The sequence below is a fragment of the Megascapheus bottae genome, chromosome 5 (genome assembly GCF_031878675.1).
Source record: "Megascapheus bottae isolate mThoBot1 chromosome 5, mThoBot2.hap1, whole genome shotgun sequence".
Classification (NCBI taxonomy): domain Eukaryota; kingdom Metazoa; phylum Chordata; class Mammalia; order Rodentia; family Geomyidae; genus Megascapheus; species Megascapheus bottae.
In genome coordinates, this window is record NC_143513.1 from 17,646,822 (window position 1) to 17,791,000 (window position 144,179).

At 37.3% G+C, this 144,179-nt stretch overlaps 1 protein-coding gene across 1 annotated transcript; it reads left to right on the plus strand.

The window, feature by feature from the left end:
• The first annotated feature begins 18,580 nt into the window (after nucleotides 1–18,580).
• Itgb8 (integrin subunit beta 8) lies at nucleotides 18,581–101,497 on the plus strand. Its single transcript, XM_090332734.1, has 14 exons — nucleotides 18,581–19,317; nucleotides 50,203–50,288; nucleotides 56,197–56,371; nucleotides 68,341–68,587; nucleotides 70,230–70,395; nucleotides 70,958–71,116; nucleotides 82,300–82,395; nucleotides 85,806–85,895; nucleotides 89,724–89,858; nucleotides 93,113–93,515; nucleotides 96,343–96,568; nucleotides 97,697–97,806; nucleotides 100,943–101,106; nucleotides 101,212–101,497. Exons 1-14 carry the CDS (start codon nucleotides 19,188–19,190, stop codon nucleotides 101,332–101,334), a joined length of 2,310 nt encoding a protein of 769 aa, XP_090188860.1. The 5' UTR covers nucleotides 18,581–19,187; the 3' UTR covers nucleotides 101,335–101,497.
• Nucleotides 101,498–144,179: the final 42,682 nt, after the last annotated feature.

Genomic DNA, 144,179 nt, shown 5'->3' on the forward strand with positions numbered 1-144,179 from the left:
AAGACATCTGGGAATGTCTACGGACATTTAAAAATACTCACTAGGCGTCAGTTGTGATAGAATTAAAAAGATGCAGAGTGTGAATGTTGAAAAACTCTGATCCGGAGTTGGTCCATAATTGTGCACAACCCAGCTCTTACCCAAGACTTTCTTCCCGATCATGTAAGTCTGGTCTCAAACCAGGAATTAAAGAATTATCAGTACATATTTGAGATAGAGGAGGATTATTCATGAGGATGTTTAAGTTTTACAGCATTACTTTCTGAAGATCTGTGTCCCTTCAAGATGCCTGTGTTGAAACCTCATCCCTACTGGGATGATACTGAAAGATGAGACCTTTGGGAAATGATGTGATTATGAAGGTATTCACGTTCTCCCTTTGGGTTCATGTGTTAAGTTGCCTTTCTCATTGCTGAGCTGAAACACTGGTGTAAGTAACTTGAAAAGTGGTTCGTGTTGGCTCACAGGTTTACAATGTTCCATCCATGATCATTTGACACCAGATGTTTGGGCCGAACATCGTGGCAGTGGGAACATGAGGTGAGGGAGGCTGTTTCCCTCATGGTTGACAGGAAGCAGGAAGAGATAGGACAAGGCCGGGGACATAACATCTGTTCACGACTCACCTTTTCTGATGCATTGTGTCCAGCTTGTTCCTACTTAGAACATCCCAAAACAGTACTGTCACCTAGGAACTAAGCTCCAACACAGGAGCCTGTGGAGGCCAGTTGATTTTCAAACCATTACAGGGTATTCAACATGAAATAGGCCGATGCTTTTTTTGTCTTATACTTCCAAGACTCCATAACTATGATTGATGAATTCCTACTCATTCTGAATTACTCAGTGTAAAGACTTTTTTTAAAGTAGGAATAGACAAAGATAAGTAAGTCTGTGATCTTCAATCACAGCTACAAACTAGGATAACTTTTTCGAATTATAAATGCACAATTCCCAATTTTCAAAGGTCTAGCCTTGAAAGCAGAAGCTGTCATCTTTTGTTTGAATGTTTCTTGTATCATTCTAATACGTACCTAAGCATGAGAACTATAGGACTTGCCTCCTTTGCCTACAAATTATCTCTCCTGAATTAGAAAGGAATATCAAAAAAGCTTAGGAGGCAAACATCACAGAATCCCAGTGGAAACTTCTAAACTTTCTCTCATTTCTTCACTCAGAGTATTTGTTCTACATGATCCTCTATGTTTATATTGTCATCTTCTGGCCATACTTGTCCATCATTTTTTTCTTTCCCCCTGAACTTAGGATGGAAGCAAACTTGTATTAGTTGATTCTTGGTGATGCTGTACACAGTACCATTTAGTAAATCCTTAACAGCTGATTTCTAGTGATTTCTACTGCTCCACATACTATGTAGCTCTCGTCCATGAACTCAATTATTTTTAGTAGACTGCTTATTAATTGCCTAAGAAATACATGATAATAACAGTTTTCTTTCCTCTTTTTTTTTCTTTTGCTAGTCCTGGAAACTGGACTAAGGGCCTGAGCAGTCTCCTTGGACTTTCTCAAGGCTAGAGCTCTAACACTTGAGCCACAGTACCACGTCCAGCGTTTTTCTATGTATGGGATACCAAGAAATCGAACCTGGGTCTTCGTGCATGCTAGTCAAGCACTAGGCCAAACTCCTGGCCCTCAATTTTCTTATTACTGCACTTGAATTGTATTTATCATAAAAATAATTTACTATAATTTTAATTTTAGTTTAAAGCTAACTCTAGTAATTTACATAACTCACATAACTCAGGATAATGCCAGAAGTCATCGGTAAAATATTCTCCTACTAGCAAGAAAGCCAAAGGCTCAGTTCATCTCTTTCTAGAACATAACTTGCTCCTCCCAAAGCAAAGGCACTGGCATCTTAGCCTCAAATGCTAAGCAGATGAAACTCAGCTCATTCAAAAAATAAAAATGATGGGTAGGAAAGGGTAAAATGTGAGATAGCCTTATTATTATCATAATTATTACTACAGCACAATGTTATTTCATCCCGAAAATGGACTTTTTATATTATTATATCATATAATAAAGAAAAATATATTTCAATTTTTCTTTAGAGAAAAAAATCAAATTGTTTTTCTTTTTTCAAAAAATACATTGATCAGTAGAAAACAACAGTTCAGTGGATTTCTCAATAATTATTCGGTTGTAACTTATTTTTTTCTTCTCCACTGAAGCCAAAACTGAATCTCTCATGTCACATCTGTGGTCACTGAGTATCTCAAATAATTAAATAATTCAGCTGTATAGTATGTGTGCCATATCTCAGTCATGATCAGTTAAGATTAAAGGTTTTTATGTAAAGATAATGCTTACTTTTAAAATCTAACTCGACTATTTACAAGGTGATTTAGGGCAGTTATTTTATCTCTTGTGACTTAGTTTCTTCTTCTGAAAATGGTGATAATAGTAAGCCTGACAAAATGAATCATGTACGTTAACATAGTCTGTGGCAAATAAAAAATAAGCAATGAATGAATTTTTCCACTCCCATATGTGTAAAATTTCTTTATAGTATCCCTTTAAACTTCAAAATTCTGTTTTCAATGGCTTCTATTCCTCTATCTGGATTTCCTTAGAGTCTTCTGAGTTATATTCCCTCATATACAGATCTACTTTCTTCCTATCAACCTTAACTAACAATTTGTGCCATTTTACTAATAGAGAGTAGTGTTATTATTTCAAGCTGAATAGCCCCAAGGAAGGTCACATAGTAATTACACTTTGAGCTGTTAGTTTTTTCTCTTTTCAAGAAGACAGGCAGTTGAAATATGGAGAATCAAATTTTGAATCCAGCCAAGACAGAAACGTTTGCTGGAATCCCTCTTTAAAATAACCAGCAAAAAGCTGGGTTGGAGCTATAGCTCAAGAGGTAAAATACCAGCTTAGCAAGCAGTAGACCAGATTTCAAACTTTGGATTAGAAAAAACAACAACAACAAAAAAGAAAAAACTGTCCTACAGATCTTTAGAGCTTAACTTTTCTTCCTATTTCTTGCTGGCAGCTTAGCCTAAAAAGCTACTTCAAAGTACAAAACTTTTTCCCAGATTTGAAATCTAACCTAGACAAAACTTCTCAAGTACTTTAGTTCTTTCTCTGGGGCATTTAGTGTCCTTGTCTTTTTCTTATTGTTAACTAGCAAGTCTCCTTCTAAGCAAAACAACCCTATATACTCTTCTCATTTATTTTCAGCTATTTTTTTCTAAATCTTAGGGCTTAGGATATAGTGCCAGGAGGTCTTTTGTACTTGCCTGAATGAAGGATGAATTTGTAAGGCACTGTGGGAAAACATAAAGCATTTCGATATTAAATATTGGGGGTTTTGAGAAAGTTCCTAATCTTTGACCTTCAAAAGTTTTCCAAAGTAAAGAATTTTAAATATTCAGAAATTTGAATACAGATGTATGCAAAGTGTTATATTTGCCCGCTTATTATTAATATTAATACAGCCAAAAGCTATAAATAAGCATGTGAATCCCATCACATGATAAGCCAGGTGACTTCTGTTTGCTCTACTGATTTCCTTTACCAATTACTCTTTGCCCTGAAAAGCCAGCCTCCTTCATACTCAGCTGTTAACTCCACTAAACCCTGTGGCTTCAGGATAATTTTGCCAATGATGCATCTTAATAGGAAATTTGGACAGAAAAAATAAATAAAATGGGAATAGTTATTCTCCCTCTTCATTCCCTGCAGATGGCCTCAAGTGCTTGTGACTCAAGAACTAAACTGAAAGACTAACTGAAAAACTTTATCAGGTTCCTGGCTCCACAATCCAATCTGCATAGAATCCAGTAATACACTTTTTCACCCTAAAAAGATAGGGCGAAGCCTAAAGACAGTGTTCTCTTTCCCACTATTTTTAATTCAGGAACACTTCATTGTCACCAAGATTCAACCCTTTGTTTATAAATATACCCCTTATTTACAAATCTGAAATCACCTAACCAAATATGTTTCATTACCAAAATCTGGTGAAATCAAAGAGTAACTATAAAGAGCAGGAATATATTATCGTTATGAAACAAATACATAACATAGAAGATATTCATGGAGAACACAATAAAAAACAACAAATTCAGTATATGTAGTTACATAAAAATAAAACAAAAAATTCAGGAAGAAAATGCATTAATTTTTCCAAATGCCGCGCGCGCGCGTGTGTGTGTGTGTGTGTGTGTGTGTGTGTGTATGAGTGTATGCCTGTCTTGGCCTTGAACTCCAGGCTTGACCACTGTCCCTGATCTGTTTTGCTCAATGCTGGTGCTCTACCATTTGAGCCACAGCTCCACTTCTGGCTTTTGGAGTGTTAATTGAAACTAAGAATCTCATGGAGTTTGCTTGCAGGGAAGGCTTCAAACTGTGATCATCAGATCTCTGCATCCTGAGTAGATGGGATTAGAGGCATGAGCCACTGACAATTAGATAAAAACTAAAAACGTATCACATTTTTAATGAAAAAGAATGACTCGAGATTAAAACATTATAAGGTCAGAATTTGGAAAGGCTTTGTGGCATTATAAAATAATTCTTGGCCAGGCTGGGGTGAAGTGCAGTAGAAAAGTGTTTCTTTAGTATGAGAAAGGCTTTGGGGTTTGATCCACTGTGCTTCAAAAGTAAATGCAAAAAGAAGTGAAAATAAATAATTCATGATGATCAAACAGGACAACAAAGAAAGAAGGAGGGGGACTCTGTGTGGCTGAGAATGAAGCCTAGAAAGGACAAGTGAAAGTGTTAGCAGAAAGCCAGGATTCCTCTCTACAGAGCCTCGAGCAGATGGTAATGGTAAAAAGGGGAATTTGGGGGGAAAGGGCACTGGGAATGTGATTTGGGGCCAAAATGTCCAAGGTTTCGTTGCTGCCTTTAAAATGTCCCCTTCCTGGCCTGGAGATGGTTTGGGTAATAGTATGAAGTGAAATATACAGGGTTGTGAAAAAGGGTAACAGGTTGGCATTTGTATTGCAGAGGGAAAACTCTTCAAGCACTGTGGAGAAAGGGTGGAGAGAAGTTTCAGTGAAAGGTGATAAAGCCCATACTAAGGAGACTTACTAAGAAGTAAATGCCTTAAGATAATTGTAGGGTGGGCACTGTTGATTCACATCTGCAATTCTAGGTAAACAGGAGGCTGAGATCTGGATGAGAATCATGGGTGAAAAATCTCTGTGAGACATTTATTTTTTGTGGATGGTGGGGCTTGAACTCTGGCCCAGATGCTGTCTGTGAGCTCTTCACCTCAAGGCTTGAGGCTCTTCTACTTTGAGCCACAGTGCCACTTCCCCTTTGAGACTCTTATCTCCTTAGCCCCCAGAAAACCAAAAGTAACACTGCATCTCCAAGTGGTAGAGTGATATCTTTGAGCAAAACATTTCTGGACAGTGCCAAGCCCCTGAGTTCAAGCCCCATCATCAAAACCAAAATCAAACAAACAACAACAACAAAAACAACAAACAAAAATTGTAGATATCTCCCTAAAATAGGATTTTGGTGGTGGTAGTGGTGGTAGTTTATTTGAATAAGGTTTTTTAAAATTATCATTAAGTAGTTGTAAAAAAAAAAAGAGGGGGGTTCAGTTCCACATGTCAGTTTGTGGACATTGCACCTGGACCAATGCCAGTCCTTCCATCATTCGCAACCATCTCTCCCATCTCACCCATCCCTTTAAGTTAGCTGGTTTCACTTTCATAGATGTACACTGAATATTATGACTGTATTCACTCACCCTTTCTTTACATAGGATTTACATAGTTTGTAAACTAGTGATCTCAAAAGCATCCAAAAGTAATGACCACTCAAGGAAAAAAAAAGACAATAAAAATAAACCCATGGCCTACTTCTGATCTACTACAGTGGTCTAGGAAGCTCATTCAAGATTCCCTGTTTCTCTATGCTTACACATTAGAAATGGCTATAGATCTCAAACTGCTTTGTGTCTCTGCACGACCCAGCTGCTTCCACTCCTCTGTTTCTGAAGTCCAAGGTCATGTCCTCAAACAACATCTTCTCTGTAACAACTTAACCCAGCTTGCTGGGAATGACTCATCATTGCTGAAGGGGAAACACATATAGGAATGTGTTTTCTTTGTTGTTGTTTTGTTTTTGCCTGTCCTGAGGCTTGAATTCAGGGCCTAAGTGCTGTCTCAAGGCTAGCACCCTACCACTTGAGCCAAAGCACCATTTCTGGCTTTTTTTCTATGTATGTGGTACTGAGGAATTGAACCAGAGTCTTCGTACATGCTAGGCAAGCACTCTACCACTAGGCCAAATACCTGGCCCAGGAATGTGTTTTTAATGATTTTTTGCCATGATATATCATTAAGCTTTTCATCATAATGGAGGGAATAAAATCATATGAATCTCCTGCTATCCACCAGTTACTACATTCATTCATTTTTTAAATTTTCTTTCACAAGAGGTCAGAAATGGATTCTCTAATACTTGATTAACCAAGAACAACGAACATGACATTTTTAAAGGAACAACATGTAAAATTAGAGTTGTCCTGAGTTCTGGGGACTTAGCACAGGATTAAATAACCTGCTGTGCTTGTAGCCACTTAGAAATTGGAAAGGAGAAAAGTGTACACTTAAAAGGGAAACAAGAATCAAAGATCAAGACAAGAGTCTTGAACAGAAAAAGCCAACCAAGGTTGAGGTCCTGAGTTAAAGCCTCAGTAGAGAGACAGACAGAGACAGACAGAAAGACAGACAGACAGACAGACACACACACACACACACACGGAAACATGGCAGAAATGTATGCAGAGCACACTGTAGGGAAGGATAATTTTAGAACAGGCAAATATACCTGCAAGAAGCAGTTATGTGGCTTAAAGTTGATGATGTCTATATTGGAAATATAAAGTTGCTTGCAGGGTGTGGAGAAAACCCTTTGCTCCAAATCAGTGTTAACAACAGGGAAGTGATAGGAAAATCCACGATGAATTCAGGATGCAGCAGATCACTCTAATGGGCACAGTCATCACTGTGATATTTGGAAAGTGGTCATCATCCAATTGACAAGGAGAAGGGGACTCTGTAATATGGTAAGGAATTGTTACTGTGAGCAGTGGTATGATATTTATATATTTTAATGTGGGGGGAAAGATGATCATGCTTATAGCTTAAAGAGATAATCTCTTCTCTAAGAATCTAAGTTAATTTAAGAGTTCATAGTAGAAAGATTTTCAAAATCAGGGAATATGAAACATTTATCTACAAAAAGGAAAACTAAAACCTGGGATATACTTTTAAAACCTTTATAATATTTTTGGGTGCTTTAGCTTGAAAATGTTTGTTTTTGGTTTGAGTTTTGTGTCCATGTGTTTGTTTATGTGTGTGGATGTAGTGTGTGTGTGTGTGTGTGTGTGTGTGTGTGTGTGTGTGTGTGTGTACTAGTTCTGGGGCTTGACCTCAGGACCTACACGCTGTTCCTAAGCTTTTATTTTGTTCAAGGCTAGCACACTATTAATTGAGTGACACCTCTACTTCCAGCGTTTTGGTGATTAGTTGAAGATGAGAGTATCACAGATTTTCCTGCCTAAGCTGGCTTTGAATCATAATCCTTAGATTGTAGTCTCCTGAGTAGCTGGGATTACCAGCTGAGCTACCAGTGTCCAGTGAAAAACATTTTTAATAACCAAAAATATTGTTTCCATATTGTGTTGCGATTTTATGTCACATTGAAACGCACTTTCTTTGGTATTAAAATGTTTATATTACTTAATCATTTGAAGATTGACATTTTAGAATTGAGCTTTGTGTTTCAAATATTGTAAAGATTTTATTATATCTCACCAACAGACTGTAGAAATGTTAGCAAAAATTTGTGATTATAGCAACAGTCAGATCTCATTTCAATCATCTTTTGTTAGCATTAAGTTCTGTTATTTTGGAAGTCTGAACATTTGCTTCATAAAAATGGCACTGGTGACTCGTAATGTGAGCCCAGATTCTACAGAGATTGAAACCAAAGGATTGTAGTTCAAAACCAGCCTGAATAGAAAAGTCTGAAATAAACAGAACTCTAGCTGGAGGCTCAAATGGGAAAGTGTTGCCAAGAACTAGCTCCCCGCCCCCGTCTCTCTCTCTGTCTCTCTCTTTCACACACACATATGCACAATATTGAATTTTTTGTTAGTATTTTTTTTTGCCAGTCCTGTGCTTGGGCTCAGGGCCTGAGCACTGTTTTTGGATTTTCTCAAGGCTAGGGCTCTACCACTTGAGCCACAGCACCACTTCTGGCTTTTTGCTATGTATGTGGTACTGAGGAATGGAACCTGGGTCTTTGTGCATGCTAGGCAAGCACTCTACCACTAGGCCAAAATCCCAGCCCTTTTGTTAGTATTTTGATAACTAATGAAGCTAAAATTTTCCTCTATGTTTTGAAGCATTTGCATTCCCTTTATTCCCATACTTTCCTTTTCTAGTCTACTGCTAAGAGAAATACATGTTTACATTTTACCCTTTTTCTCTAATATTTGTAAACACACAGTTTAAAAGAACATAAGATTTGTTAAGTTCTTTTAAATTGAATAAATTAAATATAGAAATGCATGAATATCATTACCGATAACAGTAAAAATGGTCTTCTAGTTTTACATTGAACTATTTAATTAATCATAAGTATATTTTGGTGTGAGGAAATTTTCTAGATTAACTATTTGGTCTGAAGATCTGACAGTTATCCCACCACCAATTGTAAACTTATTTATCTTTTTTCATGGATATTTAAGGTATGCTTTACATTATATTAAAGCATTACTGCTATTATGGCCAATTCCTGAGCAATCTTATTTACCAGTTTAACAACTGACTCATCTTTTTTCCACGTTAAATTCTAACATCCTAGAGGAAAAGGATTAGATTTCATTGATGCTTTTATTTTCCATAAGGCCTATCACTTTACACATAGTAAATGTTCAATGAATGTTTATATGTTTATTAAGTGAATGCCTAAATTGAATATCCTGTGCCTAATTTATAAAGTATTTCCTTACTATGTTAAGAGGTCACATTCTTCAAGGTGAAACATGAAGTAATGTTGAAATTAGAGAAAGGGGCTAGAATGGCACTGGTCCAAGTATAAAAATTCCATGTGAATTTGATTAGAATAATTTAAATTTCGTGGTGACTTCACTCTCCAGAGGCCATGTGATCATGAGAAAATACTGAGGAGAGATTTAGTCACAAGCTCACTGAGTCACTGCATTTCAGAAAGGCCTTTAGCTACAGAACAATGTACAAATCAGCCCACATATCATTGCATCTCCACAAATGAACCATGTCAAAGGTGAGATGTTGTCCCTAGAAAGTTCTCTATGAGTGATCCAGCTGTAAGCCCTTCAAACCACCATACATTTAAAGCAATAACATTAATTTTACATATTTATTTTCCTTCTGAAACATGTATAAATTTAAGCAAGTTGAATTGCAATCAAAAAGCAATATCGAATTATACATATCCCTATTATGGCCATATGAGAAACTATTCCATATTTGTACATCACAGTCTTACGATAATGACTTCAGCTTGAAAAGATTGCACAATATTTTTGCTTGTCTAAGAAGACATGAAACTTGGCTGTTAGTAAGGACCCTGGAGGCGAAAGCTTCTCTATAAAGACATGTTACTACAACTATTAAAGGTGACCAAAGGATTACATCATTGTCAGAAAGGAAAAGTTATATTCTCAACAAATCTATAAAGATCTGGGACATTTTTAAGCACTATTTAAGACTGGAAATAAGTGTTATATATATATATATATATATATATATATATATATATATATATATATATATGAAATAATCCTAATTATCGTAGTAAAAATCGTGAGATAATATGTAGTGAATATGTCTTGTCAATAATCTCTTTTGCTTTTCATAATAATCTTATTGAGTAAGTTCTCTCTATCTCTTCCTGTGTGTGTGGAGGGGTGTCCTGGGGCTTGAACTCAGGGCACGGGCTCTATCTAGAGCTTCTTTTGTTCAAGACTAGCATGCTCTACCATTTGAACTACTGCTTCACTTTCGACATTTTTGGTAGTCTTTTTGGAGACTGTATCACCAGGAAACTCCTCACAGACTGTCCAGCTCAGGCTGGCTTCAAAGATCCTCAAATCTTTGCCTTCTGAGCTAGGATTACAAACATGAGCCATTGGTGCTCAGCTCTAGACTAATTTTGACAGCAACCTTAGATTCACACAAACTCAAGGAGAAAGCATAATTCCTATGTGTCTATGCCTGTATGTGTTATCAACATCCCACACCCCAGTGCTATGGTTGCTGCAGTGGGTGAAGTTACCTACCATATCATTAAGCATAATTAATACCAGGACTCATTCTTGCTGTTGTTCATTTTGTGTGTATAGACAAACATGTAATGGCAAGTAGCATTGTATGGGTTATTTTTACTGCAGTAACACTATATCTCATCTGATGCACCTAATAGCCACAAAAATGATTTTTCTACTGAAAAATGATTATCTCCACAATTTTACCTTGTCCACTTTGCCTTTACCAGTTTAGTTGGTATGATACAGAATGTGTTTCTTTCACGTTGCCTGTTTCCTTTTATACATACATTTAAGCTTCCACCATGTCTTTCTACAGTTCATTTTTTAGTGCTGAATTACTCACCATTGTTTGAAAACTATAGTTTCTGCATTAACTTATTTGGGGGGTATCCTTTTTAGTTTTTATTTTTAGTTGTATTTTACTGTCAGGGTGATGTATAGAGGGGTTACAATTATATTCGTCAGATAACGGGCACATTACTTCTTCAACACTGATACCCTTTCCCATGTTGTTCTCCCACTTTATCTCCCCACACTCCCTTCCAATCATCTTGTTCTTCCCTTTTCCTTAGATTAAATTATTTTTTTAAAAAAACTAACTGTGTACGATACTCATTAAAAGCACAAGAAGCTTTCATTGTGATAATTCCATATATGTGTGCATTGTACTTTCAACAAGCTCACTGGGTCTATTGTGTACTTAACCTTCTTCCAATTTCTTCTTTCAAACAGTATTTGGTGAAACTCATTATGTTATCATCATAGATGTAATGAAAACATCATCTATGTAATATCTATCTAAGTGTAACACATTCCAGGACACCTTTATTGCTTTCAATGTTAGACAATTATGATTTAACCTGGTATTATGTATCCATGTACAAATCGTGTGTGTGTGTGTGTGTGTGTGTGTGTGTGTGTGTGTGTGTGTAGTTTTCAATACATTATGAATAAATACCAAATAGTGTGATAGCTGAAACACTGAGTTGTTTAATATAATTTTACCATTTCCTAACTTGGGTAATGAGTATCTTTCTCTTTTGAACAATGTCACCCTTTCTCAGAGTTTTCCCCTCATAACATTGAGTTATTTTAGGACACTATTAAAGTGTCTTCCACAGAGAATTCAACTTAACATTTTGACATCAGCAGTGAAAGATGGTGCTGCTGTGTCCTGTACTTCTACATTCTTGCCAGAATTTGATCTTACCTTTGTTTTACCCATTCTAATGGAAATACAGTAGTTTATCATCTTAATATGCAATTTTGCTATATAGCATCAGTGATCATTTTATGAATGAATAAACTGAGGTCCAGGGAAATTAAACAACTTGATCACAAATCTGTAGCTGGTAGGGAGCAGATTAAAACTCACACACTCCAAAGCCTTATAACTAGACAAAAGTAAAATTTAAATTTGCATATGCAGGACATGAAAGGTTACTTTCTAGTCACATTTATTTCTAGTTTTGCTTCCTCCAGAAGACCCAGAGACAAGGAAATAGCAGGGAGCAGGGAAATGGGGGAGGGAAAGGCTGCCAGTAAGATACGTTTGAAACTAGTTATTTCATGCAACTAAAACTTTTTCCTACAGAGGAATTTGGGGGAAAGAGGTTCAATTTTGTTCAAAATATGTGAGACAGGGTCATTTCTTCTACTATTTAGGATGGTCCAGGAAGAGCATTCTTTATGTCTCAGGAGGAAAGTCTAAAAGTATAGCCATCTGACAATTTTTACTTTCACCTTTCTAAAAATCCATTTTCTCTTATTTTTAATAGAGCTGTCTATGATACAAGGTTGGAGGTTAATTCCATATAAGAAGTAAAGGGAATGGAGTCATTATGCCCCTCTTTGCCTCTAATTGAGACAAAAGTAAAATTGTTCACCTGCAATCAAAACCTTTCATTCTGTACAATTAAATGAACTGAGTCAAACAAGAGAAGACTTCTTACTGGCATCTGCTACAGCCTAGAGTCAAAAACATCTTCACAAAGCTGAAAAATGACTTCAATATCATTATATCTCTACAGTTAGTGTAAAGACTATTAGAGCAAGTCTGCCTTCATCCTGGACTTTTACACATAGTTTTAAACAAGTGAAATAAAAAATAATAAATATGCAAATAACAAAACATTTGATTGCTTTGCCTAAATTATGCAGTTCAGTTGATGTAGAGAAGTTCTCAGTTCTATGCTTACCACATTTTCAAATCATTATGTGATTGTTTTGTGTTGCGCTAGCCTTAATTTTCTGATAATAGGCTTTCTGAAAAGACAAATAATATCAAAAAAGCAAGATAAAATATAATAGGAATATTGTAAGTGGCACAGTGACATTTTTTTCTTTTTTTGCCAGTCCTGAGCTGAAGCTCAGGGCATTGGATTTTCTCAAGGCTAGAGCTCTACCACTTGAGCTGCAGAACCACTTCCAGCTTTTTTCTAAGTATATGGTACTGAGGAATCGAACCTGGGTCTCCGTGCATGCTAGGCAAGCACTCTACCACCAGGCCAAACTCCGGGCCCTACACTTTTGATATGTTGAAAGGAGACTTGTCTTCAGTGGAAGCAGCATATTGACAAAAATGCATCAAGTGTCTACAAAACAATAGTAATGTAATAAAATGCACCTTAAGCATTGGTGGGTTTTCTCAATGGCAATTCTTTGGAACAAATGTCTACTACAATGTGATGCATACTATAAAAGGATAAGAGAAAACTAAATTTAGACTAGGAATAGGTAAATGTTTTATGCAGAAATATACCCATACTTTTCTCAGTGGAATTTGAAGGCAAGAACTCTTCTATCTCCAATGAGCTAGGACACTTACAAGTAACCAAAGGTCTTAAAATTTGATTTTCTTTACCAGGATTCTGAATCTTAAGCAAGTAAATAGTTCAAAGATCAAGGAATGACTGGAACTCTTGTGAGTTAGACACTTCCTGCTGGGATTTATGCCAACTATTCAATCCTCATTCAATCCTGTGCTCCCAGCCTTCTGAGGGCACGTTAGAGTCCTGGTAACTTTCTTTTTACATACAAAAGCTACAGTATGACTTTATTATTTGAAACTTAAAGTTATGCCTGATGTATGTGTTGGGCAAAGCTCTCATTCATGTTTCCCATGAATTCTCTTATTAAAGAAGTAAAACTATTTCTCTGCCAATCTGAACCTCAGTTTCCCCATTCAGAAAATGGGACCAACTGCATTGTGATTCATAGAAAATCAAGTCAGAAAAATGTTGCATGAGCAACATCTAATATATGGTGGCCTGCTCAAGTTTCTAAAAATTTCTCCAGGAAAGAATTGTATTTATCTTTAACCCAGATTCACCCAAGCCTAACTGTAGAAGTCCCTTTTTCAGGAAACATTAACATCTAGACTCATTCATCCATGGACTTTCTTGCCAAGAGCAGCAGCTTTGGCAGTTCATTTTTTTTTTAATGCACTGGATACTGAACTTTGTCAGTGAACACTCGTGAAGATTGGGGATTCTCTGTCTTATCTCATTTGTGGTAGAGGGTTCTTATTCTTTTGTGAATATAAGAAGCGCTCAAGGAGATTGCTATAATGTGGGTTTCTGTACAACACCTAACAATTCAGACTCTTCTTGAATAACGACAAGTCACTAGAGCTCAGAATCCCACTGCAGGTGATTACAGTGTAGACAGGCATCAGTCCACACAATGATGAGAAACACAACCATTTGAAGTGTGGTTTTAGTTTTGGTGTTTGTAAGTCTAAGAAGCTTCAAAATATAGACAGAATGATAGATTGCACTGGTCAGACATTCATCATCTCTCATGAGTTGTAGTATGACATAATTAGGCAAACTCAGATAACATGTGATCATCTACCAGCAAGCTACCAGGTATCTCTGATCTAAACTTCAGAGACTATAATGTTAGAATAAGAATATGGCTGTGGGTGCAGTTATGAGGTCGATAATGAGCAAAATCAGGTTAAAATTTGCATACTCAATAAAAGAGATAGTGTCTCCGGTGTTACTTCAGCTACCCACCAGTGGCTTGCTTATTCATTCTCCCCAGAACTGAATTAGTGAAAATGAAAGATTAAAGGAGTAGAGAAGGAACAAGTCAGCTAATTTTATGACTGATTAACAACTCAAAAAAAAAAAGCTGATGATAGGCTGGAATGAATAGCTAAACTATTATTTTTAGACATACTGTGTTAATTTCATTTTCTCTCCTTATCACAAATCATAAAACATGAGCTGTCAAAAACTTCAAAGGAAGATAGTAAAACAATAGAAAAACATAAATTAGTAAAGTCATCATGTCCTTAAAGTTTCTTTCCCCCCCTCCGGCAAGTTCTTTAGGTCATATCATGAGGATAATAGTATCATTCTTCACAACATTCTGTGCATTTTTAAGGAAAAATGATGCATTTTGGTGATGAGTGACATCTATTAGAAGCCAGCAGAATTCTGTTTTTAGGTCTAGTCATACTTATTGTAAAGAAATCACAAATACTTTGCAGGATTTCAGAAAAATTTACCTTTATCTAATTGTACCAATAACCTGTTTGCAAGTAAGTTATAGGCTCAGGACCTAATACCTCAAATATTGTGTCATATTTCATTTTGATAACTAGAATTACAGCCTCTATAAACTGGCTTGCTGACATTTTGTGGTTGTTATTATTTTGCATGTGGCTTCAGCTCTTTCTTCAAATATTTCTGAAGCAAATATGTGTGCTTCAATTCATTATCCTCCTTATGCAGGTTACTTTATTATTTTGAATATATCAACATGTAACAATATTTCTATTAAAATTAATACAGGCCTCACTGATGATCCCGTTGCATACATTTCTATTTGCATATGTTTGTTCTTTGTTTAATATTGTAACTGTCACTTACAATCAGCATCCAGTTTGATTTTTAAAATGTCATGAGCCGGGAGTTTAGCTTAGTAGTAGAGTGCTTACCTAGCATTCACGAAGACCTGGGTTCGAATCCTTGGTACCACATACATAGAAAAAAGCCAGAAGTGGTACCGAGGCTCAAGTGGTAGAGTTGAACCCAAGGACAGTGCTCAGGCTCTGAGCTCAAGCCCAGGACTGGCAATATAGATAGATAGATAGATAGATAGATAGATAGATAGATAGATGTCATGAAACTTTTAAATAATGGTCACTTTATAATGTAGGGTATACCCTGATACATATTCTTTGTAGAATAAGATATTTGGTCTTTCTTCCTTCCTTCCTTCCTTCCTTCCTTCCTTCCTTCCTTCCTTCCTTCCTTCCTTCCTTCCTTCCCTTCTTCTTCTTCTTCTTCTTCTTCTTCTTCTTCTTCTTCTTCTTCTTCTTCTTCTTCTTCTTCTCTCTCCCTCCCTCTCTCTCTCTCTCTCTCTCTCTCTCTCTCTCTCTCTCTCTCTCTCTCTCTCTCTTTCTTTCTTTCTTTGTTGTCAGTCTTGGGGCTTGAACTCAGAGCCTGCACTCTGTCCTTTAACTTTTTCACTGAAGTATGGTTTTCTATCACTTGAGTCTTACCTCCACTTTCAGCTTTTTGGTGGTTAAATGCAGACAAGAATCTCACACACATTTGTGTTCAAGCTGGCTTCAAACCTTTGACTCTGGATCCTCAGATCTCAGCCTCTTGAGTAGCCAGAAGAACAGGCATGAGCCACCATAGCCTGGCTTTGATGTAATTCTTAATTTAAACACTGCACTGTCTCAACAAGGGTAGCTGCAGTCCTTAGGCCCGAGTGATTTATTCTCTGGAAAAAAAATGACAAGCTGCCCAAATGAAGCTTCACTAATTAGATTTTGAACCTGAGGACAATTCAGATTTTCAAGTTCTCACCCCTATCCCAACTACTTTCCAAGCACTCCCTTTTAAACCTCCTAAAACTAAACTTATAATTGTTGAAACTTAAACCAAGGGGAAAAAATGAAAAGGAGTTAGGTGGAGTGGCTATTTAGAGAATATCTATGGTGGAAATTTTTCCTAAGAATCAGTCCTTAGGTATGTAGTATGCTTTTGATCTCCCAAAAGTACCAGCTTTGTTGACACCTGGTGGTGGATCACACCTATAATGCTAGCTACTGAGCAAGCTGAGGTCTGATGATCCCCTTTGGAAGAGTCAAAGGCAGCTTAGCCAGGAAATTCAGTGAGACTCCTGTGTTCATTTAACCACCAAAGGCTGGAAGTGGAGAGGTGACTCAAGAGACAGAACACCATCCTTGTACTGAGTTCAAGCCCCAGTACACACAAACACACACACACACACACACACACACGTTGCTTTATGGACCCAGAATTCCTGACTTGTTTACCTCATTTCACGAACCCCTGTGTGTGTGTGTGTGTGTGTGTGTGTGTGTGTGTGTGTGTGTGTTCCACACCTGAAATGGGGGAGTTTCACATGTTGTGGATTATTAACCAGGTACTTTCCATTCAGTTGATTAACAATTAGAAAACAGAAAGAAGAAAGAACCCAGTGAGAAGACTGAAACTTTTAAATAAGGAGGGAAAGCCCTGCCTACTTCACCTTGATCTGGTCTGACTGCTGTGGGAGGTCAGCGCTCTGTAACCAACATCCGTAGGTGCAAATGGAAAAACAGGAGATCTGACTTCAAGGGGAAACCACCCTGCCCCGAGAGCAAAAGGGGAACCGCCATCACCATTTCTCAAATTGGAAAGGGTCCTCTGGGTCTCAGGGTCCAACCCTGGTTCCTGGATTTCCTCCCTCAGCTTTTAGTAGTAGCGACAAGACCCCAGCAGGAGCGCTGCGCCCTCCTGCCCCACAAACCACCACCCCACGCCTGCACCACCAGGTCTCCCGCTTCAAAGCAAGCAGAAATGCTCTGCCCCACCTTGGTTTCTCACTCCCTCCTTTGCAGCGGTCTGTAACTTCTTTGTTCGCTTTACTGGGATGGGCTGACCGTTTTAAGATCAAAAAAAGGCAATCACCAAAAGCCCAACACCACTAAGAAACTCCCTCCCCCCCTCAAAAAAAAATCAAGGTTGTTCAGCCCAAGGGCTGAAAGCTCCAGGAGAAGGAGCGCCCTGAAATCTCGGCCAGTAGCTTCAAGAACAGCCCCTTAGGACTCATTCAACTCTTTAAGGGCTGGGGCGCCCGGGACAGGCAGGGGATGGGACCAGAAGGTGAACTGCTAACACTGTGCGCTCAGTGCGAAGCACACCTCTTCTTCAGGAAAGAGTGTTTGGGAAGAGGGAGATTTTGTTTGGGGGAGGGAGGGCTCCCCGGACTCAACTTTACTTACTCGCGGGGCCGTGAGTACCCCAAACAAAGGAGCACACCCCCCCCCCCTGGGCGAGGCGGGGGGGGGGGGAGGTTGCCAGGAGGCTGCAGTCGCTGGCAGCTGCCGGCCGGGCTGAGCGGCCTCTCTCACCACACCCCCTGGGCGAGCCTTGTTGGGGGTGCAAGAATTTCGGGAGGACCGGGAATGAGCATCCTGAGATTCCCGTGGCGCAGTGACGCCTCGGGAATTCTCGTGGACGCTGGGAATGGCGACATCAGATCCAAAGGAGGGGGGGGGGCTGTAGGGGGGGAAAAAAGGAGCTGGAGGGAAGAAAACAAAGAGCGAGTGTGGGCCGCGGTGACTTCATGCCTCACCAATGTCCCGCCCACGCTGCTCCCAGCTCCCGCTGCAGCCGCGGAGCCGGCAGGCGGCCGGGGCGAGGCGCACTCTAGCTGTAGCGTGGGGAGGTTTCCTAGCAACCAGAGGCCCGGGAGTGCGCCCTGCTCTCCAGCAGGTTAGGAGCCCTTTTGGGGAAGGGAGGGGGAAAGGGGAGAGTGCGGGGGACAGGACAGAAAAAAAAAAAACCCACCCCACTCCCCCACCTCCACTTATAATCACCCTCGCCTCCCTCGCACCCTCACCGGGTACAACCCAGAGCGCGCCAGCTGCTAGGGCTCAAGGCGGTGGGACGCTGGAGTAGCTCACTGGGAGCTCCAAGGACCGGGGCACGAAGCTCCCGCCCCGCAAGGCCGAGCTCCCGCACCCCTCCTCCTACCCCACCCCAACCAAGCCGAACCTCTTTTCTCTGGCTAGCTGCCGTGCGCTCTACTCCCGGCCCGGCAGAAAGCGGCGACGTCTCCTTCAGCGCCTGGGGACGTCTAAGGAGATCCCGGAGCCTCCTTCCCCAGCTGCTGGCACCCCCTGAGCTTCTCTCTTCGCCAATCGGGACGCTGCTGCCTGGTCCGTGCCCCGGCTGCTCGCGTGACAAGGCTGCCAAGCTGCAACTAAGTGGAGTTGTTGGCCTCCCTGCCCACCTGTGGAAGAGCTCGCGCCCACGGATGCGCCCTCCACTTCGCTCTTCTCCTCCCCGGGCCTGGCCAGGCGTCCCCTCCCACAAAAGCAACATCACCCAGTGAATTACAGGAGGGGGTTCCCCCCACCACCACCCCAGCTTTGGGCTTTGTTTGGGTTTGATTGTGTTTGGCTCTTTGCTAAGCTGATTTATGCTGCACAGCCCCATCGGCTGGAGAGAAAACAAAAGCTCTTTTCTTTGTCCGAGGGAGTGCGGACTGGTGGAGCCCGCTGCTGCTGCTGCTGCTGCTGCTGTGGCTGCTGGCCCTCGGCGGTCTTAGGAGGTGTTTCCTTTTTTTTTTTTCTTTTTCTTTTTTCTTTGCATTTTTTTTTCTTCTCTCTTTCCAAGATCTCGAGTCTCGTCTTGTAGAGCTGGGAGGGCCGCTAGGGCCCTGAAATGCAGAGCGGTGCCCAGGCCCACATTTCTGCAATTCTTGATCAGAACCGTAGGGTCCGCCTGCCCGGCCTGCGGGAACGGTCCTAGCGACTCTGGGCCGGCGAGGTGCGTCCGGGAGGCGCGGGCGCGCACCAGGAAAGCCGCCGGGCAGCGGGGCGCGGGGCGGGCTGCTTTGCATGATGTGCCGCTCGGCCCTGGCTCTTTTGACTGCTGCATTCGTCTGTCTGCAAAACTGCCAACGAGGTCCTGCCTCGTTTCTCCGGGCGGCGTGGGTGTTCTCACTTGTTCTCGGACTGAGCCGAAGTGGTAAGTTGTTTTCATTTGTTTACTTGTCTTTGCACCCCTCCCCCTACCAAAACCAAACAAACTAACAAGCAAAAAACTTGGGTTACAGGAAGACCAGGTAAGTAGTAAGTGTCCATCTCAGGTGGTCAGGTGTGGGGCAGCTTCCTCCAATACAGGTGGCCACAAGAAAGGTCAGGAGGTAAACATGTCCCCTTGCCAAGAACCAGCAAGGGCTAACTTAACTATATTAGGACACTTTGTAAGTTGCTCCAGGGTGCAGGACAAGCAGTACTTGAGAAGAGTTTGGAAAGGAGGGGTGAAGTTTACCTTAGCCAGTTTAAGGGTTCCAGAACATCCTGAGGGCATGTCCTGTACTCCTTGTGCCAGTGGTCATCTCTCCAGCATTTAGGTCCACAAGCTACTTAAGGCTGTAGCTGAACTGGTTTATAATGGGAATACCTCTTCCATTGTTTTAGTCCGTGAAAGAAAAATAAACACAAAAGCTGTGCACAACAAAGTCTCTTCCATCCTAGAGTTTATTCTCGGTGAATCAAATGCTCTTGGGCTTTAAGTTACCATCGTTGTATCTTGCAGGGTTCCTCCCCCCTTAAAAAAAATGTCTGTATTGAGTTCATTCTGGGAAACAAACAACATTGACAGCTCTTGATCCTTTTTATAAACGTTATGGTCTTCATCCACCGACAAAGTGGGGCTAACACCTGTCCTCTCTAAGTCTTAAAAGAAAGTTTATGTCCAAGAGTTGAGAAGGGCTTAAATTATCTTTGATTGGTGGATACAAAGTCAAATGTAAAGTGATAATCTTTTATTAGCAAGCCATAAAACTAGACTAATAATAATAACAGCAATCAATTTAGGATGTGTTTTTCCTAGAGATCTCATATTTACTAATGCAAATACAAGGCCCAAGGCAAGTTTAAGAATTTGAATTAATCAAAAACTGTAATTCATTAACAAGTATATTCGATGGTTGTAATGCTTTTACAGACTAAAATTTACTTCTGTGCTTTGAATTGTTGTGTCAAGCCTCTGTCTATAACTACTAATTGAAACAGTCAAGTCATAGCCTCCTAAATAGGGGTTTGTAATAGAAATCTACAACTAACTTCTTTTAGTTGTTACAGAAATAGTAGTCAAGTGGTTATTTTAGGGAGTTTTACCTAGTGATCTGAAACTGGGTCAATTAGAGTGAGTTTTTTATCTTATGGCTTATTTCCTGACTTACATATTGATTTCAAAATAAGCAAAACATAGTACCTAGTGAAAAAAACCATCGTTATTTATTCTGTCTTAAATGAACATATATTTGTTGCACCTGATTTTCTGCCAAGCCTAATTCCATTCTGTTCCAATAAGTAACGAAGTGTTTATCTAGATTTAGTAAACATACATTATGTCAACAGAGCATACTTTGTTCCTAATACCTAAAGGAAAAAGTCCCACTTGCTTTTAGAATTTCCTAACAACAATCACTTTATTAGAAACCTGTATTGTGCTTGTAAAGATGAATTGAGTTCTTGTGTCGTAGCGTTGTATTCCATCTGTAACTCGAACTGACTTGAAGCAAGGATTATGAATAGGCTGCCTTGCACCTGCAGACCTGAAAAAGAATGTTTATCTGAAATTAGAACAAGGCATCCTTTTCCCAGTCACTGTCAATATACAAAGGTTTCTGGTGCATACTGATTTGCATGGCAGTTTAAAACATGCAAAAAAATTTTAATTATAGTCAATATAACTCAGAAAATTAGAGATCAGGGCAAACTGTTGTACTTTCATTATATAGTTACAAGTCTTAAATTATATATCTTCACAGTACAAATTAGATGCTTAAGGCAGAATAGAGATTTAGGTATCAATTACAAAGGAAATCTTGCTCCAGTGCAGCATAGTTTACACCAAGAAAATGTTAAGAAAAGTAAAACCCTGGAAAAGAGATCATAAGCTGCCCAAGAAAAATATAACGCTGGATTTGATTTGTAAAACAGAATTTATAGGTCTCAGATACATAAACTTTTTGTATAGTGAGTGGCAGATGTTGTGAATAAAATGTAAAATTTTTCTCATGTATAAAAAAAAGACTTAGGCTTCTTTTGTAACCTTTCCTGGTAGAAAACTTCAACAATTAGATACAATTAATGTTACTATCAAGAATGTTATAAAATGGTTAATGAGTAGCTGGAAAATAAAGAATACTTAAGGCTAATTTAAATGTTAATACAATAAGGCTATTATCTTACATTTGTTTATTTTAAGCATAATTATCTAAATATTACAGTTAAAAACTCAAAAACCATGATTAAACCTATCCTAAAGCTAAAAGACACTTTAGAATAAGTATTTTTTTTAAAAAAGTCACTTATGCCTGCCTGTTTATGGAAACAAGTGGCTGATATGATTTGAAATGTTTTTCTGTCCCCAAATGTCTCTTTATCCTGATAACAAATTATCTGAAAGGTCATCTCACTCATTGGATTCTTTCAGGTTAAACATAACATCAATTCATTTTTAATACTACATAGAGGACATTTTGGATACAAACAGAAGTAGAGAGAATGATATGATGGGTACAGTACACCCAGCACCTGGTTTCCTTCCTTATCAACTCTCAACCAATTTCTGTCCTACAGTTTGCTTCCCTACCCAGTTCATGCCCTGCCTCCAATTAAGTTCTTTTCAAGCAAATCTTTCATGTCAGTTTATCAAGAAACATTTCAATAAATGTTTGCCAGAAACACTCCTGGAAAGAGAAATGCACTCAAATCTCAAAGCACACATTTTTAAATGTAATTGAAGGCCACAAGAATGTTTACAATCTTCAAAAGAAGGAATTGTGGAAGAGAGTAGGGAAAATATTTTTCTTTAAAAAATGCATATGTAATGGCTTCCTATTTTGTGTATGTTTAATGAAGAAGAAAAGTAATTACATAAATCAATATACTTCCCACAAGAAGCATTAATTGCTTTATGCTAGTGGAATCCTAACAAGTATACTTGTTAAAGTTTCAATTAGGAAGATTCACAGATGCCACAGAATCTATTTCTCCCTCTTCCTCTGTGGTGAGTCCTGAACAGAGCTGTTCACCCTAATCTCTGTCTCATCATCTTTGCATCTTTGCGGTCAGAATTTCCTAGCACCTCCACAGTTCCAGTCTGTCCAGATCTGATAACTTCACTGTTGGCAAATCTAATGACCAATTCTTTATCTTTATCTTTTTTGGCCTATTTCTCATCGAGACAAAAAGGTGTTACCAGGCCTTCTTTGGAAATACTTCTTAAACAATCTCTTGATTTGACTCTTCATCTCTGGTGTTGCTTTCCTCTTCATTTCATGACCTCCAATGAGGAAGAATGGCCCAGGACTTCAGTTCTTTCAATTTTTCTTTACTGCACCGAGGTCTCGAGTAAATTGACTCTGTCTTGAGATTTATACACCATTGCTATGCTGACCTCTCCCTGACCTCTTATTGGATCTCCAGGGGATATTGCAAACTACCATTTCAACATCCTCACTGGGTGTCTAAAGACAAAATTGATCCATTGAAATGATCCACTAAAGTTCAGTTTTCTCCTTCAGGCTTGCTACAGGCCCACTCTCATCAGCCTCTAGGTAGTTCACTAATGCTTTGGTGGCTTTCTTAGTTCCTGTGTCTCTCTACATTTCACAGACCTTATACCTTATATCTCAACCATGGTTTGGGTCTATCAAACCCTTTTTCCCAAACCCTTGAAAGCCTGATCCCAGTTTCCCTGATCCAGAGCAGCTGTTTGTCGGCTGGGTGTCAGGTCTGTCCTACTGCACTTTTCTTAGTTCTCACCATAGCTATTTATCTGTCTCAAATTGAGGCTATCCTTCAAGATACCATGCAAGCTATTCCCTGCTGTTTCTCTGGCCTTATTTTCTTACCGTCCTCTTTTTCTTCCTTCTCTCCTTATGTTCCAATAACTCTGGATTTTTCTAGATCTTGAATTCAAAAGACACGATCTCATTTGATATGTACATTTATATGTATACATATATAGGCTTATATATATATACCTATGTATACATAGATATATGTATATGTATAAATACACATTTTTTTGCTGAACTGGGACCTCAAGCTTGGTAAAGTGGCACTCTACCATGTAAGCTAAGTTCTCATTGCTTTTCTGTGTTAGTTATTTTTCAGGTAGATTTTGTATTTTTGCCCTGGGCAAGCCTTAAACAGCGACCCTCATATCAGGGCCTATTTTGTTACAAGACTGACAAACACATACTTCTGCATGGTGCTTACTTGATGAGGTATGGTTTCACGAGCTTCTTGATTGGGCTGATCTTGCACGGTGATTCTCCTGATTCTGGATTATAGGCATGTACTATAACGAACCCTATACTACCAGTCTTGAATATGCTGTCATGTTCCAGGAATGTTCTTTCCTGAGGTTTATTGCTGACTCCTCCTATATTTATTCCAAGCACCTATTCAAGTATTGTCTTACCAAGGAGGGCTTCTCTGACTGTCAGCCCTGTGTATCTCTTTCTTTCATAAACCTTAACATATATATTATGCACTGAATCTCTTGCTCTCCCTCCTTCCTCCCAAACCCCAAAGTAAAAGTGAGTTTATGAGGAGACATACTCCATTCTCTTTCTTTGAAAAACCTCAGCCATATTTTTTTTAAAAAACATCCAATACACACTGGTTGAAAAGTAAATGAACAAATTAGTATAACTCTTCTTACTCAAATTTCAGAATGATTTTTTTGTTTACATGTCTGTTATATAACTCTCTTTGTAACAGATAAACTTGGGAACCAAGGTGTATTATATTATTACCTGGGGCTTGAACTCAGGCCCTGGGCACTGTCTATCAGCTTCTTTTGCTTAAGGCTAACACTCTACCACTTGAGCCACAGTGCCACTTCTGGTTTTTTCTCTTAATATGATACTAAGGAATCAAACTTATGGCCTTATGCATGATAAGCAAGCATTCTAACACTAAGCATTCTACCCATTTTGTATTATATTTTAATGGAAAATAATGGAATTCCCTTCCAGAAGAAGATTGTTAAAATATTTCTACATTACTGCAAACATTATTTTTTTAAATGAACATCAATTTTGCTATGATTTTCTTGTCCACTTTAATAAAAACTGAGTGATTCATACATTTGTGTTTTATGGAAAATTATAAAATGTATAGAATATTTTCCAGGAATGTAATCATATAAACCCTACAAAGGTCTAACAAAGGTAGAAAAAGTTCTCAAAATGATTTTACCATGATAACTTTTTTTTTTGGCCAGTCCTGAGCCTTTGCTCAGGGCCTGAGCACTGTCCTTGGGTTTTTCTCAGGGCTAGAGCTCCACCACTTGAATCACAGCACCACTTCTGTCTTTTTTCTATGTATGTGGTACCCAGGAATTGAACCCAGGTCTTTGTGCATGCTAGGCAGGCACTCTTACCACTAGGCCAAACTCACAGCCAAAACTGTAACTTTTCCAAATAAGTTTTAGGATTTATAACCTTAATGATGTACACAGTAGTCCTTAGTTCTTCTGTACCCTACAGTGACTTAAATAGCTACATATATTCATTTCATCTTCATGACAATGCTGTGATAAAACAAATTCAAATGACTGTTTTAGAAACAAGGAAACTGAAGACCAGAGAAAATACAATGCCTTGCCCATCCAAGAGTAGCTAGTGAAAAGAGGATAGCATTTACACTCACTATATTGCCATGAAATTTCTTTGAGAAACTTCTAGATGTCACATGGTGAGCACAACCTGTGAGATGACACAGGACTTGCTACACAATCCTCACCTGATGAGTCCTTGGGCTCCTCACTGCAATGTGGGTTAACTGTAGGAACTTTGTTGATCCCTCTCCCCTCTCCAGGGAAACTAGAGGGGAAGATTCGGATTTCTGAATCATTGGCTTGATCACCACACCACATACCCCTCAGGGAAGCTCCCAGATACTCTCAGCTCACCTGAAGTATGGCTCACTATGAATGAGAAAGGAAGAGAAAGTATGTGGTTTTGTGGAGAGCACATGGGGGTGAAACTTTACCTCCCTGCAGCACATTGGAGTTCCCGTGTGACATCGATGTGTATGACCTGTGGTTCTGAGAGAAAAGAAAATGAGGAAGAGACGATCCTATGAAGTAGACAGTTACCAATCCAGTCAAAAGTATTCAGGATGGATTTGAATTCTGATCAGGCCAGCAGTCACACAAGACTAATCCATGATAGAGCCACTGTATCATACACTATATATATATATATATATTTTAAGAATTTATTAATGTTGATTTTTACATCATATTTTAAATGACAAGTTTAACAAACAAGTGTTCAAGGAGGGAATCTCTATTTACAATCACTGGGACTTAGTATTTAGAACTTAATCAAAATTAGGCTGAGGGTTTGTATGTCATAGAAACATATTAATTTAAGAAATAAACATTATGTCTATAGAGTCATAGGTTTTTATGTCTATACAGTTATGTTTATATTTCCATTACCATGTTCATAGCTTTGGGTATGCAGTTATTGAGTCCTCTCTCTTGTACTCTTTGGATTTAATAGCCACATATTAAGGATACCATGCGCCTTTTGTTCCTTAGGTCTTGTCTCACTCAACATAATTCGCTCTAGGTTCATCCATTCATATGCTATATTTTTAAATACCAGCACACTGTTTATACTCAGACAATGCTTTTTTATTTAATTTGGTATCCCTTTGGCTGTTAAGACTTTGTAGTGTTTAGCTGCATCCAGCAAGAGACATTACATGGAAACCTGACACTTTCAGTATACCCTAGTCTTGAAGACATGACACTATTTCAGGCAGCCAGGTGATACAAAGATGTCAGATGCCTAAGTTCTAAGCACTGAGAACACCGAAGAGGCCAGGAAAAAGTACTCCTCTCATGGCACTTACATTCTAATCAAGTAGGACACATATATGTACACAATTGTGTGTGTGTATGTTTGTGTGTGCATGTATGTGTGTTTGTGTGTGTGTATGTGTAATGGAATTGACCAAGGATAGGCTACTATTATGTGGAGAGGAGTCAGAGAAGACTGTTCCAATAAGATGACTTTAAACTTGTTTAACTTTTTGTGTCCTTGGTCCACATATTGTCTTTCACAATCTTCCCCACACTTTAACTTCTTCTGGGAAAGCAGAGAAGCAAATATATGTTAGGGTTTTCAAGCTAATAACTGCATTGGGATATCCTCCTTGTTTGCTACTGAAGATAAACAGATTCTCATATAGGGCTAGTTAGAAGAGTTATAACTCAGCAAAGAGGAAATAATGGAATAAATGAAGGGCTGCTACTAGATTAAAAAGGTGAACAGTTTTGTCTCTTAACAGTAATGTTTTTTGCCACAACAGTTGTTCAGATATCCTCTTGTCTTTTAATACAAAATCATTAGTTGGAGAAAGCTTAAAAATCTCCTTTATTGTTTGTTTCTTAAAACTTTGGCCACACTTCCCTTCTCTATTCAGAATCTGCCTATGATCACTATTACCTGTGGTCTCTTCCATATGGCACACAGCTTCCTCCCAATGCACTGCATGCGGAATTCTCCGTGCTTTGTTCATGTCCTGCTTCTAACCCCACAGTGACCTGCCTGTGGGGTGACACTGGGCCTGTTGTTTGTATTGTTTGCAATGCCTGGCACACAGTAGGTCGTTATAAATCATTTGGAGTAAATGATCCTTGAATGATGCAAGGACCATAGAGAACAACTTAAAATCGGAGACCTAAGCAAATAAATCTGATCAGCTCTAAGCCTTACCAGAATTTGAAAGGAGGAAAGTAAAGGTTTTTTGTTTTGTTTTGTTTTGTTTTGTTTTTTAAAGTGGGCTGTTTTTGCTTTCTCAGCCCACTCAGTAAAGCACCTTTGACCTTTCCAGGCAAATTTTGGCTTCTTGAACCTCATACAATTGTAGTCAGTAGTACTGTTCACTTAATATTTATAAATCTTGAAATACCAGTAGACGGATGCACTCTATTCACTCCTTACCCTTAGAGAGGACTACAGTCAGAGCCCAGGAAAGAAACTCCAGTCACCTGCCATGGTGGTGATTTTCATTATGAAAATTGTGAATTCTGTGTCTATTACTTAATAGCTAAAAGAACTTGAAAAACTTACTCTTCCCTATAAAGCTTCCCTATGTATATATGTGTATTTCTCTATCTATCTATCAATCATCTATTGATCTATCAATCTATTTATCTATCTAGTATTATAATATTGTGTGTCCACGAGAAGGCCTGGCCTATATAAATCCTTCCAAACATTTATCTATCATTATTTGGCTGAGACATCATATACTTGAATCTTAATTATGAAGTTTACTTTGCTTCAAATATTTCTGTAATTATTATTTTCATTGTTGATAAATAAGTACTTAAATTACACAAACTGGAAGTTGTAGTCACTTTTAAACAAATGCAAGAGTAGGGCAGGGTGAGGGAAGAAACAAAAAGAGAAAAACGACAAGGAAAGAAAGAAAGGCTTCTAATTCAGTTATTCACTATTAGCTGACTTAGACCATCTTTAGTTTTATGACAACACTACATTGGACTTGAAAGAATAACAATAGCTAAATGTTCAAAAGAATTTCTTTAGAGAGGGCATCTTCCTGGACACAAAATATGAAAATATCATCAGGGTTTGGAGTTTGGCCTAGTGGTAGAGTGCTTGCCTAGCATGCACAAACACTTAGGTTTGATTCTCAGTACCACATACATAGAAAAAGCTGGAAGTGGTGCTATGGCTCAAGTGGTAGCTCTAGCCTTGAGAAAGCCCCAAAACAGTGCACAAGCCTGGAGTTCAAGACCCAGGACTGGCAAAAAGTAAAAGAAAAAGAAAATATCATGTCCCTTAGTGTACTAGGGACAGCTCCGTGCCATCATTGCCCTCTTATAGGTAAGCTAATTACACACACGTTGAAAAGCCTCTTAGCTAATAAATGATGGATTTGACTCAGCATTCTGAATGAACATCATGGGCAGGTGACCGGAGTTTATGTCCTGGTTTTGAGGGTTCCAATTCCAGTCCTCCTTTGACCATCGTCTCAAGCAGGGGTCAGTAGTCAGTGGAGCACTCTCATCCACAAACATGACAAGATACTTCAATGTTAAATGGAGTCACAGTGGAACAGCTGATGGACTTCCAAGATCTTCTCCTTGGAAGCAGAACCACAAATGTTTTTCTAGATACAAGTGTGTCTCCTGATTTCAGAGAGAGTCATGTACTCAGAATAATTCTTTAGGTAATTGCTAAATGTCCTAAGTAAAGAAAGGATCTGGGGGGAAAGAATCTTTATTTTTATGGAATGAAGAATAACCACTATGTTATAAAGAGATTTTAGAGGTCAAATTTTCTTTATAAGAACTGAGTTGACAGAACATACCTTAAAAAGTGCCAAGCTAGGGGTGTCTTTCTTACTTGCCTGCCAGGGAAGCTAAAAATCCAGGCTGGCTCTGCCTAATCATGTAAGGTATTCCCTGCCTGCTGTAGAACAAAGAAGGCAGGAAAGTAGTGGGGTGGCCAGGAACTGCTGTAGAACTGGATGTTCTAGTCCGAAACAAAGAACTCATTGTAGCATACTTGTATTGTTGGCAGAAAAATGATGGGACTGGTGTCTTAGTCCAAGGCACAAGGCACATCTCCCAATGGTATTGCTCCATTGTCTTCTGTGCATTTGGTTTGAATTTTTAGTGAACTGAATACCGGGGAATCCTGATGTGCAAAAAAAAAAGAGCTCTCAACACATTATGGATGGAAACCGAGGTCTGGAAAAGTCAGCAAGGTGATAACATTGAAGAGAAACAGATTAACAAACTATTCCAAAAGGAAGCCACAATTTCTGGCTTATTTTTGGTTTAAAAGGTCCCGTTCAATTAATGTTTTTTTGAATTGCAAATTGCTGTAATAAGAGCCCTGAAGCAAAGAGCCATGTATAAATTGCAGAGTTGGAGTTTGTGGTTGGTAATAGAAATAGAAGGACTACATGTTTCTATCCACAACCTTCCTTTAGAGGATGTAGCATATTGATGCCTTAGGAGAGCTCAAACCACATGATACTTGTTGACATCTGCTGGGACTGTAATGCTGTGGGAGAAGAAGGGTGCTGGCAGGCAGGCTTTTCTGAAGGTAGCATGGCATTGCTTCCCTAGGGTTGGAGGGTGATGCCAGGCAAGCCACACTGGATTACATAAGAATAGTAATGTAAATATCTAGTGCTGACCTTGAATACTGGAATGTCAGTATAGCATTGACCCCTGCTCTCATTGCTCCCTAAAGATTCATTATCTGGTGACAAGCTGTTGATGCCAAAAATGGACATTAATGTCCTAAGTCAGACATCAGGACTTTGTAGAGATCTTCTGCCTCCCAGAGACATTTGATTTTGAAGGCAAAAGCCGATAAGGGTTACATCTGCTTAAGTTTTGGGTAGTAGAAATGTGTGTTTACTCTGTTTTCCTCTTCATTTCATTCATAAATTACCAAGAACTTTTTTTTCCTCTTCATAATTATAATTTCTCTTTTCTTTTCTGTATGTGTAGGTCCTAAGGCCTGGGTGCTGTCTCTGAGCATTTATGATCCTCAGATTTTAGCCTCCTGAGTAGCTAGGTGTGAGTCATCAGGGCTTTGCATGGTTAGCCAACCCCCTCCCCCCCCATTAAAAAAATCACACATGAGGAATATAAGTGTTCCTGATCTTTTGTACAAACTAGATACTTCTAACGCTATGTTAAGGTATATTTAGGCACATAAGCCTACAAGGAGTGGGGTTTCAAATTTTGTAATGCTGCTGAGGTGGCAGATGGGTACCTTCATCAAGGGAACTGACAAGCAGGAACTGAATGATCTGAAAAATCTCCCAAGGAATACTGAATTACTTCAACTTCTGTGAGCTTGTTTTGCCAGCATAATATTACTCTGAAATTTCACTTTCCTAGGAGTTCTTTGGGTTCCCAAGAATTTTACCTTTAACCATGTTAACTCATCTCTCCAGAGGCTTGAGGATGAGGCTGCTATACAGCAAAAGGGTTCAGGATGGCCCAAATGTGTTAATCACACGACTCATACAGATTGTGCTCAGATATGTTGTGATCTCCTCCAACTAAAAGAGCACAGGAGATATATCATGAACACTGGGAGACTGGCAGGAAATTCTAGAATTTGAGAGAACATTGCCAATCACACACAATCTCCTGGAATATATGACATCTGTTTTGTTTGGGGTGGTTAATTGGAGATAAGAATCTCATGGGGACCATCCCCCATCCTTAGATTTCACCCTCATAAATAGCTAGAATTGCAGGTATGAGGCCCTGGCCCCCTGGTTTGAAAAGACATCTCTTATCCACATCTTTCCTAAATTGTTATCACAAAAGGGAAGCATGGTGGAGAGGTGGGTGTTTCAGGATTGTCAAGAAGGCAAAAAAAATTGATGGTCAAAGGCATTCGTGTGCTGTGTGTGAAAACACAAAAACCTAGAAATACTCCATTTAAGGCTGGATTTCACTTATTTGAGAATAAAGGGGAGCCTCCAAACTCCAGAAGGGTAGATAAACGCACCAATCTCTACATAAATCAGGGGATCTGCAGCTCCAGGATGAGGAGGCGATGACGCTGTGTAAATGCTCAGTCATGGTGAGAGAGTCGCTCCTACATTACAGATTCTAAGATGATTTGATTACATAATTTTAAGGCTAACTTGGAGTCTTTAGCAGAAGCATTAGAGCTATAGCTAAAAGAGGACATTAAAAAAAAAGAACTGAGATTAAGAAGGCTGAATAAGAATGAAATGGGCTCAGGCAGCAAGGCTTAAACCTTCATTGCTAGATGCAGGAAGCATTTTGTTTCTGAACAGATTGCTGTTATCTGTCAGTTCCTGATTCACCTGGACAGTATCCACATCTAACAGTATGGTGTGATTTTTCACAGACAGTGTCTATTTGGAAGCCAGGCAGAGCAAGGAAGCAATCATGTAATAAAAGGATCCAGGAAATTCCTCCAGGAAGTTTTCTCTGACCCTCCTTATCTCTCATTGAGGGGACATTCTCTTGTTATCTGAGTCCTAGTTCCCCTCCTGTTCCTTTTTATGGTACACCTCCTAAGGTTTTGTCTTGTATGGGTTGCACTATTCCCCCATAAGCTTTATACAAACAGATATTGTGTGCTTGAAAATCTACACATTGCTATGATTTAATGACAGGTATTAAATAATAGCCAGAACATGTATGGATGGAGACATGCCATCAGTATCCTTACACTTCAAAGTTCCTAAAGAAATGGAAATTCTGCTTTTTACCCCCAAATGATAATATTATTATTCTTTTGTCTAAATCATTTCCCATTTCTTCCTCCTAATCAAGCAGCCTTTAGTAACTGAGCTGCCCTTGAGAAGAACAGGTATAAGTTGAAGTCTGGTTATCTAGAGTCCATGTGAATGTTAACATTTTTATTCATTACATTCTGTGGCTATTTGCATTCAGTTCCTTCTCTTTTCAGATGTGTATGTATTCTTTTCTGTCTTTCATTTGAAAGTTCCATAGTTATCATTGGATGAGAATTGCAAAGCCTCATGTATGTATTGATCAGTGTTGGGAAATACTTTAGTGCAGCTTTGGTGCATATGGCACCAGGTTCGTGCTATGGGATTAGAGGAGGACCTGTGTAGGCAGGATAACTACCTATGAGGAGCCCAGGAAACACTAAATGCCAAGTAGTGCAGGAGGCCGGGAGGCCTCTCTGCATCTTAGAACTTCAGTTCTTTAGACTTCTGACTTAGATGGGAGATGGACCAGTGTTTCCAATGCAATAGAGAACCTCAGTCTTATCATTGTGAATACTTAGTTTTCATTTTCCTTCTCCTCTCCCAAAATACTAGAGTATAGAACCTGGTTAATGGGAGATTCTTAGTACTTCCAATTTTACAATGTATGTGGTCTATGTTTTTTAGGTAGTTTGTTCTGTTCACTTATGGGACAATTTTATTTGATAATGAGCTAGATCTTGTTTAAAATGCCGCCAAAATCTGTGGCATTTAACTGAATGATTATTCAGTTTTACATTTATAATGTTAGCAAAGAGGTCAAACAAACTTTGGGGGTGGGGATGGGAGAGGGTGTCTGTACTGTAAATTTCACAGATGTATATGTCTGTCAACACCTTCACACTTAGTAAGTTCCATAAAATGCATGAAGATAAAGTTGAAGCATGTTATGGTCATATTTTAAGTGGGAAGACTTGATAAAAAATTCTTGATGGTTTAAGGAGAAAAAACAGAAAAAAAATGACAAAAATATGATGGAAATTCCACTAGAGATAAGTAAAACTTTGGTGTAGGACATAGGCGACGTGAAGAAAAAAAATTGGACAAGACTCAGTGTTTTCATAAACTTGTAGATCCACAAAGCAGCTACAGACACTAAGATTCAGCTATTTTCATCTATATCTCTTAATTTTCAGCACTATATTTTAGAGTCCTAACATTGCCACCTGCTATTTCACCAATCTCTGCCTCCTGTTAATGTATCACTTACTCTGCTTCTCTTTGGTTTTTCAAGTCTAAGCACTTGGCATAATTTCCTCACCTGCATTCCTCACCACCTATGAGGGATGTGCTGTGTCTGCTGTGCTCAGAGGTTGTTCATGGTGGAGGCAAAGAGGCCTGAGGAGGATAGCTAAAGAAGACCAACCCTAAACCAGGTCATGATACATTGTAAGATTTAGAAAAGCACCTTAGCTGATAACGAAGAAGAGAGAAGAGGCATATCAATCTTAGCTTTACATTTGGAAAGAATAGAGGAGTGATGATGGGAGGTAGGATGGGATTTAATGCCAGACCCAACCCAGTGAGAACAAGAAGAACAATAAAACTCTCTGTGACATTTTTTTTTTCTAGAAGTCAAGGATCTCTGCAGATAGCTGAGTTATAATAAAGTGAACACTAGAGCTGGACTACTTGGGAAGGGTATGGGAAATCTGGAAGAATTTTAAAAGAAAATATGGACTACATAGTTCAAAATAGAATATCATATATATATACATATGTATAACAGCACAGCTGATATATTTTATGTATATACCTTTTTCAAATATCAGCCAAACAAATAAAATTGGACAAATAATAACTGCAAAAAGTTGAACTACTGAGAACATGGCTCAGGTGGTAGAGCACAAACCTAGCAAATGAAAGACCTAGAATTCAAAGCCCACAATTAAAAAAAAAATTCAAATCCCATTGTGATAGGCAGAAAGGAAGAAAGAAGGTAAAAATGAAAGAAAGAAAGATAGATAGTTTACTATCAGAATATTATATCCATTGTATGAAATGCAGTTGGGTTAGTATCTTTTAATTCCAATTCAGAATTTCCTTTAGCCTGAGCATCAAAGTAATATAAATTTTATTTTTTTTCAGGTTGTAGAGTACTTGAAAATATTTATTTATTTTTTATTGTAGTTAATAAAAGGGTAACATGATATTTACCAGATAGAAGGTGCATTAATTCACATACATTGATACCCTTCCACATGTCTGACAGCAATCATTCATTATATGGCTTTTGTTTCAATATCCTAGAGGTCCATTCAATTAGCTTCATACTATATGGCCTTATGTATCAAGTTTTTGCTCTATTGCAAATCTCTGCTAGTAGAGCCCAAGGTTTCTACAGGTAGTAATATAAATTTTAAACAAAGATAAATATTTACACTCATTCTTGGCTTGAGGATACATGAGAATTTACTTTAGAAAACAAAATATAAAATTAATGTTTTCTAATAAAAAAACCCAGCAAATAATAGAATTTGTCCCTAAACTTAGAAATAGAAACAATATAGTAAGCAAATAAATAAATGAAATGAAAATAAATAAAATAAAATACATTTTGTTTAAGCCAGATGAGTATTATTAGTAATAATAATAGTAATAATTACTAAGATAACTTCATTAGAATTACTACCAACAGCTCAATTTTTCAAGCGGCAGAGAGTTTGAATTTTCTTTTCTTTTCTTTTCTTTTCTTCTTTTTTTTTTTTTGCCAGTCTCAGGGCCTGAGCACTGTCCTTGGGTTTTCTCAAGGCTAGAGCTCTACCACTTGAGCCTCAGCACCACTTCCGGCTTTTTGCTATGTATGTGGTACCGAGGAATTGAACCCGGGTCTTCATGCATGCTAGGCAAGCACTCTACCACTAGGCCAAACTCCCGGCCGAGTTTGAATTTTCAAGTCAATTATAAATTCTTTTTTTAATGTACTGGAACTTTTTTCATATATTTTTATTGTAATTAATAGAGGGGTTACAATTATATTTTTCAGATAGAAGGAGCATTACTTCACAAACCCCATGTTTTTGTCCCTATTTCCCTCCTCCTACTCGCTCCCATAAATTCCTTTTTAATTTAAAGAAGTTTGTTTATCTGTTTGTTCGTTTTGCCAGTTCTGAGGCTTGAACTCAGGGCCTGGGCACTGTCCTTGAGCTTTCTCAAGACTAACATTCTCCCATTTCAGTCACAGCACCACTTTCAGCTTCTTCTGTATGTGGCATGTTAGGCAAACACTCTACTGCTAGGCCACATTCCTGGCCCTGGCTCTTAAAGAGTTGCTTTGATTTTTTTTTTAAATTATCTCACCAAGATCAGTCCATAGAATGGAGCATCTGAGTAATTTGCCTCTTAATCTGAATGAAAGACGACATGTGAATTAGTCAGATATTGTGAAGAAATGACCAACTTTAATTAAGCAGTAAGTGATCTCTAAGCCAAAAGACTTACATAATGTATGGTTTGCTTTTGAAAACTATGTAATTCAATTTAGTGCTTTTCTGTATGCCCTCAAGAGGAATTTTTCCCCACTGGTGCACTCAATATTGGACAAGTAGTGCTCCATTTAAGTTAATTTCCAAAGTTAATCATAAGCAAATCGATTGATAATTTAATCAATCATCTATCTTTTCTAAGAATTGGTACAAAGGTGCTGACAGAAATGTACATCTGTGAAGTTATTTGCTGCAGTACTGGACATCCATTCTTCCCCCCTCCCCATAGTATGTTTTACTGCTTTGCTATCTTTATAATCATTCCTTTTTTTTTTTGTCAGTCTTGGGCTTTAGCTCAGGGCCTGAGCACTGTCCTTGGACTTTCTCAAGGTTAGAGCTCTACCACTTGAGCCACAGCACCACTTCCAGCTTTTTTCTATGCCTGTGGTACCAAGGAATCGAAGCCGGGTCTTCGTGCATGCTAGGCATGCACTCTACCACTAGGCCAAACTCCAGGTCCCTAACATTATAATCATTCTATATCATGTACAAGTATTACAATGAAAGCTCACAGATTTAGGTGGCATTTTAGACTAAATCCAGCTCGTTATCAATTAAAATAGTCCCATAAGTGAACAGAATTGTGTATGCTATAAATTAAATGCGGTCTGCCAATCAGGTCATTTTAACACACACTACACTTTCTGAAAGATTGTCACAGCTCAGTAAATGAGCTCAGGCTTAATGAGTGGATGTAATTTCTCAGCCTCATCTGCGAGGAAGCAGAGCCTGCCCAGAATTCCATGAGCAAGCCAAGGACAGTGCCAAGGTCAGTAAACTAAGCAGGGTTAAGACAAGAAGTTACCTTCCAGGCTTGGTTTCCAAGGCATAACTGGAAAGTCACAAATAGAAACAATGGCTTGGGAGACCATTTTAGGTGCCTCTTCTAATTAGTATGCAGCTCAGTGCCATCCCCTAGATTCCTTGGCAAGATCTTGGAGAGACACAGTAGTGAACGGATCTGCTCCCCAACCCCCAGCAGCCTGGCCATGCCCTTTTTGACCAGTTGCTAGCCAATCTGCAGCATGAGCTTGGTGAAAGGCTCAAGCTAGGATTTCCATGCTAAAACTCATTTCCTTGTGCATAGAAATAAAATGCATTTTGAAAAGGGTACTGAGATGTTTAAATAGAGAGCGTACAAAATAATCCTACCGAGACAAAAAAAATGAACAAAGATTTTCTTGCTTTTAAGGTGGGAAAATAAATGAACTGGATGCGAGTGAAAGTAATGACAGATTGTTTGTATTAAAGAATTATCTTCCTGGGGTCATAGTTCAAGTAGTAAGGCACTTGGACACTTGTTACCATGTATGATATCCTGGGTTCAATTTCTAATACCCCCGTACACACACACAAATGCCTTGGGGGACATTAGAATCATTACTGAGTCACCACTTAGTGATGAATAAGATGACCAAAATAGTATCACCAAGGACTTTTTAGTCCTAGCTTGCAAAAATGTGCTCTGTGTCATTGTGAATATAAGCCTCTGTATTCAGAACTGGGTTCAAACTCGATCCCTGGATTGACTAACTATATACTTTGGGGGTCCCTCAACTGTAAGATGAACTTTCTGCAAGATAATGCTTTCTTCTTTAGGTTTTTTCAATAAATTTCAATGAGATAATACATATAAAGTGCTTGATAAGGTACCCAACACAGAGTAATTATGTGACAAATACTTGTTAGTTTTTAACTTTTCCCTAATTTTATCCTATGCATTTGATTTTTCAAGAGGTAGTGTCTAGTATTTTTTAGCTTTTCAAACTTTGAAATATGATAGGAGGAAAGTAAAATTTTAAGTGAGCTAAAATTTACCTTGGCTTTTACTTGTGTATTTATTTTACTTAAAGCTATATTTCTTGTGATTTAATTTACAACTAATCAAGTGTATACCTGCACTGTAACATGGGATTTAAAATATACAGTATAAGGGGATAAAATACAGCTTGTTCTAGGGCATTTTTTTTGCATTTTTTAATTGTAATTAGTAAAAGGGTTACATGATATTTGCCAGATAGAAGGTGCATTAATTCACATACATTGATACCATTTCACATGTCTTGGTACCCATTTCCCTCCCCCCCACACCTCCCACCTGTCTTGGTTTTCCCCCCTTCCCTATCAAATTTCAAATAACCAAATACAAATAAATTCAATATATCAGATAACAAAGTGAGATACTATAACAATATGAGATAACCAAGGGACAGCAAAGGAGATAAGAGACAACATAGTACATTAAGGACAACAATCATTCATTATATGGCTTTTGTTTCTATATCCTGGAGGTCCTTTCAATTACCTTCATACTATATGACCTTATGTATCAAGATTTTGCTCTATTGCAGATCTCTGCTAGTAGAGCCCAAGGTTTCTACTGATTATGACGAATGAGGGAAACCATTGAGCCTAAGTTCCTTTGAGTCTGGCTTACTTCACTTAATATGATTTTTTCTAAGTCTTTCCATTTCCTAACAAATGGGGCGATGTCGTTCTTTCTGACAGCAGCATAGAATTCCATTGTGTACAAATACCACAACTTGTTGATGCACTCCTCAACTGAGGGACATCTAGGTTGGTTCCATATCTTTGCTATGGTGAATAGTGCTGCAATGAACATTGTTGTACTAGTGGATTTAGTATGTCCTTGTTTCTGGATGGTTGGGTAAATGGATGGTTGGGTAGTGGAATTGCTGGGTCACAGGGGAGCTCTATGTTTAGCCTTTTGAGGCACTGCCACACTGTTTTCCATAGTGGTGGAACGAGTTTGCACTCCCACCAACAGTGTAGTAGTGATCCCTCCTGGCCACATCCCCTCCAGCATCTGTTATTATTCGTTTTCCTGATCCTGGCCATTCTAACTGGAGTGAGGTGGAATCTTAGGGTTGTTTTGATTTGCATTTCTTTTATGACCAGAGATGTTGAGCATTTCTTCATGTGTCTATAGGCCATTTTTGTTTCTTCTTCAGAGAAGACTCTCTTTAAGTCTTTGGCCTATTTTTTAATGGGATGGTTGTTACTTTGGAGATTAGTTTTGGAGTGATTCAATTTTTTGAGTTGTTGATATATTTTAGATATGAGGCCTTTGTCCGTTGTTTGGTTGGTGAAGATTTTCTCCCATTCTGTAGGCTTCCTAATTAATTTACTAGCTATGTCCTTTGTCTAGGGCATTTTTTAAATCAACATTTTTTTTCATGAAAAAGAATATACTTTAAAAAATGTTTTTATTCAAGTAGGAGAAAGGAAATTCATACCTGTCCAGAGGTAGAGGGGAAAGAAGGGAGAGCCCCTTAGAAGTCTGGATGTAGTGTGCTGAATTGAAAACCTTATTTAGAAGAACAGAATGGGAAATTTGGGTCTTTGGGGGAACAGAATGGATATTTGGGTTTTTATAGAAAGGGAGTGTGCCTCATAAACAGGACAGTTGGAATGTATGGAAAGGTTCCAGTCAAAACAAGAAACAAAGTACATGCCTAATATTGCCTTTTCAAGTTAGACGAATGTAGCTTTTTTTTTTTACCATTTCTCTTTTATTTTTATTTTTTTATAAAAACACCTAGCTATATGTAGTTTTCCTAATCAAAATTTTCTTTCTTTTTTTCTTTTGCTAACATCAAGTTTTTTTTCATATATTTTTTATTATAATTAATAGAAGGGTTACAGTATATTTGCCAGATAGAAGGTGCTTTAACCAATATTTACCTCCAAGGGGGCTTCAGGAGCCCTGCTTGAGTCTTGAGATGTTGATGCCTCTTGAAGTCTTAAGTAAAGTAGGACAGCTTTGGGGAGGCATGCCACAGTCTTCACCCTCATCTAATTTTCTGAGTGTCCCTCACTTCTTTCCACATTTCCACCAGGGGAATGTCAGAAGACAAACTGATGTATTCAGGTGAACAAAGTAGAACTGGATCCTTTCAGCAACTATCCACTTTGTGCTTTGACTGACAACTTGGCCCACCCAAGAAATTTCAGAGCCATTGTGTGTGTGTGTGTGTGTGTGTGTGTGTGTGTGTGTGTGTGTGTGTGTACCATTCCTGGGGTTTGAACTGAGAGCCTGGGCATCGTCCTTGAGATTTTTCATGCTAGGCTAGCAATACACTTTATCTGGCTTCTTTTCTTTTCTTTCTTTCTATATTTTTTCTTTCTTTTTTGGGGGGTGATTAATTCTAGAAAAGAATCTAGTGGACTTTCCTGCTTATGCTGGCTTCAAACCATATTCCTCAAATCTCAGCCTTTTGAGTAGCTAGGCTTACAGGCATGAGCCACTGGTACCTTGCTGACAAATACTTTTATGCACTTTTATCTGCTTGATATTTCAAGTGGTTGTATATATAAAGACATACAAAAGATGTGAATTAAAAATAATCCAACAATTTGCAATTATGTTTTTATTTTTAGTTCTCCTTCAAACCAAGTCTGGGCCAAACTATATATGGAGAGATGTCTTCAACAGCAACACATACGGTTGTTTCTCTTTTCAGACACTTTTTTTTTTTTTAATGGGTCATGGGGCTTGAACTCAGCCTGGGCATTGTCCCTGAGTCCTTCAGGTCAAGGCTACTACCCTACCCTTGAACCAAGCCCCGGTTCCCATTTTCTAGAGGTTAATTGGAGATATGAGTCTCAGGTCATTTTTTTGTGCCTGGGCTGGCTTTGAACTGTGATCCTCAGATCTCAGCCTCCTGAGTAGCTAGGATTATGGGCATGAGCCACCACGCCCAGCTTCAGACATTTTTAACCACCACATAAATCGCCTTATTATTTCCCATTTAAGAGTACCAAAACTCTGTGTATTTAGATCAACCTTAGCCTTCAGCCTGCTGGAACAATGAATGGTTCCCCTTTCAAGATACAACATGACCCAGAGTCAAGCATCAATTATACAAGGCTTGCCATGCATGTTACAACCAGGGACATTTTTTTTTAAAAAAAAGGAAAACTGAATATATGAATTGCAATAAAAAATTCTGATAAGATCCCATCTAACTTTCTTGTGGTGACCAAATTCTACACAAATGAATGTCATTTGTGGCTGCCCAGTAGTTCTTCTTGTGAATACCATCATGAAATAAAGTTCTGATTTTTGCCATTCCAGCCTATTTAAACTCTGACTCATGCTAGAATTGCCCCAAAGAGCACAGAACAGACCAGGGGAATGTGTGAGCCTTTCCCAGACACTTCTTAACCTGCCCAAAGTAGGAAGGTATTCTTTTTTCCCCTTGATTTTCCAAAAATCTTTATGCCAGTAAAGCCCTATTATAATTACATGGATTATTTGCTACATAACAGAGAAGGTTGAAATTTGTCCATGAAACCTAAAAGTTACTACTAATAAAAAGTTGGAAGAAAAAAACTGGCTTAAACAAGCAAACAAAAAATAGTGGGGTTTTTTTCCCTAACAATGGCACTATAAGGTAGTTCTACTCAGTAAGAAATTACTCAGATTTACACACAAAAGGAATATGTGATGAATTGAAAATCCCTTTAGATATGAGTAAGAAAATATAAATGAATACAGTGATTCTGAATCTGAAGAAAGTGGTGTTATTTCTGCTGGATGCCTATGGCTCACACCTGAAATCTTAGCTACTTGAGAGGCTTTGATCAAAAGATTACATTTTGAAATCAGCCCTGGGCAGAAAACTTCTTGACTCCAGCAAAAAGCTGTGCTAAAGTCATGTGTCAAGTTGTAGAGCACCAGACATGAGCAGGAAAGGTCGGGGCATGAGGCCTTGAATTTAATCCCCAGCACCCCTGTGCCCCCCCCCCCCAAAGTAGCATTTTATCTCTGCATCACTTCATCATATATTCAGAATTTTCAAGAAAGAAACGGTTTTCTTTCAAATAGATAAGCAGAACTACCAGGAGACCAGACTCCAAAAATACGTCACTGTGACCATGTTTGATTTTTACACATTTGAAACAGCAAGATTCATACAGAAGTGTCTCATTAAGCAAACATTATTATGTCACTTTTCAAAATAAATAGATTTTGGAAATGAAGATTATCTGAAAGTATAAGCAATAAAGGTCTATAAAAACCTCAATAATTAAATCCCCAGCCTGTCTTAGGTCAACTTAGATACTGAGGTGTATCAAATACTAGCCTCATAAAATATATTTAAGAGCTATCCTCAAAGAAACTGACAGTCGATTGATTCTTACTTTCCAATAGAAAGGAAACCAACAGAGTATGCAAAAGCTCATCTTTTCTTTGTGAATGGTCTACATTCTATTACTTCAGCCACACCAGAACTTCTGGCTTTTTTTTTTCTGGTTAATTTGAGCTAAGAGTCTCATAGATTTTTCTGTTCAAGTTGATTTTTGAACCTTGATTCTCAGATCTCAGCTTTCTATAGAGTTATGATCACAGATATGAGCCCCCAGCCCCTGGCAGATATCTTTCAAAACTCAGATGAAAAATGGTTAGTTTATGTTTGTGTATAGTTTTCTAGCAAGAAGGATTTAAAAAAAAGAATTGAATAAGATTGGCAGAGTAACGGTAATAGGAGGAGACAAGTTTCTTGTCATCCTTCACAGGTACACCAAGGTACTGCGAAAGGCTTGAGTCTCTCCTTTATCTCTATGTCTTTACCATTGGCCTCTATGAAACCAGTCCCCTCCAGTCCAAATATAGATGCAGTAGGTTAGTACATCACATCCATGTATCAGGCTGGAAGAAGTAAGGCAAGCGAAGGGCAAATAATTCCTGTTTTGAGAAGCTGTAACAGAAGCCCCATTAAGCAACTTCAGCTTTATCTTAGTCATTAGAATTAGTCATAAACTACCAGCATTACAAGACAAAGTGAAATGTGTGGCATTCCAAGTCCTTTCCATGCTACCTTTAACAAATCCAAGATATGATCAGTAAAATCAGGTAGGCAAATAGCAATCTCTGCCACATCACTCTGTTAATTAGTCTTGTGTAGCTTTTGTAGTCTATGGGTTGCGTCCCACATAGACTTCTTTTATAGGGCTAGGGCCCCCAGCCCCTGCTCCTCTGAGTTCTGGCTGTTTATAGTCAATAGTTGTTGCCACCTTTTCAGAAGAAAGAGTCTCCAATCAAAGGAGCCACATGAGTCAGAAATATCTGCCAGGCCAATCCATTCCAACCCATCCCACCTCCAATGGATTGCCTCCAGCGAATACCTGTATGCACAAGACCAGTCCACACAAATGTATTGTCATTATTTTAACACTTCTTTATACTTCTTTGTCTAGTTCAACATTGAAGTCATACTTCCTCTACTGGGATCACTAAATAAAACAGCAAATAAGAAATGTTAGTAAGTAATGTGGTTTCTATCATTTTTAGTCATGAGGTACACAGCAGACCTAAGGGCAAAAAGAAATGGAAATGGCTGTACCATGTTCTTACTCTACTTATTTTGAGTTATCATTCTTAAACACTAGCTAGCTAGTAATAGAATGGTTCATTCTTCAAAGTTTTCCTACTCAAATCCACTTATCCAAAGTAAGGGGTTTGTTTTGTTTTTGTGCCAGTTCTGTGGCTGGAACTGAGAGTCATACGCTTGGCTTTTTCTGCTCAAGCCTAGTTTTCTACCACCTAAGCCATACCTCCACTTTTAGCTTTTTGCTGTTTTGTTGGTGATATGAGTCTTATGGCCTTCTAGATCTCAGTTCTCAGCCTATTTGCACAGCAAAGATTACAAGCATGAGCCACCCATGCCTGACCTGCTCCTTTTATTTTTGTAGACCCTATTAGCAAATTTCAAATAAAACCTTCGGATAACTAGCTAATTATGGGTGATTCGAACATGTTAAGTTTTATATCAAGTGCTACTGCAAACTAATAGAAAGCTTCAGTCAGATTCTGTATTTTGAAGGTAGATGTAGAATTGATAAGATACTCATTTTAGACACATGAAGAAATGCTCAACATCTCTGGTCATAAAAGAAATGCAAATCAAAACAACTTTAAGATTCCACCTCACTCCAGTTAGAATGGCCAGGATCCAGAAAACTAATAACAACAGATGCTGGAGGGGATGTGGCCAGGAGGCATCACTACTACACTGTTGGTGGGAGTGCAAACTCATTCAACCACTATGGAAAGCAGTATGGCAGTTCCTCAAAATACTAAACATAGAGCTCCCCTATGACCCAGCAATTCCACTACTTGGCATTTACCCAACCATCCAGAAACAAGGACATACTAAATCCACTAGCACAACAATGTTCATTGCCGCACTATTTACCATAGCAAAGATATGGAACCAACCTAGATGTCCCTCAGTTGATGAGTGGATCAACAAGATGTGGTGTTTGTACACAATGGAATTCTATGCTGCTGTCAGAAAGAACGACATCGCCCCATTTGTAAGGAAATGGGAAGACTTAGAAAAAGTCATATTAAGTGAAGTAAGCCAGACTCAAAGGAACTTAGGCTCAATGGTTTCCCTCATTTGTCATAATCAGTAGAAACCTTGGGCTCTCCTGGCAGAGATTTGCAATAGAGCAAAACCTTGATACATAAGGCAATATAGTATGAAAGGACCTCTAGGATATAGAAACAAAAGCCATATAATGAACGATTGTTGTCCTTAATGTACTATGTTATCTCTCATCTTTTTTGCTGTCCCTTGGTTATCGCATATTGTTATAGTATCCCACTTTGTTACCTGATATATTGGATATATTTGTATTTGGTTATTTGAAATTGGATAGGGAAGGAGGGAAAACAAGGTGGGGGGGGGTGGGGGGAGAGACTTGGGGATCAAGACATGTGAAAGGGTATCAATGTATGGGAATTAATGCACCATCTATCTGGCAAATATCATGTAACCCTTCTATTAATTACAATAAAAATATATGAAAAAAGACTCCATTTATATAAAACAATATATCCCAAATTATATTCTAATGCTATATGTAGTCAATATGTCTAGCTTTTGACAAATTATTATCACAGTAGAATATGTATCCGTTATCACAGGGTGGACTTTGCTTTTTTTTAAAAAAAAGAAGTAGCTTTATACAATTATTTAACTTTAATTTGATTTGCATAGTTAATACAACTAGGAAATACATACTGCATGGGAAAAAAACCCAGTGTATTACTTTTTGAATATGAGAGACTATAGCATTTATCGATCTTATTTCTACCTTCTGCCAAATACAAAGTATATGGATTAATTGCATTATACTGAATATTTGTTGTAAAAATTTTCATAGTACTTGGTCATTTGACTTATCAGAAGATCCCTATCAGAACCCAGAAATTTCTGCTGTCTTGTTTTAGATTTGAAGAGGCATTTTGTTGTTGTTTTCGTTGTTCTTTTGTTTTGGTATTTTTGTACATTTAATTCTCCTCACTACTATTGACTAAATATATTCAAACTGATCTGAATCAATGGTAACATCTGAAACAGAAATAGGGAAGTGTGTGTCCTGAATTTCCTAGTGGTTGTGTGCCGTTTCCTGCTGGTGATAGTTATTTATTATCTTTTTTTTTTTAAAAAAAAAGGAAGTAGCTGTATACAAATATTTAACTTTAATTTGATTTGTATAGCTAATAATAACTAGGAAATACCTACCACCTGGTATGTATATAGGTCTATATAGGTCTACTACAGAGAACTAATTCTAGGAAATAATTCAAAATTATTCAGCTCCCGTCAGTGTTTACATCACAAAATGTAATCCCAATGACTTTTATATGAACAGCAATAAATACATTTTCTACAAATTTAAAGACACATATCTTCTGTATTTGAACCTAGAATTAAATACAAATGCATACATATATAGATAAGCATATATACATGCATATTTACATGAAATATATTATAATTATTATATAATCATTATAAAGTTTCTGTTGAGTGCATACTGTGCCCTGAACACTATGTTTACATACATTAATTTACTTTATTCTCATCCAAATAATTCAGTGCGTATTAGAATGGAGGAAATTAAAGCTTTGAGATTTTGTGTATGGGCAGGTTCTGGAGCTTGAAATCGGGATCTGGGTACTGTCCTATAACTGCTCAAGGATGTAGTGCGTCACCACTTGAGCCACAGCTCCACTTATGAGTCTTTGATGGTTAGTTGGAGATGAGTCTCATTAACTTTTTTTCCTGATTTGGCTTTGAACCATAGCCTTCAGATCTCAGCCTCTTGAATAACTTGGATTACAAGTGTGAGTTACCCATCCCTAGCTAGGCTCAATGATTTAATATAACTAGGCTAGTAAGTGAAAGCACTTACTAGACATTTGGAAGTTTTTTTTTTTTTTCAGAATCCATTTATTAGCAACCATGATGTGACCTGATCATCTCTGTCCCATAACAGAATGAGGAAAAAGTAAACCTCTAGCTCAGCACATGCTCTTAGGTCAAGACATAGAATCACTTAGAATATATGTATTAATTGGCAGCAGGCCAAGTATTTTACTGATTTCTATAAAGGAATTGCTTTGTGTGTATATGTCAGTGCTTATATTTGTGTGTGTGTACACGTGTGTGTGTGTGTGTGTGTGTGTGTCTGCGCGCGTGTGCACCTGAATGCACGTGTGTGCATGTGTAAGTGCCAATCCTGAGGTTTGAACTCAGGGCCTAGGTACTGTCCCTGACCATTTTAGCTCAAGGCTAGTGATCTACTACTAAAGTAACAGCTCCATTTCCATCTTTTTGGTAGGTAATTGGAGATAACTGTCTCATGGACTTTCCTACCTATGCTGGCCTTGAATTACAATCCTCAAATATCAGTCTTCTGAGTAGACAGGACTACAGGCTACAGGCAGGAGTCAGCAGCGACTGGCAAGGAATCACAGTCCTGGGCTTGAACTCAGGGCCTGGGCACTGCCCTTGGACACTTTTTGCTCATAGCTAGTACTCTGCCACTTGAGCTACCGCACCACTTCTGTTTTTTTCTGTGTATGTGATACTGAGGAATCAGAACCCAGGGCTTCATGCATGCTAGCGAGCACTCTACCACTAGGCTATGCTCCCAGCCCAGGAATCACCATTTTTTTTTTGCCAGTCCTGGGCTTGAGCTCAGGGCCTGAGCACTGTCCTTGGACTTTCTCAAGGCTAGAGCTCTACCACTGAGCCTCAGCACCACTTCCAGCTTTTTTCTATGTATGTGGTACCGAGGAATTGAACCCAGGCCTTCGTGCATGCTAGGCAAGCACTCTACCACTAAGCCAAAGTTTTAATGGCAAGAGGTTCATAGAGACAAAAACAAAGAAACAAAACAGTTGTGCAACAGTGGCTCATGCCTATAATCTTAGCTACTTAGGAGGCTGAGATATCAGGATGACATTTCAAAGCCAGCCTGTGAGAAAGTCCATAAGATTCTTATCTCCAGTTAACCACCAGAAAGCCAGAAGTAAACCTGTGGCTCAGAATGGTGCTGTGCTAGCCTGGGTGAAAGAGCTGAGGGATAGCAGCACCCAGACCTTCAGTTCAAACCATACGACTGCCAAAAAATGTATCTCTAATTTCTAAAGTTTTGTGGTTTACAACATTATCTTTATGATTCTAGCTTTAAGAACTTTCACTAGGGTCAATATATATCCATTCTTCATAACATGCAATGCTAGAATACAAAGAACTGAGTGCTTAATGCAAGATCTCTGGATGAAAGGATGAATGAGTAGCAACTATAATAGTAGAATGGAAAGAAGAATCATTTAGACCTACACTCAGTGAGGTGTCAGGGCAAGGCTAAGGACTGCTAGGAAACCGTCCGCAGAAAAAGTCATCCCTGCTCAGGAATGGGAGGCAAATGAACTGATTAGTCCTAAAGGCTGATGGGAAATGCCAGGGTCTGTAAACAGCAGTGGTGCGCTCATCCGTGGTCCGGTTAAAAAGGTCTGTTCTAACAGAAGAGTGTGTGTGTGTGTGTGTGTGTGTGTGTGTGTGTGTGTGTGTGTGAGAGAGAGAGAGAGAGAGAGAGAGAGAGAGAGAGAGAGAGAGAGAGAGAGAGAGAGCATGAGGATTCCCAGCACATGCTAACACTCTTAATCTAATAACAAGAATTGCTATCATATTTACATGTTGGATTTTTCACTCTCTTGTATATTTTAAAAATCAAAAAGAAACTCCTTAAAATCCTGCATGTCAAAGTGCATCTGGCATGCCTTCTGTGAAATGTAACCATGACACTCTCCAGAAATAATGCCTGACACTGCTCCCCTGGAGTTCAATTTATGGCCTTCCTTTAGTTCTGTGGAATGGTAAGGCTGCGTCCGCCGCATCCATTTGTAGGGCCTTTAGTCCTGTGTTGAAAAATGCCAACCCTGGAAACTGACATATATTGGACAGAACCAAGTCTCTATCCCTCTAAGTCATCATCCTTGAAGCTTGAGAATAAAGGCCAACACCGGAACTTTCCATAGTAAAGATAATATACAGGAAAGAGAGTACTGTTTATCAACCTGTTATAGATCATGTGTACTAAAGAAGCATCTTGACTTGATCCTTGAGCAACTCAAGACAGAACCCAATAACCATTAGAAGCAAAGACCAGAGTCCTAGGTTCTGCAGCTTTCCTTCTACAATTCTACAATCTTGACTGACAAGGCAAAAATCCTGTCTATTGAATGAGAGGCCTGTTCAAGTTCTGAAATGAAATATAATTCACTTCATATTCTGGTGGAGTCAAGGTTAGTAGACCGTAAAGGTCAAGTTACGTTCCATTATGTTCCTATAATTAATTATCTGACACTAGGTAATCTATATATTATTTAAAGAAATAAATTTCTTACAGTGCTAGAGGCTGGGAAATACAAGATAAAGGGGCTAGCATTCAGTCTTTTCTGAGGACCTTCTGCCTTCACATGGCAAATGAGCAAAAGGTCAAATGGGGCCCAACCACTGTGTGGTTTCCTTTTTCTAAAAGCTCAGTCCCATTCACAAAGGAGGAATCTCCAACCCAACCACTTCCTGAAGGTCATGTCTTTTAATACTATTATTGCATTGGAGGCTGGTTTTCAGCAAAGGTTTTTCAGGGAATCATTCATACCATAGCATTTTTTTCCAGCCTGCTTGATTTCTAAACCTATATTGGTTTCCTTTCTGGGAACAAAATTGCAAAGGTCACTCACTCTCCTGAATATTTTAAGACTAAGCAGATTTTTTATGTTTTTGAAGACTAAGCCAGATGGAAGATGTTTTTTTTAGGCTAGAGATTCTTCAGTTTTAGATGGCCTAGCTAGTAGTAAAGAAAGCCTATAATGTAAGTTATTTTTAGTTTTTGGAATTCTAGGCTAGATCTGAAAACATCAATGAAGAACTTTCAGAAAATGTATATGAACATTGTTATAAAACCGAGGACAAAACATAGAAGGAGATACAAAGTACCTAATAGATCATCAGAAGGTTTAAGGAAGAATGTGTTCTAATTAATCTAAAGAATACCTGGGGGATGTGGAGAATACTACTCACTACCAGTTCTCCCTCATTGTATTCAGCAACATTTTCTGTGGTCCCGTCCTCCCGGGCCCACTGCCAGCATCTATGGTATGACACATAAGTCAGAACTGTTTTTATCCTAGGTTCCAGAATGTTTGAGAAAATTGAAAGAGAGGGAAGTAAAAGAGAAACGAAGGAATGAGAATTTTCTGATCCCTGTCCCTTTCAATTGCCATGTCCATATGTGGTTGTGCACATACTTTACTTGAATGACAGTTGCATTGTTAAAGAGATAAACACAGGTCTAAAGACCCAAAATGAAATGATGAAAAGAGTTACCAGATGTCACTGCCTCTGGGGAACAATCTGCAAACCCTCCTCCCTCACCCCTCTGCACCTCTCTGAAGCAGAGTGACAAATAACTTCTGCCATGTTTCCATGGCAACTTCATAAAGTCTCCCTTGTGCTCCTCCCAGGATTCTTTCCTCACCTAGACAGTGAGTGACTTACAACCTTGATGTCTGACTCATGTACTGTGAATCTAAATGATGGAATCAGCCTGGGATTGCCAGTATCCTTAATATACCTATTGTTAAATAATAAACTTTAGCAAATATGGGGCTGATCCACTAAAACCTAAGATAAAATGAGACACGACTCTAGATAGTAGTTTGTGTGTATAAATGTATAGTGAACTTTGTTTTGACTTCTTAAGTAGTTAATAGATGAAAAAAAAGGCAAATAATTTCCAGGTATTACTATATGATTAAAGGATAGTCTAGCAGGGTGGCCGTGGTTCATGTCTGTAATCTTAGCTCACATGGCTGAGATATGAGGATCATTGTTCAAAGCTAGCCTCTGTAGGAAAGTCTGTGAGACTCTTAATCTCCAATTAACCACCAGAAAACTGGAAGTAGTGCTGTGGCTCAAAATGACAGAGCACTATCCTTGAATAAAAGAGCTCACAGACAGTGCCAAGGGCCTGAGTTCAAGCCCCACAACTGACCCAAAAGAAAAAAAAAAGATAATCCAGTACAAGATTCTATGGAAAAGTGAATTATTACTCATGATCTTCATATGATTCAATTGGAGAAAATAAATTGGATTAACTTAACTCGTTCAGTTCAGTTTAACGAGTATACTTCTAAAATACCATGCCAGAACCATGCCATTATGTCTGGTTATGCTATTCATCCCAAAATAATCACAATCACTTCTAACTTATCCGCTATAAATGTTCATCAGGACTACTTCTCAGAATCTTCATTTGCTATGACTCAACATAGCAAAATGAATTTATTTCTAATTTCTGTAAGAAAAACCTTAGAACTAGAAAAGCACTGACATGGCTCTGAGAATATGAAACAAGACTTCAGTGCACTGAATAATGTGTAAGATCTTTACAATTGCAACAAAAATCAAGCCAAACACCCAAAATCTGACTGAAAGTACATTTTTCATCACTCTCCCAACTTCACCAAACTAATAATTATCTAGGTATCAATTAAGTGCAGGCTATTTCTTAAAAAATTATACATTATGTGATGATGGCAAATGCTAAAACAAAAGCTCATATCATTTCACTTTACAAAATTTGGCTAAGATTTACATATACAGTGTAATTTCAGAATAAACCATAACAGTTTCTCTTATCCTTTGTTTCAGAAGACAATAGATGCATATCTTCAAACGTAGCATCATGTTCAAGGTGCCTTGCGATGGGTCCAGAATGTGGATGGTGTTTTCAAAAGGTGTGTCTTTTCTTTCTTTCTCATTTCCTTACAGGTGACTTTCTCTCTAACATGATTTCATGGCACTGGGGTGCATCAGGAGATAATTCTGAACACCAGGAAATTATCTGGTTTGATGCTTGCAAGCTGCACATCTGGTTGAATATAGAACTAGGAATACATTTTTGTAAAATACTATTTTGAAAATAGTCTACAGGCCAGCGTATGCTTTTGAAATTTTTGAAATAAAATACAAGGCAGTTTATGTTTTCTGTCTGGCTAAAAAGAAAATTGGCAAACACAGGTAGTAACTTTTCATACTTCAATAAACTCTGCTGTAAAAGTCTTGCCGTAGCCCCAGGCATAAACTTATAAACCTCATCCACCCAAGTTAGGTTCTTCCTTTGTAATTACTTAGTAAACAAAGGCAAGACAGTTCATTGGTGCATTTTGTATGTTTTTATTTAAAACACTTGAAGTTAAATAATCTACATCTTGGGCCAGGAGCTTGGACCAGTGGTAAAGTGTTTGTCTAGTCTGAGCAAAGCCCTGGGTTTGATTCCTTGGTACATACATAGATGAAGTTCGAACTGGTGCTGGGGCTCATGTGGTAGAGTACTAGCCTTGAGAAAGCCCAAGGACAGTGTCCAGGCCCTGAGTCAAGCCCCAGGATTGGCTAATAATAATAATAATCTCCATTTGGCCTGATCCTAGTGATCAGAACTATACAATTTTATTCTGTGAAATGGAGAATATTTCAGAAGGTGTTTATGACTCTGGATTTGTGTTTTTGAAGAGGAACATACCTTAATGACAAAATTCCTAGTAAAGCAGTCTGACTTTCCATTTATTCTTTTTGAATTCTTTTCTAAAAAATATCTTCAATCAGAGATATCTGTATTTAATAAGTTTTACTGAATAACCATCTACTAAACTGGAGTTTCTTCTTTTATGAGATTCCTATGTAATTTTGCAGTTAGTTATGTAGCTCCTGGAAATTGGATCAGAGAGGTTTTTAAAGGCCCTTTGTTTGACATAGACATAAACCTCTAGGTATTGTCTTTTCTGGTTTAGTTCAGTCACTTTACTTACCATCATATTTCCACCTTCCTTTGTTCCTGCTTATCCAACCTCTACTCAAAGAATAGAAAGAAACCTGAAAGTAGCCAAGGAAGGGAGACATTGATTTGTTGTAGGAAGAAAGTCAAGGTAGAAGCACAGAAGAAATTCACCAAACAGCAACTATGACTAAAAGTCAATCTGGATTAACAGACTATCTGAAACCCCCCCCCCCAGAAGTGCTTCTGGCTGCATCAGTGAGAAGATCAGACATCATCCCTTATGGCCAGGCAGCATCCCAGAGAAGGCTCTAATTTCTAGATCCCATGCGTTCAGTTTCTTAGAGCCCAAGACAAGAAAAATCAACTCCATTCTTTGAACATCTTTTTAGTATAAATCTTAAATTTGGGTTTGGCTTGTAAGTTTACCTAGTAAAGAAATGGCCCATGGCTTGCTATTTCCTGATCCTAAACCACTATTCCATTGTTGCTTTAATTGGCTACTTGGCCCTGAGGTTCGTGCCAACCCAGCCTCAGCTGCTGTGTGCCTAAATGAATGAAGTTTAGGAGGAGCTTTTAAAAAATGGCACAGAAGCACATTTAGCAATCAGTTGTTACATCTGAGTCCAGAGAGACCCCATCTCTGTCTTTTTAGTCTGTACAAAAAGTCAGAAAATTCACAAGTCTGAGAATACAAGTCAGCCCTGCCACCAAAGGAGTTATTTCGATTATTTGAAGGGATGGGTTACAGTGTGGAAGGAAGGGGTGGGAAGATAGCTGCTGGCAGAATAGATGCCAACCTATATCAACTATTGGCTATATCCTCCATCATGGATCTCAGGGAAAACAAGAAACTCACTAAGTTGCTCCTGTCTCAAAATGCTGCTATTTCTGTACACACTTCTGTGTAGTATGCTTTAGGGTTTGAAAAATCAGGCTCTAAAGGAGAAACAAAATGGGATTCAAATCCTAATTCCATCAATTTCTAACTTGGTAAACCTGGGCATAATTCTTTAGTCCTATTTTTGCTAAGAGGAAAGTATTACTGTCACTTGCCTCATACTGTTGGGGAGATACTGTTGCAGGAAGGGTGTGATACACCAGCATGGCTTAAAATATGAGAGTTTGAAGTATGCGGAACTTAGGTAACAAAGAAGAGTGCCTGTGTTAATAACACGACCTCACTGGATGCACATGGTGCTAGGTGCTAATCACTGTCCACGTTGCTAAAAGGAGCTGTCTACTCTCTCCCTTTTACTAATCGGACACCACTGAGAGGCAAGCTGTGTTAGGAAGTGTTAGAAGATCACCCATCATTCACTCAAAGATGTGACTAATGTCTCTGGTTTCTCAGGCAAGCTGGGGGGAAAAGGAAGGATGAGAATGATACTTTTCTTTTAATTCCCATAATGAGATAATTTTGTAAAAAGAAGTAAAAAGTCAATTAAAAATTTTCACAGTTTCAGGGACTGGGAGTTTGACCTACTGGTAGAGTGTTTGCCTAGCATGCACAACGCTCTGGGTTTGATTCCTCAGTACCGCATACCCTGAATAAAGGCAGAGTGGTGCTGTGGCTCAAGTGGTAGAGCGCTGGCCTAGAGGAAAGCCCAAGGCCCTGAGTTCAAGCCCCATGACTGGCAAAAAAATTTTTCCCCGCAGTTTCAAAGGGAGTCTCAGAGCACAGATATCGTAAACCAAAACCTGAAGGCCATTCGTTGTCCAAGGATTGTGATAGAATTCTCCCACTTACATGCAAGTTGCCATTATAGAAGTAAAACATGCACAGGGAGTTGAGCAGTGGCTCACACCTCAATCCTGACTACTAAGAAGGCTGAGAGCTGAAGCTTATGGTTCAAGCCAAAGATTCTTATTTCCAACTAACCAGCTGAAAACCTGAAGTGGAAATATTGCTCAAGTGGTAGCTCTGAGTTTAAAATTAAAAAAAAAAAAAAAAAAAAAAAAAAAAACAAAGACTCAGACTCAGACTGAAGAATCTAAGAGACGTAAGTAAGGGGGGAAACAAAACAAAACAACAACAGCACAAAAACCCTTTGTTTTTATTTTTATACCCAGAGTATTATCTTAAAAGGATGAAAATAACAACTGATGAAAAGCCAGCCAGAGTAACTTCAGCCCAGGATTTTTATTTTCAATTAGTTTTAGATGCTCAAAGTTGGAGTATAAATTTGCTGGTGTTTTTCTTGTAGGAAAAGTAAAACATAAGAATTAGAAGAAATTAAAATGACACAAAATACCCCAAATTAAAAGGGGCGGTTTCAACTTGCTTTCTTTTATGTGAAAGTAGGCCACAATAGGCAGAGACAACATTCCATTCTTGATTTTGATGCCTTGCTCCTTTCTTCCCTTTTTCAAACCTAATTGGCCAATTGGCAGAGTTTTCCTGCTTTTGTGTCACGGTAGGGCAAAAACAGACACACTGATTCAGACATTACAAAATAATTGAGAATATTTTGCCGATTTCAGCAAAACCATTTGACATTTAAAGGTCACGTGGCCTCATATCTTGATGTACACTTACAGTAAAAATTAACCACTGTTCCTTTTTCTTCATTTGTTACACAAATAACAGATGCCCTAGCCAGCTGGGGGAAAAAAATGGGCAACTATTTGCCCCTTATTTCCTTTCCATGATTAAAAAGAAATCAGAGAAAGTTTTTTTTTTTTAACATCGGCAAATTGCATATGACCTTCTTTTGTGTCATATCATGTTAGATATGAATGAGTAAATGAGAGCAAACCTGAATTCTAAACTGGTGGAATTGGTCAGTGATGTTGATATTTGGGAAAAGCAGAGCTTTTTTACCTAGCCTAGAGTGTTCCAGGAGAAAGTAACTCATAGTCTGGCCTAAAATTATTAGCCACTTTTCTCTGAGGAACTGTATAGATGTACTTCACCTTCAAGATCTCCTAGTTTTACCATGCTCTTGCGTGGTTAATTGCAAAGCAATTATACTGTTTCTGTCTCCATAATGCTCTGTGCTACCTGGAAATTTTAATTGGGAAGAAGAATACATTCCCTTTCACCCTTTAATTATGCTTACAATTAAGTATTCATGCAGAGCTATTCAGGAACTAGGTCTGGTTTGCCCACTCTAGTAGGCATTTCCACCTTGAAGTCCTGTTTGTGGTAATTATATCCAACCAATGGGTATTTGAAAGCTACAAAGCTTCTAAACTTGCCTAGTAACATCTGAAATGATGTGGTACAATAATATCTGCTGTGTCTGTAAATTCATGTAGTATGACGTGAACTCTCACTTTGAGATGGACAGGAAGCAGAGTACATTTTCAGTCTTCATGGCCACATAGTGTCTGGATGCGCATTAAAAAATATATCTTCTAAAAATATTGAAATGTTTTTATTTTGATACTCAAATTCTATAAAAACAGGTCTAGGGCTCCATTTGTTTGATTTGACTGTAGGTTGCAAAGCCTTGTTCTAAACTGAAGATGGAACAAAATTTTTGTATTAAATTTTTAGTATCATCCATTGTCATCTCATCTAATGACTCATCAGTGCCAGGAATGTCCTTACATATAATAAACTAGTGATCTTATCTTCAGCTTTCATGTCCAGTTAAACTTGATAATCTCTTTACTCTATAACCCAAAGACAATTATGTTTTTCTCCTAAGTTTAAATGCCTATGTTAATTGTATTTTCTTGCTTACTGGGTGAATTCCTCGGTGGTTTGTTGATTACTGTCAACCCATTCCACTTCAAAAGGAGGAAAGGTTAAATGCTGGATCAAAGTGGCCACTATCAGGAAAGTCATTGAGAAAACATTTAGTGCATGTGTAAGTAAATATCCCATTTTCCTTAGATCAGCATTACTTATGATAAGAGCACATGATCAAACTTTTCAGTAGAGTTTGAACTCAGGGCCAAGAGTTCTACCTTAGCTTCTTTAACTCAAGATACTCTGCCAGTTGGGTCATACTTCCACTTCTGGCCTTTTTCTGGGAAATAGTAGATACAAGTCCAACAGATACGTCAGATAGTTGTCTTCGAATCTTTGTCCACAGCTATCAGCTTCTTGAGTAGATAGGATTGCAAGCATGAGTTACCAGTGCCTGGCTACTTTTCAATAGTTTTCTATCCTTAGGAAAAACCTTGAATAGTTAAATCAAAAATACAAGTATTATTTTATTCTCAGCCAAAATTAATAGAAATTTTAAGCTTATTCCATTACTTACAAGCTAAATTACATTGAAATTTTAGATTGAGTTCAAAGTCAGGAGAATTTGATCTGGAGCCTTCATATCTACCTCATGACAAAAAAATCTTTGTTTTATTAAATTATTGACAGGCCACAAAGAATTTAGATGCTTTGGTGTTCTAGGAAACTTGATATCCAATTTACAATTTCATGAACTTTTACTATTTAACTAAGCATGTGATTTCCAAGGAGTCCTCATATTACAAACAAAACAATATATAATAAATATGCCAGTGAGGACCTTTGAGACATGAGGTTCACATTTGGAGCTAATGAACGGCCTACTTTGACAAAATATTCTTCTGGCTCTAACAGCCTAAAGTCAAATAGAAAGAATTACACTGGTGTAATTTTACAGTGATCAGTTCACAGTATTTAAAGTTCTTGGTTTGAATTTCCTCTTTAATAACTTGTCTTCTCCTTTTAAAATGAGATTTAGAAATTAAAGTTTTATTTATAACAAATTTGCCATTATTCTTACTGGGAATATGTAGCTATTTTATACAGTTCCATAATTTGTTCTGTACTGCAAATGGTTGCTTTGCAATATTTCCTTTGTATAGCTTTTCTTTGGTACTATCATCAGATAATATGCAGTAAAAACATCAGTGATTTTCTTTCTTTTAAACAGGATTTCATTTCAAGTGGATTAAGAAGTGAACGTTGTGATATAGTTTCCAATTTAATAAACAAAGGCTGCTCAGCTGATTCTATAGAGAAGCCATCTGTGCGTGTAATAATAGAAAGTGAAAATGAAGGGAACAGTCAAGTGACTCCAGGAGAAGTGTCTATCCACCTGCGACCAGGTTTGTGACTTTCCAATGAATCTGTGATGACTTACTTTGAAAGCACAGCTCCTATTAATTTGCTTGGATTTCATGTGACGTGACAAGATATTGTTAATAGCAAACATCAGAGTGAGCACGGAATCAAGAAATCAGAATTCTTGTCTTTATAATATTCAGAGCTGGCTGTGTGACTTCAGACCCGCTCTAAACAAGACCACATTGAATTCTAATTAACTGTTCTAATGGCAAAGCTGATAACTCTGTAACGTCACTGTTTCCTGCTCTGCTGCAGTTCTGGGAGGAGATTCTCCAATGCCTAAGGGATATTTATGGAGAACTCTATACTTATTGGATAGATTGGAGATAGGAATTAAGCTAACTACTTAGAGATTTTGTAAATAATTTTCTAACACAGAATTATAATTCATGATTATCATAAGCATGCTAGGCAGCTTTGTCTTGGCCCTTGAGATCAATGTATACCTTTCTTCTAATCATTTTATGATACTTCCCTTTCTATCATAGTGTGTCCCACACCTTGAAACATTATAGCATTTATTACCACCAGGTAAAAAATTCCATTCTATAAACTATATAAAACAATATAAGTCAAGGTACACACATATTCACCACTTCAGTTAAATGGGTTAGTTTAAAGCAATATGAAATTGTTCCAATGTTTACTTTATTTCATTGTGGATGGTCCTGCTTTGTCATTAGTTGTTGTTGTTGGTGTGTGTGTGTGTGTGTGTGTTTTAAATATCCAGCTTGCTCCTTGCATTCCAAGTGCTGGACTAATTCTCCCAGATTCTTTGATTACCAGAAAAATAAAATCCCCTTTTTTTCTTGGCTCTAGATATATTCTCAGCTTCCAATTAAAACTTTTCACCAAAAAAGTGATAGAGCAGCTTGGTATAGAAAGGTAGGAACAACAGTTGGAAAAGGAGAAACAAAAGAACAAAGTGATTAGGTCGATAAGATTGTCATTCTTTCTACTTTCTATTGCAAAACATTATAAAATAAGATTAAAATGTTAAAAATTATAAACCAAAAGTTGGCTCCGTTGTTTTTTTGTGTTTTGTTTTAAAGACTGAGACAGAAATTATGTCACTAAAATCTGTCCATAAATTGCACATGCTTGGCATTTGAGCTTGCAGCCTTTAAATGTTATAATTATTTCTTTATCTCTGTCTGGTTTTAACTCAAGGCTGGTGCTCTACCACTTGAGCTACATCTCCATTTCTGGCTTTCTTTGTTTTGTTTTGTTTCGTAATTGAGGATGAGTCTCATGGACTTTCCTACATGTGTTAGCTTCTCACTGAAATCTTCAGATCTCAGCCTCCTGAGTCCCTATAGGAATGAGCCATTGGTGCTCAGCTCTTTCTGTTATTAAAATAGGCAAATTACTTCCAGTTTTTCAGCCTTCATGAATCAAGCTGGGTCTTCTCCTAGAATATAGCTAAAAGTCCTCATTAAAAAAAATACATTTAAATGGTTCCAGAACCACTTTTGTGTAGTTTCTTATTGACTGTGTGTGAGAATCTTTGGTCCTCAATTAGGATCAGCACACCATTATAGTATATACATAGATCAGTAACGTGAATCTAACTCATTTATACTTGGACTTTTGAATATAGTGTGGACTGGGTCTTATCCAATGCAGCTTGAGGGCAGATTGTTAGTAGTCAGTATAAACGCTTCTTCTAGTCTTCCAGATAGGGGTCTAGAATCTAGGGAAAAGTCAGAGGCCTTTCCACTCTTCATTTTCTTCTAACTGATTCTTCAGATTCGGACTTTGAGAACACAGCTCTTAATTTACAGAGAAAACAAGGAATAAATAATAGAGAATTAGACATAATTGATACACTTAATATTTTTGTCAGCTTGGCTGTCATAACAACTTACCATATGCTGTGTGGCCCAAACAACAGAAATATATTTATTTTCTTACTGTTCTAGAAAGTTTGTTCTAACCATTCAAGTCTAGAAGACTAGATTCCAAGATTAAGATGATGAGCAAATTTGCTTCCTAGGGTAGGCTCTTTCCTGCAGATAGCCATCTATGTTTTTGTTGTTGTTGTAACTTGAATTGAGATCCTAGACAAGTTTATGAGCTTTTTGTTTCAAAAGGCTAGCGTTCTACCCTTGAGCCACAACTCCACTTCTGTGTTTTTGGTGGTAAATTGGAGAGAAGAGTCTGACAAACTTTTGTGTCTGGGCTGGCTTTAAGCCATGATCCTCATATTTCAGCTTCCTGAGTAACTGGGATTATAGGCATGAGCTACTGGCATCAACTTGGCTATCTTTTTGATGTATCCTTATGTGGGAGAGGACAAGAGAACCCTCCATGTCTGTTCTAAGCAAGGATATGTAGTTACAAATCCCATCCTGAGTACCTCACCCTTATAAATTCATCTAAATTAATTGTCTCCCAAAGGCCTGATCCAAACACTGTCATGTTAGGAATGAGGCTTCAGCACCATGAAGGGGATACAAATAAGTCCATAGCACTTGATATATGAAAGATAATCTTTCAAAGTACATGAGATATTTCTGGAAATGAATCATAATTTAGGCAACAAAATTCTGTTCCAAATAATAGAAGTTGTTTTGCAAGCGAACATTTTTTGAACACAATGCAGTGATATTCAAAACCAATATATATGATAAATAAAAATATAAAATGAACATGAAATGTAGAATTTTCTGCACTGTGGCCTAATGATAGAGTGCCTGACTAGAATGCATGAAGCTCTAAGTTTGATTTCTCAGTAGCACATACTGAGGGGAAAAAAAAGCCAGAAGTGGCACTGTGGCCCAAGTGGTAGAGCTCCTGCCTTGAGACAGCCCAAGGAGAGCGAGTTCAGGCCTTGAGTTCCAGCCCCATGACTGGCAAAAAAAAAAAACCAAACAACTTTTCCTTAAATAATACTATTTTAATGAAAAGAAACCGCTCAAAATTCTAGTCAGAAACTAGTAAAACTAGTAGTAAGAATATCAGAAGACATCAAAATACATAAGATATGATTGAAGGTGTTCTCACAAAAATTTAAAACTTCACTTTAGTTATTAAAATGTAATGAATAAAGATGAATTAACAAACAAATCAGTATGGAGGAACAATCAAAACAAAGTAATTATCAAGAAAACAAAGGGAAACAGTTTGTAAATTCAAAAAAAAACAGCATGATTATTGATATACTAAAAGGATGTATAAATCCAAAATTCATCTTTCACTATGAAAAGCTGGTTCTCCATAAAGTTCCAGAGAATAAATTGTTAGGAAATCTAATTAAACAAAGACACAAACAAAGTCTAGTTATGTAAACTGTAATCATAGAAACAAATCTTTAAAAAGAGAACATCAAGAAACTATTAAGTCTAAAAAAATCTATTACAAAATGTTTAAATCTTGATTATCCTAGGTAATTTTCTGCAAAAATAATATTTGTAGGTCTAAATTTGAATCAAGAAAAGACAGCATCTGAAGAAATCTAAAAGTATTTAAGAAGTTAAATATTATAATTGTTTATTATAGTAAAATTATAAACTCTCTAACAAAATAAGAGGTACTCCTTAAAGATGTTAGGCCTAAATGTTTTCGTGGCAAGAAGCACTTCTTGTTCAAGTAGTCAAGGAACAAGTTTTCCTCATATTACAAAGACTCCAGAGATTTAGGGGAATCCTCCAAACAGTAATTGTTACAAGTTTGGTAAAATTCTACCAAATCCTTAATAAAATTTTAGCAAACCAAATTAGACTTTTTATGCTAAGAACAGTAATACCAAACAAATGAGTTTAAACCAGTATACCAAAGGTAATTGATTTGAGGGAATTAATTTCTTTTATCTCTATTTACCAAAAATAGATAAAGCACATTGGGAGCTTATTAGACACTGAAAATCACTCAGTGAAATTTAATGCACATAGCTGGGTACCAGTGGCTCATGCGTATACTTTTAACAAAGTATCCAGGAAGAATTGTTAATCTTTCATGGGTATTTTTTATTACAACATATATTGGCAGGATTCATTAAAGAATGTAAGATTATGCTGGAAATTGGCCATTGTAAATGAAGTTTATAAGATACTTTCTTCTACTTTTTCACTTCTTAAATGTACCTCTTTAACAAAGCAATATCCATTTAATTAAAAAATCATATTAATCTTACTTGATATTCTCTAAGAATAATAAGATTAAATTTGAAGCAATGTACAGGAGAGAAAACTATTCTCTTAATTTTGACTCAAGATACCATGTACTACATAAAGAATAGAATAGCCTATATTTTATTAACTTAAGAAAATATTGTACACTTGGGTTCATTTTAATCTTTCAAGGGGAAATTCCTTTAATACAATATAATTTAATTTAAATTCCTTTCAAGTAAGTCTTATTCTTCCTTATTTTTTTTAATTAAAAAAAAAGCAAACTTGAATTCTCTCCAGTGCATGGCACACTGCCATTCAACTTCCTTCAAATTTCAGAAGTATGATGGGTCTGTACTTTTCAGCCAGTGTCAAGTCAAAGGGGTTGAGGACACTTCTCTTGATCAGATATAAGGAATATAAATCGGTTTCTCATTCTTAATGCATGCAGAACATTCTTTCAATTTTCTCTGTGTCCTGACATGTTTGTTATAGCCAGAACATCAAAGATAACATCATTAACTTTTTTCCAAATCTTTTTCTCCTCATTCTGTGTCACAGACTCATTTCTTTCCTTTGAAGTTAATTGAAAGGAATAAGCACTTGACCCTTTATAACCACAAAAGACATGAAAAGACAGCTTTTCTGGAGTTAACACAAGTGCCATCATGAACATTTTAGGGCCAGATGATGCTTTTTCCTGACCCCTCCATTGAACTCAAAGCCTCATCCAGTGCTCTGCCACTTGAGTCACACCCCCAGTCTTTTCAAGAGCCTCTCAATTCTCCCTACTCTGTAAAGAAGTTGTACTTTCTGGGTCTTTTGAAATGCTGAACCAAAAAATGTGTTTACAGCATTGATGAGTGACTGCTCATATATCTAACTCAGAGGCTTCAAAGGCAAAAACACACCTCTTTACCCTAATATTGCTTCAGAATTGACCAGTAGTGATGGGAACAATTGCTAACACATTACATATTTACTATGTAACAAATACTGTGCTAAATATTCCATATAAGCCATCTCATCTAGTAGCTTTTAGTTATACAAAGCAGATAAAGATGCCCTGTGTGGAATTTTATAATTACATGGTAAACATAATGGGACTATGATGTAGTTATCATGGCAACACAAGCCAGGCTGCTCAGCCTGGTCCAGGGAGGAGCAGGCTGAGCAGTGTCTTGAAGTAGTAATTACACCAAGAAAGGGAGGTTAGGATACCACAGGAAGAGAAAAGAACATAAGCAAGGCATAGAAGTATGTATTTGTAGAGTGTATGTGGGCAATTACATGCAGCATGTTTTGCTAGCGCTTAGAGAGAGTTAAGATGATGAGTCACTTTTATCTGCCATGTGTAGCCATCTGGGCTCAACTTGAGCATTAGCCACCTGACAGAGAGCTGCTGACAAATCTGAAAGACATAAATAATTTTGAATTTTAGCAAGATGTACTCAGTGGTGTAGTGATTGCAGGGAAGTAAGATTATAGTGGAAAATACATTGAAACACTGTGGAAATGATCCAGACAAAAAAGCCAGTGAAGGCTGGAACCGGAAGAGACACGTCAGTGATGTGGCGCAAGTGGGAAAATCCATTTCCAATTTTGTGACTTAATCACACTTAAATTGAATAGTTAAACCTGTAATCCTGGCTATTCAGATGGTAAGGAACATGCAAGCGCAGTTTTAGTTTTCTATCCAATAAGCTACTCATAAAAAGCTTGCAATAGCCCTGTGGCTCAAATGGTAGAGTGCTAGCCTTGAGCACAAAGAGGCTCAGAGACAGCACCCAGGCCCTGAGTTCAAGTTCCAAAACCCACAAAGAAAAAGAAAAAGAAAATGAGTAAAAATTGAATCTATCAGATTCTTACCCCTTAAACTTCTAATGTGCCAATATTTGGGCTATACAATTAAAATTATATTGATTCTGCCTTCTGTTCAATAATTCTATATCTAGTATTGCAGTTGCAAGATATGGCTGCAGTCTTAGTTCCCAGGTGGCCTGAAGAAAGAAAGGAAGGAAGGGAGAGAAGGAGAGAGGGAGGAAGGGAGAATTGAAGGAAGGGAAGAAAGAAGGAAGGGAGGGAGGGAGGGAGGAAGAGAGGGAGGGAGGGAGAGAGGTAAGAAGGGAGGAAGAATGTGGGGGAGGGAGGGGAGAAAGCAAGATGCATAAAGAAAAATATATCAGAGAGAAAATATTATGGTCAGCCTCAAATTATAGCAAATTGTAACTATTTTCTTCACCATTGGTCTACACTAGTCATCAGCTATGTTTCATGGCAGGAATGATCTGATCCATGTGGGGAAGAAAAATATCTAAAATTGTTAAGAAAATGAAATATAAATCCTATGGAGAAAAAAAAGGAAAATCAGGTATTCTTGCATTCAAGAGAACTTGATGTTTTAAAGATATTCTGGCCGGGTGTGATGGCTCATGCCTTTAATTCTAGCTACTCAGGAGGCTGAGATCTAGGGCCAGTTTGGGCCCCAAAGAAACTGAGACTCTTATCTCCAATTAATCACTAGAAAACGGCAAGTGGGACTGTGGCTCTAGGGGTAGAGTGGTAGTCTTGAGCTGAAGAACTCAGGGACAGAACCCAGGCCCAGATTTCAAGCCCCAGGACCTACAAAAAAAGAAAAGAGAGAGAGAGAGAGAGAGAGAGAGAGAGAGAGAGAGAGAGAGAGAGAGAGAGAGAGAGAGAGAGAGAGAAGATATTCACACAGAAAACCCCAAAAAGATTCTTCACATTTATCTGACTACTGTTGAAAAGAAGATATATTTTCATCACAGTAATCAAGGGCACAATAAAGAAAACAAATGAGGTTTTTTTTTTTTTCCCCTGAAGGAAACACACACACACACACACACACACACACACACACACACACACACACACACTGTTTCAACCACTTCATTTGTTATACCAGAAAATTACTTGTAGCTTTCAGAGATTAGGAAACAAAGATACCAGAAAGGAAACACAGATGCTGACAACTCTTGCCTATAACTTCAGACAATGAGATCTGAAGGTTATAGTTCAAAACCAGCCTAGGAAGAAAAGTACATGAGACTCTTAACCTTTAGTAAACCAGCAAAATTTGGAAGTAGAGCTTGAAGTGGCTCAAGTATTATAGCAGCAGCTTTGAGTGAAAAAGCTAACTGACAGTGTCCAGACCCCTAGTTTAATCCCTAGACTGTGTACAAAAAGAAAAAAAGAAAAAAGCATGATACCAGAAATGTAACTAAGGGGATCATTCATCTTTACCTTCAAACTCCTGAAGTACCCATCTCAGGCTTACAAATGAATAAAGTAGGATAGGAGGCACAGGCCCAGTTTATCCTTATTTACAGAGAAAATACAATCATAGCTGAAACTTGGAAAAGTGCAGATAGCTTTAAAATAATCAAAATGTACTGAACATAAGTCTACTAGCCCAATCAAATAAAGCTCAAAGTTTAGTTGAAGAAAGAGCCCAGTTTTACTGGGTCCTCGTGGCTCACAGTTACAATGAGAAATCATATAATGAAAAGTAATAAAAATCATTAGATAAAATTGCCTTATAAATTAATTAACGTATCACTGGAAAGGACACGTGTATAGCAGAAGGTTATTCTTATAAGAAGAATGATCAAGAATGAAGGGTACTCATGTGCTCATTCATTGTCCTTCCCCAATGTTTTCAGCCTCTCAGTTCTAACTTCCTGGATATTTTCCTGAAGGCAGGCAGAGTTCAGTCTGTCTCTTAGGACACCTCTACTCTCATTTCCATGCGGCCATATGTCCACTCTAGTTTCTTTGGTTACAATCCTAGGTCACTAGTAGAAAGCAAGTACTTCTTTAATCAAATAATATTCAACACTACTGAGCCCAAGCTCACACTCTTTATAAATCATCTCTCTCTACCCTGGTCCAAAATAGTTTATAAGGGATTCGATAGTGAGATCACAAAAGAACATAAGGTATTCAAATAACAAAACTCTAAAATACCACAGACTTTAGCAAAGAAATCTCACATCATTATAAACTTGCTAAAAAATGGAGTTCAGAAACTAAATTTGTTCCTTAAGTAAGAACACAAACATAACCCAAAATCTTTGTTGTTATTATTACCTTTCTGTCTTGTACAAAGGAACTGCCATTTAACAAAACAGTTATGAATACAGTGAATTTTCATCAGTGTTACCCCTTTCAGCATTCTCCTGCATTCTTCTCCTAACCCCCCCCCCCCGCCCATCCCTCAGTCTTCTTAATTCTGGAGGATATGCATTGGATTCTTGTCTACTCTCAAATTATCCAATTATATGAGTGAATTTTTTAATGGAAATATGAAATTTTTATCATCCTCAACTTTTGGGTCTGCTTTATCTCAGATGGACTCTCAGTATAAGGGTGGAACTGAGATTTTCTGAAACTTAAACTCAGAGCCTCTCACTCCCACTTGACTTTTTTCCATTCCGGTCCAATGTGTCATCACTTGAGCCATAGCTCTACTCCCAGCTTTTTTCTGGTTAATGGGAGATAGGGACTAGTGGATTTTTCTGCTTGGCCTTACACGCTGAATCTTGATGCTTAATCTCAGCCTCCTGAGTTGCTAGGATTACACATATGAGCCACCAGGACCTAGTGAAGCCAGGCTCTTTCTTCATCTACATGTTGTGCTTTGTTTGATTAGATTAGTAGAGTTCCCTCAAAATTCTGACAGTTTTCAATTTGATGGCTAGGCTGAATGTAAGTTACTCTTTAAAAAAGATTTTACAGTAATAAGATACTACTGGTTCTATACCAACTCCAATTTCAAAATCAATTCTGAACCTAGTAACTCCCCTAGAATAAATTATTTCCCAACAACTGAGGACATGTACCAGTGCAAAGACAGTTTCCAAACCTTTACCAAGAAGGGGTGATATTTGGGGAGAATATTCATAATTTCTTTTATTCTTGTTTTTTTCGACTAATTTATTCCACTTTTGTAAAATCTAGAGGTACAACCAAACTTTACCTTCCTTTTCTTTCTTTAGCATCCAAGACATTGTTTATGTCACTAATTGCCTCAAATGGACCTTACTCGGTCATTAAGGATCTTACAATGGTTATTAAGACATCCAATGTAATGAGACCCTCTTTAATATCACCCAGCCTTTAGCCCTATGTTGATTGCACCTCAGTTTGAAGTAAGCAGAGGTTTTATGTAGAGAAATCTTATCCATATTGCCATGAGAAATTATTTCTACTCCCTCTTACCATGGAAGATTGTCTACAAAATTTGTTCTTCAGACTTTTCTCTCTTGCATGTAATTATCCACTCTAAAGTCATCTTACAAGCCATTGTAGACTATGTTTCTAGCTTAATGGGCCAGACCTAGAAATCCACTCTTGAACTCTTCCATTTCCTCCTTAGAAAACAAAGCAGGTGGTATGGTAAATGCAATCTATCTCAGTCTACCTACTTTGAATTGACTACTTAAAGCTAGAACCTCATGGGAAGTTAGGGGCTTTACAATTTAAGTCTAGCAATTATTCTTCTAGCCAGCAAGGAGTAAAATGCCACTGTATGGAAAAACTCCCTGTCTCCCTTTGTTAACAGCTTATCTTCTTGATTTCTCAGCTCACGCTGGGAACTTGAGTTGTCCCAGATGCCTGTGCTAAGGCCAGCACCTGGGAAATCCAAAGCCAGGCCACAGCAGCATGAAACTTCTCATACCTGACCTTTTCACAATGCTTCCTCACAGCCTCCTCTTTGCTGATGACACTAGTGCTACAAAATGCTAGCGTGGCTGCTGACATTTCCTGTGTGACCAGCCTGTGGTTAGAGCACCCTCACCCTGAATAGCTCAGGTCCCTAAGGACTGCACCTTTGCTGATACAGCATAGAGTGTGACTTTTTGCTGAACTCACCAAACCAAACTTTTACAGCAATTCCAGCACACAAGGGTACACCTAGCAAGACCTCTATGAACACAAATAACCTCTTATCTTTACCCAGAGTCACAGTGCATGGCAATGGATAGCCGACATAAAAATATGTGGTCAGTGCAAAAGGCACTGAGTGAACAGTTCATATGTACAATATATTATGTTAACAATATTATATGTATTATGAAATACATTGTATGTATACAATTGCATGCATACAATGTTTTCATATATATTACCTATTTAGTTTTTAGATGTTGACCCATACATTGAAGTGCAAGCCTCTTTAAGTGAGCCACACCCCTAACTGTGCTATATCTATTTCTCACAAATCTGGCCCAGGTGTCATTTTCTAACATTCTCACAAATTTGGTTTTTCTTCCTAAGTTGCAGAGTATTTCAAAGAGGACTAAATTTTTCAACAGAGGCCCAAAGGGGAACAGAATTCATGGTTTTGAAAGGGAAAGATTGAGAGAAGACTATAGACTAGGCTGGGCTGTGCATGCTAAATTTCTCCTTCCAAATATTTTTTTATTATCAAGGTGATGCACATAAGAGTTACAGTTATATTCATCAGTAGTGGGTATATTACTCTTTGAACATTGTTACCCCTTTTCCTGTTTTTCTCCCACTCTCTCTCCTCCCACCCTCTCCCACTTATCTTTTTTCCTTTTCCTTCCCTTTTTCAAATAAATGTATATATAATATACCACCTTCAGAGACAATAACATCATGAGATAAAACATAAAGGGAAAAGAAAAGAAGTAACTTCACAGAGTATACTAAGAACAACAATCACAAAGTAAACCTCTTATTTTCCTATCCTAGAGTTCATTTTGCTTAGCCTAGTCCTATATGGCAATATGTACATAGCTTTTGAGCTATTATGATCCTCTGATAGAAGAATCCTAGATGCATACTAATAGTTACAAATGAGGGAAACCATGGAGCCTATATTTCTTTGTGCCTGATTTACTTCACTTAATACGATTTTTTTCAAAGTCTTTCCATTTCATGCAGCACATTCCAAATGAACAAATCTCTACTTTCTCCCGTAATTGTATTATAGGCCAGAAACCCTTACTATTTTGATAGGTTAAGTAATTGAGTTGAAAAATAATTTGTGAAATGAATTCAAGGCAAAAATTGTTACAGTAAGATTTGATCAATTGGAAATTGGCCTGCCAATTACATATACAAATAATTTATTTGCTTTAAATGTTTTCTGTAGACAAGAATAGTAACAGAAAAATCATTGGATTTAGAGTTTAAAAGTAAAATTAACAAATTATAAGTAGATGCTTTGGGGTCCCTGGGGAAGAATGAGGTCCTTGTGTGAAATCATCATGATGACATGGTACAATGCAGATAGTTGTACTGGGGAATGCTTCACATCTTTTGGGTGCAATGACATACTCCTTATTCTGATGAGTTTACTATACTTGTCAAAGGCAGAGTTTTCACATCTCATAAAAATACACCTTAAGCAAAAATAATGAATGTAAGATTCATAAGAATGATATAAAATCTGATAAGATTTGATTTTTCTAAAACTATCTTTCTGGTTTGCCTCAAACCATTCCACTGCCCCTTATACCTTCTGGTATAATACAACAGATGCCTTATACTCTGCTTTTCTAGCTACTAGGAGAAATGAGCAATGCAGGTGTATATGAGCATACTTTGTTACATTTGTATGGAATTCATGCATTTATTATTAAGTCTATCTAGCCTGCAGGGCTGTGGAAAACCCATTGTAGAATTAGAGCCAAGGAAATTGATTTTGAAAAATGTATGATTATTTATTTCAGAATATTCCAAGTCTTATGAAGTATAAATTTCTGTAGATGCTAAAATATGACTTATAGACAGTTCATGCTTAGATACATACAGTAAAACCTGATGCTTTCCTTTCTTTGAACCAGGAGCTGAAGCTAATTTTATGCTGAAAATTCACCCTTTGAAGAAATATCCTGTGGATCTTTATTACCTTGTTGATGTATCGGCATCAATGCATAATAATATAGAAAAATTAAATTCTGTTGGAAATGACTTATCTAGAAAAATGGCATTTTTCTCCCGTGACTTCCGCCTTGGATTTGGTTCATATGTTGATAAAACTGTTTCACCATACATTAGCATCCACCCAGAAAGGATTCACAATCAATGCAGGTATCTACTGCTTGATGTGGGTACTAACAGATTGTTTCCTTACATCTCATTTTTTATTTTCTAAAGAATTTACCAGAGTATAGAATTTTGTTTTCTAAATCAGAACTAAAAGCATATAAACAAGAGTGTTGTTTCTATCTGAAAACTTTTCTTTATTGCCTGGGTTTTATATATTGTTTCCTCACTTTACATCAAAGAAAACAAAACCTAAATAATATTGGTATAAACTCTAGGTAGACTTCTAATGACCATATTATTAGTTTACAAATACTTTTGTAGAAATTCTTAATTTTTTCTCTTGGTTTGCTTAAAAAATTGTTGAATTCAAGTTCTACAAAATTTAAAGAATCTATCATGTTACTACTCTATCCTGCCCATCCTCGTCACAATTATGTTTTCCTTTGATGTGACCACAAAGAAAGTATACTTATCTCAGAGTGGGTCAAAAGATGAATAACTGAGGGTATCAAAAGAGCCCTTTTCCTCACCATTTTGCAATTTTGTATTCAAATAGCACTTGTCCCACCATGAAAAGTGAACAAATCTTAGGGTTTACAAGGTCTTTCATGATACCATTTTAGCATGTTGAATTTTCCAAGAAATAAATCTGTCTAATTAATGTTACCATGTATTGTTCATATCATCTTCTGTTACACATTCTATCTTACCGAAACTATTGTTATTGACCTATCATATAAGAATAAACCTGATTTATCTCCTTGTGATATTTCATCTATTTCCTCCGAGCCTCTTTTTACTTATTTTTTCTTTTTGGATACAAGATCTCACTGTGTAACCAAAGCTGACCTTGAACCGTGATCTCCTACTAGGGGCTTTCAACTGCTGGGATTACAAATCTGTAATTGAACCTTCCTTGAAGGTGATCTTACTTCATTCATGAAGGATGACTTTTGCTTTCTGAACTATCAGGAAATTATCAAAGTAGTTTTCATAAATTTTAGCTCACTGTAATTCCACCCTACACATGATAAAAAAAAAAAAACCACTAAGAGCTAGGTACAGGCTCATGCTTGTAATCCTAGCTATTCTGGAGGCTGAGATCTGAGGATCATGGTTCTTATTTTCAAGTAATCACAGAAGAAAAGTGCAAATGGCATTGTGGCTAATGATAGAGTACTAGCCTTGAGCAAAAGTGAGTTCAGAGGCAGTGTCTAGGCCTAGAGTTTGAGCCCCAGGACTGGCAAAAAATGGAAAGCAACAAAACAAAACCCACAACAGTGAAAAACAATGTATTTCAATAATATTGTTCAGCTAATTCTCACAAATATTTCCTAAAATGTGATTCCCAGATTTGTTTTTGGCCAATTGTAATAGGAAATGACTCCAAATTCTTAAATTCCTCCTTATTAGTAAATTGAATACCTCTAGTTGTCTGATATTAATTAAATATAATTTTCTTTAATTTTGGAACTGTAGCCATTATAATTTTATTCCTACTCCAAAGAAATGTTCATCAATATTACACTTATCTTCATTAAAAAGATTTTTCTATTATTAAATTTCCCTATCTTCCTTCTCTCAATCTACTTCTTTCTCATTCCAACTGAATAACTTCAGTTATAGTCTGAAACATTCAATATTACCTAGAAAAATACACTCTGCACTTCTTTTTCCCATGTAGTGACTACAATTTAGACTGTATGCCTCCTCATGGCTACATCCACGTCCTGTCCTTGACAGAAAACATCACTGAGTTTGAAAAGGCAGTTCACAAACAAAAGATCTCTGGAAACATAGATACCCCTGAAGGAGGGTTTGATGCCATGCTTCAGGCTGCAGTGTGTGAGGTAAGATGTGTCAGGTCGTTAAGTGTTTCAGTGTTTAGCTGTAACACCCTGAAAGAATGCAGAGATTTTTTTTTTTAATTTTCACTCTGATCTATGAGGAGAAACATACTTCAAAAGAATATATACTCCTCTGACTATGAACTCATCACACATGTGACTTATTTTGTACAGATTTGGGATGGAGGGGCTCAGCTGGGGGAGGGACAAAACTGAGAAAAAATTAAAAACAAACAAAAGGCAAGAGCAGCTTGAACATACCCCAAAAGGGCTGTTCATCCCGAAGCGAACCATGATATCCCATGTACATCATGTACAGTTCCACTTGAAATCTAGCTTGTGATTTCCAGGGTGCAACACTGAAGTCTGTGGCCCAATGACTGTGGTAAAATAGAAGATGCACAGATAACTGAGAATCCTGTTGAGAAAGCAACTTTGAACTTTTGCACATCCTTCAAGCCTGGCTTAATGTTTGTCAATTCAAACATGTCGTTTTCTTGAGGCAAAAACCACAGGCTGGACCTATGTGATTGTACAAGCTTTAATTATATGTGTTTATTTCAAGAGTCACATTGGATGGCGAAAAGAAGCTAAAAGATTGTTGCTGGTGATGACAGATCAGACATCTCATCTTGCTCTTGATAGCAAATTGGCAGGCATAGTGGTGCCCCATGACGGAAACTGCCATCTGAAAAATAATGTCTACGTCAAATCAACAACCATGGTAATGTAGCAATAATTCCTTTCCTACTGATGACTCTTTGGGTGAAATCCACAAGCTTGAATTAGCAATCTAATTCAACTTAGAGGAGCCAGACAGAGAAAGCCAGAATAAATCATGAGAAAAACATGAATGGAGCAATGTAGTCTATTAATGATGCTCAAGAAAATTGATGGCTGAAAGACTGATAACATTTAATAGATGACTTTTGGTTTTTGTCAGTCATGGGGCTTGAACCTGGTGCCTGGGCACTGTTTCTAAGCTCTTTCAGCTTAAGACTACTACTGTTCTACCACTTGAACCACAACACCAGTTCTTTTTTTAAAATTATTAATCAGAGATAAGAGTTTCAGGGACTGGCTTTGAACCACTATCCTCAGATCTCAGCCTCCTGAGTAGCTAGGATTACAGATGTGAGCCACCAGCACCCGTCTTAGATGACTCTTTTTAATTTGTTCTGGTACTAGGACCTGATCTCTGGGCCTCATGTTCTCACTTAGTATTTTCCTCAAGACTGATACTCTACAACTTGAACCACACCTCCACTACTGAGTTTTGACTTGTTAATTTTAGATGAATCACCAGAACCTTTCTTCTGGCTGGCTGGCTTTGTATCAAGATCTTTAAACCTTAGTTTTATTAGGAGCTTGGATTACAGGCCTGAGTCACAAATGTCTAGCTAGATAACTCTTTTGATGACCTAAAAGACAATGTGCAACTTTTAAAACTAAAAATAGCTTACTTTTTATAGCAATCATGCAGATAGACAGGAAACAAAAGTATTCCTTCACTTTGTACAAATAGACTAGTTCTAAAGGGTTGATATCTACAACCATATTAAGGAGTGATTGAAAAATAGCAGTTGCTCTGGGAATCTTTCCAGTATAATAGATAATGTAAATGGGGAAGGAGAAGAGACTAAAACAAGGGTCTTTGTTTATTTTGTTTCCCTTTTCCTCCTCTGGAGCTTACCTATGCACAGGGCTCTGTTTTAGTTAAGGGATAACTGAATTGCTGCCTGAAGGTTAACAAAAGTTCTGGCTCATGTGTTTAAAAGCAATCTTTTAGAACCACATCTTCCCAAGTATTAGCTCATGCTAGATATGAAAATGAACAACAAAATGTTGTTTGTTTCTGAAGTTCGCACCTATTTATACATTATCCAAATTTTAGAACAGAAATCATCAGACTTTCTCGGTTCATGGGTCCATGCTTGACTGAGAGGTTCTTTCCAAGGTGATCCTGGGAGAAAAGAAATATCTAAAAGTGGTGAAGTCTAAATAACTTACTTGATTTTGTGCTAGCAACTCTGTAACCGGTTAAGAAATCATAGAAGTGAATGGAAACTGGGGCCCATCCTTGAGCAAAAACAGCCAAAGGACAGTACCCAAGATCCAAGTTCAAGCTCTTGGACTAGCACAAAAAGGAAACAATTAAACTATTCTGAGTCACCTTTATGAGTGTATATGGTGCTCAAAGTTACCTTGCCCATGACTTGGAAATGTGAATATTAGCAGCATGTATTTTATGCTGAAGTTGCCGTGGTTTCCATGGGTAAAATTTAAATAGATCACATCGATCTAATGTACTCCATCACACTTCCATAGTCAGGCAGGCAATTGTTTTACCACACAAAGCAAATTCAACCCATGGTTACTGTATTTAAAAACTAGAATTTGGGTTTATGCCAATATCTTACCTGTTGTTAATTCACATCCCACAGCCTCATTTTATGCTGGAAGATCCATTACTTCTCCTTAGTCATTTCTTATCTATTCTGCTTCCTATTTAATCTTTTTTTTTAATCCAAGGTAGAATTCTAATTCATTCAATGGAAGTAAAAGGAGGAAACAGGAGGAATTACTCTCTGGGGAGACAAAGGGAAGCCTTTTTTCCTTAAAAAAATAGCAATGTCATGAGTCACAAATTACATTATTCTTTTTAAGTTTCTCCTAGTCACTGAGGTCATCTTCCCTCAACAAGTGAATATGAAAAAATACTGTTACTCATCTAGAGATGATTCCTTGAGCACAAATAAAAAATGATGTCCTAACTTTAGAACTCTCTCATGTCAGATCTCATAACCTTGAAGAACATAAATGATAATTCTGGAACAATTTTAGACAGTGTTTGACTCCTTATGATATCACAAAATTAGACAACTCATCATATGCTTCTTTTAACTTCTTAGTCACTGTCCCACATTTTTAAAGAAATGATCTGTCTACATGCCACCAGAATATAGATTAAGTTAACTAAAGAGAAATATGCTTGACATAGCTTAAAAGAAAACTTTATATCCATTATCTCAGGACTGTATTTTGAAATACTCTAAGAATTCCCAGGCCTCTTAAAATAAAAGAAGCATTTTGACTAGTTATTTAATTATATACTTATATAAAGAAGATACACTACTGCCCTGAAGTTTCCTATATCTGAGACTACCTTGACCTCTGTTTTCCAAGATATTGATACAGTTCTAGAAAGGTGCACATTTTCAAGTTACCCCTCCACCCCCTCAACTTTCCAGCCTAGACTAATAGAAATGAATTCTAGGATTTCTACAAGTTAGAGAAGTAATTGAATACTATACATTTTAGCCAGCAGCGAATATCCATCCACATGACACAAAATTCTTCAGTTATTTTAGTCATATAATTATTTTTTTATTTAATTTTATTGTTGGGGTTACAGTTACATACATAAGGTATTGAGTATATTTCTTACTGATCATTGTTACCCCCTGTAATTATTTTTTAAACTATTTCTAAATAACTGGGACCATACTTCTACTCGTATGCATAGTATAATGGTGGTCAATGGTGAACTCTAGACAAATATCGACTACCTTTCATCATGTACATTGATTGAAAGTACCGTGGCAAATACTTGGTAAAGCATCAAATTTATGTTTACAATAATTCTATAATGTAATCATTATTATTATTGCTTTACAAACAAAAATTGAAGTTTAAAAAAAACTAAGTAAAATTTGCCTGAAACTAAAATGTTGATAAATTTCAGTTGTGAAGTCAAATTCATCTCATTTTTAAATTATCTATTATTGACCAAAATGTCACAGAAACTCCCAATTTAAATTAGAAAAAATAGATAAACAATGTCTTGGGGTCATTTCTGTTCTAACATTCTAATTATGGTGTTAACCTACAAAGTATAAACCAGATGTTCTGGTTTATATCAATTATAAAATAAGATATATTTCAATTTCTTTTCATATATTGTCATCATTGGTACATGTCTGTTGTATGACCAAATAAATTCCATTTTCCACTGCTCTTTTCCAGATTAAGTTCTAGAATACAAAATCTGAGTAGCAATGTAACTTTATAATTGTCGCAATAATAATTAAATAATAAAGTTCTTTCTCAGGTGATAGACAGTCATACAAAATTGTTAATGGTGTAGAAGACAGGTTATTAAAATTGAGGGCCTAGAATTCCATCCTGTCTCCCCACCAGCTCCTTCAAGGCTAGCTATTTTGCACCTTTGTCAGAGCTCTCCCAGAAACCATTCCTTCATTCTTCCCTTTGGCTGAAGCCAAGAATTGCACAAAGGTCTTTGGTAAACATGAGGGAAGACCAAGGACCCAATATATAGAGGTTACCCAGTGAAACTGATTGATGAGATTTTCAGATATTCCTTCAGGCTGAACAGAGAGATTCAAATAGTCAAGAGCCAATCAAACACTTACTGTTTGTAGGAATGCATAGGACATATTTATTCATATTGTTTAGTTTAGGCAGCTTGATAGTTGCTTTTCCACATCCCTTTCTGTGCCCCTAAAATAATAGGTCAAGGAGTCTTCAAGACTTCTCTCAAAGTTTCTACTGCCTATGTCTTGGTAATTCCTTTGCCTGCAACCTCAGCAGGATATTCTGGTTGTCCAAGGGATTGGCATCCAAGCATTGAAGTGGCATTGCAGAAGGGAATCAGTCGTTACTGAGGACTTAACATCCATGGCTAAAAATAGTCCTCGTTGCTGTGTCTCTTCTCATGGAACTGACTTTGCTGAGTACTCAGCTCTTCACAGGCTATTTAGGAAGCCTTCCTTTCTATTACATAAATAAGTTTAACTTTTCCAGAAAAACAGATAAAGAAAGCTTAGAAATATACTAATTCAATGCATAACTTTGTAACCCAAGTCAACAGGCTTTCATACAGTTATTGTGTTTGTGAGATAATTGTAATCTGTTTTGTGTGGGGTTGAAACCCAGAGCTTCATGCTGGCTTGTCTCATTTGCTCAACCAGCACTTTACCACTAGAGCCACACAGCTGCTTATTTTTTCTTTTTGCAGGCTATTTTGGATATATAATCTCATAGACTTTTGTACCCAGGCTGAATTTGAACCTCGGTCCTCCAGACTCCCCCTCTTGAGTAGCTACAATTACAGGTAGAAGCCACCTGCATCCAGCAGTAATTATAGTGTTTATTAAAGAAATCTATCTGTCAAGTGTGTGGCACTGTACCTTAGAAACATGCTCTCAACTTTAGAAAACACAAACTTTCTTTTTTTGCTTCTCAGCTTTTGTGTCTTAGAAACATACTAATATAAAAAAAATAGCAAACTCATTGAGCACCTTTATATGCCAGGCAGCAAATGTAATTAGAAAGTTATAAAACAATGTGCATGTTGTTGAAAAATGTCATTGAAATCTCTTGGGGCTTTAAATGGCTAGCAAAATGGCTGCTTCAGCTTTCTACTTACTGAACTTATCTACTCTAAATTATAAACACCAGTCATTTTAAAAGATGCAATTTGAATGCCTCTCATGTTCTCAGAAAAATAGCCAGGAAATGATTTCTGCAAACAATACCTAATTGAATTTATTTTTTTAATTGAAAGCAAAAGCTGCATGCAGAAATAACCTATCACAGGCTTAATAGCAACCTGGCTCTGCCTTCATAATACCTCTGGAATGCTATGGAATGAGAAGTGAGCACAAGCAAATTAGAATTTGATGTCAACGCTTATGGAATGGAATGTTCTAATTAAATTACAAGTTTGGGTTACATCAAATATAAGCAGATTTTTTTCCTTACTATTTTTTCTCGCAAAGCTCACAGACTGGCATTAGTGGCTCACAAGTGTACTCCTAACTCTTTAAGAGGCTGAGATCTGGAGGGTCAAAAGATCAAAGCCAGCCTGAGCAATAAAAGTCTACTAGAATCCATCTCTGAAAATAACTGAAAAAACAATGAAAGAGGGCCGGGAGTTTGGCCTAGTGGTTAAAGTGCTTGCCTAGCATGCATGAAGACCTGGGTTCGATTCCTTGGTACCACATACATAGAAAAAAGCCGGAAGTGGTGCTGAGGCTCAAGTGGTAGAGCTCTAGCCTTGAGAAAGTCCAAGGATATTGCTCAGGCCCTGAGCTCAAGCCCAGGACTGGCAAAAAAATAAATAATAAATAAATAAAAGAAAGCAGGTTTAGAGGCATGGCTCAAGTGGTAGAGTACTAACCTAGCAAACATGAAGTCTCGAATTCAATCTCTACAACCACAAAAAAAAAAAATTAAGACATTACCAGCTTGTGCTTTCTTTGTATGAGTACTTTGATGACCACACTTTATACTGTTTGAACATAAGTAAAAAATCCAAATCCTTGGGGCTGGGAGTTTGTCCTAGTGGTAGAGTGCTTGCCTAGCATGCACAAAGATCAGGGTTCAATTCCTCGGTACCACATACATAGAAAAAAGCTGGAAGTGGTGCTGAGGCTCAAGTGGTAGAGTGCTAGCCTTGAGAAAGTCCAAGGACAGTGCTCAGGCCCTGAGCTCAAGCACAGGACAGGCAAAATAAAAATCCAAACCCTTGAGGGCAGTGGCGCTGTGGCTCAAGTGGTAGAACACTAGCCTTGAGCTGAAGATCTTAGGAAGAATGCCCAGGCCCAGAGTTCAAGCTCCTTGAACTACTAAAAGAAAAAAATTTCAGACACTTGAGGGGGTCACTTATAGTGTTAATAAGTGACAAAGTTCAATTGAGGACAGCTTCTACACAATGGTCTATCATTGAGTCTGAAGGGGTACATATTTGTCTTCATAGTTGTTTTATAGATATATGGAGAATGAATCACAGGAAAGTTAAGACTGCTGCTGAGAAGCATAATGCTTAATCAATGTTCCATCACCATTTGAAACCATACCTGAGACAATAAATTTGTTAAAGAGAAAAATATTACTCTGATTTACAACTTTGGAAATTCTAATCTGTGACTGGATGCCAGCATTACTGTGAGCTTCTGGCATCAGATCATGATGGAAGCCCAGGGTTAAGAAAGCCATTCATCCTGTGGCAAGAGAGAATAAAAGAAACTGCAGGTTCTATCATCTCCTCTAAGAGCAAGATCCCCAAGACTTAAAGTCCTTCCTTTAGACTCCACCTCTGAGAGGCTCCAGCATCTCCAGTAACTCCACAGGTAGAGGATCAAATCTCAAATTTTAAGATTCACATGGCATAGGTAACAATTGCTAGGCCTAGAGATGTTCTGCCTCTAGTATGATTGTCAGGTGGATATATTTCGCTTCCAGAGGACAGAGTTTCATGATGAAGGACACTTTGGCTGTGACAGTCTGGGAAAGGAGCTGGTACCTTCTAGAGGGTAGAGTCTAGGGATGCCACTCACCACAACACAGGACATCCCTCCAGACAAAGAATATTCAACAGAAAATGTCCACCACTGAGGCAGTGGTCTGCAATTAGCCTTCTATTACCATGTACTCAGAAAACAGGCTGATGGGATGGATGCAGATGGACAGAATATATTTTATAGTTTTTACCTCTAAGTGACTCTCTGATGTCAAATCAAGTTGTTGCTCATTTTAAAATACTTCCTTGTTCAACAGTAAATGTTCTAAATTATCTTAGAAAATTGTATTGCTAATTTTACTAGAGATGAGGAGACTCTCCTCTTCAGTCCACCTAGAAAGACATTAATATTCTGTCTACATTAAATTCTACCATTCCTCTCTTCACAGTTATCTCTTCAACTGAAATTGCTCCCAATGAATCTTTCTACTCCTCCTCATTCTGACATTTATAAGTTACTTCCCACAGCCTTAATTACTTAGCAGCTGTCTTGGCATAGTGCTTTTTCTTCTCCCTTTTGCCCCTAAAATGTGGGCTATCTCTAATAATGGTTTTCAGAGTCTGAAGGAGCAATGTGTAATGGAGTAGATGGAAGGGGAGTTGTATTTGAGGGACGATGACATCACCAGCCCAGGATCACTGCCTAAGAGGGAAAGTGTGCTAGCAGAATAAAAGGCTTGAAAGATATAATACTTAGAAGATAACATGCTTTATGTAGAAAGGGGAAGGGGCTTCTGAAAGAGCTATTAATCTATAAGCTTCCTGTCAACAGTAGTGTACTCAACATCTTTTATAAATTTATAATTTAAAAAAATAGCCTCAAGGTACTTGGAAATTTCCTTAAATACAGATTTCTCTCTGTGGTTCAAAAATATGTTTTTTCAAACCTAAAATACCTGATGATACTTTTTAATGAGCTCCTGAACAAATTAGAGCATTCTAGATTCAAATTGCATATGCTTCTGGTCAATATGACTATTTTTAGAAGAAAAAAGAAACTAAGAAAAATGATGCCCATTTTCTAGTGTTTGCTTTTGAACATTAACGATTGGTTTTGGAATGTTTGTTTTATTTATTAATTTTGTGTAAGTGGAAGATTGTTTAAAACACATGGAATAGCCAGGCACCAATAGCTCATGCCTGTAGTATAGTTACTCAGATTCGAAGTCACACTGGACAGGAAAGTCTATAAGACTCTTGTTTCCAATTGTCCAGAGAAGCAGCAAGTGAAGTAATAGAGTTCTACAGAAGAAAAACAGGTCTGGTACAGGTTCCAAGCCCAGAATTCAAGCCCTCTCACCAACCAACCCTTCTACATTCGCCACTCCACTCCCCCCCCCCCGCCCCGCCACACCACCGCCAAAAAAAAGCCTATGGATAAAATGTTCTTGAAATATAAATGGCTTTGAAAATGAATAAGATCAAGTACTTGGCAAACTAATTTTTGTTCTCAAGCAAAAATATTTGAAAATCAGTTTTTTCCATTAAAGTTTCCAAATTGGTTGATTTACAATTTCTTTATTCTCTTTAATTTGCTAGTGTTGTACAAATTGTCATATTGTCATGCGTCTATCTTAATATTTTTGTGAGGTTTTTAGTTTGTTTGTTTTTTTGTTTTGTTTGTCCCTACCATGGGGCTTGAAATAAGGATATCTCACACTTGTTTGGCTTTTGTACTCAAGACCTGTAATCTACCACTTAAGCCAAACCTCCATTTCCAGGATTTTGCTAATTGGAGATAAAAGTTTCCCAGATTTGTCTTCCTATTGTGGTTTCAAGCCTTGATCCTCAGATCTTATCATCCTAAGTAGTTAGTACTTAAGGGTATAAGCCATCAGTACTTGGCCAGATTTTGTATTTTAGCAGGAACAGGAATAAGAATTTAGCTGTAAGAATTCACATTTGCATTTTTCTTTTATTACTTTATTCTCCTTCTCTAGCAAGAATGTATTTGAGTAAAACAGAATGAAGTAGAGAGCAGCAAGAAAGCAAGAAGAAACATGTCCTGACCTCCACAGTCAGAAAATGGAAGTGAATAAGACTCTTAAGAATTGCTTTGGGCAGAATATTTCTTTTGTAAATCCATGTGAAAATAACTTCCAAATGTTTTCATAAGTTGAGTTTCATATCACACTGACATGCAACTGGAGAAAATGTGTTGTTTCTACAATAATAAATACAGACAATATCTATATCATTTTATTTTTCTTAAAATAAGATGGCCTATGTTTTTCTTGGAGATGGAACCCAGAATCTTATGCATGCAATGCACATATTCTACCCTGAGCCCCACTGTCAGCTCGGGTAATATTTTTTCAGTAGAACACTGTCGTTTTGGGTCTGTATATATAAATATAAAATGTGGATAATAGAACTTTGACTGTAGTAAAGAAGTAATTTAGATGCTTTCCTGAGATGCCATAAGGCTGGGATGTTAACCAACTTAATTTAGCAACATTTTCTCTTCAAGAAAAGACAACTGACAAAAAAAAAGAGCAAAACCTAGGGAATAGCGAGACCTTGAATCACATGAAGGTAGTTATGCTCAGTCATGTAGCTCTGAACTTCTGTATTTAGGAACAGGAAGAGATTACTGCAAGTACAGTTTGGTGTCATCTCTCTGAGATGGCCAGGCAGGAGCTTCTTGTCTGATAAAATCATATTTATTGGTAGAAGACCATTTATTGAAAGAGGAGTACCTGTAAGACATCTCACTGTGTAACTTTAAATGACACCATCTGCAGTTGTCACCTCTCCCTCCCTCCCTCCCTCCCTCTCTCTCTCTCTCTCTCTCTCTCTCTCTCTCTCTTTCCCCCCTCTCTCTCTCCCTCTCTCTCTCTCCCTCTCTCTCTCTCTCTGTCTGTCTCTCTCTGTCTGTCTCTCTCTCTCTGACTCTCTCTGTCTGTCTGTGTCTCTCTCTGTCTCTCTCTCTGTCTCTCTCTCTGTCTCTCTCTCTGTCTCTCTCTCTGTCTCTCTCTCTCTCTCTCTCTCTCTCTCTCTCTCTCTCTCTCTCTCTCTCTCTCTCTCTCTCTCTCTCTCTCTCTCTCTCTCTCTCTGTCTGTCTGTCTCTCTCTCTCCCCCCCCCACCATGGGGAAAGAAAAAAGTGATGCCAGTGATTGTATGCAAGGTCTCATACGTACTAGCCAGTACTCTACCAGTAAATTGCATCCCAGCTCCAAACTAACTTTCCCTTCTTACTGCCACAGAGCATAAAAGAATTAGCTCTGCGTAAGTTTCATGTATGAAAGAAACACAGACATAGAGAACACAAATATGTGAGAAAAGATAAAGTAAAATGGCAACAACATAATAGATCTTTAATCTGTACTTTGATTTAGAAGTTAGAAAACAACCGGCAGCTGGTGGTTCAAAACTATAATCCCAACCACTTAGAACGTTGAAATCTGGAGTTGCTATGGAAAGCCAGCCTAAGCAGAAAGGTCTCCAGTTTACTAACAAAACAACAAACAAACAAACAGCAGAAATTGAGTATTGACTTGAGTGGTAAAGAGCCAGCTTTGAGAAGACAAGCTAAGGGAAAGCATCTTGGTCCTCATTTCAGCCCCAGTCCACACACACACACACACACACACACACACACACACACACGGAGTTAGAAACAATGGAAATAATAATTGCTCCTACTTTGTCTTGAAAAGTAAATAATATTCACACATTACAAAGATGGAATTGCGAATTTTTGTCATAAAGTAATAAACCTGGGATCTGAATACGGAGTTTACTGCTGCTATAGTTTTGTTATATCATATTGTAAATAAAATGGGTATTATGTGCAAATGTGCATATGCACATATGTATATATGCATAAGAAGGTGTACAAGTATAAAGAGAAAACATTCATAGTTATATATACACAAAGACATACTTGAATTTCAGATTTATCATTGTATTTTGCCTCAGAATATTATTGTCATTAATCTGTTTCAAGTTTTTCCAACTTTTCTCTTTTTGTAAAACAATTTTTTTATTCTTTTTGTAAAATTATTTCTTTTGATTCAGCCTTAAAATCACTCCCAATTTTCATTATTTTCTTAATAGTCCACTTAAATTTAAAGCCAAACAACTATTAAACAAAGTACCCAAATTCCCAACCACAAGCAGATGCTTCCTTACATATTTCCATCACAGACTTTAGAAATAGGTGCTGAAAAATTCATTAAAGTGGAGAGATAAAAATACCATTGGTCTTTTAAATGGAAGCCATTAGTCGTTTAGTAGGACTTGTCCTTATTCTGGAAAAATAAAATAATATTCTGACAGTTGGTTGAAATAAATTCCTGTATTACCAGTGTTTTAAGTTACCTTTTGATTATGTTATTGTGAATCTAGTATTAATCTGAAAGAGTTCTTGATGCTTATTCACTGTGCTGCATTTTTCTAAGTTACAGATTTTTGCAAACATTTGATTGATTCTGATATTGTACTACAGAAGAATTTAAAAGTCTCCAGTAAAACCACAACCCTTCCAAATTAAGTACATTGTTATGTAAGTCGTGTGATTTTCTTCATAAATGTTTAGATATACATTTCATTCCCTTCTTTATTTCATTGTATATCACAGGAACATCCATCACTGGGTCAACTTTCAGCAAAACTAATTGACAACAACATTAATGTCATTTTTGCAGTTCAAGGAAAGCAATTTCATTGGTATAAGGTATGTTGATTCTGAAAGATTAAAAACTAGAATGTTTAATTTGGTGGAGTTTTATTACAATTGTTATTAGAACCAGAGGTAAGCATTCTGGAAACACTACACATTGTATAATCAAAGCTCATTGCTGTATTACCTAAAGTATAGTTTACCATTTAGATACAAATTCTATGTAGGTTTGCAATGTGGAGGATGAAAAGCAAAGGGTAGACATTAAATGCTTCTTGAGACTTATAGTCATATGTATGAAGAAAGCTTGATACAGTGATACTTAATGTGGCAATAAAAGGCAAGCCTTTTATGAAGTCAAAGGAATTTCACATCCACATACCATCACTGTGCATTTTTTCCCAGTATAAGAGTTTGACCACAGGGCCTATGCCAAGTTCTCAACCACTTAATATATCCATTTTTGCTTGGGTTATTTTTTTCAGATAGGGTTTTGTGTTTCTGCCCAGTACTAGCCTCAAACCACAATCCTCCTACCTATGCCTCCTATGTAGCTGGGATTACAGACTCATACTATACTACAGCCCTGGCCTATTGGTTGAGATGGGGCCTTGGTAATTTAGCCTGGGCTTCAGTCCTCCTAATCTCTGCCTCCTGAACAGCAGACATAGGCATTAGCTACTATCACACCCAACTTTTTTGTCGGCACATTTTATATCTTTAGGCTACTTTTGCTGGTGTCTATGGGCCTGTTCTTAGAGTAGGTTAAAGCTGGAGACTGTAGATCCCAATACTATTCGCACATCTAGCTTTGGTCTAGGCTGTACAAAGCCTTTGTGCATATGAATAATCTCAGTAGTGTGCAGAATCCTTTGTGACCAATGAGACTCAGCGCAGCAGACACGCACTGCATTATCACTGTGGGATATCATAGAATCCCCAACAGAGGATGCTTCCTCCATGTCTTTGCTATTGTTTTTTTTTCATGGTATTTTAGAATCTCCCATGAAATCCCATCTCCTTATGGATGACAAGGTGATGCCCTCACTTTTATTGTACATCACTGTGAACATGGAGGCTTTATCTGCTTTGCTATCTTTGCTCCTTTCCTTCTTCCCTCTACATTCCTCTCAGTGACCAGGTTCCCGTACTGGTTATTTTATTTATTTTTTACTTCCGGTACTTGGATTTGAACTCATGGCCTCACACTTAACCCAGTTTGTTAGGCTGGTGCCCTATTATTTAAGGCAGGTCTCTATTCCTGCTTTTTGATGAGCTTTTGGAGATGGTCTATAGCAGGTTTTTTGTAGTGTTTTGCAGCTGTTGCTGCTGTTGTTGTTTTTGCTGGGGCCAACTTCAGACCACAATCCTCCAGATCCTGGGTAGCAAGGTTAACAGGCTTCTGCCTCCAGCACTTGACCAGTGAGTGCCCTTTATTTTTTTTAAGATATGAAGGAAATACATTATACTTCAGCATCAACAAATGCTGGAATTCATTTGCTTTTGCACATAGCTACTGTTTCCTTTACCAATTTAACCTCATAATTAACCTTATATTTACCATCCCAAAGCACTATTTTATTTATATCATTTCTTCCCTTGGAAATCTAAAATGAAACTGTAATTTCCTGTTCTTTCAAATATACATTCTATGGAAGCATTTTTCAGTGTAACAACACATTACATTTGAATTTAACAACAAATTAACTTCTACTTGCTTCAAACTAAATGGCTCAAACTATCTAAATAACAGCAAAAATAGCTTCTACTTACTAAATAGTTAGTTATTGCCAGATACTGAGTTTAGAAGTACTAATTCTTCTACTGTCTTAGTTATTTATAACAATGGTAACATACTTATTATGGCCATTTAATATGATGAAATATGAAGGGAAATTAATTGCCTAAACTCTGAACTTCATGGTTGACTTTCAAACAATATGAGGTTTATTTTTTATAGCTTTGCTCCTCTTTCTGTGTTCCAAGCCTGACCAGATCCACTGAGAGTGCCTGTTTTGCAGCCAGCAAAACCACCCAGCAATTTTGTTTTTTAATCACCCATCTTTCCCCTGGGTTTTAACAGTCTTGTAAACCATCTCCCACTCCATTCTCTACCTGGATACCAGGAGGAGCCATTGAAATCACAAGCGTATCCACAGACTACCCTAAAGGAGGGGACAAGATCTCTCCTGTGGTCACGTAAGACATGTGACCTCAACTTATCACTCTGACTGCATTCCCTGAATGTTCCCTGCCAGGCCTGCTTCTAACCATCCTATGTGTAAGTGCTCACCAGGCATTCTCTTCCTTGCTACTCTCCTTCCTCTTCATATCTGGCAGCCATTTTAATCTTATTCAGCAAGCTTTTTGTCATTTATTAAGGCATAGTGACCTTCTCACGAAACAGTGCCAGACAGCCTTCCCAACTCTCAAATGCTTGCTAGTTATCCCTCCTAACAGCCGTGGCACATCTCTATGGAGTCATATGAATGCTTTATGAAATACACGTTACAATAGCTGTGAGATTGTGAGGATGAGAACTACTTGGCTTTGCAGTTTAGCATCTCCAAAGTCACACATAGTAAGGGCTCGATCAAAGTTCAAGAAATGAATCTGAAAACTCTCCAAGTGAGCCCTTTGACTGGAGATTCCAAACAGTTCATGTGTAGAATGGAGCTGGCATACAGCAGAGATTTAGTAAAGCCTGTGAGTAGAGATAGGAGTGAGGAGGTAGATTTCATGGTTTCCCCCATCTGATTCCATTTAAGTACACACACCTCACTCTCACCACACTCAGATGGGTTTCCTCTTGGCTAGATGTTTAAGTCTTTGTTCACTCTCATGCTCTCCTAGAAAGACCAAGAGTCCTCTCCATAATTACTGAGCTCTCTTCATTATGATCACCTGCCACCCAGTGCTCTCTCTCTCTCCCTTCTCACTGCCACTTTTTCCCTTGTCTGATTTCATATTTCCCAAAAGTCATTCCACAGAACAGCATTTCTATAAAATACTCGTCTAAATTGTTTCAATTAAATAAGGGGGGAAAAGTTTTGTAAATTTCCAAATTACTGGCCTAACATGAACATTTTAATTGGAAAATATTCATTTTGAACCTCCAAGTGGAAGAAACAATTTGCAAAACTTCTCCAATGTTTTGGCTCTTTAGGGCCTTTTCAATAAGTGTAAAAGCTGTTGGAAGAGTACTGATTTAATGTCTACTGAATTTGTAGATCATCGTGTATATCTGGATACACAAATACTCACATACATACATACACATGTCTACACTTCCAAGGTATATGAGTTGGCCATCCTTCTAGGTTACTTACATTGTCCCATCACGTTTTCATGTATGTAATGACTCACCTTCCATGACAACTACCTGCCAAGTGTTGAGTCTTTGCCAATTACTGAATCCTCGCCTACTATTATCACTATGTAAGCATTACTTGTTTGTATTCTAGGACCTTCTACCCCTTTTGCCTGGCACCATTGCAGGTGAAATAGAGTCAAAAGCTGCCAATCTCAACAATTTGGTAGTTGAAGCCTACAAGGTAAGAATATATCATATGTGATTTTTTTGTCAAAATAATCTTTTAATCCCCACTTCTGGAGGAAAGTACTAACTAGTGATGTATTATTTTGTGAGAAGGAGTAGAAAACATAGGACTCAAAACTTGAAACTGGGCCCTCAGCCCTGCCTTTGCCATTAACTAGTCCAGCATTTGGGACAGTCATTTCAGTCCTCTCTGTACCCTGCTTTTGCCATTGATCATGAATTGTTCAGATCAGCTGTCTTCCATTTGGCCTTCTAAATGTAATGCTCTGTGAGTCACCAGCTCAGGACTGCAGGAAGCTCTAGATTGCCACAAAGTAGCAGAGTTGTCTACATCATGAAGTAAGATATGCATGTTGATTGTCTAAAAGCCACAATCTGTCAGGGAAAATGCATTGCCTTTGGATATGGAAATTAGCAACAGGACTCTGAAGGTCACTGTGTTGTTGCATCGTGTGATTGTTCTAGTGATTTTACCAAAGCCCTTCTGCCTTAGTAGATTCAGTATTGTATTGAATTAATGTTTGTATGCTGTTATCATGAGTCCTTTGAAGAGTGGCTGACAGAGAAAAAAGGATAGAAAGAAATAATATGTTCTAAGAGCTAGAGCATGCCTGGATATAATAAATGATATTACAATGTGACTATTCTTTCATGGTAACAGCCAGTCACTTTCCGTACATGCCTTCATTTGACCTTCACAGATGATCTAGAAGACCGGTGTTACTATTCCCATCGAGTGTTTGTAGGAACACAAAGCAAATTATCCAGCATTCACACAGTTCACAAGTAGAAGGTGTTCATTCCATGCCCAAGTGCTCGTGCTGGGTCATATATTACTTATTTTTCTTTTCTTCTTTTTAACATAGTTTTAAAAATATGCCTCATTCTTCCTTAATAGATGGAGCCACTTACCATAGTCTCATTTCCCCAATGCTCTGACTCCCTTTCCCACACGCAGAAGAGTAAAAGAGTAGCCAAAGTGTTGAGGAAAGCTGCAGCTCTCTTCTCTAATTGACTTTGATATAAATCTGGTTAGATTTGAGTTCTCAGGACATTTATTTCCTATGTCTGAAAGCAAAGTTTAGAAATAAGAATTGGGCCACGGGGCCAGGAACTTGGCCTAGTGGTTAAAGTGCTTGCCTAGCATGCATGAAGACCCGGGTTCGATTCCTTGGTACCACATATATAGAAAAAGCTGGAAGTGGTGCTGAGGCTTGAGAAAGCCTTGAGAAAGTCCAAGGATAGTGCTCAGGCCCTGAGCTCAAGCCCAGGACTGGCAAAAAAAAAAAAAAAAGAATTGGGCCAGGTGTGGTGGCTCACACCTGTAATTATAGCTACTCAGGAGGCTGAGATCTAAGGATCAAGGTTCAAAGCCAGCCCAGGCACTCAAGTCTGTGAGACTCATCTCCAGTTAACCTCTAGAAAACTGGAAATGGAGCTGTGGCTTCAGCCTTGAACTGAAGAGCTCAGGGACAGTGCCTAGGCCCAAAGTTCAAGCCCCACAACCAAAAAAAAAAAAAAAAAGAAGAAGAAGAATTAAATTACATCTCTTTTTCACTGTTAGTGTCGGGGTTGTTTTGTTTTCTTTTTAATCAAGAAAATCCAAACATCCCATTCATAATTGGTTTCCAAGAGTAATCTAAATAAGAAAGGAATTGACAAGTTAGAAATCATGCTGTGTTTTTATAGAATGAATCCATTTATTACCTGAAAGAATGTATACAAGTAGGTGGATTTTTACCTGTGCATAAGACTCTATACTGATGGAATGCAGAAAACAGAATTCCTTATATGTACAAGGAACAGATACTTAGCCTTCTGTACTTCTGACTAGCCTTACAGTGAGTGAATACTAGTAAATTCAGCAAAGCTCCATCTCCTCAGTATGAATTTCCATTATTTTTGTGGGTCTGTATTTTCAACATTCTTCTGCAATTTAATTTTGTCTTCTCTGTTCAATAGAAACAATCCACTATTCATTGAAGAATTACATATCAGGAAAAAAAATCAGTTTGTCTAAATATATTTAAGCTTAACTTTATGCCCAAAATTTCATTTTTAAATCCCCCAAACTGAAAAATTTAGAGATTTGTCTTTACACCCTGCTTGTAAACATTGACCTACCTGGGTCACAGTCTTAACCGAAGCAGAATTTCAGAAGGGCAAGCTGAGAATATTCATATGTTCAAGTATTTCCTTCTGATCAGAGGAACTTTCATATTAACACCTATGAACCATTGGAAGTTTCTATTAGTTAACCCAAATTATTCGATTATCAAGATGATAAATAAATATAGGCTGATATAATGTTGCCTAACACAAATGCTGTTAATGAATTCAGTTCTAAGGTCATACTCTCAGAATTTCATGACTGAGTGTTAATTAGTAAGTGCATTTCTAATTATTGCTATTAAAAGAAGTAAAATCACCTAATTAAAGAATTAAAAATACTGGAAACTTTACTTCTTACATTGCCACATACTTTTTCCTTCTGGGTTAGGGAAACTTTTCTCGGTCAAGGGCCATTTGAATGCTTAGAACATTATTCCAGAGTTAGAGCTAAACAAAATGGTCAGTATAGGCAGATGGCCACATGCAGCTGATGAGAAGCATACATGTCTGTTTTGTCACATGCCAAACATTTCCATGGATTGTTTCCAAGGATTTTAAATCCCACCCCTACTCCCTTTCTTTTGTTTACAAGTTAAGGATTTGGGGGACAAAATACACATAAATTCGAAGAATTCATTTAAGTAACTAGATCCTTTGGAACTCAGAGAATATGATGGAAGAAATGAGCATATGCCTGATACATGATAGGCATTAACTAGATGTTTGATGAGTGAGTAATTGACTGGTGTTTCATCACAGTAGGGGATCTTATTTTGAAATTAAAGCTTGGAACAAATGATTGATATAAGCCAACAGTAGGTACAAAAGCCATTCTTGAAAATATTATGGATCAGTGACTATCTGGTCATTCTTGTGCCAACAGTGTAGATTTGGCTTCTCAAAAATGTAGCTTTCAACTCTGAATCCAGTAGCATTCTGCCTTAGACATGAGTGTTTGAAGTTAAAATGTTCCTTTGTAACTGTGTATGTTAGAAGCATGTTCCCTTTCGGCATGGTAGCACCGTAAGTGGTATAGTAACGTACATGAAAATCTTGAACACAAGGTTTGAACACGGGGTATTTTAGGTGTGGAAGAATACTCTACCAATTCAGTCATGCTTGCTCTGTTGTCTCTGATTATTTCCAAGATGAGGTCTTTCTTTTTTTCCCCAACCCATCCTGGACCAATTATTCCCTGGTTAATCCAGTGCCAGCCACCGTATTCAGTTTCATCTATTTAGATGGAGTCATAAGAACTTATCGGGATGGCTGGAACTATGATCCTCTCAGTTTCAGCCTCTCAACTAGCTAGGCTCTTATATTTTAGCTTTAAAAATGGACCCTTTGTGATAACTGATGTTCCCAGTGTTTTATTTTGGTATTGTCATAACATATACAAAGTATTGAATGTAAAGGAATATTTTCACAGAGCAGGCTAAATGAGAATGATTTTTTGAAGTAGTCAAATGCAGTCATAGTACACATGGAACAAAATAAAACCATTTAAATGGAGGCAATCTAATCCTTTAGTAATTCTTACATATTCAAACACAATTCGTTTGTTATGTGAAACTGCTGTTTTTATTTATCCTTTTGTACAGAGAGACTTTGATTTGGTTTTAAGAAAAACCTGACATGATTTAATAAGCTTGACTCTGTTTTTACATTTGAAACTCCTTGAGTCTGTAATTTTAAAATAATGTCTTGGCAGAAACTCATCTCTGAGGTAAAAGTTCAGGTGGAAAACCAGGCACATGGTGTTCTTTTCAACGTCACTGCCATCTGTCCAGATGGGGCCAGAAAGCCAGGAGCTGTTGGCTGTGGAAACGTGACAAGCAATGATGAAGTATGTGGCTGTGTGTTTTTCTCATTTAAAATAAATTAAGTTGTCCAGAATGAATGCTTTCTTCCAAAAAAATCCACCATTCTGAAAACCTTTCTTACTACTGATTGCAAGACTTATTTATACTTAAAAGTAACTTTCATTCCCTCTCCCCAGAGTTTCTTTGTGCTTTAACTCAATCGACTAGTCTCTCCAAACTTTTAAGTTAAAAATAGATACATACGGGGGTTTTCTGAACGTTTTTACTAAATGTGTTAGTTTCAACTTAAACTTAGGTGAAACAACTTGTGTAGACAAAAGAATCACATCTCTTCAGACAGGTAGTATCTATAATTATAAGTCTATCCAGTTCCAGTCTACTATTTCTCATATTAACTGCAAAATGGTACAAAATAAGCCACAGAAGTGTAGCAGTTGGGAAAGGCTAATAATTCCCAAATCTTACACTTTGTGATGGCCTGGGTATACTCATAAGGAGGTAAGGAAATTTGTTAAGAGAAATCAAAAAGAAGTAGTGTCATTTAGCTAGAAAAGGACAAGATGTAGAGAAGACAGGCCAGGATTAGAGCAGCATCTGGAGTGGTCTAAGACAGTGGGAATTCTCCAAAACTGGTCTGATAGGGAGCACTTTAAAAAGTCCTTGTCTGCAAAGCTATTCTCAGAGAGTTGCTGATCTGTTGAGTTGTCAGTTACCTGGTTGTGTGTGTGTGTGTGTGCACCCAAGTGCATGAGTGCATATGTGTCAGTACTGGGACTTAATCTCAGGGCCTCAAGGTGCCACTTAGCTATTTTTGCTCAAACCTGTCACCTTACCACTTGTCTCACACCTTTACTTGCAGCTTTTTGCTGGATAACTTTTGATAAGAATCTCAGGACTTTCCTGTCTGTGCTGAAGTTGAACAGCAATCTTCAGCTCTCTACAAAATAATTAGGACTTACAGACCCAAGCCATCAGAGCCTGACTCATTTCCTTGATTTTTAAGTTAATGGCTTAAACTAGATTCCTAATCTCTCATCTAACTTTATGGTTCCATAATGTTAGTAATTATTTTATTTTATTTATTTTGTGAGTTGTGGGCCTTGAATTTAGGGCCTGGGCACTGTCCTTGGGTTTTCTCAAGGCTACCGCTTGAGCCACAGCACCATTTCCGGCTTTTTCTGTGTATATGGTACTGAGCAATCAAACACCAGGGCTCTGAGCATTCTAGCAAGCACTCTGCCACTCATCACACTCCCAGCCATTTTAATCCATGCTTTTGAAGGGAAAAATGAACAGGGATTGGAAGGAATAGAATGTCCTATGATTGTAAGATTGAACAAAAGAGTTTTCCTTTCTCTTTAGTTAGAATGGTATTTTCCCCTCGGGAATTTTAGAATCTGTAGGCAGTGTGATTTTGCCCACTGGCTGCACAATTTAAATTAATTATTGCAAGTATCAAATTCAGTAGCTTCTCCTTAGAGTTTGTTCAAAAGCCATATTATGTCAGTTTGCAACATGTGTGCTCAATTTCCATTGAATTGCAAAAACCAGAATTCTAGAAAATAAAATGTTAAGTCATTATTGCCCTCAAAAACTATTACTTAGACCAGTCTTCTTTATGTCCCACATTTTTTTGACAGTCCTAGGGCTTGACCTTTGGGCCTGAGTACTGTCCTTGGGTTTTTCTCAAAGCTAGTGCTCTACCACTTGAGCCACAGAGCCATTTCTGGCTTTATGTGGTGCGGAGGAATCAAAACCGGGTCTTTGTGCATGCTAGGCAAACACTCTACCACTAGGCCAAACTCCTGATCCATGTCTCACATTTTTCATTTTGCTAATGCTTCTCTTTTCCCTGTACTTTCAATCAAGTCATCTAAACAATCTGATTCACAGAAAAAGGAATCTGCCCCCTAAATGTGCATGTTCCAAGTTTTGTTCTGTTAGGAGTAGTAGTGATCTTATTATCCTGTATATCTGCTAATCTTTCATTTTCTTAAAACCAAAAACATTTCTGGTGCACCCTCAACACCAGTTGTATTAGTAATATAAAATCATGCAATTTCCTAATACACATGAAAGCTTAAATGGAAATAATTTATGTCATGTGTAATATGATAGAGTACAATATAATTCTAAACAAATTGCCTAGCTAGCAGGAACTATTTTCAAATTGCAATGAAATTTGGCTCAATGTGAAAAAAGTTATATATGCCTTCTTGTTTGCCAAAACACACAATGAGAGTACGGTGAGTCAATAAATAGACATAGTAAATCAGTCATTTTCTGTAAAAATAAAGAAGTCAAAAAAGTAAATATTGGCAGGGGAAAAAAACTCCATATTGTCATGAAGAAAACCAAGTCCTAATAGCCCAGCAGGCTCTTTCTGACTAACTTTCTCTAACTAAAAATCTTAATGCATCTATGTTGAGGCTTTAAGAATTAAGAAACGGAGATCTAAGCCTCTTTCTCTTGAGTAATATTACGTAAAGCCTCTGATTTGTTCCATTTATGACTTTTGTTAAATAAAATTTGAATTTGACTGTGAAATATAGTCCGATGCCTAGAAAATAGGATGAAATAAAAGCTCATTTTGAACACCTCCAGATATTAAACCAGTAGATAAAATGCTTATTGCCTCAATTTATCTGCTGCCAGTGCCAAATACTCAGTAAGTTCACACTTCAAGGGTGAATCCAGAAGGTAGTATGTTCTTTCCCAATGTTTCTGAGACAGTAACTAGCAAAGATAGTATAAACAGGTACATAAGCTCTATTTAATACTGGGTTGAGTTAATTTGAAATAGTTCTTTTAATTCTTGAATTTACTAATTAAGAACTCAATTACATTAAGAAATTTTCATCTACATAAGGAAAAGATTGTGTGTATGTTTTATAATGGTTTTTTTCTCCAAGATGCTATATTATTGATTCAAATATTAAATAATACCAGGTGCTCATTGCTCATTTCTATAGTTCTAGCCACTCAGATTGCTGAGATCTGAGGATGAAGATTCAATATCAGCCTGGGCAGAAAAGTACATGAAATTCTTATCACCAATTAAATCCCACAAAGCCAGAAGGGAAGCTGTGGCTCAAGTGGTAAAATGTGACAGGCTTAAATAAAAACAAAACAAAACAGTCCAGGTTCTGAGTTCAAGCCCTAGTTCTCTCTCCCTGTCTCTTTCTCTCTTTCTCTTCCTCCCTCTCTATATTAAACAAGTGCAAGTAATAGAAATATCAAAAGATGTAAATATATTTCCTTCCCCTCCCAAATACAGGTTCTTTTCAATGTAACAGTTACAATGAAAAATTGCGAGGTCACAGGAGGGAAAAGCTTCGCAGTTCTAAAACCCATTGGTTTCAATGAAACCACTAAAATTCACATACACAGAAGCTGCAGCTGCCAGTGTGAGATCAGAGGGCCTGAGAGGCAGTGTGTGGACGAGGCCTTCCTGGATCCCAAATGCCTGCACTGTGAGGAGAGTAAATGCCACTTGAGTGAAGACCGATTTCCATCTGAGAGTTGCCACTCTCACAAGGACCAACCAGTTTGCAGTGGCCGAGGAGTTTGTGTATGTGGAAAGTGTCTGTGTCACAAAACGAAGCTTGGAAAAGTGTATGGACAGTTCTGTGAGAAGGATGACTTTTCTTGTCCATATCACCATGGCAGTCTCTGTGCTGGTGAGTACAATACACAGATAGTTTGTTGCTGGTCACTATTATACGTGCCTCTGTGCTCGTGTGTCTTTAGGTCCCATACTATAAATTGCCATCAGTCAATCTAAATAAAAGGCTCCAAGGATGTTCAAATAAGTCACAGCAACTGATCTATAGAGCATGATTTTATAGTTGGAGTGTAGAGAATATAGTTCTATATCAAAGCCTAAAATAAGCCATGATCTTATGGATCCCTTGACTTTGGAAATTTTTATACCAGGAAAGGAAGTTAGTGATGATGCTCGGCATGCTTTCTAGAAGAATGAGGGTATTCTTCTACAAATGTCTGATTCATTCTGTCCAGTGGTCCCTCCCTCCAGCTTGCTTAGAGGATTTTATTTCTGTCAGGATGAAGGGAAGTGAGCTACATAAATATACTTTCCATTCACTAGAAAATTCTAAATGCATCATGATAGATGATACTGTGTGTGTGTTCTGTCATTTAAACCTCTCCAGTTTATTTTTAGATCACCATCAACAACAGAATTGCCAAAGGATGGAATTCAAGAAAACACTGAGGAATCTAGTAATCTCAAAGACCAGTTCTCCTGGCCTCACAGATCAAGTTCTAAAATGACATAGTAAAGGGGGAAAAAAAAATCAAGATTATTAGTATTATTATTTGCCTAATTGAGCTTACTGCCACCTACAGGCTACAGAAAATCTGGACAAATTTTTGAAAATTAAAACAAAGTACTGTTTAAAAACAAACTACTTGCCTTTTGCATTCCTTCATGGGTATTTCCATGACAATGTGATGTTTCACTCTGTCAGGGGCTAGTGGTAGTGTGTTCACCTAGCATACGCAAAGCCCTGGGTTCGATTCCCCAGAACCATATACACAGAAAAATCACTGTGGCTCAAGTGGCAGAGCGCTAACCTTGAGCAAAAAGTGTCCAAGGGCAATGCCCAGGCCCCAGGACAAGCAAAAAATATCTTTCAGGTTTGTTGATGAATGGAAATATTTCACTGTCCTAAATATAGCCTATGTTAATGCACCTATAAAAATACATTTACTTGGATAAGCTAAACTTGGTACACATTACTTAAATTTACAATGACAAATTGTCTTTCCATCTTATTATATAGACAGAATATTTTATAATCCAAGCACTTAGACAGTTGTCACTAGAATTTGGGTATATGATTTTGGAATGAACCAAAAATGATCTTCTTATATTTTCTTTCTGTGGGGTTTTAACTTGAAGCCTTACTCTCACTTGGTTGTCTTTTGCCGTTGTTGTTGCTTTGTATTGTTTTTGCTCAAGCCAGCATTTTACTACTCCAGCCATACTTCCAGTTCCTGTCTACTTATCTGAAAAGGAAAGGGAATATTATTGTACAGAGAAGAGAAAGAATTATCTGTGAGCATTCTGCACTGCTACCAACAGCTTCAAGTTCATTTGGCATCCCTAGTCCACATAGGGAAATAGTAGCACTGTATGTGCTGCCCTAACTCTGTGACTACAGTACTACTGACCTACAGGCGACTGAAAATTGGCTTCGAGCTGTTGTATCTTGCTGTATATGAATATAAACTTTAGGACTGACATGCTTTTTCCCAGCTGCTCCCCTCTGGGAATGAAAAAAAAATATGTTCACGAGTCAGCTGGCTGGAATTTAGCACACAGGCTGCCCAGGGGAGCAAAATTTGGCAGACACTCATTCAGCCTGTACTTGCTAGCTTTTTACTTAGCAAATTCAGCCATCCTATCACAGTCTAATAGGACAGCTAATCTGTGTGATGCTCAGAAATAAGAGAGAAATGCAGTAAAGAAAAGAAAGGAAAGAACACAGAAAGGAGAGAGGAAAAGAGAAAGTTGTTTTGTCTGTTGTCAAATAAATGGGCAAAACTATGTAATCCTACAAAATATATCTCTTTCGGACATTTCTATTTCACATTGGCATATGAAATTTTTGGCACTTTCTGCAGTATAAAAGTCATATGCATAACCAATATTTCCACAAGGAATTTGCTCACATAAATGCCCTTCCCATTCATCCTTATCTCCGACACGTCATCTTCCTCGGATTCAATTACTCCCTCATATCCTGAGGATATGAAATGATTTTTCAATGTTTAAGGAGCATTGCTACTAACAACATTGAAGCTTTGTTTCATCCTCTCACAAACTCATCCTGGGCCATTAGCAATAAAAAAAAAAAGGCTAATAGAAGAGACTAGAGAAGTCATTCATTGCTAGCTGGGCACTGGGGGTTCACTCTGGTAAGCCTAGCTAGTCAGGTGACTGAGATCTGAAGATTGCAATTCTGAGGCAACCTGTAGAGAAAAGTCTGTGATCGAACTTTATCTCCAATTAATCAGCAGTAAACCAGGAGTAGCGCTGTGACTCAAGTGAGAGAGCACCCGCATCAGGCCTAAAAGCCATTAGTAGAATTATGAGGCCCTGAGTGGAATTATGAAGCCCCAGTACCAGCATACACACATATTCACCCACACAAAAACCATTGATTTAAAACTTCAAGTAACACATTACTTCAACTTCGTCATAGTGGTTTTTTTTTTATTTAAAATCAAGTGCACAATGACATCCAAGTACTTCCTTCATACTTGTTAGCACAATGTATCAGTGTGGGGGAATTACCTACACGAAAAACACCTTTAAATGTAGATATTCTGAAATCTTGGCATTGTTCAGGCTATATGTGTACAAAGTGATGTCTTTATTCACTCAATGGAATGTTGTCAGAGAGACAGGCTTAGAATCTGGTTTGGAGATTGCTGTAAAGTGATGATGGTAACTTAGATCCTGGGGTGACTTCGTTTCAGGGCATGGAGAGTGTGAAACAGGAAGATGCCGGTGCTTCAGTGGCTGGGAAGGGGATCGGTGCCAGTGCCCATCAGCATCAGCCCAGCAGTGCGTCAACTCCCAAGGCCAGGTGTGCAGTGGGAGAGGCACCTGCGTGTGTGGCAGATGTGAATGCACAGATCCCAGGAGCATCGGGCGCTTCTGTGAACACTGTCCCACCTGCCCCACAGCCTGCAGTGACAACTGGTATGACTGATGCCAGCTCTGGCAGAGCAGTCCTTTAGAACAGTTGCCTTTGGTTCTTCCTTATTCTGTCTTCTTTTATCCCAATAGTTGCAAATAAATACATGAATTAATAATGATAATAATAATAATAATAATGGATTCCAGAGCCAAGGGCTCATGCCTATAATACTACCACTCAGAAGGATGAAATCTGAGGATCTCAATTGGAAGCCAGCCTGGGCAGACAAGTCTGTAAGGCTTTTATCTACATTTAAACACCAAAAATATTGGAAGTGGAGTTGTGGTTCAAGTGGTACAGTGACAGTCATGCAGAAAGACCTCAGGGATAGAACCTAGCTCCAGAGTTCAATCCCCAAAACTTGCACAAAAAAATGGAATAGGGAAATTTAAGAGCTAGAAACTTAAATCTAATCTTTGGCCTACTAAGTAGCTGTAAAATATTCAGAATATTCAATCCCATAGATTGGTTTCAAAAATAATTTCTGAAAATATGAGCCCCTTACTAGTTATTTGTTTGATGTACCACAATTTATCAAACTGGGCCTTTGTTTGAAAGCAAGAATAGTAATCATAATACTCTTCTAAGAGTTCTGTGAAACAAATAATTTTTATATATATATATGTATATATATACATCAATGTATTTGGCACATTAATCATAGAATAATGTTATCTCTTACTACTATTTCATTTTAATTTCAATATTTTAATGGTAATAAAATTGCTACAAGGCATGCATTTAATAATGATACATAAATGGAAGATTTTGTTAAATAAAGGTAACATTAATGTTTTTATATAATTGATAAATAATTTTCCTGTGAAATTCAAGGCCTGCTCTAAGACTACCAAACTGAGTGTTGTTGCATTTTCCTGTTTGATTTATTCCAATTTTTAAAATATTTACTTTTATCAGATCATTAACTCAAGTAGATTTCATCAAATTATCTATAATAATTTGCTTAAATCTTTTGGAAAAGCAATGGTTCAACATCTTAATGATATTTTTTTTCCTGATAGGCTTCATTAAAATTTCAAGTATCTCGACACCATTCTGTTATTTGTCCTAGAAAACAAGGTATTTTACCACCGTATTAGAGAAATAACTGTTTTAAATTATCCTTACAGGAACTGTATGCAATGCCTTCACCCTCACAATCTGTCTCAAGCTCTGCTTGACCAGTGTAAAACCTCATGCGCTCTTGCTGGGCAGCAGCGGTACGTGGACCAGATATCAGGTAAACCACGGCTCATCCTCAAATCAGTTAACCAAGCAATAGAAAGGATCCATGGGAAAAGATTAATTTAAAAAAAATTAAAGGAAAAGCTGACAGTCAGTGGCTCACACCTGTAAACTAGGTACTCAGGAAGCTGAGATCTAAGGAAGAAGCCAGCCTGGGCAGGAAAGTCTGTGAAATTCTCATCTGCAATTAACCACCAAAAAATGCTACAAATAGAGTTGTGTCTCAAGTGGGCAAGCACTAGTCTTGAGCTTCAGCCTCAGGATCAGCGCGCACACACACACACACACACACACACACACACACAGATCAATGAGTTCAGTTTTTATTTCATTATAAAACAGCTTTCTTTTTCTATGAAGAGTTTCCTGGGCTATCATAAATATACAAAAAGCACACATAGTTATTGACACAATTTAACAAGTTTGTAACTTGTACATTGAATGATTCATGTGTGTGTGTGTGTGTGTGTGTAAGTGTGAGTGTTGCTGAATACACTAGTCTCTACCACAGCTCCTGGTCTGTAAACTGGTGAAAGTAATTCTGCTCTTGAACATACAATGCTAAACAAAACATTGATGATGAAAGAAGTATCTGAAATAGCTCATGCGTGCATGTCCGTACATACATGGGGAAAGAAAAGGAGGCAGAGTATTTTTTTAAAAAGAGCTCATTGATCACTGATGTCTAGTGCCTGTACTCCTAGATCATCCAGAAGGTGTGATCTGAGGGTCTACGTTTGAAACCAACCTGAGCAGGAAACTCTATGACTCTTACCTCTAATTAACCACCTCCAGAAGTGGAGGTGTGGCTCCACTGACAAAGTGCCTGCTTTCAGTAGAAAAGCTAAAGGATAGCACGCAGGCTCTGAAAAAAACCCCAGTACCACCACATACACACATACATGAAATTGTTAGATCTCAAAAGTCAGAATCCCACATTGGAGGTGAGATACATAAGGAATTAGAAATTAACTTTGAAATGAGGTCTTTATTGAAACTTCTACTGTCTTCATTGCAGCTGCTCTTACTGCTACAAGTCTCTCCTCCGTACTGGAAGAAAAATCCCAGTTCTTAGGGAGACTTCAAAGCAGAATAAACTTTGTCTTGAGCTTTGTTTCCTTTTTCCTTGTATCTACCCTCATCTTAACCCATAATGAATTTGGTTCTGAAACAGCCCCATATGCTGCCAGCTGGGACTGTAATCTCACTGTAGAAAGCCAAGTGGCTTTCTAATAAATAGGGCCCTTACTGTCAACATGTCATTTATTACATTAAGTAAACACTACACTCCCTTAAGTGTTGTTACAAACAGCATTTCCTTAAAGCTTCTTAGGAAAAGCCCTGGCCTTTCCTAAACTAAAAAGCATAGGACAGGGGTAAATATTTGGCCATCCACAGCATTTCAAAATGCATGCAAATTTGAATCATCATTAATATCCTCTTCATTAACCTGATAGAAATAACTGAAATGGATTTAGTAGCTAGAGGGCTTCCCTCCCTTTCACAGCTATTGTGCAAAGAGATGGAAAGGGCATTGGTTAGGCACCTCTATTATCTATCCACTCAATCACACTTAAAGGGCCTTCTTTCAGTGTCTCTGATTAAGCTTCTACCAGGCAAAAAGCCAGGAAATGAGATCAAGGCACGTGCCCCATTTGCAGATCTGCATTAGCTGTGGGAGAGGCCTAAATCAGCCAAGGGACCTGACAGTCCATCAGGACAAAAGGCAAGAGGGCCATTAACCTGAAGGGGGCAGTGAAAGTTCAAAGGGCATCACCCTTCCAACACTATAGTTCAGATTCTGCTGCCATGCAATCTATAAACATGGACATCTTTTTTTACCAGGTACCTGGTGTTTTTGCTTCGGTGAATATCTCTGGGCTCTACCTTTGACCTTCTTCTCAGGGTCCCACTGAACTAACAAAACGAAATTCATCTCTATTCAGTCTTCACCCATGGAGAGGGTCTTTTGCCTTTGTCATTTGGGCTTTTGCCTTATTCAAGAGCACAGTGGGTTAGCACGCATAATTTGCACTCAAATCACCTAGGTTTGTGTGTTGGGCTGTCCTCAAGCTCCCTAGAGCCAAAGAAGACTTTTTTTATGAGGTCTCCAAAGTGAGCAGAAGGGGCAGAGGAACCAATACCTATTTAGGCCAGGAAGTCATTTATGAATCTGGGGCAGCTGTGGAATACCCAGTATTGTGCAACTTTGTTCCTCAAAGATTAGGGTAATACCTCTGGCAACAACAGAGCCTGCAGACTTTCCAGTGTGAGTTTTGCCAAAGGTCTGTTACTGAGAGAGACAAGTCGAGCATGCTGCTCGTCTCACCATGACATTGCTGTTGCTTTCTCTCGTATTAATTTGTGGTCAGAAAAGAAATACATAATGAATTTTTGGAAACAAGCAGAATAGATTCAGTGAATAGACAAGTAAAAATTCAATTAATAAAAATGTGAGGCAAGAGTTTTGTGTATTTTCCCAAATTGGACACGTCTATTTTCTGGAGCAGCCATATGTAACAATAATGAAATCTTACACTATGATTTCAGAGGAACTATTTGTTCTTCTATTAGAAGAGTACTGACTTTAGCTTCTACAGATGTTTACTGTAGTTTCCATTAATGATATTCAACAAACTAAGAAAAAGAATAACAATGGAAACATATGGTAAAGCCCTGAACTGTGAAATAATTTTTTAAAATCCTATTTTTCACATTATACCCAACAATACCACACACACACACACACACACACACACACACACACACACACACACACACAATCCTGCCCCTCTCACTGCCATAGATAAAATTACATCTGAGTAAAAAACTTGGGCATATTTCAGCTAACACAATTACAGAATCCAGTTGCAAAGAAATAATGGAATCACTTAATTGTCATTATTCTTCAAAGGAAGGTGTTCTGTTAAAAACATCTTAATAACAAATATCCAAGAAATATTAGAGTTGGACATTTCGAATCAATAGTAATTTCAGTTCCTCATTTTTCAGAAACGAAGATTTGGGAATATCCTTAACTCTATTCATTGAAGTGTAAACTGCATAGACTTGATAGAAATGTTTGATTTATTCCCTTGTAGTTTAAAAACTGTTTGTTTGCTCTCTTGCAGAATGCTTATCTACTCCGAGCTACTTGAGAATATTCTTCATCATATTTATAGTTACATTCTTGATTGGATTGCTTAAAGTCCTCATTGTTAGACAGGTGATACTACAATGGAATAGTAATAAAATCAAGTCTTCATCAGATTACAGAGTGTCCACCTCAAAAAAGGTTGGTGAATTTAAAAATAAAAGGCTATCAGTATACTATATTCTACTTACAATATTGAGGCCCTAATGACTAATTAATTAATAATACTATTTCTTCTCCATCCAGGATAAATTGCTTCTGCAAAGCGTTTGCACAAGAGCAGTGACCTACCGTCGTGAGAAACCTGAAGAAATAAAACTGGATATCAACAAACTAAATGCTCATGAAACGTTCAGGTGCAACTTCTAAACAAAGAGAAAATAGTATTCTATGGGAAACTGGATTTTTAAAATAATTGCTCCTAAAAAAAGTCACAGGAGGAGACAAATTGTTCGAGATTGTGCCTCTTCCTGGTTGAGTGCAGGCAAGCATCACCATTGTCATCATGTGACTCACCTAGCTGCTGTTTTGTTTTGTTTTGTTTTGTTGAAAAAAATATGTAAAAATGTGTCTTACTACTGTTTAAAGACTAGTGTCATTGTAGCACTTTACTGTAATATATAACTTATTTAGATCAGCATAGAATGTAGGTCATCTGAAGAGCACTGATTACACTTTACAGGTACCTACCCTTCCTTTGCTTCCTTGAGAGACACAAATGCTGACAGGCCAGTTAGCACTGTGGCTTTGCAAGGATGCAGCAAGCCCTGCACTGAGCATGCAGGTGAGAAATAGTGAACCTGGCAGTTCCATTCTGAAGTGACTGCACACTTCAATAATTGGCAGAGGCTAGACAAGAACAGCCAGATGAATACATGGCTAGCGTTTCACCCCTTCAAGAGGTGGATGGCTAGAACTTAATCATGATGGGTTTTGTTTGCTTTTGAAACTGTATAGTTTGATGCATGTCTATTTATGTTCGCCGCTTTAGATAATGGATGCTGATTCCAACATTCTCTTTTTTTTGCCATTGATGTTTTGTTTTCCTTCCTTCCAGGATGTTTGTGTCACAGATGACTGGATTTAATAAGTGCTAAGTTACTACTGCCATGAAAACCTATAATACAATGTCACTTTATTAGAATACTAGTTTTAAAAGTTGAATGTTAATAAGGGACACTGTAAAGTATCTTCTAAATCTGCATAGTTTTGTTGTTTGAAGATCAGGAGTTTGGTATCTTCTTACCTGGTAAACTGGATGATTTCACCATTTCAGCTAATCTATCAGTGAACTGAATTTGGTAAACTGAAATACACAAGACAGAAACGCCACTTCTAGTCAAGTACCATATTTTCAGTGGGGTTTCTTAGGTCTTGATTTCAAGTAGATACCAACATTTCTCAGATGTAAAACTATATTATTATTTTTGCTCTTCCATGCATCCAACCACCTTCTTTCCCTGAATCACCTGAACCCTCTGCACCACTGTTCATAAAAGTATAAAACTGGAGGAGGGTAGATGATAAGGTAAGGAATTCAGAATAAGCTAATTCCTCCTTTCAGTTAGCCAGGAAACTGAGATTTCTCAAAACAAACAAAGAAAGAAAATAACCACCCAATCAGTAAAGTGACCCCATTACAGGGCCAGTGTTCAGTGCACAATATCATGCTACCTCTTGAAGTTTTAGACATTCAATTGGCAAACATCTTTAAATATGATTTACTGATGTCTTAAGTATATAAAATGAATGGTCCAAAATGGGCCTCTGGGATTCCTGCCCATCTCCTCTTCATAAGAGACTCCAGCATGGCATAACATCAGGAGAATCCTTTCTTCATTTCCTTGCCTGCCTGGTTCCTTGCTAAGCCTCCAGTGCTCCCTGGGGTTGTACAATACACTGTTCATGTTGAAGCCTTGACACAGAGACCTATGAGTTCTAAATGCCAACTGTCCTGTGTGCAGTTCAGAGTTTCACCTGCAACTAAAAACTTCATTTAAAAATATGATCTAACAATTCATCACCTACATTTGATGTCTTCCAGAACTTCAGTGAAGTTCTAGTATTTGTATTATAATTAAGACTTGCTTCCATCCTGGGTTCTTCTCTAAAGAGAACTAAAAAACACACAAGTTGTTCTAGATGCAGCAAACCCAGACTCTTTGCTGCAGAGCAATTAGGATGTTTAATTGTATTCCATTTATTTCCCTAAGAGAATGATTAGGGACATTTTTATAGTTCAGTACTGTAGCTCACTTCTGCAAAAAAATAAACTTTGGTCTCTAACATATGAGGCACCAATGGCTATTATCATAGTTACTCAGGGAGTTGATACTTGGAAGACCTCAATTTGAAGCCAGCCTTCAAGCATAAAATGTAAGTGACTTCATCTCCTATTGTCCAGTAAAGGGCTAGGCTGGAGGTTTGATCCATGCCGTAGAGCACCAGTCATGAGAAAGAAAGCATCTCTAGAGTTGCAAGGACTTGAGATCTCGTCCTAATAATAGCAGAAAAAGAAGAAAAAAATCATAATGAAAATTTTGGTCACTGAAAATAAAATAAAAATTATATTTTATCCCCTGTTACCCTTTTATAAACACAAATAAATAGATCCTTGACAAGTCACTAAGAGGAAGAAGTAAAGATACAATGTTGATCATGCAAAATAATCTTATTTCCATATGTAGTGAGCAAAAGAGCATAATAAAACAAAATAAATCAAGGGTTTATATTTTCCAAAAGGCCATTTGTTTGCACTAACTTAAAATGGACCAAGGCTGTTACCACAGTAAGTGATTTCAGTGCTAGGTGATGATATGTAGGTAAACTCGAGATTTCTTGTGCTTCCTTGTTTCCTTTCTTATGCAAAGAGCTAATTCTTGATGAGTTTAGGGCTTATATTTTACTTGAATAATTTTTAGTGTATTGTAGGGATGTAATTATTATATTTGACTAAGTAGAATTAATTAAAAGGTAATACAGGGTATCCTTAGATTTAATAACTTATGTAAATAGAGCTTATGTTCAACTACTATGACCATAGCAGCCTTTTGAGATTTATTGATAATAAATACTACTAATTGAATCTTAAATTGTTAGCAAAAAAACAGAACTTGACCAACACCTTTGTTACAGAAGCAAATTTTATGTCCTAAAGGAGGTAAGAATTTTTTAAGTGCCATATTGTACCCATACTCATAAACATGCACACAAACATACACAAACACACACACACACACACACACACACACACACAAAGCTGCATGCAATGTCTTCCTCTGAGAATCTTTACACTGCAGTGCACAAATATTTACAGAAATTTGCTATATGTTTGAAATTTTCTACTATTTATAAAGTCCTGTACATTCTTTGGCAGACAGGAATTCACTAAAATCTTTCCCAAATGTTCAATTTAGTTTTTGTTTACAAAAAAATTTAAGCCATCAGTATATCTGGAGACTAATTATTTTGAAAATACAGAGACAGTGGATGCATCAGATGCAACATATCAGCAAAGAATAAAATCACAATTACTTTTAGTATATTCTTTGAAAAGAGATTCTTGTAGCAACAGGTATCCATGAGACACTGATAGACTATGAAAATTACAGAATCATATTGCTTCTGATAACCTGTTCAGTCAATTAGATTTTTGTGGATTTTTCTTGCTTTCTTGACTCCTGATTTCTTTGATTACTTTGCCTAAGGAACTGCTCAAATACTTCACACTTACTAACACTAATTGTGAAACAAACACACATCATTTAATGGTATAAATATATCCTTCATTTCCAAAGGTGTTTTATTGATTTTAATATACATTTGAATCCGTGCTCTTGAAGAAAGAGATCTATTAAAAGATAAGAATGTTAAATTTTCATTGTGTTCTCCATTTCAAAGGATTTGAGGCATGTTTGTTTTCATTACAGCAGCAAATGAAATACAATTACACAGTTGGATCATTGTGTATATTCTATTTTGCTTACTCTTGATATTTAATTTATGACTATCCTCACCTATATTAGCCTAAAGAGCTCCATTTCATACAATACAAACCTCTTCAAAGGAATATAGAGCTAGTGTTCTCACAGTTTCCATTTTCCTTTCAAAACTCCTCTGTAGCTAACTTCTTATGTACAGCTGGTTATACATTATGCTTCAGTGTCTCATTAATAGGGCACTCACATTCTGAATTAACATCTCTATAGTTGAGATGTCTCTCGAACTTGTTGGCAATTTAGATATAGCATATGTGCTTGAGTAATATTACACTAATTCTATTTTAACTAATAAGTCATGGATGTTGGGATATTCTTTTTCTTATCAGTGTTTGTGAATTCATTTATGATAGTATGTGAAGCAGATTTTCAGCGTAACTGAGTCACTCGCAACTCCATTTGGAGCCTAAATGAGTATGAACTAAAATCCTGTGTATCCAGAAATTACAAAAAGCTTCAGACTTCTGTTTATGTTTTATAGTCGTGCTTGTCATTTCAGCAAAACTACCTTAATTGACAAGAACGGGTGGTTTGCTCACAATTTTGTTAACAAAACTTTGTTCCTTCTATTCCTTGCTAAGTGATTCCTTTGTAAAAATCATCTCCCTTTAAAAGAAACAACTGGAAAAATATTACATGAAAACCATCATAATGGAATTTATAGCATTTTACATGTCTTATGGCAATGTCAGGGGAAAAATATGATGCAACTCTCAATCTCATGGAAAGCAATTCTCTTTGATCCTTGCTTTTTTTTTTATTTGTCTTAATCCTTTCTGTTCATTTGAGGTATTCTTCAGCTCAGATACATTTTCTCCCTAAGCCCATGCAATGATGATTGTAAAACTGCATATTTAAGTTATTTTACTTATGTGAAACAATTGTTCAATTCTCCAGGCAGCTTTTAATGAAATACCTGAGAGTAACAACACTACTCTGATATCTACCTGACATACCTTTCTGCATAAAATTTACCTTTGTAAGCTAACTCCTTTGATAGGGTTTCTAGCCTCTACCACTCACTTCAATTAAAATTGTCTAACAAGACAGAATAATAAAACCACTGTGATCATTGGGGTGGAAATATGACCTGCCTGAAAAACGTTTACTGAATTTATACTGTCCCAAAGACAAATGTGATTGTGAGACAACTATGGTACAGAGATGTTATTAAAAATATGGAGTATAAGATATTTTAATTCTAAATTATAAATAAGTACAAATTCGCACATATTAATATAGAAATTCATTTTGTGTGTATTTAACAAACCTTTAAAACTATTTTAAATTTGCCAGCTACTTTTTAAGGTTTTATAAGCCTCTGCAAAAATAACTAGAAATGTTCTTAAATTATCAATGACATAACCTTATTTTGTTTCATTTAACATATACTGCATTTGTAAAAAGAAATGTAATATAGAATGTATTTTTAAATTAAAGTATTTGAATATACAATAGCTATAAGGAGGAAACAAATTCTTACCGGATGTGTTTTGTATTATTTCTGACTTTGGACTACCCATTAAAGTTAAATTGCCTTAAATGATACTGGAGATTTAGAATATGATAATTTCACATGATATACTATGAATCTGTTCACACAACTCTGATTGACTACTAACTTCTGTTATATGTATTTATTAAAGAGCTGACACTGTAGATTATTGTGAGATGTTTATTTTTCTAACAGAGCTTAAAGTAGCTATGACAAGGCATTTAATTAATGTACCATTTTGTTTAATAGTAGATGTTAACCCATGTGAAATTTTGTTTTAAAGTAAAAATGCAAAGATCTAAGAATACACAGAGTGCTTCTTTATTTATTGTGTGTTTCATGACCATCAGACCTGCCAGACACACATCACAGTGTCATATGAGAAAATATGGTAACCTTCATGCACTATCATTGGCAGGAGTCATTGCATAGTTTAAAACCTACTTCTGGACTATTGCAGAACCAATCACGAAGAATAAGGAGTGGTGCCAATTGTTTTCTCATTTGCTACCAACAACCATTCTGGAAACAGACAGAATATCCCAATGGAAAAGATATAAATACGTACACATAAACCAGGTTTTTTTTCTACCTATGAGGGACTTCTATAAAATATATGGTATAAGTCTGGGTACAAATCTAACATATTTGTAAGCTTCAATTGTAATTTCTAGAGAGTCATCTTTAAACAATTGAATGTTTAAAAAAAAACTATATTATGAGTTTTGCTTTATTTCCTCTCAGCAAAAGAATGATAGAAGGATTGTGCTAGAGAGATCAGAAAGAATCTACGCGAAAATCAGTCTCCTAGGTCCTCATTGTCGAGAATTCATCTAGTTGCAACTAAAATCCCCAGATTCTTTGCAGCTAAATATAAGCACTGCCCATCAGTATCTAAAAATGGGTACCTAAGCAAGGGTATAGAGCCATCACCTGTGGCTCTCACTTCCTCTTTTCTTCTATCTGGGACAATCAGAGTAAAGGAAATCTTGTACTGCAGTCATCACAGCTCCGCCCCTCTTGTGTTCATGTCAGGGCTGATTCGTAGAAGGTTATCCACCTTCACTAAACCACTGCATTTGGTGTTCTTGCAGAAAATCCGCACACTCATTTATGAAGCAGTTTTTTATGTGTATGATTGTCTCACGGAATCCTCAGCAACACAAATACATTTTTGCTTGATTTCCTAAATAAGAAAAAGGAGATAGAGAGAGATTAGGATATCACATAAATATATTGAAGAGCCACGTAAGTGGCTGTGGCAAGATTCATTGTACATGTAGATTTTATTAGTTACCCTAGGTGAACTGTTTTCCTTATGCCACCAAAAGCACATGAGATAATAAAGTGGAACAGATATATGTGCCTAAATACTACAATGGAAGAGGTGAAGTGATGAAGCTTTGAAAAGGAAATTGTAAGCGCACTTAGATACCAGGATTCGAAGAGTTTTAAAAACCCATGGAATTGCTAGGAGTGGTAGGTCACACCTCTAGTCCTAACTACTCAGGAGGTTGAGATCTGAGGATTGTGATTCAAAGACAGCCTAGACAGGAAAATCCATGAGACTCTTATCTCAAAGTAACCACCGGAAAACCAGAAATAGAGCTATGGTTCAACTTAGTAGAGCTCTAACCTCAAGCAAAATGAGTTCAGGGTAGCACCCAATCCCTGAGTTCAAGCCCCAAGATATGAGAGAGAGAGAGAGAGAGAGAGAGAGAGAGAGAGAGAGAGAGAGAGAGAGAGAGAGAGAGAGAGAGAGAGAGAGAGAGAGAGAGGGGGGGGAGGGACAGGGACAGGGACAGGGACAGGGACAGGGAGAGGGAGGGAGGGAGGGAGGGAGGGAGGGACAGAGACAGAGACAGAGACAGAGAAAGACAGAGATAGAGACAGAGACAGACAGGGAGACAGAGACAGAGACAGAGAGACAGACAGAGATAGAGACAGAGACAGACAGGGAGACAGATACAGAGAGAGACAGAGACAGAGAGAGAGACAGAGACAGAGAGACAGACAGACAAAGAGAGAGACAAAGACAGACAGAGACACAGACAGAGACACAGAGAGAGAGAGACAGAAAGAGAGAGAGAGAGAGAGAGAGAGAGAGAGAGAGAGAGAGAGAGAGAGAGAGAGAGAGAGAGAGAAAGAATGGAAAACAGTGTTGGCTTTACTGGGAAGACTGGCAAAATGGACTTGCAGAAACAATTAAGCCTGACCAAAGGCAACAAAGAGTCTGTACTTCATAGTTCAATGTTAAAATCTTGCTGAAATACAACATGGGACAATTAAAGGCAGAAACTCAAATGCCCTAGGTTATACAGATTTTTATTTCCAAGCTAAATATATCAAGCTTTTGTGCCTAGGAAGGATTTTTTCATATATTTTTATTGTAATTAATAGAAGGGCTACATTATATTCACAAGATAGAAGATGCATTACTTCACAAACATTGATACCCTTTCTCATGTCTTGGTCCCCATTTCCTTCCCCCCCACTCCCGCCTCTCATCTTCCCCCTTAGGAAAGATCTTTTCTTTAAGATTTTTGCACAGCAAAGTGATATTACTAGAATTCAATGTGGCTGATATTTACTTATTGTGTAAACTATAATTTTTAAGCATTGATCGCATGCTGTCTAATACCTTTTATTGAATTTATTTGTATTTGGATATTTGAAATTTGATAGGGAAGGGGGGAAAACCAAGACGGGTGGGGGGTGGGGGGGAGGGAAACGGGTACCAAGACATGTGAAAGGGTATCAATGTATGTGAATTAATGCACCTTCTATCTGGCAAATATCAGGTAACCCTTTTACTAATTACAATAAAAAAATATCCTAAAAAAAAAGATATACCACAAAAAAAATAAGTTCCATTTGGTGCTATTAAGTACTTAATATTATTTAATTATTTTAAATATGAAATTAAATACCATTTAAGACTAGTATGGAAAAATGTTGAAAATACCATTCTCCTAGTAGTAGTCATTTTTGTGTGTAGACTACTTTTTGTTTTGTTTTTCTATGCACTTTTATCATTGATGTTATTCTGAGTGAATGTTTATTTAAAAATAAAATAAAAATGCTTGGACATTAAAATTAAAGTAAACATTAATCTAACCATGCAGTTCATTAGATTGTTCAGATTTCCACCTAGTAAGAAAATTCTTTTTCTTTGGAAAAAATATAAATGATTTTTGCATGTCAAGATGTAAAACTTGTCACATATGGATATCTTTCTATTTCTAACTACAATTGAGAAAAAAGATGTGATACCAAGTTCCAAACAGTGGTAATAATATTGACCAAGTACCTGAACAATACTTGAACATGTACAGAGAAAAGAATGTTGGTGCTGGGAAGGTTTCAATAAATAAAAGGTACCATAAGGAATGAGATGTTTCAAACTGAAAGAGGTCAGAGTCAGTGAAAGGAGCATGAGCACTTTCCATGAGCAAATCAAGATTTGGATGTAGAAAGGGAGGGGCTGTGAGCTTCTGCTGGAAGAGAGACTTGAGAGACTGCAGAACTGGCTCCACAAAGGTTATAAACAAAGGAGTTAGTCAAAGAGAAATGGAAGGCCAACTCCAACTCACTACAGGCTTCTCTCCAAACTGGATAAAACTCCTGTCTGGTCTTGCAGATCATATTGTTCCTGCCAATCCATGACTTTTAGACTAAATTCTCACTTTATCAAAATATTTGGCCAGACAAAACTAAAGCTGGGGTTTTTTAAATCATGTCATTGATCGTGCTTTTGAATATTGTTAAAATAAACTTAATTGAAAGATAAGTGATATCTCCTCCAATGTAATTTCTTATGGATGATTCTGTGGCCATAACTAGAAGCAGGTGAGCTCTCTAAGAAAAGTAAATGGCACTTTGTGTCTTAACAGTTCACCCTTTTGGCTGATGGATCATTTGCAAGTTGAGGGCCTAAGATGGTTCAGGCTTGCAGTGATTTGCAATCAGATCTGAAAAACATAGGTTCAGACTAGAACATGTGTGATAGAAATATACTTGCTTTGGTGGGGTATGGGCATGCTCAGTTCTTTCAAAAAATTGTTCTGCTTATGAAACTCATTTTAGACACTATTAAGTCAAAGAAATAATAAATGACATATGAAAACCTTAATTTATCAATATCATATTTTCTACATTTTGCCCTACTTAAGGACAGTATTCTATAAGTTCATGGTTTGTAAAGGGTAACCTTTCAGCTCACAGTATCAGTCTCACCTGACAACTTATAGAAATGTAGATTTTGGTCTCCAGCCTGAGACCAAAACCATGTTTGGTCTCAAAAATATGTTTTAATTTAACAAGTCTTCTAAGTGGTTCTAATGCCCATCAAAGTTTGAAAAACATTTCCAAAACGAGAAAATTCTATACTGTAGGTATAGAAATATTGAGAGAACTTAAGAACTAGCTCTACAAAATTAGAAAGACAAGTTGGGTGCAGTAGCTCACACCTGTAATCCTAGCTACTCAGGAGGCTGAGATCTGAGAATCAAGGTTCAAAGCCAGCCCAGGCACAAAAGGACCTGAGACTCTTATCTCCAATTAACCTCTAGGAAAAAAAAAAAAAAAAAAAAAACCCAGATAGTAGGGCTTGGCTCAAGGGGAGGGTGGTAGCCTTGAAATGAAGAGCACATGGACAGCACCCAGGCAAAGCTCAAGCCCCATGACCCACCAAAAAAAAAAACACAAAAAAAAAACATATCTACAAGGCCGGGAGTTTGGCCTAGTGGTAGAGTGCTTGCCTAGCATGCACAAAGACCCAGGTTCGATTCCTCGGTACCACATAAATAGAAAAAAGCCAGAAGTGGTGCTGAGGCTCAAGTGGTAGAGCTCTAGCCTTGAGAAAGTCCAAGGACAGTGCTCAGGCCCAGAGCTGACGCCCAGGACTGGCACCAAAAAAAACCCAAAAAACAAAAAAAACAAAAAAAAAACAAACAAACATATCTACATCTATACCTATATATAGATATATATATATGGATAGATATCTATAAATATCTATATAATATATACCACCACACACAGGAATTAGTCTAAGGAAATACTAAAGCCAATTCCAAAAGTCACTGCACACAAGAGGAAAAGCATTGTTCTATGATAATACATTTCATTTGTTCTTTATTCAACTTTTCTCTTATTGTGATAATATTTCTGGTATAAAGTAGCTTGATAAAGGGGAAAAGATTTTGAGGATACCAATGAATATAAAAGGTGAATCTGTGTAATATATATGTTTATATATGCACACTTACATGTAAGGGATTGGCCTCCCCCGCAAAAAAATATAAGTGACCCATTAGGAAAAAACATTGGATTAAATAAAACCAGGACAGATGCTGGAGTTCCTATGAAAAAACAAGTTACGAGAGGATGATTGATGGAAAATATAAAGTGAATCTGTGCAATTTAGTTTTCCATGAACCTCTACTGGAAAATAAATATCTATTGCCAGCTGTGATATTTTGTGTATTTTATTTTTCTGATCGAATCCATTCTAGATAGAAATGAGCCAGAGAAGAATTTAGGATATACATTATTTTTGTAAGAGTCCATATTCTATTACAAATGTTGGCAAGCAAGCTAGAAGGATCGTCTCTCATTTTGGACAGAAATCTAGGTTAGTCTACAAGGAAGAGGAACTAAAATGGGTACCTAGATCATCACCTTAAAGAATATTGCTAAGCAATGAATTTCAGACTGGAATTGCTATTCTGAACTATGTTAAGCAGCCATAGATGATTAATTGCAATAAATATTTTCTGTTCCTTCTGAAAATTATTAGAAAGGTAGATTGATATGACTGGAAAATTTAACGTTCTCCCCTTATTGTCTTTAGTAATACATTGTTCATTTATTTAGCTTAAAGTACCAAAGAACAAAAATTCTGTCCACATTGTCTGACAATGGTCTTTTGAGATCCTATAATTTCATACATTTTACAGCATATTTAAAGGGCAAAAATTTACTATAAAATTCACTTTGAACATCTGAGTCAGAACTAGGCAGAAAACTACGGGTTCAGGATTTCACAGAGGCACCTTCCTACACCCGTCTAGACAGGGAACCTGTGAATAACAGTCATCAGAATGCCAAAGTAAGTATGAGGCTTTCACCCGATGGTTTTAGATTTTCAAAAGAAATGGTATTAAAAACTTGTTGTGAGACTCTATGATCCTCAGCCTATGACGAAAGTACAGACAGTGATGAGGTGAGAGGAAAAATGAAAACAGGACACTGTTACCAGGTTTTGAGAGATCACTGCTGTGAAACTCTTCCACATCTCTTTGAGAATAGAGTAAGAGATATAACCAACCTCTAGGCTGGTAGGGACTTTGAAACCGATACCCTGAATTTGGAATCTCATGCTTGATTCATCTCTGAAGTAGATTTGTACTCAGGGCAATGCCCTGGGTCCTAGTTCCTCTCGAGAAAAATACTCAAAAGAAAAATATATACTTGTTTGGGAATGGATTTCCTAAATAACAGAGTGTCTATTGCCCCTCTACAGGCTAGTGAATCATTCGAAACAAAATAAAAGTCATTTTCTTTCCATTAAATCAACAAAATAATATCAGACTATTTTTCTGAAATGATTTCTAGGATCTTGGATATAATTGACAGCACTCTTACCTTTCAAAGGAGAATCTGGAAGGAAAATAAAAACACAAAGCATTGTTGAAAAAATTTTCAGTAAATATAATTGCTATTTTCTAAAATTCACTGGAATTTGTGTTTTGGTATAATTAGTTTAAATGAGATTAATTTTCATATGAAAATTCTTACCTTAGTCTGAGATTGAATATTCAAATATTGGTACCTCTCCCAACTTCCTAGATTCCGTTTCTTAGACTAACCACATTTCTGAAATAGAATATCTAAAACACTTTTCAGTGCATAAAATAATGACCATTCTATGATACACATTTGTCCTTGAATCAACTGTTAAAAAAAGACCAATTAATTTAGCTTAAAGATTCCAGTTCCTTACCCTCTTATAATATGCATTCCATCTGGAGAAAATTATGTAGAACTCTGAATAAAATTAGATGACTAGGACTGTAACTATATATGCCATCTTTTCAATTTCCTCTATTACTAAGAAATACACATGCAATTTTTCTTCCTACCTCCTGAGTCATTCAGTAAGAATGCATCTTATCTCTCTATTCTGGTAAGGGAAGATAATTGCCTAATTAGTCAGTAATCTCAAAATCAAGAACAGAATAGAAGAAACCCACACACTTTTAAAGAATTGAGAAAAGAGTAAGGCGGTCTTAAAAATGGTGATGAGTGAAGGTGGTAGTGAGTTTTCATGATTGCTGTGGGTGGTTCAAGAATCAGAAAGAGACAAATGGAGGAAAATGTTAGGGAAAGATCATACACATAGCCCAACACACACACACACACACACACACACACACACACACACATGCACACACACACACACACACTCCATATCAATCCTAAATACAGATGCCCAGGAGATTTCTTTTGCATATTTTAAATTTTATGTGATTTATAAATAACACAGTACACAGATAATAGTTTGCAAGTGGATAAGGGGGTTTTTTGTTGTTGTTTTTGTTTGTTTGTTTAATGTCTGATTCTGAGATTTGAATTCAGAACCTGGGTACTATCCATTAGCTTTTTCGATCAAAGATGAGGCTCTACTATTTGAGTCACACCCCATTTCTGTTTTTATTTTCATTTTTTATTCTGTAGTTAATTGGAGATAATAGTCTCATGGACTTTTCTGCCCAAACTGGCGTCACATCAGAACTTTCAGATCTTACCCTCCTGAGTAGCTAGGATAATAGGTGTAAACCAAGGATGCCTGTCTAGTCATGCCATTTTACATATAATATATTTGTGCTCCAGGTACATGGCAACCTCTTTGGGCTTCGCAGTGTTAGCCTCATAGGAATCCGCAAAGGGATGTGCACCACTCCTCTCTGCATTTCCCAAACGACTAAAAGGCTGAGGGCTTCCTTAGAGCTTTCCTTTCATGGGCCTTGACATGATCCCTAGATAGTGGGACTCATGTCTCTGTGTGGTTCTCTCCTCAATTGTAGCTAAAAGGGTACAAAGGAAATGACAGTGTGCAACCCAGGAGCCATTGCCCTTCCTCTTTACTCTCCCTTGCTTTGAAGAAAGTCAGCTGCCATATTCTGAGGACATTCACAAAGCCAATAATAGCCATGGGATGAACGCAAGCCCCCTGACATTACTCAGCACCAATTTGCAAACCAAGCGAGTGAGCTACTTTGAGAATAAATCATACAGCTCCCACAAAGGGGCTCAAAGATGGCTCTGGGAAACATGTGCGACAGCATCCAGGACAACTCAGCTAAGCAATTCCTGGATCCTGAGCTACAAAATGATGAGGAGATGATAGGTACTTATCATTATGCTATGCATCAAGTGCTGTGGTTAAATTGCTGTGCAATAATAGATAACTAACACAGCATTTATATCTTCTTTGGGGAAAAATTTCTGTCCAAACCTCCATCTGTTTGTTTAATGAAGTTATTCACCTTTTTGTTATTTAATTTAAAAATCTTTATACATTTTGGAGATAATTCCTCTAGGCTCTTTGAAAATATTTTCTGAGAGTTTTCAACTTGCATTTTACTTATTTATTTTATACTCTTAATGACATACTTCCAATCGATTTTTAAGAAATCTAATTATATTTTTCATTTTTTATTCCTGATTTTGGTTTTATATTAAGAGGAATGTACTTCAAAACGAGCCCAGGTAGAAAAGCCCTTGAGATTCAGTCTCCAAAATAACCAACAAAAAAAGCCACACACAAGCTCTCCCACTTAATCAAGAAAGCTGAACTCAAAGCCCTAAATTCAAGCCCCAAAGTTGACCCTAAATAAATAACAAATAAATAATTGACTAGCATGTACGATGATCCCATCTTCAGGTTCAGTTTCATTGATGCACATTTCTGGTCCTACAAATATTGGGTTGGCTTGATTAACCTAGCTGCCTAGTAAATTTCAAAATCCAATAAGACAAATCTTCCAACTTTGTTTTTCCTTTGTAAAACTTTTTTCCTATTTCAACTACATTGCTGTTTCATATGCATTCTAAAATACACTTTCAGATTCCATTTTAAAACTTTGTTGAGCTTTGGATTTACATTCTATCCAGTATATAGACTGGTAGGGGAATTAACAGCTGAATATTGATTTTTCCAATCCATAAATACATCCTATCTTTTCATTTTTCTCATTAGTTATAAAAACATATAGATTAGGTATATTGCATTAGTTATCTCTGAGAATTTTATAGTCGAGTGATATTTTAATAATATTGTTTTTATTAATTTCAATTTCTTGTTGTTGGCCTAAAGAAATAATATGAACATTTTAATATTGACTTTTTATCTTGTGATGTTACTACACTCATTTATGAGTTTTGGTAGCTGTTTTGTACATTAGTGAGAATTTTGTAACATGCATCACTCATGTACTATGTGGTGAAGACTATCAAAACAAAGCCAAATAGGAATGGTGCAATCATACATCTTTGCATTGCCTTCAGTCTTAAGATGAAAACATTCCATCTTTAGCATTAATTAAGTAACTAGACATAGGCCTTTTACATAGGCCTTTCTGTCGTGGTACAGAAATTGTCTTTGTTCTTATTCTTCCAAGAGATCTTCAGGACAGATGGTGAATTTTTTCTAGCATGTTCTTACTACTGGCAGTGACTTGATCACAATCTTACTGCTTTTCTACCTTGTCAATAAGGTGATTTTTTTTGTAATGGTGAAACAACCCACTTTGTTTTAATGCCTTTCTATAGAATAATTTTACTTGACATTTTCAATTACATTTTATCAGAGGATCAGTCACAAACCTTAAGTTCTGCTTCTGTTTTTGACCAGCAACTCTCTCCTCCCTTATCTCCAAATCACCCATCTCCCTTGAAGATCAAGATTTACTCCTGGCAGGTACAGGAAGGTTCTCCAGTTACTTAAACTCTCATCTCCATTTCCATAAGAAATCCTCATCTCTAGCATCATAAACCAATCATTTGGCTATGAAGTGTACACTACTCCATTGCTTATTTACAAGAATGAAGCTAGGAGTCTAGAGAAAGTGAACTGGAGAGGCTGGGTAGACTATCTGAACATGACAGTGGACATTTCCCCTTGGTACAGTACAGGGAATTACTTGTTTGAGTTATGGGGAGATTCCAGCCCTGTTCTTTCTGATTACAGATTAGCTTCCTTCCACCCATTCTGCCCCTGCAATCATTCTGGAAAACTAATCATTTTTTTCTTTTCAAAAAACTACAGAGATAAAACAAATCATCTGTTCTATATATATTTGTTCTTTCTGTTATATCTCTCCTCAGTGTAATCCCCCCAACACACACTTCAGAAACACACTCAGCTTCCTTCTACCCATGGAAAACTGCTAGTCAGTCTACAAATATTAAACTACATAACCACATTACATAGATTTAGCATTGTCTTCATTTTACATAACCAGTTTCATTTTTAATCATGTAATACAATCCTTAATTTATAAATATTTTCTCATGGTCTTTGAATAGAAACAGCCAGTTAAAATATAACAAACTGGTTTTCATTAAAAATGAAGAAGGATAAGGACAATGGCTAAAAACTTGAAGAGGGTAGTGTTTGGATTTCCTGTGACAAATTGGCACTTCTCTCAGTGGAAACCTTTTGTCATCTATGTTTTTGGACATCTTCAACCTTGGGCTTAAGGATGGTTTCCAGATGACTATCAAGTTAGCTGGGTAAGGAACGTCCAATTAATAACTACTTTTCTTTGGTAATGTGGTTGTATTTATGTGCAGACCAAGTACAAGGCAGACTGCCTGGGAATCCAGAGATTACAAAGGTTGAGTTCCCACTGCTTTCACACACAGGAGACTTAGGAGACCGCAGTGAAAATTTGGTGATTTCCATGATCCAAGAGGAAAAACAAAGAAGAAAGCCTTACACTGTAAGTGATAGTGGGGAATTTTCTCCCTTCTTTTGGAACTCCAATCACTGAAGTTCAATTGGAATATGCAACATAGCATGGCCACAACCAACTATATAACTGGAATAGAAAACATGAGTCAGTACAATAAAAATTTATAATCCAGAGTACATGAAGAATCCTGGTTTTATGTTGCCTGTGGTCAGTTCTGTGTCCAAGCCTACCTTGAACAACTTAGGAGCTGTGTGCCTGAACAAGGCTGCGGATTCCCCCATCTTCAGTCCCTGAGTCTCTGACTTTTGGCATGTTTTTCTACTTTAGCCCATTCAAACTTAATCTATTAGTCCTAGAGAACTAATGACAGAACAATACAGTATATAAGGAGAATATATTTAAAACAGATAGATTGTGCAAAGCCTTTTTAGGTGACTGCTTAGCTCATCCAGGAAAACCAGTAGGGGGGTTACAGGGTATTAGACCAACAGACACTGGAGATAGAACATAAAGAGAAGAAGAGAACATTGTTTACTGACCAGTCACCAAGTCCTGCATACCTATGCCACGCTGTTGAACTAGAACTAATCTCTTCAAACACATGGGAGGCTGCCTTCTAGGTATCCACTGAGCCCTTTCATCTTGATTCATATCCTCCTTCTTGCCAGGTGTGTTTGCTAGATTTTTTTTTGCTACTTGCAGGGCTTGAACTCAGGGCCTGAGCACTGTCCTTGGGCTTTTCTCAAAGCTAGAGCTCTACCACTTGAGCCAAAGCACCACTTCCAACTTTTTCTATGTATGTGGTACCAAGGAATCAAATCCCAGTCTTCATGCATGCTAGGCAAGCACTCTACCACTAGGCCAAATTCCTGATCCCTGCTATATTATTTTAAAAGACTCAATTATCCTACCAAAAAAAAGAAAATACAGATGCTGGACAGTGGTAGCTCATACCTATAATCCTAGCTACTCAGAAGGATGAGATATGAGAATCCTGGTTTGAATCCAAGCCAAGCAGAAAAGTCCATGAGATACTTATCTCCAATTAACTAGCAAGAAGAAGAAGAAGAAGAAGAAGAAGAAGAAGAAGAAGAAGAAGAAGAAGAAGAAGAAGAAGAAGAAGAAAAGAAATATGGAAGTATGTTTTGTCAAAAATTTCTAAGGCATTTCTCATCTGTGTAATTAGTCTAAATATTATTAATGCTAATACAAACTATAGTATTATCTAACAATATTTGCTAATTTTATCAGGTTTTGCTTAGGCAGTGCTTCATCGGCCTCACATAAAGTAAATATTTTTCAATATTATCTAATAGCTTTAGCGTTTTATTTCCATTTAGATCATGGATAAATTTGGTATTTATTTTCCTTTGTGAATATGAGCTTGGAAGTAACTTATTTTTTGGCGGGAGTTGTGAATAGTTAGCTGATTATTGAGAACTTCTTTATTTTATTAATATATGAATTCACTTTAAATAATCACATAGACTGAAGTGTGCAACTCTTTTTTTCATATATTTTATTGTAACTAATAGAAGGGTTACATTATATTCACCAGATAGAAGGTGTATTACTTCACAGACATTATACACTTTCTCATGTCTTAGTCCGCATTTCCCTCCTCCCACCCCCGCCCCTCATGTTGTTCTCCTCTCTTCCCTATCCGATTTCAAATAACCAATCAAGCATATATACAATATATCAGATAACAAGATGAAATATTGTAACAATATGAGATAACCAAGGGATAGCAAAAGAGATGAGAGATAACATACTACATTAAGGACAACAATCACTCATTATATGGCTTTTGTTTCTATATCGTAAAGGTCCTTTGCCATACAGAAGCTTTGCAGTTTAATGCAGTCTCACTTATCCAAACTTTCTCTCATTTGTTGTGTTTCTTGATCCTTATTAAGAAAGTTTCGACCTGTGCCAAGGAGACCTAGTGTATCTCCTATTACTTATTGTAACATTTTCAGTGTATCTACTTTTACCTCGAGGTCTTTGATCCATTTGGAGTTAATCCTAGTGCAGTGTGACAAAGAAGGATCCAACTTTAGTTTTCTGCAGGTGCTTAACCAGTTCTGGCAGCACCACTTGTTGAAGAGTTGTCTTTCTTCCATTCTATTTTTTTGGCTCCCTTAAGAAGGATTAGGTGGCCATAGGTCTGTGGATTAATATCTGGGTCTTCAGTTCTATTCCATTGGTCTTCAGGCCTGTTCTTGTGGCAGTACCAAGCTGTTTTGGTCACAATAGCTCTGTAATAGAGTCTAAGGTTTGGTATTGAAATTCCTCCTGTGCCGTTCTTTCTGCTAGAATTATTTTTGCTATAAGGGGTCTTTTATTATCCCATATGAAATTTTGGATTACCTCTTCTATTTCTTTAGAGAATGTGAAGTGTGCAACACTTTTATTTGATTATTTATGTTTATTGCCAGTCCGAAGTTTTGAAGTCAGGCCCTGGACACTACACTGTCTTTGAGCTTTTTTGCTCAAGACTGGGTTCGACCACTTGAGCCACAGCTCTACTTCCAGAATTTTGGTAGTTAATTAGAGATATTAATCTCATGAGTTTTCCAACTCAAGCTGGCTTTAAACTACAAACCTCAGGTGTCAGTTTCCTGAGTACTTAGAATTACAGATATGAGCCACCAGTGCCTGGCTTGAAGTTGTATTCCAGTGTATAAATTTGACTTGTGGGGAATCAGAAAACTCATTCCACTATGACAATGTGAGGAAAACCTCACTTGTTGCTAAACACCACATATCTTCACTGTAGTTTAAATTCCTCACTCTAACATTAAAATTCTGAAGAATACTGTTGTTCCAACAAGGGATGTGTATAGCTGAGAGCATCACAGGTCCTAGTGAATGACATCCCTGGACTACCCAGCCCAGACTCGGAAACCAGCAGCTGTGACTGTTTCTAATATGTCCATCTGAGCCCTGGGAATAGCTAGAATCACCAATAGCTCACCCGAAAGCCTCAGGCAGAAGTGGTCCATTAGAAATGAGATGTCAGGAGACACTGGTGGAGGAGTAGAAAATTGAAAGAGAAAACACTTATAGCTGCATTACCCCTTCCCTCATCACCAAAACTTACTAGGGTTTCTGCCTGCTAGAGCTCTAGAGATCAATATGGACCTGAATTAGTACACATCTAGGACTTTCCCAGCAGATGATTACAATAGCTCAAAACCTAGGCACATAAGATCATATAGGATGAGACTAAATGGAAGGAACTCTAGGATGCGGAAATAGCTTTATCCTGTGTGATTGTTGCTCTTAATGTACTATGCTACTTCTCTTCTCTTTGGTGCCCTTTGGTTAATCTCATATTGCTACTGTAACTGTTTTTGTTACCTGGTATATTGCATATATGTTTATTTGTTTATTTGAAATAGAAAATGGAAGGGGGGAAAACAAGATGATTGGGAGGGGGTGGATGGAGGGAAATGGGGACAAAACATAAGAGGGGCTATTGATGTGTGAGAACTAATGCACCAACTATCTGGTGAATGTAACTGTAACCCCTCTATACATTACCCCAACAATAAAAAAATAAATAAAATAAAAAATAAATATCAATTTTAGTCACAGATTAAACAATATTGATTTTTGAGTGTCCTTCAATGAGATAGTTCTTATACAAGATGTTCATCGAACACAAAATACATTAGAATTATTTTTACTTTTAATCAGTCTGATTTATGTGATGAGGCAAAATCTGAATCAAAATGAAACCATTTGGGTTTTATTTAAAAGGTCCCCATAGTTTCTATCACAGAAAATCATCCAGCATCTTCCACATTTTCTGTTGTTCTGGTAATTCAAGTGACCTTATATAGTGAAAATGAATGTTGGATATTTAAAACTCTAAAAAATACAAAAGTCCTTCAAAGTATATTTTTCCATAAGAAAGTACAATAAATGCTTAGTAATCTTTTAACCTTGAATTTTAACTCGTTTAATGCAAACAGTATTGTGTTTCATATAATTTAAAAATATTTTAAAGTTCAAATTCTTTTATTTATAAGACAGCTTTGTTATATTTTCATATCCTTTTATGTAATGAAGAATTTCTCTGGCTTTAGGCCCTGGTTTCCAGAAGGTGTCTTCTACACTCTCAAAACTTCCAGAGCGATCAAGTATCTTTGCTATTATTACTGGAACCTGTTGATCAGAAATGTGATTATGCTAATGAGGTAGCTCGTGGTACGTTTATTGATACTTCAGGCTGATGAAATGATGAGGGGATGATGGGACACTTGGGTCCAGCCAGAAAAATACACCGAGTATATTAGAGACTATAATTTGAACTAGATAACATCCATCCACTCTGAACAAGAAAGTGCAAGGGTATAACCCTCAATATCAATGCACTTAATTCCCCATTTTAAAGGTATAAACTGTCTAGTTGGATCAAAAAGCAAAATCCATTGTTCTGCTGTCTTCAAGAGACATATCTTGCCCCCCAAAACCAAACATATTTTGAAAGTGAGAGGTTGGAATAAAATCGATCAAGCTAATGATTTCCATAAACAGGCTGGAGTTGCCATACTCATATCAGACAAAATAGACTTAAAACTAAAATTAGTGAGACGAGGCAAAGAAGGTTATTACACACTAATAAAGAGATTTCTCCTCCAGAAGGATATAACCATCCTAAATACCTACATACCTAATCCAGGAGCACTGAACTTCATCAAGCAAACTTTACTTTCACTAAAACCACACATAGATCAAAACACAGTAATTGTTGGTGACTTTAACACACAACTTGCACCTATAGAAAGATCAACCAGGAAAAAACTCAACAGAGAAACCTCAGAATTAAACAATTGTATAGACCAACTAGACCTAACAGACATCTGTAAATTATTCCACCCAGCAACACCAGAATACACATTTTTTTCAGCAACACATGGAACATTTTCTAAAATAGAACACATTTTAGGGTATAAAGCTAACTTGTACAGATTCAGAAACACTGAAATTCTCTCGGACAACAAGGACGTCAAATCAGAAGTAACCAATCTCCACCAAAAAAAAAAAAAACCCTGTAACTCATGGAGATTGAACAACACATTGTTGAATCGCCAGTGGGTCATTGAGGAGATCAGAACAGAAATTCAACAGTTTATGAAATTTAACAAAAAAGAGCACACAAAATACCAGCTCCGTCATACTATATGGCCTTATGTATCAAGGTTTTGCAAGCCATATAATGAATGATTGTTGTCCTTAATGCACTATGTTATCTCTCATCTCTTTTGCTGTCCCTTGGTTGTCTCATATTGTTACAGTATCTAACTTTGTTATCTGATATATCAGATATATTTGTATTTGGTTATTTGAAATTGGATAGGGAAGGGTGGAAAACAAGATGAGGGGTGGGGGTAGGGGGAAGGGAAATGGGGACCAAGACATGTGAAAGGGTATCAATGTATGTGAATTAATGCACCTTCTATCTGGCAAATATCATGTAACCCTTCTATTAATTACAATAAAAATATATGAAAAAAATAAAAAAACCAGCTCCGTTGGGACAGACCAAAGGCAATACTCAAAGGAAAATTTATAGCTCTGAGTGCCTACATTAACAAATTGAAAAAATTGCAAACCAACAATTTAATGGTGCACATTAAGTTCTTGCAAAAAGAGCAACAAACCAACCCCAATCCCAGCAGAAGAAAGCAAATTATTAAAATCAAAGGAGAATTAAATGAATTGGAGTCCAAAAAAACTATAGAAAAAATCAACAAAACAAGGAGTTGGCTCTTTGAAAAAATTAACAAAATTGACAGTCCCTTAGCAAAAAAAGAAGGGAGCAGACTCAAACAAAATCATGAATCAGAATGGCAATATCACGACGGAAATTACCAAGATCCAAAGCATCATGAGGGAATACTTTTCAAAACTTTATGCCAACGAATCTGAGAATCTAGAAGAGATGGATGAATTTCTGGTCATTATTAACATACCCAACAAGAAGACCTAATCCAACTAAACAGACCTATTTCAAGCACTGAAATAGAAATGGCAATAGGAGACCTTCCATCCAAGAAAATCCCAGGGTCAGATGGATTCACAGCTGAATTCTATAAGGCCTTCCAAAGCAGAGCACACAGCAATATTCCTCAAGCTCTTCAGTGACATTGAAATCAAAGGCTCTGTGCCAAACTCATTCTACGAAGCCACCATAACCCTCATCCCAAAACCAGACAAAGATTCATCAAAGGAAGAAAAATACAGACTCATTTCTCTGATGAATATTGATGCAAAACTTCTCAGCAAAATACTGGCCAATGGTCTTCAGTAACTCATCCAAAAAATTATACACTATGATCAAACAAGATTCATCACAGGGAGGCAAAGCTGGTTCAACATACGCAAGTCAATTAATATAATTCATCACATCAACAGGAGCAAGTTCAAGAATCACATGACTGTCTCAATAGATGCAGAAAAGGCATTTGACAAGATCCAACACCCCTTTATTCTAAAAGCTCTGGAGAAACTAGGAATCCATGGAACATTCCTCAGTATAATAAAGGCTGTGTATTACAAACCCACAGCTAGCATTATACTGAATGGCTAAAGCTAAAGCCATTCCCTCTAAAATCAGGACTGAGACAAGATTGCCCACACTCCCCACTCCTCTTTAAAATAGAATTAGAATTCCTAGCCAGAGCATAAGGCAAAAAGCAAGCATAAAGGAGATCCAAATAGGAAAAGAGGAAGTGAAACTTTCCCTCTTTGAAGATGGCATGATTCTCTATTTAAAGAACCCTATAGACTTCACTCCCAAGCTCCTTGAGCTGATAAAAAAAAAAACTTTGGCAAGGTAGCAGGGTATAAAATTAACTCTCAAAAATCAACTGCCTTCTAGATTCATCCACTTCCCTGCAAATGACATTATTTTATCTTGCCTATTGGCTATGTAGAATTCCACTGTTTAAATATACCATATTTTCTGTATCCATTCATCTGCAGTAGGGCATCTGAATTGTTTCCATCACCTGGCTATTGTCAATAGTGCAGAGATGAACATAGCTGAGCAGGTGTCCTTATCATATCTTGGGTTTGGATGTTCATGGTAGATGCCCAGAAGTGGTATAGCAGGATCATAAGGAATGTCAATTTTCAGTTCTATAAGAAACCTCCACACTGCTTTCCAGAGTGGCTGAACTAAGTTTGCAATCCCACCAAGAGTGCAGTAGGGTTCCTTTTTCTCCACAACCCCACCAGCATCTGTCATTGTCTGAGTTCAAAATCTTGGACATTCCTGTTGGGGTAAGGTGGTATCTTAGGGTGATTTTTATTTGCATATCCTTTATGACCATGGGTGATGAACATTTTCTCATATGGTTTTCTACCATTTTAATCTCTTCTTCTGATAGGTCTCTCTTTAGTTCCCTTGCCCATTTAGTGAATGGTTTGTTGGGTTTGCGGGGGATTAGTTTCTTGAGTTCTCTGTAGATACTGGATATTAAGCATTTGTCTGATGTACTATTGGTAAATATCTTTTCCCAGTTGGTTGGCTGTTTCTCTACTTTTGTGGCTATGCTTTTATCTGTGCAGAAACTTTTTAATTTTAGGTAGTCCCATTTATCGAGTCTCTCTCCAATCTGTTGTGACCCTGGGATTCTGTTCAAGAATCATTTGCCTGTGCCTATGAGTTCCAGTGTCTCTCCTACTCTGTCATGTAGCAGTTTCATGGTTTCCAGTTTGACATTGAAGTTTTTGATTCACTTTGAGTTAATGCTTGTGCATGGTGAAAGGCTAGGGTCAATTTTTAGTTTTCTGCATGTGGCTGCCCAGTTTTGCCAGCACCAATAATTGAATAGACTGTGTTTGTTCCACTGTATATCTTTGGCTCCTTTGTCAAATCCAAGTTGACTGTAGGTATGTGGTTCTATTTCTGGATCTTCTATTCTTTTCCATGGATCTTCTGGTCTGTTTTTGTGCCAATACCATGTGGTTTTTTTATTATGGCTCTATAGTAGAGTTTGAAGTCTGCATTGCTGTTTTTGCCTAGAATTGTTTTGGCTATTCTAGGTCTTTTGTTGTTCCATATGAACCTTTGGCTTGTATCTTCTATTTCAGTAAAGAATGTCTTTGGATTTTGATGGGGATTGCATTGAATTTGTATATCAGTTTTGGCAGTATAGCCATTTTCATTGTGTTAGTTCTCCCTAGCCATGAGCATGGGATGTCTTTCCATTTCCTAGTGTCCTCTTTAATTTCTTTTGTTAGGCTTTTATAGTTTTCATTAAATAATTCCTTTACATCTTTGATTAAGTTAATTCCAAAGTATTTTATTCTTTTGGGGGCTATTGCAAATGGGATCATTTTCTGGATTTGGCCTTCTATTTGTGTATTGTTGGTGTATGAGAAAGCTACTGACTTCTGAAGATTAATTTTGTATCCTGCCATTTTGCTAAAGAAGTTTATTAATCCTAGGAGTTTGAGAGTGGACCTTGTTCGGTCACTCAATTAGAGGATCATATCATCTGCGAATAGGGATAATTTAATTTCTTCTTTCCCTATGTGGATCCTTTTGATGTCCCTTTCTTGCCTGATTGCTCTGGCTAAGGGTTCCAGCACTATGTTAAAGAGAAGTGGAAAGAGTGGGCATCCCCGTCAAGACAAAAATAACAAAAGGTACATGGTATCATTAATATGTGTCTATTAGATCCAAACAGTACAAGAGGTAGGACTCAATATTGCATACCGAATGCTATGACATGGTATTGGAAATACGCCAAGCACATAGACATAAACTTATGACTATAGACATAATGTTTTATTACGTAGATTATTATGTATCTATGATATACAAACCCTTAGTCTAATTTTTATTATGTTCTGAAAACTAAGAGCCAGTGATTCTATATAGAGATTCACTTCCCGAATCCTTGTTTGTTAAACATGTCATTTGAAATATGATGTAAAAGTCAATATTAACAAAATCTTTAAAAAAATCAGCTGCTTTCCTATATGCCAACAATGAGAGGAACGAGGCAACAATCATGAAACCAACTCCTTTTGTAATAGCCTCAAAGGAAATAAAGTACCTAGGAATTAACTTTACTAAGAATGTAAAGGACCTTTTTGATGAAAACTTTAAAACCCTGAAAAAGGAAATTAAAGCAGAACTGAGGAAATGGAAAAACTTCCCATGCTCCTGGATTGGAAGAATCAACATCATGAAAATGCCAATCTTGCCAAGGGCTATCTACAAATTCAACACAATACCCATCAATACCCCAATGTCATTCTTTAAAGAAATAGAAGAGGTAATCCAAAATTTCATATGGAAAAATAAAAGACCCCTTATAGCAAAAACATTTCTTAGCAGCAAGAACAGTGGAGGATGAATTTCAATACCAAACCTTAGACTCTATTACAGAGCTATAGTGACCAAAACAGCTTGGTACTGCCACAAGAACAGGCCTGAAGACCAATGGAATAGAACTGAAGACCCAGATATTAATCCACAGACCTATGGCCACCTAATCCTTCTTAAGGGAGCCAAAAAAATAGAATGGAAGAAAGACAAATCTTCAACAAGTGGTGCTGCCAGAACTGGTTAAGCACCTGCAGAAAACAAAAGTTGGATCCTTCTTTGTCACACTGAACTAGCATTGATTCCAAATGGATCAAAGACCTCGAGGTAAAAGCAGATACACTGAAAATGTTGCAACAAGTAATAGGAGATACACTAGGTCTCCTTGGCACAGCTCGAAACTTTCTTAGTAAGGACCAAGAAACACAACAAATGAGAGACAGCTTGGATAAGTGAAACTGCATTAAACTGCAGAGCTTCTGAATGGCAAAGGACATAGCTACTAAGCTAAGTAGAAAGTCTACAGAGTGGGAGAAGATCTTCACTAACCGTACAATGGACACATATCTAAAATATATCAACAGTTCAAAAAATTGAATCACTCCAAAACTAATCTCCAAAGACACAGCCATCCTGTTAAAAGATGGGCCAAAGACTTAAAGAGAGTCTTCTATGAAGAAGAAATAAAAATGGCCTATAGACACATGAAGAAATGCTCAACATCTCTGGCCATAAAAGAAATGCAAATCAAAACAACTCTAAGATTCCACCTCACTCCAGTTAGAATGGCCAGGATCAGGAAAACGAATAATAACAGATGCTGGAGGGGATGTGGCCAGGAGGGATCACTACTACACTGTTGGTGGGAGTGCAGATTGAGCTCAATAACATGGCCAATAACTCATTCAGTCATGACTGTGTAATGAGACCACAGCAAAACTCAAGGACAAACTTGGCATGGACTCTGGTTAATAGCATGAATGGTGACACACTGTTGTACTGAAAGGTACCATTGCCTGACTCAAAGCCTTGCCTGCTACCTTCCCAGACTTTGCCCTATTTATCTTTTACCTTGGATTATCTTTGATTTGTATTCTTTTCTTACAATAACACTTTATGGGGCTAAATACAGCCTTTTGCTGAGTTCTGGGAGTCATTCCAATAAGTTTTCACACCTGAACGTTTGTAGTGAAAATCCCTGAATTCATAGGCAGCTGGTCAGAAGTGAAAGTAGCCATAAATTGCAGCTCATGTTGGAATAAGAATAATCTTACAGCCAGGTGCTGGTGGCTCACATCTGTAATTCCAGCTACTCCAGTGGCTGATCAAGACCAGTCCAGAAGGAAAAGTCTATAAGACTCTTATCTCTAATTAACTACCTAAAACCAAAGTGGGGCTGTGGCTCTTAGTGGAAGAGTACTAGCTTTGAGTACAATAGCTCAGCGACAGCTCCCAGGTCATGAGTTCAAATCCCTCTACTAGGAAAAGAAAAAAAATAGACAAAATAGTCTTAGAGAGGGTTATTTCTTTATCTGTGAAATTGGACCTAATTATATGAAAATCCATCGATTTTGTTAAAATGAAAATCATAGGATAGGCACTGGTGGCTGACACCAGTAATTCTAGATACTCAAGAGGTGTGAGGCAGACAGGAAAGTCCCAGAGATTCTTTTCTAAAAAAAATTTTAATTGTCTGGGTAATGTATAGAGGGGTTACAGTTACATTTGCCAGGTAGTAGGTTCATTACTTCTCACACATTGATACCCCTTCTCATGCTTTTGTCCCCATTTCTCTCCTCCCAACCCCTGCCAATCATCCCCCCTCCCTTCCCTATTTCAAATAAACAAGTAAACATATATACAATGTACCAGGTAGCAAAGTCAGATAAAGTAGCAATATGAGATTAACCAAAGGGCAACAAAAGAGAAGAGAAATAACATAGTACATTAAGAACAACAATCACACAAGATAAAGCTCTTATTTCCTTATCCTAGAGTTCCTTTCATTTAGTCTCATCCTATATGACCTTATGTACCTAGGTTTTGAGCTATTTTAATCATCTGCTAGGAGAGTCCTGGATGTGTTTTAATTATTACAAATGAGGGAAACCATTGAGCCTATGTTCCTTTGGGTCTGGCTTATTTCACTTAATATGATTTGTTCCAAGTCTAGGAAAGTTCTAGAGATTCTTATCTCTTATTAACCAGCAAAAATCCAGAAGTGGGTGCCTCAAGCGTAGAGTACTCTCTGTGAACAGAAAAAAAAATCTAAGAAAGAGAACATAGGCCCTGAGTTCGAGTCCCAATACCAGAATATGCATACACACACACACACACACAGACACACACACACATACACACACACACAGTGCAGAAAACCATACATAAATGTAGTAACAATATTCTACATGTTTCTAAACCTTTTCTTTTTGTTTTCCATTTTTTATCACTAAATGTACTAATCATTCTGATGACAAATTGAGAGATTCAGTTTTTCTTTTCAAATATATAATTAATTGAAGAAGGTCAAAACCTTTCTACTGTCATTTTAACTATTATCTCCTAAAGAATAGGGTGTTCTTGCATAGAGATTTATTTCTGCAGGTCATGTTCCTGCATGCCATGCCTAACTTTGCTAAGTAACTATCTTAATCTCCTGTTTGTCTAGAAAGATATCAAGTACTTCTGAATGTAGTCACATCCCTTAGGATGATTATCAGAATAAATGGATTCAAATAGATTGTATATATATTTATATATATATTAGATTAATTATATTTTAAGGACAAATACTTTGGAGGGATGTCTGTGCATAGTGTGTGTCTGTGTGTCTGTGTGTCTGTGTGTGTGTCTGTGTGTGTGTGTATACGCGCGCGTGTGTGTGTGTTTGTGGTGTTTTCAGTGTGTGATATGTGGTGTAAATCTGACTGTTAACATGTATTTTCTGTGTTTAAAGAGATCTTATCTTGTCTTCATAATATAAAGTAATAAATTAGTCCATGGCCCATCTCTAGTATTATTCCATCTCTTCTTTGCTATGAAATTCAGATATTCATCAGGTACACATGCTTGTTATTATGGCCTCTGATGTCTACATTACCATCATCTAGTTCTTGGGGATATGAAATAGTTTTTTGTTGATATAGCAAGTCCCAGATTAAAAACACTTTCAGGACCGGGAGTTTGGCCTAGTGGTTAAAGTGCTTGCCTAGCATGCATGAAGACCCGGGTTCGATTCCTTGGTACCACATATAGAAAAAAGCTGGAAGTGGTGCTGAGGCTCAAGTGGTAGAGCTCTAGCCTTGAGAAAGTCCAAAGACAGTGCTCAGGCCCTGAGCTCAAGCCCAGGACTGGCAAAAAAAAAAAACCAAAAAAAAAAAACAAAAAAAAACACATAAAAGGTACTCTTCTCAAGGGATTTAGTGTTCTCACGGAAAGCATGGAGTGAAAGGGAAGAAGAGATTCTGACATTTCCCTCCTCATTATCAAGGAAGCACATTGCTTGATTTCAATTTGGACATGAAACTTCAAATGAGGAAGTAAGATCCAAAACTGCAAGTGTCTTTGACATTGCATTAAGGAGCCATTGATCAGAAATGTTAGGAAAGCACGTAATTTATCTAGAGCAACCAAATCACAATGTCAAAACTTTGTGTCAAACATGATAAACTTTATGAAAGTCATGTCAATGGACTGAATGACTAAAATATTTCATTATCAAACCCTCATGCTATTTTCGTGTCTGGTGACTTTGGTTGTAACAGGAGCTTGAAAAATGAGGAACTGTGAAGAAGAGTCATACCCATGTTAGAGGAGCAATTTTACTACTACATGCTGCTTTGTTTCTTGGGAAATAAAGAACTTGGTATGGTAGATAATCAAGTCATCATGATGAAGGTAATTTACAGACAATTGTCTAACAAGGGGACCATGTGGAAAGTTGGCTCTCAGAGCCTGAGAGCTATCTATTTGCTTTGTCCACACAATGCCAGCACTCTACCTCTCAAGCCACACCTGCACTTCCAGCTTTTTGATGGTTAACTAGAAATAAAGATGCTTATGGATTTTCCTGCCTGGGCTGGCTTTGTACCAGGAACCTCAACTCCCTGAGGAGATATGCTTACAGGCATGAACCATCAATACCCAGCTTCATTCTAGTTTTAATATATGCTTATAAGTTTATGTTAAACAGAAATTACTAACTTAGCAAATATTTTTCTCAATTTATCCCAGTAGAATCTTCATTTTTCCAAGACATTTGCTGCTTGATACAAACTTTTATATGCTTTTATAATCAGAATATCACAGACAATTCAGGTTTTAATAGAGAATAGATTACCATATTCTGACTAAGGAGCTCCACTTTTGACCAAATTTCTCAGATTTCTCAGTCTAAACCTGGATATTTGTATTTAATCTTCTTTAAGACAAAGTCTGATTGTGTATTTGCATATGTATTTTTGTGTGTGTGTGTGTATGTGTGTGTGTGTGTGTGTGTGTGTGTGTGTGTGTGTGTGTGTGTGTGTATACAACAGTTCTGGGCTTAAACTTAAGGAATTGGCTCTATTAGCTCTTTTGGTCATGGCTACCACTTTAATCACACCTCCATTTCTAGATTTTTAAAAACTTACAAATAAGAGTTTTACAGATTTTCCTTCCTGAATTGACTTCAAACTGTGATCCTAAGAGCTCAGCCTTTGTAGTAGCTAGGATTGCATGTACCCAGCCAGAGTCTGATCTTTTTTAATAAGACACATAAGAGACCCCCCCACACCTATAAGTTCTGAGGGAAAGATAGATGAAAATTATCTATGTCTGAAAAATAATTAACTGGTTTTAGAAGGTGAAATAACTCATCATGCTTTCTGCAACACTGATTTTTTTCCTAGGTAACTTTATTCTCATTATTGAGAGGTATAAGGTTAGTTTCCTACATTCCTAAACCTTTTCTTAATCAAATCACCATGTTACAAATTAAGAAATAAGTTTAACAGGCTGATGACAGGAGATTATATAATTGCATTTATTCAATTTTTATAAATCAAACATATCTGTCTTGTGATTCAAGTTGTATAAATTTTGGCTTCTCTCCTTTCTGTAAAATTTATATATCAGATTCTAAAATTGCCGCCAAAAAGTAATAATATTTGAAGAAGTTTCATATAGATGCCAAAAAGTTATGTTTAGACTCATTAGGATGAAAATACATGAAATGGTTAGCTGCCAAGCAGTTACTTATGCCTTTTTCTGCCTGGGGTTTGGACCTCTCAGCCAATATACACGTAAGAATAAATTTTGTTAGCTTAAAATTGCATGAGTTAGCCATAAATGTTCTTCACAACAACAATTATGGCAAGTAACCTGAAGAAAAATATGAAAGTAATGGTGGCTCATGCCTGTAATCATAGCTACTCAGGAGGGGGAGATATAAGGATTATAATTTGAAATACACCAGGAAAGAAAGTCCATGTACCTCTTATCTCCAATTAACCAGCAGAGCCTGCAGTGGAGCTGTGGGTCAAGTAGTAGAATGCTAGCCTTGAGCACAAAAGCTCAGAGACAGTGCTGAGACCCTAAGTTCAAACCCCAGTACTGGCACACACACAAAAACAGTATATGAAATTTTCCATTACTCATTTCTGTTTTCTGATGATAATTTTCAATTATCTAGAAAAGTTTGAGTGGCCTTCATGACGTTCATGCAATATCCCTATTCCAAAATCTTGTAACTACTTGGCTGTCCATAAGAATGGTTGTGAATATATATATATCTATATCAGTTGTAATGCAAACTGTTCAGAAATGCACATGACTCAACTTATATGCTGCCAGTGTGTCATAGAGTGTGGAGAGGCCTAGGCAGAATGAGACCATGACAAGACAGGCCCTCATTCCTATAAAAAAGGCAGAAATTAATTCCTAGTAGAGAAAGGAGACATTAAAGGAAATATAGAGACATTTTTCATAATAGCAAAAACTGTAGAAACAATTAATGCCCATTAATGGCTCTATAAATAAATAAAACATAGTTTATGTACATAATGGGATATTATTCAGTCTTAAAAAAGAAGAATTCTGGGTCTGGAGTTTGGCCTAGTGGTAGTGTGCTTGCCTAGCATGCACAAGACTCAGGTTCAATTCCTCGACACCACATACATAGATAAAAGCTGGAAGCGGTGCTGTAACTCAATGGTAGAGCTCTAGCCTTGAGAAAAGTCCAAGGACAGTGCTCAGGCCCTGAGTTCAAGCCCCATAACTGGCAAAAAAGAAAAGGAGAACTCTGTTACTACAAAATGAGGATTCCTTGCAAATATTATGCTAAGTGAAATAAGCCATCGTTAAAACAGAAATACTCTATGATTTCAGCTATATAAAAGGTCTAATGCAGTCATATTCATAGAAACAGAAAATGTAACTGCATTTATCAAGGACCATTTGGAGAGAAAAATGAGGAGTTGTTTAATGAGTTTTGGCAGTGCAAGATATGACCAGAGGACTGGTTATATGGAAACAGAAATATGCTTAACACTACTAAAGTACATACTTACAACTAGATAAGCCAGAAAATTCTTATGGTATGTATTTTTTCTTTTGATTTCTGTTTTTTTTTTTTTGCCAGTCCTGGGGCTTGAACTCAGGTCCTGGGGACTGTACTTTAGCTTCACTTCCAGCTTTTTCCATGTATGTGGTACCTAGGAATTGCACCTAGGTCTTCATGCATGATAGGCAAGCACTCTACCACTAAGCCAAACTCCAGGCTGGTATGTACTTTTTCACCCCAAATTTTTAGAACTCATTTCCGAAGAGAAAATTCATTTGAACTCAACAGTTGTGTGGAGAATTACAATAAAATGCCATGGGTGTTGTCTCACTGTAGAAAATCAAACTAAGAGAGCACAGTACCTCAAATTTCTTTACATAGGTGCCTGTGAGTGACATATTGAGTTCCATAAACAAAATACTGAGCCGAAGGAAGGGCTTTTTAGCACCTGGTAATTAAGCATGGCCTTTACCCCAAGGGGCAGCAGCTCATCTCCCAAAGTTGCCATAGAAATTCAACAAGGAAAAATGAGCCTGGTGAAAAGTGATGAGGGTTGCGTATTCATTGTGTGTACTGCAAAATGGATAAGAATACAAGAAACTTCCTATAGGTCATTGGGAGTATTGGATATGCTAACATATGCAAAGAGCTAAAAGAATAATCATTCTGCATGAATGTCAATAGTGCTAACTGTGGGCTAACTGTAGGTAGCTAAAAATAGCTACCTATTTCTTTAAATTAGTCCCTCTACTATTTATACACATGAAAATATTGGATGTATAATTATTAGGATATATATATAAGTATATATGTATTTGTTGGATATAATAGTTATGCAAGGCATGTTATAAAAATTTAGGTAAATGAGAGTAAAATAACTATCAAAATCTTCAGTACTATGACCATCAATGTATTCATCTATAACTTTGTTAATACATATACACATTTTAACTTCATAACTTGATATCTAAGTTCACACATTATAGTTGCCCTGCTTTTCTGACACTTTATTTCCTGTTGATCATTTTTCTCTTAGTATTTTTGTGACTACATGATATTCTATTACATGTATGCCATACTCATGCTCTTTCTCTTAGGTACTTTAGCTTTTTCTCATTTTTTGTGAGAAGTTTAACTTCTCTCCCACAACTAGTTGAAATAAATGGATATCGATTTAAAAATAACCCCAAATTAATAATTACATAAATAGAATTCTACACTCAAAATCTAAGTATCTTCTTAATGGGCAATGACTTTGACCTTTGGCCTCAAACCACTTGAAGCATGTCTCCTTTTTGCCTAGCTGATAAGTATGAGCAACTTAATGCTTCTTATTAAAAGTGAGCCACTGTGTCACATTTTCTCAAGGACAGAGTTCTAGAGCCAGCATTCACATTGAGGCTTATCGGATGTGATAACCCAGCTCTGAAAATGTTATGACTCCATGCGGACTCATGTCTCCTACCTTTCACCCAATTACTAAGTAATAAAATAATGAAGCAAAAGTTACCGCAAAAGTCGGTGAATAAGAACATATGTTTTACCCAAGCAAGAGCTCTTAAGATTAACCTTCTAAGTTTTATAATACAGTTAATTGTAAACAGTTATCTCAAAAACTAACATGCATGGAGTTACTCTACTAGGTGTAATTATCAGATATGATACCCATCTCGTTTTAGTGCCTGAAAATTACAAAAACGTGTCTTAAAACTAGAGACAATTGTGTTAAATTTAGGTTACATATAGCAAGTCAAGCTTACATGCTAAAAGATAAGGATGAAGAGAGCTATTAAAAATAGTCCTGAATCCATACTAGGAAATAAAAAGACATCCAATGCTCATGGTTAGGGAGAGCCAACATAGTGAAAATGGCTATACTGCCAAAATTGATATACAAATTCAATGCAATCCCCATCAAAATCCAAAGATATTCTTTACTGAAATAGAAGATACAAGCCAAAGATTCATATGGAACAACAAAAGACCTAGAATAGCCAAAACAATTCTAGGCAAAAACAGCAATGCAGGTGGTATTACAATACCAGATTTCAAATTCTACTATAGACCCATAATAACAAAAACCACATGGTATTGGCACAAAAATAGACCAGAAGATCCATGGAAAAGAATAGAAGATCCAGAAATAGAACCACATACCTACAGTCAACTTGGATTTGACAAAGGAGCCAAAGATATACAGTGGAACAAACACAGTCTATTCAATTATTGGTGCTGGCAAAACTGGGCAGCCACATGCAGAAAACTAAAAATTGACCCTAGCCTTTCACCATGCACAAGCATTAACTCAAAGTGAATCAAAGACCTCAATGTCAGACCGGAAACCATGAACCTGCTCCATTATGGAGTAGGAGAGACACTGGAACTCATAGGCACAGGCAAAAGATTCCTGAACAGAATCCCAGGGTCACAATAGATTGGAGAGAGACTCGATAAATGGGACTACTTAAAAATAAAAAGTTTCTGCACAGAATAAAGCATAGCCACAAAAGTAGAGAAACAGCCAACCACCTGGGAAAAGATATTTACCAATAATACATCAGACAAATGCTTAATATCCAGTATCTACAGAGAACTCAAGAAACTAATCCCCCGCAAACCCAACAAACCATTCACTAAATGGGCAAGGGAACTAAAGAGAAACTTATCAAAAGAAGAGATTAAAATGGTAGAAAACCATATGAGAAAATGTTCATCACCCATGGTCATAAAGGATATGCAAATAAAAACCACCCTAAAATACCACCTTACCCCAACAAGAATGGCCAAGATTTTTTAAAATAATTTATTAATGTTGATTTTTACATCATATTTTAAATGACAAGTTTAACAAACAAGTGTTCAAGGAGGGAATCTCTATTTACAATCACTGGGACTTAGTATTTAGAACTTAATCAAAATTAGGCTAAGGGTTTGTATGTCATAGAAACATATTAATTTAAGAAATAAAACATTATGTCTATAGAGTCATAGGTTTGTATGTCTATATAGTTACATTTCTATTTCCATTACCATATCCATAACTTTGGGTATGCAGTTATTGAGTCCTTGCTCTTGTACTCTTTGGATCTAATAACCACATATTAAGGATACCATGCACCTTTTGTTCCTTAGGTCTTGACTTGTTTCACTCAACATGATTTGCTCTAGATTCATCCATTTCCCTGCGAATGCCATTATTTTATCTTGTCTGTTGGCTATGTATAATTCCATTGTGTATATATACCACATTTTCTGTATCCATTCATCTGCAGTAGGGCATCTGGCTTGTTTCCATCGCCTGGCTATTGTGAATAGTGCAGCGATGAACAAAGCTGAGCAGGTTTCCTTATCATATCCTGGGTTATGATGTTCAGGATAGATGCCCAGAACTGGTATGGCCAAGGAATGGCCAAGATTTTGAACTCAGACAATGACAGATGCTGGCGGGGTTGTGGAGAAAAAGGAACTCTACTGCACTGTTGGTGGGACTGTAGACTAGTTCAACCACTCTGGAAAGCAGTGTGGAGGTTTCTTAAAGAACTGAAAATTGACCTTCCCTACGATCCCGCCATACCACTTCTGGGCATCTATCTCGAACATCATAACCCAGGATATGATAAGGACACCTGCTCAGCTATGTTCATCTCTGCACTATTCACAATAGCCAGGCAATGGAAACAATCCAGATGCCCTACTGCAGATGAATGGATACAGAAAATGTGGTATATATACACAATGGAATTCTACATAGCCAACAGACAAGATCAAATAATGGCATTCGCAGGGAAGTGGATGAACCTAGAGCGAATCATGTTGCGTGAGACAAGTCAAGACCAAAGGAACAAAAGGGGCATGGTATCCTTAATATGTGGCTATTAGATCCAAACAGTGCAAGAGCAAGGACTCAATATTTGCATACCCAATGATATGGACATAGTACAGTAAGTATAAACACAACTACATAGAAATAAAAACTTATGAGTCTATAGACATAATGTTTTATTACATTGATTAATATGTACGTATGATATACAAACCTTTAGCCTAATTTTGATTGTTCTAAAAATTAAGAGCCTATAATTGTATATAGATTCCCTTCTTGAATACTTGTTTGTTAAACACGTCATTTGAAATATGATGTAAAAATAAAAGTTAATAAATTCTGTAATAAAAAAATAGACCTGAATCCTAAAGCCTTCGCCACTGTAGCTCATCTTGTTTGTGGAAATCTTCAGGAATGTCTGAAAAAAATTACATTCACAAATATCCCTTCCACGAAGCAACAAAACTCTTCACTGAAAAAAAATGTGTTCTCTCAGGTTATACTAAACTAGTTTTCTAGTTTAGTAAACTAATGTCCATAATGAAGTTATCTGTTTATTTTTAAATTTATCTATGTAGAAGTAATTGGTTTTTGTTTTTTTAGGTTAAATATAGGGAAAATTTACCCATCTGCCACCTATCATTCCTTCATTTCAGCTGATAATGAATTTCCTTCTCTGGAATGTTTACCATAATGGAAGATACATCATTGGCTAATTAAAAAAAAAGTAAAAATGAAACATCGACGTTAAAATGATATTCTAGCCAGAAGATGTAGAAACAGAAAAAACAGTAAGCTATTCAATATATATGTGTATATATATATATATATATATCCTTATATATCATTTGTGTATAAGCCAAATAGGATTGGGCTACTCTTCCAGGATTTGGGAGAAGAAAATCAAAGGCCTGGAATGGTGTTTATCTGATTGGTGTTGTTCACCAGGCTCTCTCTTCTGTTGCCTGGACTGTCTGGTTTTGTTTTATTGCTGCTGTGTTATAATACTTCTGTTGAAATAAGTGTCCTGAAAAAAAATGTTAAGGAAAAGGCTAATTAATTCAACTCCATTACCTTTCATATTTGTCAAGAAAAAAAAGCATAACCATCTTCAAGTTCTATCAAATATTTATTTATCCAATGCTTCCATTAAGAAGCAATTAATTACAATTAAACCAATTAGTAATAAAAAGCAGAAAAACAGCAATGAAGGGTATAACCTAGGCACCAAACTACAGTGCAAAAGCTGGGGGGGTGGGGCGGGTTATGGGGAGGAGAGTGAGGAGAGCTCAGAAAGGTTTGAGTTGCCAAGCTGTCTTTCCTAAAGACTAATGGCCATTATGCATTAGTAGAAAGACTGATGGGGACTGAGATGAATGGCGAATGATGACTGCATGGGCCTTGAAGTTAGCAAAGATTAGGCAGGAAGAGAAGGACAGATTTAGACATGTGTCTTTGAGGAATAACCCCAGGATAACTGTCCCCTATGCAGTCCTGAGGAGCTACGGGGGGGCATGGAACAATCTCAGAGACAAGCTTAGCAATGGTCTTTTCAAGTCAGGTGCTTGTGACTCCCAGGTGCTGCCATAGCTATGCAGGAATCTCGGATGTGAGGATAAAAGTTTGGATCCAATCCAAGCAGAAAAGTCCAGGAGAGTGTTTATCTCCAATGAACTAGCAAGAATCAGAAGTGGAGTGTGTGGCTCAAGTGGTAGAGCACCTTGAGTGAAAAATCTAAAGGACAGCACTCAGTCCTGCGTTTAAGCTCTAGTAGCCAGCACAAGGAAGAAAAAGAGAGTGAGAGAGAAAAAGAGAGAGAGAGAGAGAGCACGCAGGAAGGAAGGAAGGAAGGAAGGAAGGAAGGAAGGAAGGAAGGAAGGAAGGAAGGAAGGAAGGGAGGGAGGGAGGGAGGGAGGGAGGGAGGGAGGGAGGGAGGGAGGAAGGAAGGAAGGAAGGAAGGAAGGGAGGGAGGGAGGGAGGGAGGGAGGGAGGGAGGGAGAGACTAAAGAAAGAGAAAAGAAAGAAATGAAAAGAGAAAAGAAAAGAGAGAAAATGGTCTCTAACAACTACATAAATTCTAAACTCTAAACTTCTGGTGCATTAAAATGTTCTTGATTTTCTAGCTAAAAGAAAATCTTCATCATATGTAGTAATTTGGAAATACAAAGAACAAAAAGACTGAGAGTCGTACTGGTTTTTGTTCCAATTAAAAAATAACCCTTTACTGTGCAGTTACACAGGAGGGCCTTATGGCTTTAGACTTGATAAAGAACAACTCACTCAACAGTAAAATCCAGAAGTAGCCTAATTGGCCTCTCTACAGATGACTTTAATGGTTATCCAAAAAAGAAAACGAAAATCCTGACAGTACTTGGTTTGGTTTCAATGTATGAGTTTCAGTCTGATGTTTAAATACAAGCACTTCGTATTATGACTAAAGATGCCATGAAACTGTGTACAAGTTATGAAAAAGGAAGAAAGAAACAGAATATGAGTGAGCCCCTATGTGTCAGGTACTTCATGTCAGGTAGTTTATTTGGTTTTCAGAATCAAAATGAGTGAGCTATACTTGTCCAAATTGGCACAAATTTACAAATTGTACAGGAAGAAGCTAAGATCTGTTTCCAGGAGGAGCCGGCTTCATAGTTCATGCTGCCATACTGCAGTCTTTACAGCCTATGTCTTCTGGCACTTCAGTCTACAGAAAGGTTAAGGACTAACCCTTTAGCTGATGGAGACATAAATCACAAATTCTTTTTTTCTCCAAATGAGACATTGCATTGTGATGACATTGCATGTTTCGAAGTACTTTAAAGGAAGTGAGAAAAGGTCCCATCCAATGGAAAACTTTCATGATATTCTAAATATTTCCAAAATCCTGGGGAATCCACAACCAGTCAGCAGAGAGCAAACGCCAAAAATGTTGATTATACATATGGTGGGGCATTCCCTGGTCACCCACCTTTATTTCCCCCATCTCAGCACCAGGAAATACTTCACCATAGATGAAATGCCAAGACCTTTTCACAAGCCAGAATTCCAACACAGTCCTTCACAAATGTGTACAGACTCTTGCGACTTATACATGTGTGCAAAAAACACATACATGTGTACAAAAATGCAGTAAATAATAGGTGTGCAATTCTCAACACAAGAAATTACCACATCTTGAGGATTCTACTGATGCAACTGTCTTTGAACAAGTAATTTAAATTTAACAAAATACATACCAAGCAACTAAAATATGAGTTATCAGGAGAAGAAAGGGAGTAGAGTAGTCCAGGGAAAGGCGACAGAGAAACTGAGAGAGGAACAGTGAGAATAGACAATCATAATATTCAGTATACACAGGTGAAAAGGGAAGCAGGCAACCTGAGGAGAAAGGTAAGGTTGGGACAGAGTGAGAAGAGGTGACCTTATCTTGAGTTACCACTTCTATTCATTTGTCTGCCTGCCTCCCTTGATCTCTTTCAACTTCCCAGTATGCATTTTATTAAACATTAAGTTAGTTATTTAAAGGAATTACACCACAGGAATACTCCCCTATATATACCATAACAACCTACCTCATAATTTTTAAAACTGTGAAAGAAAAGGAGATTGTAAAAGAATTCATGTAAAAGAATGGCCATGTAATTTACCAACTGAAAAACTGTGCATAGAGCAATTTATTTTCTTCTTTGTCTGTCTTCTCTATGACTAGAAAGGACACACACGTTTTGAAATCACAATGAAAGCAACAAAGAGAAAACTAAATTAACTCAAGCCACTGGCCATGTCTTTCTCATTCTCCATGCAGATGCTTCCATTATTGTCACACCATTTTGTTGACATTTATATGACCAAACTGTGCATATATCTGACATTAATAAAATTTCCCCAGTGGCAGCATGAAGCTTTCATGTGCTAATTTATTCTGCTTTGTGTTTTGCAACCTAGTAACATCATGAAACAGCTTGTCATAGCTCTACGATGATGGGGTTTTCATAATGTGCACTCTGAATTTCCCAAAGGCAAAGTCATGTTTGACAACAGCTTCCCCAATGTTATACCTTTCGCCAACTTTCCAACATGTCCTTGGTCCTTCACAGGGGAAAGGGTATTTCTTCTTTGTACTGTTTCTGGATGATACATATTTTACCACTTCATATTCAGTGTTTTAAATTGACAATCAAATGAGCTTGTTTGGATTTTTAATCATTTTCAGAAATGGGCAGTGACAGTACTGATTCCATTTGACTGGATGCAGAGTATGTTGTGTGCTTCTCATCTGGAAGGCTGTGTGTGTGTGTGTGTGTGTGTGTGTGTGTGTGTGTGTGTGCGCGCGCGCGCACACACTTGCACGCACTCACACGCACACACAGGGCTTAAACTCAGGGCCTGGGTGTCTTTCCTTAGCTTTTTTGCCCGTTTGGTAATCTACCACTTCAGCCACAATCCCTCTTCTGGCTTTTTGCTAGTTAATTGTAGATAAGAGACTTTCCTGCCCTGGCTGGCTTTGAATATTGATCCTCAGATCTCAGCCTCTTGCATAGCTAGGATTACAGTTGTGAATCCTCCGTGCTCCGCTACTGAGAAAGTTTTATTAGAAACTTCAGCCAGGCACTCATGGCTCATGTCTATAATCCTCATTCCCAAGGCTGAGATCTGAGGATTGCAGTTTCAAGCAAGCCCCAGCAAGAAAGTTTGTAAGACTTATCTCCAATTAATTACAAGGAAAAAAAGCTAAACGTGGGCCTGTGTCTCAAGTGATAGAGTGCTAGTCTTGAGCACAAAAGTTCAGGGACAATGCCCAGACCCTGAGTTTAAGCACTCCCCTCCCCGACCAAAAGAATTTTTTCCTTAGCAACTTAACCTTATATTTTAAATAGATATCAATTAAAAAGTCATGGAAAAATAATGATATTTATCTTTGATTCATAACACTTGCATGTACTCTGAAACATAATACACATTTACATGATGCTTATTAATACACACTATATTGAGTAGCAATAATAATAACCTATGTACATGTATTTGGGCTGGAGATAATTGCTGAGACTGAGAGGATAGAAAGGATTAGAGAGGGAGGTTCTTTAATATTGTCAACCATCTTTTACTTTTTATTGTAATTAATAGAAGGGTGACAGATAGAAGGTGCATTACTTCATACACATTGATATCCCTTCTCATGTTTTTGTCCCCAATTTCCTCCCCCAACCCTTCCCCTCATCTTGTTTTCCTTCCTTCTCTTTCTTGTTTCAAATAAACAAATAAATGGATATACAATATTTCAGGTAACAAGGTAAGATAATGTAACAATATGACAAAAATCAAGGGACAACAAAAGAGATGAGAAATAAATAGTATATTAAGAACAACAATTGCAGATTATATATCTCTTGTTCCATATCCTGAGGTCCTTTCATTTAGCCTCATTCTGTATGGCCTTATGTATCTAGGTTTTGAGCTCCTGTTTCCCTCATCTCTAATAATTAGTACAAAATCTTGGACTCTCCTAGCAGAGGATTGCAATAGCTCATATTTTATTTTTAAAAAGTGCAGAATGAAAGAATTGTCATATTGGAGTGATACAAAAATAATCATCTGTTACACTGTCTTCTGTATATTGGAATGTTTCATAGTTAGAATATTTTAATTAAAAAGTACTTAATGTACTATGTTATCTCTCATCTCTTTTGCTGTCCCTTGCTTATCTCATATTGTTATCTGCTATATTGTATATATGTTTATTTGGTTATTTGAAATAGGATAAGGAATGGGGGAAAACAAGATGAGGGGAGCTGTGGGGGGAAGGAAATGGGGACAAAAACATGAGAAAGGATATCAATGTTTGTGAAGTAATGCACCTTCTATCTGGTAAGCATAATGTAACCCTTCTATTAATTACAATAAAAAATATAAAGAAAAGTAAAAGTCATTTCAGTAGAATCATCACTGGGATGGCTAAGTCAGAGTCAGGCAAAGCTAATGAGGTGATTTCTGAAATAATCCAGGACCAGAAAGGAGTCAGTTGCTCCACAGCCAATAGTGCCAGGGTTATTTTTAGGCCAGGAATTCTATCCACGGCATGTATACAAGAAGACTGCTCTTTCTTAATATGTTGTCCTGGGCAAAAAAAAAAAAAAACCTCTAGTTTTGGCAACAGATTGTTGCTTTTTAGCCTCTTCCTGGAGATTGAACAGGAGTCTGAATCCAGCCAGCTCTTCTGCATTTGGGCCTGGAGCCTGGGAGGAGGCGAGTCTAATTAGAATCCAGACAAATACCATAGTTCTGGCATTTGTTCGACAAAAAAGAAAATGTTCCACTCCTAGATAGGAGTGGAACGTTTTCCTACCATGGCCAGACTTGACCTTTCCCAAGGATGGTGTAGAAATGCCAGCTGGAGACTTGAAAAGTTTATACTCTAGTAAAGGTAGGTGTCAGTACTTTATATGTAATGCAAGTTTCTGGATTTCCTATGTTGTACTATGTGCAAAGTTTGCCTGGGTCTCCTGTGAAAAAAGAAGACGTAGTCCTCCCTGAACCATGTAATAGGAAGTTCAAAATCTGAGAAGACAGTCAAGGTCTAGCATTTAGGAAAACAATCATATATGAACCATGGGCTAGAGTGGGACACTAGTGAAATTATGGATCCCAAGGGAACACTGGTTCTCTGTGTCCTGTAAAACAGCATGGATGGTTAGCCTCCCTATACTCAGCTTCCCAGATTCTTAATCGCCTGTCTTTCCGGTGGACTAGTGTCCAGGTCTGGCAGATGATTAGAATGTTCCATCACCTTTCGTAAATGACAGACTCTTTGTTCTCTTTACCCCATGCCTGCACCCTCTCTGGACCTTTAGCCAGGTAAGGGTTGGTGTGTGTGTTGATGTGTATTTTTTTGTGTGTGGGTCATGGGACTTGAACTTGGCCTAGGCGCTGTCCCTGAGCTCTTCAGTTCAAGCCTACCACCTTACCCTTGAGCCAAGCCCCACTTCCCATTCTCTTGAGGTTAATTGGAGATAAGGGTCTCGGATC

Coding starts and splice junctions, on each gene's coding strand:
- Itgb8 (XM_090332734.1), top strand. CDS start 19,188: ATGATGTGCCGCTCGGCCCTGGCTCTTTTGACTGCTGCATTCGTCTGT. Junction 56,372..68,340: donor GTCTATCCACCTGCGACCAG/GTTTGTGACTTT, acceptor TCTTTGAACCAG/GAGCTGAAGCTAATTTTATG. Junction 89,859..93,112: donor ACGTGACAAGCAATGATGAA/GTATGTGGCTGT, acceptor TCCCAAATACAG/GTTCTTTTCAATGTAACAGT.